Source organism: Electrophorus electricus, chromosome 4 (assembly GCF_041902795.1).
Source record: "Electrophorus electricus isolate QZ-2024a chromosome 4, ASM4190279v1, whole genome shotgun sequence".
Taxonomy (NCBI): Eukaryota; Metazoa; Chordata; class Actinopteri; order Gymnotiformes; family Gymnotidae; genus Electrophorus; species Electrophorus electricus.
The window spans coordinates 14,043,910-14,172,500 of NC_137500.1; the positions used below are offsets into that span (position 1 = coordinate 14,043,910).

The 128,591-nt window shown below is 51.8% G+C and overlaps 2 protein-coding genes and 1 long non-coding RNA gene across 7 annotated transcripts; 1 reads left to right on the top strand and 2 right to left on the bottom strand.

The window, feature by feature from the left end:
• Positions 1-2,515: 2,515 nt before the first annotated feature.
• On the top strand, positions 2,516-104,466 carry snd1 (staphylococcal nuclease and tudor domain containing 1). Of its 4 annotated transcripts, XM_081712545.1 has the most exons (24): positions 2,520-2,763; positions 4,113-4,262; positions 4,759-4,879; positions 5,254-5,335; positions 8,566-8,726; positions 10,794-10,885; positions 11,263-11,421; positions 12,072-12,178; positions 12,367-12,457; positions 14,315-14,419; positions 20,148-20,249; positions 26,036-26,142; positions 27,672-27,782; positions 28,962-29,034; positions 30,822-30,963; positions 40,688-40,791; positions 72,558-72,746; positions 85,066-85,207; positions 93,678-93,801; positions 95,537-95,606; positions 96,843-96,956; positions 98,243-98,446; positions 102,353-102,397; positions 103,622-104,466. In XM_081712545.1, the coding sequence occupies exons 1-24, from the start codon at positions 2,686-2,688 to the stop codon at positions 103,685-103,687; spliced, it is 2,739 nt and encodes a 912-aa protein (XP_081568671.1). In that variant the 5' UTR covers positions 2,520-2,685; the 3' UTR covers positions 103,688-104,466. The 4 variants fall into 4 exon arrangements, with proteins under 4 accessions (XP_081568674.1, XP_081568672.1, XP_081568673.1 ...); XM_081712546.1 differs by lacking the exon at positions 102,353-102,397 and having other exon boundaries at positions 2,519-2,763; XM_081712547.1 differs by lacking the exon at positions 96,843-96,956 and having other exon boundaries at positions 2,519-2,763.
• lrrc4.1 (leucine rich repeat containing 4.1) lies at positions 51,824-56,373 on the bottom strand. 2 transcript variants are annotated; one of them, XM_035523885.2, is made up of 2 exons: positions 55,529-56,373; positions 51,824-55,364 (listed from the first exon to the last, which is right to left on the bottom strand). In XM_035523885.2, exon 2 carries the CDS (start codon positions 54,631-54,633, stop codon positions 51,964-51,966), a length of 2,670 nt encoding a protein of 889 aa, XP_035379778.2. In that variant the 5' UTR covers positions 54,634-55,364; positions 55,529-56,373; the 3' UTR covers positions 51,824-51,963. The 2 variants fall into 2 exon arrangements, with proteins under 2 accessions (XP_035379778.2, XP_035379779.2); XM_035523886.2 differs by having other exon boundaries at positions 51,824-55,367.
• An 8,124-nt stretch (positions 104,467-112,590) lies between the features above and the next one.
• Positions 112,591-117,915, bottom strand: LOC145657486 (uncharacterized). Its single transcript, XR_014123204.1, has 3 exons — positions 117,216-117,915; positions 114,156-114,393; positions 112,591-113,244 (listed from the first exon to the last, which is right to left on the bottom strand). It is a non-coding gene; the product is annotated as an uncharacterized LOC145657486 (long non-coding RNA).
• Between the last annotated feature and the right edge of the window lie 10,676 nt (positions 117,916-128,591).

A 128,591-nucleotide genomic window follows, 5' to 3' on the forward strand; every position in this document is an offset into this window, starting at 1 on the left:
AGCCAGAGAGGCAAATGTGGTACAATTGTGGTTTTATTTATAAAAATACAGAGGCGTAAAACCATCACAGATGTCTCTTGTCTAGCCAGCAGATAAAATGTGCTGTAAAGGTTTCAAAGGAAATATTTGGAGAGCAAATATTAGCGAGAGAGAATCCACACAAGCCTCGTATTTGGTCCTGTTTAATGACTAATTGGGCATCATTAGGTATATCTACACAGATCGAACACTGTGAAAATAAAGGTTGGGATTTAAAATGCCATATGGCTGAAATTACATATTAACTTTTACTTACAGCACTGTAATATTTGTAAGACTGAACTCTTTGTATAATTTAGGGAGTGGCTAGGTATGAACGCCAATATCTCCTTACCAACGAGAAGAAAAGATAAATCATTTATAGCTATATTACTTTAACTAGTTCCTACAGAAAAATGTGGCGTACGTTATTACAGATTTTAACCGCAGAGGTTAAGTGCATAAAAGCTCATAAAACCTCAGTTGGAAGAGAAAAAAGTCAAATCTTTTCAGTGCGCAAATCTGAAGTATTGGAAGAAATGCATAAAATTCCAGTCTTGCACAAATATAGATCTCAATCTGTTCCATAATCAGATACAACAGAGATGTTATATAACTTGTAAGGTTTTAGGTTTTCAGCGTTGTGGTGTCGGTAACGCAATTAAACTGTTACATTTTATTCGCGTAAATGTGCACAGAAAGCTATCCAAACGCGCACAAAGCTGTATCGTGTTTGTGCAACATTCTTTTTTTAAACTTTGGATGACGCTTTTGATAACGAGTACCTTCTTTGAAGGAAGTAAACGTGGTAGTCCTGGACACTGTTCTTATGTGACTATAATGCCATTACATGTCTTGACGTGAGGATGACATACGCCCTGTCAACCGGACAGGTGTGCTTGACAGGTAATTAGTATCCCAAACAAATCGGCTTTTCTTTGGCAAGGCTCAGTAAATATATAAGTAACAATAACGACTCACATGGCAGGTCAGGCATTTTGAGAGAGTCGTATTATTAAATATATTCCTTATAACCCGACAGGAAGTCCTTAGCATGGAGATCAAGTTTATATTAAGTGGTCTGCGAGATTTGGTAACGGGCTTGCCTTACTCTGAAGAACAATGACATATACATGAAGCATTGTTGCACAGGCTAGCAATTAACAGTAGAGAACTTGATGCTTGGAGCAAAAAGAAAAAATACAATAACAAGAAATTGTGCTGAGGTTGTTCCATGTTTTCCAATGGCATGATTCTCCAAATGCATGACTGCATAAACATGACACATATGTAGGGTGTTTCGTCGTAACAGAAAGTAAACTACATTAATAGATCACATATACATTGCCAAATTTCTAGAAACGTGATAAGGTGTAACGGTGCCAAATAATTCTTGACAATTCATGACAATTCCCTTTTCCTCAACATCTGTTATTCATGGAAGAACAGCGTCATCTAGTGGCAAAAAGTCATAATGACATCAATCTGGCTTCCAATCAATTCAATTTATTTGATGTTTACAAACCGAAATAGCATGTCTTCATTACGCAGTCTATGCGTAAGATGGTAAAATCATAATCGCTCTTTTTCTTTTAATTTAAGATGCATGGATTAAAAACTAAAACAAATATGAGGCAGAAGTTTAAAACGAGACCGATTCATTTTGAGCAGTTTTGGCACATGCCTATATATATTTATCTTATTAAAATGATATCATTTTTACATCCACTGCAGTTGGGAATAACTAGACATCTACCACATTTTTAAACAAAAACTTTGAGCATGAACTATATAAAAATTGTATTTCACTATGCATAATGATAGTGCTAATTTTGTGTTTCCGTTTTGACTGAACTCGACTTAGATAGACGTGTGTGTGTGTGTGCGCGCACGCGCGCGCCTCCCAAGTTAGGCTACTTAAATATGCTTGAAGATGGTGTTCCAAATAGATTACATTATAGCGATGACTATAGTCAGGACTAAGGTAGGGGCAAGCCGATTGGGCAGCCTTAACTTTCATCCTAAATTATCCATTTATCAAGATATCTTCACCTCTTGCAAATCAGCCATGACCTTAATTTATAGTCACTCACTTTGGGTCAGTTTTATGGCAGTACTGTTATGAATTAAGTTTTATCTCAAAGGTATAATACAATTTCTCACACATGAAACACTACCAGAACTCAAAGATCATTCATAATTCAAATCAAAATTCAAGACTGTCCAATCAGAGGTCCTTTACCTTGTCTCTATTTAGACAGTCTCGATTTTTTATTAATTGTCTTTTTTTAATACATACAACTAAGTTAAATTACTCAAACTCCATATCACTCAGTTATTGTCGGTGTCAACTATATTTCCCACTTTTTAAAAAGCTCTGTGCTGACGTGTCGCCCCGGCGGATGACCCGGATGCGGCTGCTGCGCCGTCGTTACGTCGCCGCGACGCTGCCCTATTCCGCGCGCCCGAGCGCGCCCGGCCCCGGAAGCGTAACACTTTGACGTGTACATCCCTCGCATGGTTCCGTGTGCTTCCGGATAAGCAAGCGTGATTCGCGGTGCTCAGCCTTTTTTCCCCCCTTTCGCCTTTTACTCGGAACGGTCCCAGCACAGTCATTCGGTAACCCCGCTTTCCCCCCCCGTTAACGGAGCGTGTAAACCAGTGGACATGGCGACTTCGGTATCTGCGCAGGTTCAGGGCACCTCGGCGTCGGTTCCGGTGCTGCAGAGAGGAATCGTGAAAATGGTAGGACCACCCGGACCATACGGACCCGGAGCGGGGGGTCCAGCGGGCTAGCCGCCGGCTACCGCGGTAGCGCTGCTCATGTGGGCATGGGGGGGTTTGCACGTTGAATCATTTCGCGACCCCACCACTTTAACTGTGTGGCCGGCCGAACAATCGTTCAGCTCGATCGGTGGCCGTAAAGTCGGCGGGTTTGTGAAACGCCACGCACGATCGAGCAAGAAGTTTGAGTAACTTGGAGAGCTGTTGGCCAGGCTTGCTTCGCCACGATGTGACCGTTTAAAAACGAGGTGTCCCCCCCTCGCTTGCTAGCCCTCCCCTGCACACACCCTGGTTTTGTGAAGTGTTGTTAAACGGTTCACACGTTTCATAACAAAAGTGGCACCGTGGAGAAGCGGAGCTAGCGGGGTTGCGGCACGTCCGGATGCTCCGGGCTCCATAACGTTGAGGCTTATGTCGCTGAAGAGAGTGGAGCAATTGCTGCTTAGCAGTAACTAGACCCGGTTTGCTTAAATAATTTGCGCCTAACCAGCCAAAGGGATTTCGCTCTGTTTGTGGTCTACTCATGTGCGTAGCGGGAAGTCGCTAAAGCGCAAAGATTTTTACTTCTTTCTTTTGCACTTATTTGAGGAGCCGAATACCAAGATGATTTCCTAATTATCTAGCGAACGGCAAAGTGTAGGGTTACGGTTCTGTTTTTATATCTAAACTTGTGAAAGGCGCTCCGAGCAGGAGTCAGTAGCCGGTGCAATGTGTTGGCTTTTCCAGATCTCTCCCAAGATCTGTGGCTACAACGAAAAACTGACACGTAGCTTTAACGGTACTTTACGCACACACCATCATGTCAGAAAACTTTACACCCCCCCACACACACACACACTGTTAATGACCAAGTTTCCACGTGTTTAGTGAAATACTAGGTTAGTTGGTTTTTAATTGTCTTCATTTGAAGAGTAGATGAATACACTTCTCATGTTTTATTGACGGTGTGGCCTGGGTTGTGTGGTAGGGGAACCGATGGATGTTTGGGGTATTTTTCTAAGCAGATTAAGGTGACTTGGACACTGCTCTTCTTTTACAACCAAACTCATAAGTATGTATTTAGTGCATTTCCAATTAAAAGGAGTTCTAGAGAGTGACCTGTGGACTTGTTCCCTGAAGCTTGGTCAGGAATAATACTTTATGGAAGTGTGAGAACCTGGAATGAGTTCAAGGATGTTATTGAGAATCCAACAAACCTTGATTTGTTTTTTTTTTGTTTTTTGGTTTTGTTTTGTTTTTTTTGAGAGGTTTGTCCTTGAGAAGTTAATGAGAAACTATGTTAAGAAAATGTTCTCTGGGGTCTCCTTCAGGTCCTGTCTGGATGTGCCATCATCGTTCGAGGCCAGCCGAGAGGTGGCCCTCCCCCAGAGCGGCAGATCAACCTCAGCAACGTACGCGCTGGCGCTCTCGCCCGCAGAGCCGCACAGAGCCAGCCCGACGTCAAAGACACACCCGACGAGGTGGCCTTCAGCGCACCTTCGCTCTGTTTCTGTTTTTATTAGGGTTTATGCAAAGGCTCATAAATCCCAGCCTGTGACTGTTAGTTTAACTGCTTTGAAAGCATAATTTTAACACGGTTTTCTGATTTCACTGGGGGTGTTTTTAGTGCTCATTAGGAACAGTGTAAACGAGAGGATGACGGCCTTATCTGTAAAAGGCCCGGTGAGGCGGCAGGCTGCTTCTCCAGCCCAGCGCGTGTCCGGCACCATTCCGACTACTCAACCGTTTGAAGACCTGAGTCCCACTGATTAATTAAACAAAAGCTCAATCAGTTGTGATTCTTTTAGACTACAGTGAAAACCTGCAGCCTCACCGGCCCTTTGAGGGGAAAAATGTTTTCTTCTTATGGTTTGCGCTTTTGAGATTAATGAATAACAGGGAGTGACGGGGCTCCCTCTAGTGGTTCATGCCTGTTACTGCTGAGGACTAAGTGTCATGTTGGGGTGTCTTCTACAGCCCTGGGCTTTCCAGGCTCGTGAGTTTCTGCGCAAAAAGATGATTGGAAAAGAAGTTTGCTTCACCGTGGAGGTCAAAACCCTTCAGGGGAGAGAGTATGGCATGGTGTACCTGGGAAAGGGTAAGCATTGGCTGGGATCTCTTTGATTTCAGCGTTTCGCATGAGCTGGTTAAACCTTATATGCTTGTTAAATCAGCATATTGAAATGAATTCGTCAACGGTACTCTGGCCGTAGGCCCTTGTACACCGATATACTTAAATACCGTTGCCTTATATGTTTATTTTTGAGCCATAGTCCTGGTCTAGGATCAGCCCTAGCCCATCCACAAAATCATATGTCAGTGGTCTCCAGGCAAGAGCTGATCAGAAATCAGCGTTTGATGTACGGTCTGCAGTGCCTCATCTGATCTGATCTGCCCATCTGAGAGCGATGACTTTCTCTGGTGGCATCGGTCGCGGTAACGTCACGTGTCTGCCTTGTGTGTACTCCTCAGACACGTCCGGAGAGAACATCGCAGAGTCGCTGGTCGCCGAGGGCCTCGCCGTAGTCCGTAGAGAGGGGATCAGAGGCACCAAGTAAGACCCCCCCCCCCCCCCCCCCCCCCCCCCGACTCTCTCGGCCTTTGTGCACACGTTTCTGCATGCTGTTCAGCAGGTGTAGCGGGGCGTGTAGAGCAGCCTCGGTCATGCCCAGGTATTCCGTGTAACCGAACGGTCTCGCTAAGCAGGCGGTCACGCGAGGGTCGAGGGAGATACGAGTGCTTGCACTTTTTCCGGTCCAAAGCACGCCAGCCCCAAGATTCGTATGGAACTGATGGATTTCCTGATTGCTTCTGCAGTTGCTCAGCTGTTATTTTGCAATTTCAGGAAGCTTTCCCCATGACCCAAGTCAGAAAAAATCCATCGATTGTGCATCAAGCTTGTGGTTGGTGCTTTTTGATCCTCGAACAGCAGAGGTCCGCTTCCCCGCGGGACGTCTTTCGCCCATGTCCATGGAGCTCTACCCTCCCCCAATTACTTTACCCTTTGCGTTTGCTGCTTTGTTCCCAGAGTCCTTCCCTTGGGTTCCCGCTCTCTCCCCATGAAAGGAAAGAGTCGTGTTCCGTTTGCGTTTGGTTAAAACGTGTCATTTCATGTTTTAATGCAATGGCACTGATGTGAGGCATCGCTGGTCATGCATCATAAAGCATAATAGACACCGAGCTTTAATTATCTGTATGACATTTAAAATGTAAAGGTTGTAGTGACAGTAATGGTGGGAAATGGTAATGGACAGTGTCAGAGATGTCGCAGACACACGTGAGATTTACACCGGGATCAACCGCTGTACGGAGCTGAGGCACGCTGGCAGCTTCATTTAGCCTGACAATGCGGACCGGAGCTAATATGCTGGAATCGGCGCTAATAGGTGGCCCTCGCCAAAGCCGTCTCCGAACGAGGCAACAGCAGCCCTTTCGCCAGCTTTCCTCCTTCGACGGGCGCGTGGACGAGATCTGATTCCCCCCCACCCCGCCCGAGCGGGCATCTCCCCCGTCCTGCAGGGTGGACGCCAAGCCTTGGCTCGGCGCCGAAGGACACGATGGCACGCGGCGGTGGCGCGGGACCGCTGAAGGACCCGACGGCACCACGGTGCTGTCTGTCCGCCCGGCTCCGAGTGCGTTTCTCGTTCGCTTTGCTGGTCCGAGAGGGTCACTCGTATCGAGAGCACCCGGGCTAGCGGTCACACCCCTGGGGGACGCGCGGGCTAGTGCTCAAATCCGTTGCCTTTTTCTCGTTTTCCCTGTTACTCACTCTCTCTCCTTCTCTCTCCCTTTTGTCTTTCTCTCATTCTTTTCCCCCCCTCCTTCTTTCTTTCTCGTCCTCACCACACATGCCCTCGAGTTGGGAGGTGAGGTTTGGCCGTGGTCGGTGAACTCTCGGCTGGGCTGTGCAGGAGATGGGTTGCTTTCCAGGATATGTAATGTGCAACAGGCAGCCAGAAGCTCACTGCTGAAAGTGGGCGGTTTGAACCAGAAGTCACTCGGTACTTCAGTAGTCCCTTAGTTTATTTATATTTTTGCTTGTAGAGGAGACTAAACGCTATGCCTGGTGACTCTGCACCTCGGCCTTGCTGGCGCGCTTGTTGTAAAAGGCCTTTAATCCTGTTTTTTTTTGTTGTTGTTGTTGTTGTTTTTGTTTTTATCCCTGCCCATGGTTTTCGAGTGTCGTCTTGCCCCTTGGAACTGGTGAAATGGTTGAAATCTTCCATTACGACACGTGACGGCCCTTTAAGAATCTGATAAATCAGGAGTTTTCACCTAAACAGACTCGGATGTAACCAGACGTTCCAGCATGCTGGTCTCAGCTGGCGCGATCTCTCGCTCGCAACAATGATTTCCCCTATCGGTTGGTCACCGAAAAAAAGGAAGATGCTTCGTTTGTGGGCAGTGTGGCCGGTCTGCACTGCTGTTAGAGGAGCAGTCAGGTTCAGCTACCACGCTGCTGGACTCTAGTTGTATTTTGGGTGTTGGAAACCTTCTCGGTGGGAATGCCACATTAAAAATGTGTTGAACTGCAGGACTGTCGTGCCCAATAACTGTCAGCAATAACGATGTACCATTTAGCCAGCAAGCTAGACATCAGAATTGCCTGCCACTAACAGTTTTTTTATGATTATGAAGAAAAGGACCATAATGCATTGAAACACTAAACAAGGGTAATGATTGTCATCATTATTATGTTCTTATTAACGGGGAAAAGACCTCGATTTGCAGGTTTCTTTGGTTGTTTGAGCAGCCGTCTTGCTGGCGATTTGCAACTCATTCTGGGGAACTACTCCTACTGCTCTGTTTGGAGCTTGCCTCTGAAAACGCTTAGTCCAGAGGGTCGTGTAGCCCTGATGCTTCGCCCTAGCCCTCTATCCCAGCAAGAATCGAGGACAGCCGATCCCTAGGCTTGAACGTGCAAAACGGAAGGATAAGGTTAGGTGGGAGGGACGAGGGGTGGAATGGGATTGGACCTTAAGCCTGTGTGGCTGCTGTTTGGATTTCCTCAGGGTTCACTCAGGGTCATGCTTCTCTTTATGAGCAGGGCAGATTGGCCCAAGTTACGGGCCGTAGCTAATCAGAATGGGTAGTTCATTTTGTAAACCTTATAATCTGCAGTTTCTTTCATCTTCATTTCTTCAACAAACAAATGGGCTGTAAATGCATTTGTTTATATTTCACCTTTGAACTCTTGGCTTCTCTCTGTCTTTACCCCCCCCCCCCCCCATCTCCCTGCAACCCTCAAGTCTATTTTCGTTGGGCCTGCGTGACTTAAACTGATAAGGGCTTATTAAAAATCTACTGATGACTGTGTGTCGTGGTCAGACATTTTAATTCCCTTTCGAGATAATGCCAGCTTTTTGAACAACAATGGACTTAATTGAAACATGTGTCGGGGTTTGATAATGAATTGATGCATTTGAAGGTGCTATCAAAAGCTTCTGGGGCCTCAAAGGGCCCGCTCCCCGTTAACCGCCTTCTAATCCGGGTCCGGGCACTCCGAGCAAAGCAGAGTCAAAGCCCGCGAAGGGCCGTCCCGCAGAACACGAGCGTCTGATCAGACACGGCAAAGCGCCATTAATTCTACATCGTTCCGTTTGTCGTACGCTTTGATGTTGCACTAAACTTCCTGTAATGTACGCCAAAGGGAACCCAATCAGAGTTAAACTCTGCTGCTTGAGCACAAACCTCTCATTTCATCTAAATAACTGAGTATTTGTGTGTGTGTGTGTGTGTGTGTGTGTGTGTGTGTGTGTGTGTGTGTGTGTGTGTGTGCGCCAGCCCTGAGCAGGTCAGACTGTGTGATTTGGAAGACCAGGCAAAGGCTGCCAAGCGAGGCCAGTGGTCGGAGGGTGGAGGAGCGCACACCATCCGCGACCTGAAGTACAGCATCGAGAATCCCCGCCACTTCGTGGATTCCTTGCACCAGAAACCGGTCAATGGTGAGACACAGCTCCTTCCCCTACGAGCGCGCTCTCTCCCACCTCCCGGTTAGCCCAGCATGCGGGAGTCTGGGGATGCCCTTTTGCACCCGGCCATCTAAAGGAGGGGACGCGCCGACTGACACTGAAGTGGCAGACGATCGCGTTCCGTCATCCTGCTGCCGCCCTTCGCCGCCCGCGTGTTTACACCAAACAGAAAACAGCTGACGAATGACATGTGCGCCCACGCTACCCCCCGTGCAGTAGAAAATGACTGGTGCCGGGAGGCGCAGCAGTCTGTGTGTAGAGCCAATCGGAAAGCTCCCTCGCTGCGCACGTCGGCCGAAACGGCTTTGACGAGGAAGGCCTTAAAGGGCCAACGAAGGCTTTCGGCGCCCCTACCTGTGGCATGGAATCAGGACGGCGATTTGCAGGATAGGGAAACATCAGCTCGGGTTAAGGCTCTGCATGGCGGTTGCCTGTTCTTTACGCATGCGTCCACAAATATCTGTCCAGTGCCCACCACGGGCGGTCTGCTGACATGCATGGACTGTTTCCAGCACCCTTAAGTTTTTTTTTTGTTTGTTTGTTTTTTGTTGATGGTCGCCCGTCTGCTGTTAGTCGGATCCCACGCAACACGCGGTATCGGTGCCATGCCCACCTCTGTTTTACAGAAGTGTTCAGCGTGGTGTGTCCTCTAGCTGGTGTCCGGTCAGCAGTGTTTCTGTGCTAAGAGAGGGACCAGTGACGGCCAGCTGACAAATGCGCACGGCAACCAATCGTGTCTACTCTAAGTGGACACAGGTGTATAATGCACCTATACGATGTGTGTGTGAAATTGTTAGAGCAGGCAGTGAAAGTTCAGTAGGTTGCAAAAGTTTAGACCCCCTAAAACATCACAAGCTCTTTATCTGAAAAGTACTTTCTTGGAAAAAAAAAGACCTAACAAAGATTAATAAAGCCGAAGCTAAAAGATTATCGAAGAACACAGGTTTGGGTCCAAACCTTGCAGAAAAAGCCACTTGGTCCAAAGGCCTCAAACATGTTGGAAAGCGGTCCAAACTCGGGTCTGTCCATTTCCAGACAGGACGGAACACGGCCCGCTCTTGGCACAGTCGGAGCTGGAATGCGCACAGATGCGAGGGCTCCAACAGCCTGGAGCCAACGGAAGTAGCGGGCATAGAATTCACCGCGGAGCATCCCTTTTTTTTTTTGCGGTTTAAGCAAGTGCTTCATGCCCTGATGAATGGCTTTAATATTAATTTTCATGGGTGGCCTAAGACTTTTGCGCACTACCGTATTTCGTTTATGGCCAATTTTACTGTTTCCGAACAAGTAGCGCGTAGGTGGATGTTTGCGGCTGTAAAATTAGCGGCGCTGGCGGCTCCCGCTGTGCACCTGTGAGAGAAATCGCCTGCGTTGCAGTACTGCAACTCCGTTTTCGGAGGCTGCTGTCGGCTCGTGTTACTATAGTGAACATCGTGAGCCACAGTCTGTACATATGAACTAGGCAACGCACTCGCTCAGCACTGCACGAGACCACAGCCTCCAGCAGCGGTAGTCATGGCGATATAGAGGAAATGGGGGGGGGGGGGGGGGGGTTTATTGTAAATGCTGGAGCTATCCACAGGCCCAGGCCACTGAACAGCAAGTAAAAGTACGGAACGCAGAGCGGACCTGCTGGTGGGGTGTACATGTGCCTTAGCTGTGGGGAGTGCTCCCTTCAGTACTTGCGCTGAGAGGTGCCTTGTACCTGACGCAGCCCTTTTTAACCTTAGCTTATGCTTTCGGATGCAAAGCAGACTTTTTTTTTTTTTTTTTTTTTTTTTTTTTTTTTTACTAGGAAGTGTTGAGCGACGCTGGGGTGTACGTTCTCTGCCGTAATGATGTGGTGGGTTAATTATACGGCACTCTGGATTCTGCGCCAGCTGCCAGTAGAGCGCGGGTCCTTGTAGTGGGACCCCTTCCTCCTCTCGCGTGTTCTTTCCCTTCCATCGCTATGTGTTGGGGACCGGTGCCCATTTTTGATTAACTCAATAGCTTGTTCTCTCGCTCTCTCTCTCTCTCTCCCCCCCCCCCCCCCCCCAGCCATTATTGAGCACGTTCGAGATGGCAGTGTGGTGCGAGCGCTCCTTCTACCCGATTACTACCTGGTCACGGTGATGCTGTCTGGAGTCAAGGTGGGTCCTTCTCTCTCTCTTTCTCCCTAGAGCAGCGGTCACCAACCCTGTGCCTAGAAGTCCATTTAACACATCGGGGCTTTGAGGTAGTGTTGGTTAAGCTGGCGTGCGAGGTGAGAGTCAGAGCCCAACTGTTGAGCAGGACGGATGTCCAGGAGCAAGGCTATGACCTTGGGGAAGCCTCATGTGAATATGAGCACCTTCAAATGGATTGGCTCCCCACCCAAGTAGCAGTTTTATATCCCTTATGGCACCTTTTAATGGAATTAGTACGCTATGAATAAATATAAATAAATATATAGCATAGTACACGTCTGTCTGTTTTTGTTAGCGGAAAGTGTGCGTGTCTTGAGTTCTGTGCGGATCTTGTGCCCCAGTGTCCCACGTTCAAGCGAGAAGCGGACGGATCAGAGACTCCCGAGCCGTTTGCGGCCGAGGCGAAGTTCTTTACCGAGTCCCGTCTGCTTCAGCGGGACGTGCAGATCATCCTGGAGTCCTGCCCCAACCAGATCATCCTGGGTACCATCCTCCATCCGGTAGGGCCTCCTCTCACGCCCGGACCGCCGCCTGTCTTGACCAAAAGGCTGCATCGGTATAGCGCCGTATCGTTTCAATGTAAATGACGTTTTCCGGGGCCGAGTGCTCGTCACGGATTGGCTACCTCAAGCGGGTCAGAGAGGTCAAAGGGAAATTGTACTAAGAGCAAGAGGGCCAGGTTTAGATGACCCCAAATCCATTTCTCTCCACTGGTCACCAACAGGCAGCAGAGTTGAAGAGTTAAATACGAACATCAGTTATTAGAACATTAGTCCTCTCAGCTGGGGTAAGTAAAGCAGAGGTCAGTGCACGGGGTCTGCCATACCACTTTGTGCAGTGCTTTCCAAAGCTTCCCTCGTCTCGTCTCCGAGACCGCATTCTCCCCGTGCGTCGGGGCGAGGGCAGGCTGGGTCCGACCCCTTAAGAGCTTAACGCCCCTTTCAAGCATTCGTCCTGAGCTCCGTTCTTCGTCTACGCTGCAGCTTGTAGCTTTTAAAGTCCGTTTCTGTCTGTGTAGATGTTCTCAGGAGTGGGTGCCTGTGTAAACTTCTGTAAACGATTGGTGTTGCAATAGCCAATTGCTATTTTGGAGTTTGACATCCTTAAGAGCGTGTGTTTGTGTGTGTGTGTGTGTGTGTGTGATTGGCAGAACGGGAACATCACGGAGCTGCTGCTGAAGGAAGGTTTTGCGCGCTGCGTAGACTGGTCCATGGCTGTGTACACGCAGGGGGCCGAGAAGCTACGCGCCGCCGAGCGGTCAGTCCCCCTCCTGTCGTCGGGGCTCTTGAGTCCCTGGATACCGAAGCCCGACCCTCTCCTTAGGGGCCCCCGATCGAGCCTTAATTGCTGCACCTCTAAGCCAGTCAACTTCCCTGCCTAAACCCAACTTCATTTCCCCTGCGCCGCCACGCCGGTTTTATAGCCGGATGTCTCTGTCCCTGCAGCTCGGCTAAAGAGCGCAAGGTGAGAATGTGGAAAGACTACGTCGCGCCCACCGCCAACCTGGACCAGAAGGACAGACAGTTCGTGGCCAAGGTGAGTCTGCAACACATCCCCCACCGCCCAGGCTTTGGCCGAGCGAGACTCCGCGCGGGGACGAGAGCGATCGGAGTCCGTGGGCGGCTCCGCAAGCTCTCGGTTAGAGAAGCGGGCGAGACGGAGACCGAGCCGACGCGTGTGGTAGGACCGAGGACTCCGCTTCGTCTGGCTCGTGGAGCGCCGTCCGTAGGCGGCCGGTCCAGGATGTCGGCGAAAGCACAGTAGAACTCGAACCCACCGCCGAGAAGAAGCCCACACCACAGTGCCCAGCTCTTGACTTTTCAAAATGTAGTTCTCTCTTTTAGCTCCAACATTCGCTCCCTCTTCCTTTGCTGGATTCTTTATTGCTCTCCGTTTTTTTTCCCTTTTCTCCCTCCTTTCCCCGTGTCTCCTCCAGCTCGGCCTCCCGAGTTCCGAGTATCATGAGCGGAGCGGAGCGGAGCGGAGCGGAAAAGCCTTGTGATGCCGTCGAGCAGGAAATCTGCTCCTAGACATCATTATTGCTGTTTCCTGTATGATGGGCCGAGCGTGACGTCCCTCGTTATGTCAGCTCGATTTCAAAGCGCACCTGTTCTACCCCTGCACCCGTACCCGGCCAGGCTTCAGCAAACGCAGCACCCCGACGCTGCGGTTCTGGCCGTGGCCTGCGGGTGGCAGTAGGCGCCCACCGCGCTGGGCTCTGCAGAGGCAGAATGAGTCACTGAGCCAGGCTGGAGGTCCCTGCTGGCTGCCGGCGGTAAGGGGCCGTGCATATGCAGCCGCTAATTAACCAGTGAATGTGCTGGCCGGCCATTTTGCAGTAGCATTCGCATTCATCTCCACGTTCGTTCCGAGAGAGGAAGCGAGAACGTGGGGGGAGAAGGATATGACCCCGCTGGTTTGGATGCCGGCTGGCGTGCTGGGTTGGGCTGTTTTGTGGTGTGTGGGTGGGTGTGGGTGGACGGACTGCGCTGTCTCTGGGCAGTGCGTAAGTGTGAGGTGTTACTTGTTTCGGGCTGCTCTCATCTCCACGCCGACGTCTCGGCTAATAGCGGAGCGATCCGACACACTGTGCCACCCTAATCCTGCCCGGATCAGCCGCGCCTAATCTACCTATCGCCAGCAGAGATCAACTCCGTATCCCCCAGCAGTTAGCCTGGACGTGAGGGGAGGTGTTTATATAAAGCTCCCCTGTGCGCGGAAAGCTCTCTCAACCCGCTACCCACATATGTCCAAATGTCTGAGCTGTTCTTCTCGGAGCATTATTCACGAGGCGCGTGCTTGTTTGAAGTGGCAGACTGTGGGGCACCACCACAGGTAAAAGACCCTTCACACCTGCCTTGTTCACCCCGCGCCAGCTTGGGGGGGGCGTCACGGGACCACTCGACTCGACTGAAGCGCTGAGGAGGAGCGTCCCTGATCCAAAAGGCTTTTACCTTCCTAGAGATGATTTCCCCCCCCCCGTCTTAATTCGGTCTATGGTCTTTGCTTTCACTTCCTGGCCCCCGTGTGTATGAGGGAGCGTTTGGGCTGTTAATGGAGCATGGCATCCCGTCTGAGCGCCGCATCCTGGGTGTTTGATCCCCTGCCACGCTCACACGAATGTAATAGTTCTAGTGTAATAGTGGTGTGAGTGTGGGATGAGAGCATCGGACAGCGTCGGAGGGGGAAGACGGACGCTCTTCAGCAGAGAGTGGGTGAAATATGTATTTGCTTCTTCTCCCTCATTCTCTCACCCCCCCCCCCCCCTTCTGTTTCGTGTGCTTCATCAGGTTTGGCTCATGCAGGATGTACAAAGCTGTTTCTGTGGCAACAAGCTGTCCTTCAGGTGGAACAGTGCCTCACTTAACCTCTTCCTCCTCCCCCCAAACACAGGTGATGCAAGTTGTGAACGCAGATGCCATTGTAGTGAAGTTGAACTCCGGGGAGTACAAGACTATCCACCTGTCCAGCATTCGACCACCCAGGATTGAGGGCGAGGTACGTGTGTGTGTGTGTGCGCGCTGCTCCCAGCCACTAAGGCCGTTTCTGAATACCACTGGGACTGGCTGTCTCACACACCTACGCCAGCAAAGTGCTCATGTTCCTCATTCCTCTCTACTTCATACATCTTTTAAAGGGAACTCGAGTGTACCTTCTTTAGCCCCAATGCACTCGCCCTGCTCCCCACTAGGGGGCGTCGATGGGTCCTAAAACGCCCACTACATGGTGGGCGTTGTGGGTACTTTTCCCTGCTGGCATCCCACCGAGGCCCTGCGGACCCGTCATGGCAGGAGTGGGCCGATGGGCAGTTCTGGGTACGTGGGGCTGCTTCGTTTGGCCCCTGGCGGTCCAGGGTGGTCTCCACGAGTCCGGGAAGCACTGTTCTTCTGTTTGCTCGTGCCTACCTGAGCATTCGCGTCTCCGTCTGTCCCTGCCCTTGGCCCCTGACCCCTCCGTCGTGGCTGCCTGTTTTGGTTGTACGAGGAGGGAGAGGTAGAGAGGAGCAGTCATACGTAGCCGATAAAAAATACCAGGCGACGTGGTGCTGCTTCCCCGTATCTATGGATACGGGTTTCCGCTGAGCGGTTAGAGCCGAATCCGTTCAAATCCCAATAGCCAGAAAGAGGATTTAATCAGATCAGTATAAAACGACGAAGATTAAAAAGAAAATGTGTGTTCAGAGCTTTCCCACGAACTTTTACATCAGACCCGAGCCAGGAGTGTGCACCTTTTTAAATAAACGTTAGGAGATGACGGAGGTGGATGTGTTTAATGACCCCCTTCATGAGCTTGCAGCAGAGTTTGGGCGAAACCAGCTGCCGTTAACTTGCTTCACCCTGGCGTGGGTAAGACGTGCAGGAGCGGCTCTGCTCGCGCTGGCTTTCCCTGCGAGATCCCTTTTTTTATGCCGGAATTTCTCGTTCAGCAGAGACTTTTGCCCGCGTGCTTAGAATGAGCAGTCATTTTTTTTCCTCTCTCACATCTCATTGATACAGTTTTGCGTGTGTCCAGTAACATGCACACTGAGCCTGATCTTGACACGTCACTATCCCTCACGTTCCAGATTGTGAAAATGGACAGTGGACAGTGAGGTTTGTGGTGTGTGTTGGCTCTGTGCTCCACCGGTTTTAACTGGTGTAGAGTTTCATCTGCGCTGTGATTCTTCTGGGCAGTCGCTGCCCTTTATGTACATACCCCCCCCCCCCCCCCAATGAGCACTTGGGCGAAAGGACAGAATTGTTGCTTCTCAGTTACCAGTGCTTTGCAGTCAAAGTCTACCTGAGGTGTGTGACCCCCACACAGCCTGTGAACACCCTCCAGTGAAGCATTCTGCAGTTAAGCCTCACACATTTTATTACACCCCCCCTCACCCAAACTCTCTCTCACACACACACACACACACACACACACACACACACACACACACGGCCCCGCGCGGCCTTGGGGCTGCTGTAGTGCGGGACACCGCCAGCTGCCTGAGCAGCATGCATTACACGCACCACTGCACCCCTTATGTCATCGGGAGAGACAGCCACAGACAGACAGACAGACAGACATAGACAGGCAGAGAGAGAGAGACGCACAGGGAGAGAGAGACGGAGCTACGCTGTCATGTTCGCGCTGCTTCGTAGCGGGCGTAGGCGCTGGGCGCTGAAGAACCCCTGAGGCATCCCAGCGCCGACGGTCCGGTCCGCGGGCGCACTTCCCCGGCCCGGCGAGGGTCCTGTCCCCGCTCTCTCCAGGCTGCTGTTTACACAGCGCGACGAAGCCGAGGCGCCGCAGTCCGGACCAATCTGTCTTAGGCCGGCGCTCGTGCCGAACGCAGTAATTTGGAGAGGAAGCGGCTGTCAGAATGTATATAACAGCTCCGCGTCCCTCCGCCCGGCCGGCCGGGTGGGGGCGGGGCGCGGGCGATCGGCTTAATCGAATCTGGAAGTGGATTTGGATTTCACGGGCCTCATTTTCGCAGTGATGGGGGCCAGCGTTGTGAGACGGGCCGCTGCGGATCTCGGCGTGGCGTCGTTTGGCCCCACACGCGCTGCAACGGTTCGCCGCTCACACGCTTCTCTTAAGGTCTGTTTGATCTCCCCCCAACCCCAACTCTCAGTCTTCCCATAAGGCGCGTGGCTGACGGAAGGCATGCGTCCTTTGTTCCTCTGTACAGCACACAGTATGTAGTCAGTGCAGCGTGTGTGTGTGTGTGTGTGTGTGTGTGTGTGTGTGTGTGTGTGTGTGTGTGTGTGTGTGTGTGTGTGTGTGTGTGTGTGTGTGTGTGTGTGTGTGTGTGCGCGCGCGCGCGCGTTTCCCGCAAGACCTTTCTCCTCTCCAAATTGCTGTGAGCACTACAGGGGGTTTGGGTGTGTTAGCCAATGCAAAGATGAACCCTGACAGCTGCTGTCCAGGCCTCCCCAATTTCTCTCTCCTCCTCTCAATATCTCTCTCTCTCTCTCTCTCTCTCTCTCTCTGTGTCTCTACTCATCTGTCTGTCTGGCCCCCCCCCACGGCCAAGCAGTGACGGACAGGCTGCTGAAACAGTGATTCCGGCTGCAGTGGTACGTGACTCCGTCCACTGCTGATGACCTCTTGCCTTTCTAGTGCCCCTCCTCTGTCGCCCGTTTCCCCTCTCTGGGCCGGGCCCAGGCGTGCTGCGAGGCTGTCTGGGGGGCTATTTTTGAGCTGTGTGGCAATATCGCCTGCTTTTTTGTTTTTGTGAGCCACATGAGGACACATGAAGGGAGCGAGGTGGGGCTGTTAGAACAGCTCACTGACTCACTGCGACTTCCGCTGTATATGTGCGAGAATTTTTGGGGTTTATTGGTGAGGGGGTAGTGGGGAGGGGGCAAGGCAAAATCTCATTGCTGGTCCCCCTCACGTGCGTGTGTGCGCGTGTGCGTGCATGTGTGCACGTGCGTGTGCGAAAGCTTGTTTGCGTGTGTTCTTCCCTTGTCCAGGGGTGTTGTGTTGCTCTGTGACTCATACCTCGCGCAATTGGTCAAACACACTCCTCTGGAGTCCTCTAACCCTCCCTGACCTGTGAATGTCGGTGCGCCAACCAGTCATTAGATAGGAATTCAGCCAGTTGTCATGGTGTTGTTACACTGCAGTTTGCTGTTTGTGTCAGATGTAACATGGATCAGTTAGTTATTGCACGTCTGGCGGCTGCTTGCACACGCAAAAGTGAATATTCTAAATTACTGGTGTGGAACGTCAGCCTCCGGCTATCGGTCTCGACCTTTTAACAGTTGGTCGATCAATGCAAACTTGACCGATTTTCTTCGGCATGGTTGTTCAGGGGCCATTTCTATTGTTATTTATTTATTTATTACGGCACACGCATGTGACATAAAATATCCCGCAGCCTGTTAGCGGGCGCTCGTTCTCGGTCCCAAGACGCCGCGTGGCATTGTGGCCAACGTCCGGCCCAAGGTTGCAGAAGTGGAGCATCTTAAGTGGCACTTGGGCACCCGTAGCACGTTCGGTCCCACCAGGAGTGTGCGGGGGTCACGCGGAGGTCACAGGCTGCTTTTGCTGTGTGTGGGTATTAAATGTAAATGTGGAGTCAGTCCCGTCACTCCTGCCCGAAGCGCCACAGAGGGCCCGTTACCGGGTGACACTCTAAACCGACTTCCTCAGGCTGCCTGACTTGAGTATTCACACAGATATGATTCTAAGCCGTCATTGTGCCAAAAACGGCCCTGCAATAATGATTTATACAAGTCGTTTTATTCTATAAATTAAAAAAAGGTACAAAAGCTTACAAACATTATTCACCTTGTCAGACAGGCGGGGACAGAAAGGAAAACCTATATAGATTGTAATATAGTTTTATTGCAGGATTATTAATCTCCTCATCTCTGGATTTTGGTGGTCCTTTTATTTACCCAGCCATGATGCCAGTGTGATTTGGTTATTAGGTAGATGGGTGTTGGACGTCTGTTGCCTAGTGACCATACATATGTACATCATAACTAATAGTTACGTAAAACATTTAGTAGGTGATGTACTTTAAACATCGTGTAATTGTGTGGACGTTCAGGCATGTTGTGTTTAAACTAAGACATGTCGGAGATCTCCAGTAGTTGAAAGACCAATACCGTAGTCTAGACAACATCGACATTTGGGTATAGAAGCGCTCACCTAGTAGCTTCGTCTATTGCTGAGAAGCGTGATGAGCGAGGGCCATCCCGGGAGGGCGGGCGAGGACGACCGAGGCAGCCGTAAGTCTGAGGGCTTGGCCCGGCTGGTTTGAATGTTCCCGCGGTTCTGATGGGTTCTCTGAGCTTGATGGCTGTGACCGCGGCTGCCTCTGACTGATCGGACCGGGCTTTTTATCGCGCTGCCGTGCCTGGTGTCACGTTTAGCCTGGCGCCGTTTATCACACACGGCTAATGAGTCTGCTTAACGAGACAGAGGAGGAGTGTTTGTGAGTGGGGGAGAGAGTGATGTTTCCGTGTTTGTGTACAAGTGGGTGGCTGCATACGTTCGACTCCATTCTGGCGCCCTAAAACTTTCCTCGTCTGTGTTGAATTAGGACCTGCTCTTTGTGCTTCGACTGTTCGATTTGTGGCTAAAATATTTTGCTTTTCATAGTGAAACCTGTTGCGGTGGTCTTTTTGTGTTTTTAAGTTGCAGTAAGGACTCTTTTATTTTTATTTATTTATTTATTTTTAAAAACAACCATTTTGTATCATCGATCTTGGCCTCTTGAGTCTGAAAGGGGGCCCTTTTGAAATTCTCCGCTAAAGATTTTTTTTTCCCCTTAATGGGACAAAGTGGACCGACTCTCCCGCTCAGTACCGCCCACTCCAAGCTCTGCTTAGTCTTCTGCAGCTCGCTCCGGAATTGCTGAATCCAGTGTGTGTGAGAGGTGCTTGCGTTCTAATGGCTTCCTGTTCCGGCGTGGTTCTGTGGCATGGCGGCGTGGTTTGCTGGCTCCCAGAAACACCCCCCCCCCCCCCCCAACTCGGATGGAACGGCCCAGGCGGTTCTAGCCGGGCAGCACCGGGCTGTCTGCGGTGTGTCTGGCAGGGATTTCATGTGCCGTTCTCGTTGAACGCCCTCTACAGGTTCGCCGCCATAACATCGCCCTGATCCCTCCTAGCAGACTGACAACGCCGCTAAACTGGCTTGTCTTTTGTCGCTAATATTAGATTAGGCTTTTTTTTCTTCTTCTTTCCCTTCATGTCTCTTATTGTGTTTGTAACTAAGTACCAACACAATCACTCTTTCTGGAGTTCTCAAGAAAGCCATTCGGAGTTCGGCTGTGGCTCTGATTATGAAATAAATTAATTTGTCCTGGTATTTTTCCAGTGACCTCATTCTCTCAAGCTCTAATCATTCTCTGCAATCAGTAGAAGTGGAGCATGATGGAGAATATCGAGTTATTGATGTGATAAGTGTACGTTTCAATTATTCTGCATATAGGTTAAACCCTTAATGTTTGCCTGACCATAAAATTCTGTCTTTTGGGGGAAAAGGGAAAAATGTCAGCACATTTATGCAAATACACCCTCACCCAAGTGGTGAGGCTTGGATGGGTACGGAGCAGGAATGACACGGTTGGGAGTCAGGGTTTGTTTTTGTTTTGTTTGTTTCTTTCGTGAATTTATGTTTAGGGATTTACTGTATGGTGTATGAGTGCTGTAAAAGGGGTTTGAGAAGCGCGATGGTTCATTTCTTCGTCTCTGTTCCTCCCCCCACCCCACACCCCCCCACGCTCCCACAGGAGAAGAACAAGGACAAGGACAAGCGTTTCCGTCCGCTCTACGACATTCCCTACATGTTTGAGGCCAGGGAATTCTTGAGGAAGAAGCTCATCGGGAAAAAGGTGAGGTGCCGAACACACCTGCGGTGTGCTCACTTACCGCTAATCTAGGTTTACAGAGGCTAAACTAGATTTACAGGGCTAATCTAGGTTTACAGGGGTTTTACTTCTCGTATAACGACTATATAAAATATCCTCATTAATGGGTTTAATAATGTACAGACGGGAGATAAGCCGTGAGCTCCAGTTTTACTGTACTCCGTGAAGTAACGTTTATAAGATGCCCTTGGCTTGATGTGCCATTCTGTCATTTTTGTGTGGAAACTCCACAGCAGGCCGACACACAGACATTAGCGGGCATCTGTTGAACCATCCTCTGTACACCCTTTTAAACGTGCACTTAAATGCGAATTGAAGTGAGTCTGTTGGTGAGGGCCAAAAAAAAAAAAAAAATCGATCGGGATGGGTTTGCGTAGTCAAAAAAAAAAGATTATTTTTTGACTACGCAAACCCATCCCGATTGAGTTCGATGCTATATACGTATAAAAGGAGGGATAACTAGGGTATTTCTAATGTCCACCTTTCCAGAACATCTCTCCGTTCTGTAGAAACTGGGCAGCGGCCTTTTTCACAAGGCTGATGTTGCACAGATTTTGTCTGTTCAAGTACGAACAGCCTTGGAAGTGAAAGCTAATCTAGCAAGCACAGCCTACTGTGATAATTCTCCAAATCAGCATTGGTTGCTTGGCACACACAGGGCAACACACTCCTGGCTCACCCCACGTGCGTTGCTGTTCGCTGTTGTTGATCAGGTGTGTGTTGAGCAGTCTGGTCAGGTGTGTGTTCAGCACAGTTTTATTGCGTTTCTGTATTTGTCCATTCAGAATTTGCTGGTAGTAATTTTCCATCACTTGAGTTGGGTGTTGCGTGAACATTTATAATATTTTATACTGTTGACTTGGAATTCTTCCACAGGGCAGCAGATACCTGCCTGAACTCTGTAATATAGGTATTCTGTCAACACTGAACGCCTTTACACGTTGACCTCTGTAATATAGATATTCTGTCAACACTGAAGGCCTTTACACACTCATGGTTATTGCTACAAGGTATCGAGTAAATACTCTTGTTGTAGTTGTACTTGACACCTTTTGTTTAAAGTTTAGTGTTCATTTGGTGTATACAGTTCAGGTGAATACCGGATTTAGCTTTAGGATAATTTCTTTGTGTTCGAGTGCTTAATGCAGACATGGACAGTGTTAGTTTTAAATGTTCCAGGTTCATTTTATTGTTGCTAGGACACGAGGTGTGTGCGTGCGTGCGCGTAGGCATGTCTGACTGCGAGGCAAAGAGTCACTTGTATCTTGCTAGGTACCTAGGCAACAGGAGTGACAGAATTTGGCAGAATCCAGCAATGTTTCAAAGAGAGTAAACAACGTGTTAGACTGGATTAGTGTATACAGAATCAGCTTTTGACTATGCAAGATAGACTAAAGACTGGTTTTTCCAGACCAAAACTATTCTGGAACCTAGACTAGAAAGGACATGTGCTGCTAAGTCACTATCGCCATTAGAGATTAGTCCAAGGCTAGTCTTAATCCATGTCCAGGGAACCAGTTTTAGGTTCGCCGCAGTTCCTCCGCTGTGGTGTCTTATGGCGTCTGCGGTTGGCCAAATATGCCGAGAGCAGTAGCTGGCACTGTAGTATTGCTTAGCCCTCTTCTAATGGCTACGGGAGCGCTTCAGACTCAGATCATTGCCTTGTCTTGCTCTGCTGTGGTCAAAGATGCCCGCCTTATTAAATGGTGCTACGCGGGCGCCGGGCCGAGGCGCAGACCATGTATGCCTCCTCGGCAACGGCCTGGGCACGTCTCGCGCCCCAACCCTAACGTGGGAGGGCAGGGTGGGTGGTTGCCGGGTGGCCGTGCGGGGAGGACTCCGTTTCAGGGCATTTTCCCTCCTGCGAGAAAAGCACAGAGGGGAGAGAACACAGAGAGAGGAGTTCACCGTCGCCGGGGAGCAAGGCCCGCCACAAAGGAAGTGCTTGGCCTTTCACGGTCCCCACTCCCAGCGAGCCAGACGACTCGCCCGCGAACGCCCGAGACATAATCCGGAACTAGATGGGGTTAACGGTTAACTTCATAAGTAGCGCTTCTGTAGAGGGTCTCAGCCTCAGCGAAAATAACGTCAAATGAAAATGTTGCATTAATCCACTTATCGGGAAAGAGCACATTCGGATTATCCTGCCTGTTCAAAGTGGGTCCTGTTATGTGAGTGTGGGTATACTGCAAGCATTCAGGTTCGCGTGCGCACGCGTGTGTGCGGGCACGTGTGTGTGGTGAGAGAAGGAGAGAAAAGCAAACGAGGAGTATTTGATGTGTATTTACTTCAGTGCACACAGAACCAACACAACCCCCCCCCCGCACACGTGCACGTTCCATTTTTTCCACCGTGTACCTGCTCCGACATGGTTACGGCGGCCTTCCAGGGCCGTGTGTACGGTTGGTAGCGTGGTTCCATCCGGGTGTTCTCCACATCAAAGCTCAAGTGTCATTGACCGTGGTGCGGTCCTTGCCGGACAGGCCGTGTCACGCGATTTGTGCAGCGCGGCTGGAGACCCCAAACATGTCCGGCGAGCCGCTGTTCTGTACCTCGCCGGCCAGCGAGGTCAGCAGAGGCCGTCCAGACCGGTTCGAGCGGACGTGACCGTGCCTCACGAGCGCGGTGAGCAGAGAAGCACTGCAGAACGCGCTTCATGTCAAACCCCGAGGCTACGCGTCACGTCCGCGTCCGCTCCCGTCAACCACGGCCCGCGGTCTAAAGCTACAGCGGCCGCAAACCCGCCGGAACCGGACAGCTGAAAAGTGCCAGAACTTTGCCAGATCCGAAGAAAATCAAACTCCCTCCCGGATATGTGGGTGGTAGAAGCAGAATTCGGTCTAAACACCATGACCTCGTGGGTCCAGGCTGCCCTTTTGTTCACGCTTCAGCCGGGAGGGCATTTTTTTGACCCGCATTGCTCAACCCAGTACAAATCAAGCCTGGTTTGAGTACGGTCTATCTGTGTCTCGTGTCCTTTTATGGACAGTATTTACCATCTTATTACAGTCACTTCCCGCACGACGTGCGACGTCCTCAAGCAGTCGTCTCAAACTGGTTTCATCACCATGGTGATGAGTTCCGTATGCCTGACTGTGCTCCGCCATCACCAGATCTCGGCCCAAAAGCACACCGTCAGGATGTGCCGCTGGTAGATCTGCACCGGTTATGTCCTGTAATCGGATCAGCACGGACCGGAGACTCTAAGGCCTGTTCCCAATTCCCTGCCGTCTGGAGGTTTTGCCCAGTATTGGTATGGCGTTTCCCAACAAAGTCTCCAGTGTATCGTCCAGTTACATTTGCCTAAGCTTCATCACGCTTTACCTCTGGGCTATTTATATGTTTCTGACAGCAGTAGCAGGCAGAATATTTCTGACAGTTGTCATCTTTCGAGCGCTCACGGTCTGTTTCGTGAGTCGGAGTGCTCTGCTAGTCTAAAGTCGTGGTCGGACAGGGCGCAGGGGACACAACTCGATGAAGGACGGCGTTCCCAAGCCCGCTTCCGTCGTCGCGTTCTGTCGGCTCCGCAAGCGCCTGCGTCCTCTCCCACGTGAGCCTGCTGCGGGACACGTCACCCTGTCACCGAGGAAGACGTCGGTGCCTCCTACAGTAACGGCGGCACACGGTGCGACTGGAGCCGGAGGCAATACCCAAAAGGAATTTTGTTTATTTAGGTAATAACAATGAATTAAACGAGCTAGACGAATATTATCATTAATGAATCTACCCCTCCAGCAGATGTTTTAGCTCTCTTACCAACTGTACTTGTCTGGCTAGTTTTGGGTGGGGGAACAGCAGAAAGCTGCAGTAATCGATGACACCGTTCGTTCTAACTTCCACTGAACCATGCAAGGAGTTGAGCCACTCCGTTCCGTCCCACGTCCGCGGTTTTTGTTGTTGTTGTTGTTGTTGTTGTTTTTGTTTTCCCTCCAAACATCTGCAGAATTAGCATTTAGCCTACCCCTCTGTATGCTGCGCGCGCTGGCAAAACTACCCACAGTCGGGGAGGACCGCCTCCTTGTAGCGAAGCTTCCTGATTGGCTGTTATCGCTTTGAAGCTGCGTTCGCTGAATACAGGCCCCAGGGCATTCGCGGAGACGCACGCAGATTAGTTTTCTACTTTCTGTCTGATGCGGTCGGCTTGTGTGCGCTGTTCACGGGCCTGCCTCCGATCGGCTAGGCGAAAGATGTTTGTAGGTGAGCCTGCGGTCGCGTGTTAACGAGCTGAGTCTCATTTCCAGCTCCCAAAGTGGGTTTTTATAAAAGGGTGGGGGTGGGGGGGGGGTGTCACCTGATCTTGGCGAGCTTGAAAATAACCCCGCAGACTGTTCTGTATCGTGCCGATGCCATCGTTTGCGGCTTGCGCCGTGAGCAGGCCGAAACCGGGCCCTCGTCATCTTCCGGCGTCTTCTGGCCGCCGCGACGGGTCATCGCTAGCCCGTCCTTCATAGGTGTGGAATGCGGCCTTCACCGAAACGCCTCTGAATGCTTGCCGTGTGGGAGGTTTTGCGCTGCACGGCGTTCCCGGACTTGCTCCGAGTCGCCATCGGTTAGCCAGACGTCGCGCGGCGGGAACCTTTTAAGCCCACCGTCTCCTCTCCCCTTCTGCCCCTCACGTGGACTCTCGCGCACTCCGACGCCCTCTACTCCTCCTGCGTTGGCTCCCTCCACCTCTCGTGCGCTGTCTCTCCTGCGTTTTATCTTTCCCCTGTGCTCTCTCTCTCTCTCTCTCCGTCTTGCTCTGACTCACTGGCATGCTGGTGTTTCCTCTCTGCCACATTAGTTCCTTTGAAGGTGGGCGAATTATCTGTGGCTTTTCCTCCTCCTCCTCCTCTCTTCCCAGGGTCTTGAAGAGGGATGCGACGCGCCTTGCCCAAGCTCATTACAGCTGCCCAGTGGAGCAGAGCCGTCCTCTCCGCCCCGCGCTAGGGAGATTGAGAGGGGCTCGCGCGAAAAACAATCACTTTGGAGAGAAAATGTTTTATTTGTTGATGAGCCTCAGTACACGATCCGCAAAACTGTTCCTGTAAGGAAACGAGACGAGTGCGGCCCCGAGGAACACCGCCCCCCCCCAACCCCCCCACGCCTGTGCTGCAGTTACGCTGCACTCTCCCCTTTGGGTGTTTTTTAAAAAATTTTATTTTCCCCCTGTTTTTCCTCATTTTGTGGTTTCCGCAGATACTCCGCTCGTCCTGCCTCTCTCTATCGGTAGGAGTGTTTTATGGCGCTCGGGGGTCACTGTTTTTGTTGCGTGTGTTGGCTTGGGAGGGGTTTGGTGGGCTGCTCTGAGTCAGCCCACGTAGACGGGCGCTCTCGCACGCGTTCCCTGTGTGATGAACAGTTTCCCTGCATGCCCGACGCTCTGGGGCGATCTACGCTGTAGTCTGACGTGATTTACACTGACTGAGGGTGACCTTGGCAAGTAGCCCACAGATGTGCGCGCGGGCGCACACACGTTCACATGCACTGTTTCTGCCTTTCTGAACCTTATTCGATTCCAGTTTACAATGTGTACAATACGTCAGTGCTTTTACAATGATGTGTGTGTGTATATATCATTTAAAAAAATTTTTTTTATCATTAATTGATTGATTAATTAAATTAATTAATCCCCACAAAATCTGTCAGCCTGCTTGAGGTCCATGTGTGGGGTTCGCTGGGGGTCTCCGCCTGACCGCCCCCTCCCACCCTGCCTTGACTGACTGTGTGTGTGTGTGTGTGTGTGTGTGTGTGTGTGTGCGCCCTCTCAGGTCAACGTCATGGTCGATTACATCCGAGCTGCCACCGCCGGCGCTGAGACGGGCCCTGTCCCGGCCTTCCCAGAGCGCACCTGTGCCACGGTCACCATCGGAGGAATGTGAGTATGGGGCCTGAGTTGGCGGTTTTCACTTAACATGTTTAAAGGCAAACAGATGGTTTTCACGAGGGTCTGTTTTTGGGGCCAAAGTATGAGTATCTGAGTACTTTAGACCTGAACCGTGTGTGTGTGTGTGTGTGTGTGTGTGTGTGTGTGTGTGTGTGTGTGTCTCTCTCTCTGGAGCCCAGAGAACATCTGATGTTTAGTTCAATTATAGATTCTGTGGAGTTTAGGTTGATGCGATATCTACAGTACCTTTTAATGTGGCTTTAGCAGTAGGAGCACCTGAACTTTTATTTGTTGACTCCAGCAATCCCGCTGCCGGCCTAACGATTTAGGCATAAAAAAAATTTCCCTTGTCCCCAAACACACACACTCACTCCTCCCTCTGCCGCCTTGCAAGGTGAGATGGGGTGGGATTATCTGAGCAACACCAGATCCATAATCTGTTATCTGTCCTGTGAGACACTACCCAGCTACGCACACGTGGCACAGGAGCGCGAGGTCGCCCTGCGAGCGACAGCGGAGCGGCACGGCGGCGTCTCCGTCGCTCCTTCTGCCGCCGCGCGGTTACCGAACCAGCAGTTCTCCTCTTCTTCATCATCCTCCTCCACATTCGCACGTCGCCCTCCGGCGCCGCGCCACTGTCAACACCGGAGCCAAGGGACGCAAGATTTACAAGCGGGAGTGATCTATAGAGACTGCGGCGCCCACCGGCTCACGATGAGCTGGCAGAGAGAAGCCGGGAGGTTGGGTAGGGGGCGGGGCTACTGTGACTAACGCGTGGAAGGAAATGTGATTAGAAACCCGTGTGCTGATTTCATCAGCGTGATTAATCTTCGCTCGCTCCCGAGCCGTCTCCTCTTAACTGCGAGGACGGGCAGTGTGACGGGGGGGGGGCAACCTCAGCAGGTGCGGAGTTCTTGCGCGCGTGTCACACGGTGGACTCGGAAAAAAAATTGGATTAATATGAGATTAATACGAGATCAGGGTAGTTTTTAATCAGATGCTCGGATTGGAGAAAGAAGTCTTCCCCTCGTTCGGACCCCGGCGGCCGCACGGCCTGCGTTTCCGTAGCGCTCGGTTAAACATTCGTGGCCGGTTGGAGGCCAGCCGAGGCGGACGACCTCGAAGCCCCAGTTCGCCCTCAGTGCCGCAGTTTTGAGAAATGAAAAGCAGTGAGGTGGGGAGGGGCTTGAACGTGAGGCTATGGGGAGGCCGAGCCTCGCCCCGCCTTACCCACCACGGCTGTCCGCTGCCACGTTGCTCAGTACTGCCATTCCGCCAGTCGTCCAAAGCTATGGTTCCCCAACTCCCTGATGTGTTAAGGAATATAAAATAATTCCTGCTTCAAATAATGAGACCTTTTTTGGTTTTTTTGTTTGTTTTGGGCGCAGCCACGGTAGGAGGCGGACCTACCTGTCCCTGCCTCACTGTGATGTGCTGCTGCAGTTGAAATTTGAAACACTCAAACACCGCTAGAGATGTGGAGTTTATTGCTCTTTCTTTCCATCTCTCTCTCTCTCCAGAAACATCGCCGAGGCCCTGATCAGTAAAGGCCTGGCTACAGTAATCCGATACCGCCAGGACGACGACCAGAGGTCCTCCCACTACGACGAGCTGCTGGCCGCGGAGGCGCGGTAAGCGCGCCCTACTGACCCACCCACGTGCATGTCGTCACACTTCGCCTCCCCCACGCCACGCAGCCAGCTGGAACTTTTATGTGCCTATAAACTCCCTCTGTACAGCCTGCTCACCTCGCCCCGTTTTGTTGTTTTTTTACGCGCGGCCGTACGTCATCACTGTTTGTGACGCACTGCGCCGGACGCCCGGGTGCCTCTTCCAGCCCCGCTCACAGCGGGAGCGATTGCCGGTTGGGGGGGGAGGACGGAAGGCGGAATCTAATTCCAGGGAAGTGCTCGGGGGCGTCGACTCGAAGCCGCCCCGCGGGGGGCGTTGGGTCAGGCCATCTCGTTTCGGCTGGGGCCTGCCGCCCCGCCCCGTGCCCGAGCCGTAATTGCGGATTACCCGCTCAGAGAGATGCGGATCTTTAGATTGGGAGCGTGTTGCTTGGGTGAGGGTGTCTGCCACAGATGAGTCCCGCGATGGAGGATATTAAAGTGAGGCTTCTTTCTTTCTCTCTCTTGCAGAACGAACACACACACACACACACACACACACACACACACACACACACACACACACACACACACACACACACACACACTCTCCATTTTTCTCTCTCTCTCCTTTGTTTCTGTCTGTTTAATGTTTTCTAGTGGACCGTGTGGATATGGGGTGCAGTGGTATCAAATTTATTTTTAGCCAAGATTGCTAGTGGTTACTCCATCCGCTTTTGTGCGCGCACACACACACACACACACACACACACACGCGCGCACTCAGGCTCTCTCAGAAAGAGATTAGACACTAGGGAAGACTGCACCACCTTTAGAGCCAGATCCATCTGCCTTAAAGAGGCCAAAGTCATGTACCTCTCTCTGCAGCGCGTCTGATCAGCCCGGGGCCTGTGGGCTCCACCATTCGTACTTACCAGCCTTTCACAAGGCTCCGGTTTTCCTCGTACACTGTTAACGGGGGGTTGTGGGGGGAGAAGCCAGAGACGTGCGTCGTCTGTCCCTGACGTACACGGGGCCGCTGTAACGGGCCTCGCCGGCGCAGCCCGACAAGCAACCGTCCTCGCGGCCTCCTGTCCTCTGGATTGCCCATAATGGACTTGCAAGGATGTTTTAAGTCTCTGGTGTGTGTGTGTGTGTGGGTGTGTGGGTGTGTGTGTGCGCACGCTCAAATTGTCGCAGGGCCATCAAGAACGGGAAAGGGCTCCACAGTAAGAAGGAGGTACCCATCCACAGAGTGGCCGACATATCCGGGGTAGGTGTTGCTTTTCTCTTTGTAACGCTTTGATGCTTTGAAACCCACCAGTCGTAACAATTTCCCCACCGTCCAAGGGCAAGTCCATGTTATGAGACACATGCTCCCCCCCGCCTCACACTGGCGACTGTGACTCTCTGCCCCTTCCTCTCCTCGACCTCAGCATTCCGCGGCAGCAGATTCATGACCCCCCCCCCCCCCCCCCGATTAATTTGATCAAGGCCTAAATATAGCTTGCTCCATTAATAAAGCAATCTCGGCTGTAGCGCTTAAGTTGTTCACGCAGGCCAGGGCGCAGGGCCGCACCGTGTATGACTCTTGATTGGGCTGCTCACCAAATGAAGATTAAATTTTACTCAGGCCAATAAAGTTTGTTAGCTCCTTTAATGAGAGCAGATCTACTCCTCCCACCACACAAAACACAACCTGACTTTGTTTTAAGCCGTTGTTTCACACAGACCCCCCCCCCCCGTGTTTTCTCTCTCTCTCGCGCTCTCTCCCCCTCCCCACTGCATACCACCTCCCTCTTAAATCGTGTACTTTATGAGGAAGCTCAGGTTTGTAATGAACTACATGCCAGTCTTCAGTGAAGCCTCTCGTCTGACTTTACGTAAAGAGAGTGCCGCACTACCGGCCTTCAACACGTGTGTGTCGGTGCATATTCGCAAGTGTGCACGTATATACACCTTAGGAGTGCATGAGGATGCAGAAGTGTGTGTGTGTGTGTGTGTGTGTGTGTGTGTGTGTGTGTGTGTGTGTGTGTGTGTGTGTGTGTGTGTCTGTGTGTCTGTGTCTGTGTGTCTGTGTCTGTGTGTCTGTGTCTGTGTGTCTGTGTCTGTGTGTCTGTGTGTGTGTGTCTGTGTGTGTGTGTCTGTGTGTGTGTGTCTGTGTGTGTGTGTCTGTGTGTGTGTGTCTGTGTGTGTGTGTCTGTGTGTGTGTGTCTGTGTGTGTGTGTGTGTGTGTGTGTGTGTGTGTCTGTGTGGTATTCTCTTAGTGCTGCCTGTTTTTGCTGCTGCTTCCAGCTTATGTTCCACTTCCTGCAGCTTCTTTTAACCAGCTATTTAATAATAATTAAAAAAACCAAATCTGAAATTGCTCCTGTGCATGCGTCTTTCCTTAAATTCCTTTCCTCTGTCAGCAATCTCTCTCTCTCTCTCTCTCTCTCTCTCTCTCTCTCTCTCTCTCTCTCTCTCTCTCTCTCCCTCTCCCTCTCTCCTAACTGATCCTGTGTGGGTCACAGCTGTAGGATATTTCCAGCTGGAGTGGGCGGTGCTGTCTTTGGCCCAGGGTGACTCACAGGAAACATCTTGACTTAAATTAAACCTTCATACAGCAGTCTCCCAGCGCCCACTTACCTAGCTGCAAAACCGCTAGCTGTCACACCTGGGAAGATGAGCAAGTAACCGCTGAATTTAGAGACGTGGCCTTTCCACTGGAACACTCAAAATGGCATCGCTGCTGTACCTGCGCTACCGCCCTTCCCTGCTCCGTCACTTTGAGCATAGATGAACCGGAGCCGATCATTTTTCAAGTTTGGTATTAGCCAGCGATTGATTGATTGATTGATTGATTGATTGTTTTTTTTTTTAATTGTTGTTGTTTTTGTTTTTGAAGTCTCAACCTTTTCATCTTCAGGCTCGGCCCAGCGATGCCGTCTGAAGGGGGCGCATGCCGGTCGCGGGTGGTGGTGCGTGCCGGTCGCAGGTGGATGTAACACTCATACTCTCTCTCTCCCTCTCCCTCTCCCTCTCTCTCTCTCTCTCTCTCTCTCTCTCTCTCTCTCTCAGGAGACCCAGAAAGCCAAGCAGTTCCTGCCCTTCCTGCAGAGAGCGGGCCGCTCGGAGGCCGTGGTGGAGTACGTATTCAGCGGCTCCAGGCTGAAGCTCTACATGCCCAAGGAGACGTGCCTCATCACCTTCCTGCTGGCCGGTAAGCGTCTGCGCACCCACTGGGGCGCTGCTCGGGGCCGGGCCTCATGTTTAGCCCGTTTGCCCTGGTGCTGGGTTTTTTTGTTTTTTTTTGTGGTTGTCCGAGAGCTGATTTGTGGAACGTTCTAATGTCTGAGTGAGCAGATAACGAGCCAAGCGCGAGCAGTGGCTGATTGATGCCCAGTTGCGTATCCACAGAACTCAGTCGTCCCAACTGTCACCAGGTTAAGAACTCTGTTCATTCAATTAATAGCATTGAATTCGGTTCAAAACCAATCAAATGGTGGTTAGAACTCCAAGGAGCTCAGAGCTGAAAGTTCTCTCCACCTGTAGCCTACTAGATCTGTTCTCGTCACATGATTACCTTGGTGTTTTTGAGGAGTTTGGAAGCCGGAAAATTACACAGATTTTGAGACATAATTACAGTTGTGTTTTCAGAGGCAAAAAATTAAGTTTGCAATGTTTTGCTTGAGTGCACTTCATGTGATTGGACTGAAGTCCCAAATTCCTTTCCTTTCACTTTTGGCCTAAATGCATGTGAAAAGGGACTCAGAAAAGGTGCTAAAAGCACTGGTCAAAAATGACGCTCCGACTGCGCGGAAACGAACGGCCGATCCCAGCGCAGTCGGTATTTGTCTGTCATGAGAACTGGCTTTGCGATCCGGTCTGATCTGATCGGCTCCGCCGGAGTCCGAGTATCGCCAAAGTCGACTAAAGGGCGCGGCAGTCCGTGAGGATTATTGTCCCCGTTAGTACTGTTGCTGTAGAGACAAGGACGCCCCACCCCACCACCCCCGGTGATTATTTGCCTCTCAAACCTGTGAGGGGAAGGGGAGATGAGGAGGGGCACATCATTTCCAGAGGAGGACATATGTTTGCCCCCTCCCCCACCCCCCAGCCGTGCTTAATGGCTCGTGCCTGCACTGTAGATATTTCAATTAATTTGGTAATTTGTTTCCGAGCGCCTTCCCTTGTTTTCTTCCATGCCCGTCCGCTCCTTTCCTAATTAGATTTTCCGAGAGGGGATTTACGTAGGCGAGCCCTGCTGGGCCGCTCCGGCTCCTCGAACCCAGGACTTTCTCGCCCCGTTTCGGGGGACAACCCCCCCCCCCAAAAAAAATATCCTCTCTGGCTCATTAGCGAAGCTGTTTACGGCCGTGTCGGTGACGGGCAGCGCGGTTGCGCGGAGTTCTGTAAACTAGTTTAACGCATGGCAACATAGACTGAAACGAACTCTACACAGACAGTAATGTTCTTTTATCACTATACTCTTTTTAATAAACTCCAGAACAGGCTGTAACAATGATTTGCAGGAATACGGCCTGTACTTAAGCTGAAACGACTCTAGCGTTTTTTTTTGTGTTTGTTTTTTTTCTTTTGAAACTTTGGGTCTTTTGAGTTCTCCGTGGCTGTCTGCGCTCCGCCTTTTAGCAAGAAATCGTGTTCCTTTAGTGCGTGCTGACCTTTTACTCCTCGCAGTGTCTCCTTATGGCTAACCGGTGCCTGGCTGCAGGCCGTTGACCCCCCAAGCGTCGGGACGCGTGACCCGACCTTCGCGGCACGGCACCGCGCACGGACAGGCGGACGTAAGCGGGTCGCGTGGCTAGACGAGGTCAGCATCCCGCCACGTGCAGCGCGTACCGCCGGGTAATCGCGCTTGCGGCTCAAGGACTCGAAGGTCTGTCGTACCGTCATCCGCGGTAACGGCGCGCGTTCTTTATCCCTCGTGCGCTCCTGTTCATCACACCTCCCGGACCCCTGGTAATGGCGCGCTGCCGTCATTACGCTTCAGACCCCGGAATTGTGTCGTGGTGGTCTCCCAGTCATGCAGGCAGAGGTCTAAGGTTGAAAAGCAGAACGCCCCCAAAACACTTCCACATTCTCTCCTCTCTCTCTCTCTCTCTCTCTCTGCTTCTTCCTTTCCATGTTTATATGTCAGAGTATATATTTCACAGATGTCCCCGGGTGTGAGATTGTTTCACTGCTTCAGGGTAGTTTCAAGAAAAAATAGTTTCTTTCTCGCCACCTTAAAGCTTCCTTTTTTTATTGATATTACAGGAATAAACAACTATGAATATTCAAGTAAACATGTGTTTATTTTTCTTCATCTTGGTGTTGACATCCACCCAGGCCTACATCGCCTGTTTGTTTCCCGCTCGCGTTGCGCGAGCGCTCGGCCTACCGTGTTCTGTCTGTCGGCCGCGTATACGGCAGTCTATAGCTACTCCCAGATGTCCCTCGAAGTTCCTTCGTCAGTAACAAACGCACCCAGGGCAGGGGAGAGAGAGAGAAGGACGCTTACACTTGAGGGCAGAGGGCAAAGGTCAAAGCGGTCTGCAGCGGTGGGACCTGCGGGGTCAAGTCGTTGAGGGATGGGCCGGAATGTAGTGAACTCCCTTCTCCCGTGTCGTCCGAGAGGCTGAGGCGCGGAGAGGAGGCCTGCCTGAAGATGCGTTTCCCTTAGCTGCCCGCGCGAGTGCTTGCTCCCCGCAGCAAAGCCCCACTCGCTCTCGCACCCAAGGCCTTGCGCGTGAGATGTTTTAAGCCGGCAGGGCTCACAATTTCAGGACGAGAAAGCAAAGATGCATGCTACAAAATTTGCATAGTTACTAAACTAACCCAATCCATAAAAAGTAAAATTTCTCTTCTTTATAAAAACGTGTGTGTGTATATATGTGTGTGTGTGTGTGTGTGTGTGTGTGTGTGTGTGTGTGTGTGTTGGGTTCAACCGGTGTTTGCAATGACTAGTAGTAGCTGGTTGGGTGTATTGGATGTGTTCTGCTTGACTCTTGAAAACATGCTGTGCGATTTTGCGCAAGCAGTCCATCTGAGCAGAGCGGTGGAGTCTTTGAAAGCCCGTTTGCAGCTTTTGTCCTTTTTAAAGAGCGAAGGTAGAAATTAAAATGATCAGAAATCATAGAACTTGGTTATAAAACATTGAACATTATTTTGCAATAGCACAGTTTTACAAATGCTGCTACATCAAGGCTTCTCTGCGTCGTCGGCCGTGGGCGCGTAGAAACCACGGCACTGGTCGACGCTCCGCTGCAGCTGGCAGCTGAATGTAAGAAGTGACGTAATTGGCTAATTCATGATTTAAAAGAAAATGTGTTTAATTATTATTTTAAAGGTATGTAGCACATCGCACATCACGACCAGTCGTTAGACTGCCTGCCATAAGCTGCACACACACAAAGCAAACATCAAGCCCTGCGGTGTGGTTGTTTTCGTCCTTGTCCATGGTAACAGTCATTTTTGTTCCAAAACATTAACGATGTTTGAGGGAGACATCCGATTATCTCTTTTGTTTTCTTGATCGCTGTTGCTCGAGTGTAGGCACTGCTTCCTTGGTAGAGTAGTGTCCTCAACAGATGAATTAAATGCACATCCCTGCACCTCTTTTTAAACCCATTGTACACACAATTACTACTGACTGAAAGATGGTATGGCCTGAGGCCACCCGGGGGGGGCGGGGGTACAGCCCCTGCAGCAAGCCCCGTCACCTTGCCGCACATCGGGGTCATCTGCGCTGTCAGGAGCGCTCAGTTGCTCATGAGTGTCAGAATTTCCTGACTTGGAGATTGCTCAAGGAGAAGTCTTTGAGGCAAAGTGCGCTCACCCCACATTTGTGCTGCTCTAGCCATGATGAAGAGGACAGGCAGTGTCCTGTAGCTCTCTGATACTGGGAGCAGGGCTCCGAGTAATAGGAATACCTTCCCTCTGTTTTATAAACTTTAGTGGGAAGAGAAAGATGCCATAGTTTTATGCTGATGATGAGTTTTCTTGGGGGAGAAAAGTTGGGGATTGTGTGCGATTTGTGACTGGCGAAACGCTTTGCCCTGCACAGAATTCTGTCCCTCTCACCAGCGGGCAGATTTGTAGCATCTCGGTCGTTGTACTGTCATCTCGCCTGGCAGAGCGCGTGGGACTCGCCGCCGTATGCTGCCGTGGTGTGGTGTGCGTGTGGTTGGAGGTTGTGGTCTGAATCAAGCTCCCCCTGTGGTGCTGTGGACAAATTGCTACACCTGGAAAACAGAGCATGGTGTGTGTGTGGGTGTGTGGGTGTGTGGGTGTGTGGGTGTGTGGGTGTGTGTGTGTGTGTGGGTGTGTGTGTGGGTGTGTGTGTGGGTGTGTGTGTGTGTGTGTCCACCAGTTTTCTGTTGCACTGTAGTCTTCAGCAAGGATGTCTTTAGAAGGGATGTGGGAGAATTTCCTCAATCAGGCGCCTCTCATGAGAATAAGCTCATTAGGAGTCTCTCCATCTCTGGGCTCTGCGCTTAGATTAGCGGCTGCTGCTCAGCATATTCAGAAGGTCATGAATTGTTTGGGAAGGGGGCGTCTCAGCTCCTTGAGAAACCTGGAGCTACTATATTTCAACAGATGATGATTTGATGAAACTGCCAAGTTTACTACTGCTGTAAATTCTTCAGTTTCCTCTTTCTCTGTTGCATTGGCACACCCAGTCACATGCGCACACAGACACACACACACACGCTCCTTTCTCTCGCTCCCTACGCATACCACTGACCTGATTAGATGCTAATCCTAGCTAAGTGCATGTTGGGGTAAGGTGTTTCAAATGCCTGAAGATGACTAACACGGACTGCTCCTCATACTACTCGAATTTACAACTCAGTTCTGTTTCATATATTTTTGAAAAAAATGAATCCCCACTCGCCCTCCCCGGGCACTCTTCCAGAGTCCCAGTAGCTTGAGAGTCCTGCATAGTATCTTGGCTGTTCCCAGGACTGCACTCTTCTGGAAGCAGATCAAGGATGTTGTTCCCGGGATCTGTTGGAGCCTTTTTCCCAGTTTGGGGAACCACTGTTGCTTTCACCTTCTAGATCTTTCCTAGCCCTTGGCATTTCTCGAAATGTTCGTGTTCCTTGTCCCTCTTCTGCTGTTTGTCCATCGCTACTTTGTCAGAATAGTAGTCGCTAACCAACCGATCAGTCTATATCTGGAAGTCCCACGGGATCATGTCTTGGGTATTCTCTGCCACCTTCATGGGTGTATCCCAGTTTGACCTCGGAGCTTCTGTTATACAGCCTCAAGCATTCCAGGATCCATGTGTGGGGCTTTCTTGAATCACAGGCTTTTTAGTAGTCAATGCAGGCAGTGCACAGGTTGGTCTTGCAGTCTCGAGTGACTGTTTTAGCCACCAGTGTTTGGCTCCTCTGAGCCCCGCTCATGTACTGAGCCATGTGCCTACTCAGCTGCAGTGATGCCTGATGGGAGCTTCCATGTTGTGCAGATGCAGGTTATCGACCGGTAGTTGGATGGGGGTTGCCCCTTTCTGGGGGTCCTTTTAGGGTCAGGAGTGTCCAGCCTTCGGTTAACCATTCAGGTTGGGTTCCATACATTAGCTGCTGGTTCATTTGTGCTGCCGGGCGCTCATGGAGCTTCTTCAGCCAATAAGAACGGACCATGTTGGGGCCTGGAGCTGTCCAGTTCATGTTGGAGATCCTTTCGGGTCATGCTGTTACTCTGCCACTGAGAGTACACTTTGTACGGCTCATGGGAGAACATCCTATTTATTCTCTTGGGGTCATACGTTCTTGTTTACCTCTTCAGGTGGGCAGTCAGAGCTGTTCATCTTAGCTTGGTATCCAAGGCTTCAGGTATGGACAGCTTGCTGTACTTCTCCGGTACCTTGAGGTACCTTTCTGCATTGCTGATAGCTGGCTGACTTCTCTCTGTGCGGCTTTGGCCTCCAACCTCCTTCTCCATGGAAGATACTGCTCCTTGGTGGTGGTTTTCTCCTAACCCAGCATCTCAAGTATCACTGTTACTGTGTCATGCATCAGCTGGATGGTCTCAGTGATGCTCACATTGAAACCTTCCAGCTGCCTTTCAGGTCAGCAGCTCTGGTGTTGAACTTGGAGCATGGGTTCATTGCGTCTGGGTTTCGGGGTGTGGAGGTGGTGATTGATGATGATATCTCTCCTTTGACCCGTCGTCCTGGCTCCTTGACGTAGAATTTGTGTGGTACTTTGTCGATCTCTAGTTGTGACGGCAGTTGCTGCTGAGCTGCTAGTTGTTTCGGTGTTGGTCTAGATATTGGGTTTTGAAGCATCCCTAGATACCACAGCTTCCCTCTCACACCGGGGTTGCTCGTGTAGTAGCATTCCAGTCGTGGGTGCTTTTAATGCTTTGATGTGGAAGGCAAGAGCATCTTTGCCCCTCCCACGTTTCCTCTTACCTGGTACCCGTTACCTGGCAAACACGGAGGATGTCCGGGCGTCAAGTGCTCCATTGTGCTCTCCTCCTGAGTGCCTTCGAGTATAGTGGCATCGCATCTCCTCTGAAACCCTCACCTTGGCTGGCCCATGCTGCGCTTAAAGGAGACAACCGTTATAAGCCAAGCGGGTGCGCGAGTGTTTGCAGCAGGGCTGGCCTATGCGAGAGGGAAGCACGAGGGCTGGGGCACGGAGCAGTGGTTGGGGGGGCTTCTGTACACACCAGCCGCTTAGTGCGCAGGAAAGCCACGTTGTGATTATATTTAGCATTCTGTGATGAATGAGAAAATATCCTCATTCTGGGAGACTACTATGTGGCAAAATGCTGGTGAGACCTTGGTGTGACTTGGCTAAAGATTGATTTCTGTTTGCTGGGTAATGGGAATGTGCTCTCATGTGTATTCATGTGTGGTAGCGCACAGTTTCACACACACGCATTCACATTGACCACTCTAGCCCCTCCCAGCCCTGTGTGAGGGGATGAGAGTGGGTGTGGTCTCCTCTGCAAGCATTTCTCTGCATGAAACGTATGCAGGCTGGTGCAGATATTTCAGGGTTGGTACACGAGCGGAGTGTGTGAGACTGCATTCTAGCCTTGCGCTTTCTCTGTGTAAGAACACAGCTTAGACTGTAGAGCAGCACGACACGAACCTGGCTGCCTGGCTGCACTGCAAAGTGTTGGGCACTTTTCTGCTCATTTATTTTTTGTGTGAGAGATTTCTGTTTCTGATGATTGACAGCACCCCCCCCCACGCTTTCATGCAGCCCACCCCCTCCTTGGCCCCTGTCTGTTCATCCGCCCCTCCGATAAAGGGTAATGGTGGATGCTTAGAGGTAGAGCGTGCGCTCGCTGTGCAGGCAGCCGTCCCAGGCCCCGTGGCACGTCATAGCTCGGAGGAGTCCAGCAACACTGACCTCTGCCCCCACCCCACCCAGAGAGCAGTCTCTGTGCCTCTTGGAATTAGGGTTGAAGGAAATTGTGTGTGCAAAGTGCTCCATTTAAATTTTCACTTATTTATTTATTACAAGGGCCTTAAGGTGTTCAAATTAATCGCACGAGTTACCGCATTAATTTTGACAGGCCTAATGAAAACATTTCACAACTAAATAAATGGAATCAAATATCCAGAGGAGCCTTCCACACGCTGCTGTAACGATTCCGGTGCGCGTGTTTACGTCGCCGACCTCAGCATGAGCGGCGCGGGTTCATCTGCTCTTTAGCAGAGAGCAACGCGGCACCCGCGACGCCGCCCCTGAGCCATGGAAGGGCAGGAAACGGTCGCATTTGCACATGAATGAATATTTAATTTCGGGTTCAGTCATAAGATCCAGCAGTCGGAGGATCGGGCGCGTGGGATTGCTTCATTTCTTTCCCGCCATTCAAGCGCCCGCGCCCCCGCTCCGCGCGCCACACTTGGCGCGCGAGATAATGAAGACGCACGCTCGTTCCGCCTCGCGGCCCCGGGCACCTCGGCGAGGGATTCGCTACCTTTGCGCCCCCCGCCTCGCCTCCCGCCCCCCGCCCCCCGCCTCGCCTCCCGCCCCCCGCATCGCCTCCCTGCTCTCGCTCTCGGGCTTTTGGCGTTTCTGCCTCGCCCTCGACCACGCGACGACACGTTTCAAGACTTAAAAAAAAAAAAAAACCCGCCTCCCATCTCAACCGATCCGTCTGTTGAATAGACCAAAATCACGAACCCAAATGACAAAATTGTTCGCCACAGCAGTGGTCTATGTGCGACTTTGCTCATTTTCCGCTTTTTTTTTTTTTTTAGCTGAGCTGAGGAAATGAACGCTACTGATTGACGAGCAAGAGTGAAATCTGTTTGATTCGGTTCCTTCTAACTGGCAGGGTTGAGCCGAAGGGAGCCATCTGACCTCGGCTCTATGTCGATGACCGTGTGAAGTCATTAAGGTCCCCGTGAAAGCGAGGGACAGCCGGGCCCACCAGGCTGGCGGCCAGCGTTCAAATAGAAGCCTGCTTCCTTACACAGAAAGGACGTCTGAGCTTGATAAAGAAAATACATTTATGTTCAGTTTTCCGCGCTCGGTCGGCGGATTTTCCCCGAGAGGTGCTCGTTCTCCAGAGCTCGTACTGTTAGTAATTCAGGTTTCGTCCTGGCCTTTGGCAGCCCCTGTCTGCCTCTTGCCATTCCGAACCGGTTAAACGAATCCCGACTCTCTGAAATACCGCCGCCGGTAGTTGTGGAAATCGCCTGCCACCTTTGAGCAGGGTGGACGCTCGGAGCAATATAAATGCTAATCTAAAGACGATTTAGCCGCCATTAAAAGGTAATTGAGTTGTTTCATTTGGCCTGCACGGAATCCTACAGGATGCGTGTGTTTTGCCACTTTGTTTGCTCTTTGTTCCCGTGTCAGGAGCGCAGAGAAAGTTATCTGTTGAGGTAAGGGGAGGGATCGCGAGTAGCAAGGCTGGAGACTTGTTTTCTGCCTATTGACTTATTTATTTATCTATCAATTTATTTATTTATTTATTAAGGTCATATTCGACTTGGCCTTGATTTAAGCCTTAGATTGGGTTTTTGGTATCTGATGTTACCAAGGTCTTGACACTTGATGTGACTGGCAGTATGTTGGGATTTTGGATTTGTGTCTGTGTTGACAATAACACGAGGATTACTACGCGCTTCCTTAAAAGCATAAACAAGTGGGCGGGGGGTGGGGGGAATTACCAAGATGACTCCTCAGACCACATTGCCTCCTCATACGTTTAATTAGTTAATGTTACCTGCGGTTGTCGGTACTCTCCCTGGTCTTTACATGTCACCATGGTGACGTGACCCATGGCGGTCGAGCCCTGATTTGTGAGAGATGTTAGCACGTAGACCCGCGCCTGTGTAGTGCTTTTTTTACGCTTGGGTATAGACCCCGTGATGGTTCGGTGTGGTTGGTTTTTCTTTCTTTGTGGGAGGGGGTTATTGTTTGCTCAGGAGTCCTCGCACGAATATAAAGGAACCGAGCGTCCGCTATTGATTAGCTCCGTTAACAAGCGCAGCGGGATATTAGCACGAGGTTAACAGGTGCCGGCTGCCGCAGTCAATAAACGCGCGGTGTGCGCCACCAGCGAGCTTTCCGCAAAAGCTGAAGAACCCGATCGCAGCTGACAGCCCGGTGGAGCGTCTGACGACTAGCGAACTAAAACAGAAAAGAGAAAATTCATGTCCGTTACGGATTTGGGTTAGCAGCAGTTAATCTCATTGTTCTAATAACCGATGTTGTGTATCATAATGAGCGATTGCATAAACTCCCAAATGATCAGTTGTCCTGTGCGCTGCATTGCAGTGTGACGTTTGGACGTCGGTGTTCAGTGGCGTTGAGGCTCTTACCTGGGTAATGCTGAGCCATATGTCCACTACTACAGCTGGACCTGTGGCTGACTGACTGACTGCATGCTTTCAGTTGTTCCTCTCACTTCCTGATTCTGCTGTCTGACACTGTGTGTTTGTGTTTGTGTGTGTGTCTTCACAGGTATTGAATGTCCGCGAGGCTCACGGAACATCCCTGGTGGGATTGCGGAGCCGTTCAGTGAGGAGGCCATGCTCTTCACCAAGGAGCTGGTGCTGCAGAGAGAGGTAGGAGTACAGACGTGCAGCCCAGGGGAGCCCAGCGAAGGGGGTGGGACAGGAGACGTTGGGGATTGGATTGGTCTCTAAATCTATTCAAATCTATTGCTCAGTGGCTCTTTGCCATTTTGATTTTCGGATCCACTTCCGGGTTAATTTGGTCCTTTTTTCGTTTCGACGTCTGTGTGATTTATACTGTTATTAATCCTCTTGCAAGAGGGATCTTTTTCCTCTTGGGCGTCCGTTGGATTCCTCCCTCTGTCTAGAGCCGCCAACGGTCCTGCTGTACAGGTCTGCCTCCAGGTCTCCGGCGCCCAGCAACGCTGCGGCTCAGGGCGGCGTTAGAGTTTAGTAGGAAAGGCTGTCGCTCGTTCTCCCTCACACGCCAGCAGCCGTGCTTTTAGCGTGGTGTTGGACCGTCCGCGAGGCCGCTTGTCCGTGCGTGAGGTGGCCTGCCCCTCCGCAGCAGGAGGGGGGCCGGACCGGCCGCGGGGGGACGCTGGTCACGGCTGCGTGGAGCTGCTCTCTGCTGGGTTTAAGGCTGGCTCACCCACCCGAGCCTTGCACTAGATCAGTCTCCAGGTAGGCTGCTCCCGTTTTCAAGCCTGTGTTCCAGTCTCTTTTTAGAAGCCTCTATAGAAATTGTCCATTAGGAGCCAGTGATGAGACTTATGCAGGTGCTCGCGCTCTCTCGCGCTCTCTTTCTGCGCTTTTTGCTCATATCAGCTTTGTGCAGGAGTGAAACATCTGGCGTAGGAGACTCGATCTGATGAGTCCTCTATTACCTGCACTTGTCTTCCCTCTTGCGCATACACTCACAATCACTCACTCACCACACCTACACCTACACCTACTCATTCAACACTCGCGCACACCCCCCCCCCCCCCCCCCCCCCCCGCAGTGAGTGCTCCTCTTCCAGACCTCTCGTTGGTGGGGGGGGGTGAACGCTAACCCGCTGGAAAAGCTCGGCGGGTTCGTGTCGGTCGGGGGTTTAGTGGGGCGTTGGGACTGAGCCCGGAGGTAGCAGCGCCACTGAATGAGGAGAGAGAGATGAGAGCGCCGGTCACAGCACTGTGGGCTGAAATGATGAGGGGTCTGGAGTAAAGCTCATTTGAGCTTGCGCTTGTTGTTCGCTCCTTCTCTCTGTTCTCTCCATCTGTCATTCTCTCGCTCTCGCTCCCTCCCTCCCGCTCTCGCTCCCTCTCTCTCTCTTTCACTCTCTATCCCCTTCTGTATTTCCTTCTAACCTCAGTAAGTGTGCAGTCATGCGGTAAAGCAGAGGGTGGGCACTGATAGCGGTAGTAAAGGCAGTACTTCCACTGGCTCCTGCATAGTGCCTCCATAGCGTGTGTGTGTGTGTGTGTGTGTGTGAGAGAGAGAGAGAGAGAGAGAAAGTGCGTGGTTCCATAGCTGGCACACAGTCAAATCATGTCCTTTCTTATTGAAAGGAGAAGTGGATCTGTGCGTGCGCGCACATGCATGTGGGTTCTGTTGACTGGTTTTGCGATCTCATAACCACTGATCTGCTCCATGCCTGGGTGGACATCAGTAACATACGGAGTAGCCGTTTACACTCGAGCAGCCAAACATGGATCCGCTGCCTCCGAGGTGCTCGTGGGAGGAGCGACGAAACTCGCTCTGACCGAAAAGCCAAATCCGGACTTCAGAACGGATCGCCCGAAGCCGTCGTCCGTGCTCGGCCCCTGGGGGTTCCTTTATAGTGTAAGAGTTTTCCTTAAAGGCAAGAAGTACACGTTCTGCCTTTGCTATTTGCTAATGTATTGGATTTCTCAAAGTGCCCTGCACGTCGGTTCACTGACACTGGACATATTTCTCGTGAGTCACATTTCATAAGCGCTGCATTTCTCTTTCCCTTTCTATCTCTGTCATCTGTCTCTTTCTCTTAACCTCTCTCTCTCTCTCTCTCTCTCTCTCTCTCTCTCTCTCTCATAATTAATGGTGTGTTTACTGGCAGGACACACACATGGACACCCGGGTCCCTTGGGAAATGCCGTGTAGCAAAACCAAATTAGACGCTAAGACTGCAGCGTTGTTCACCACTTTAAAAGCACATGCGCACACACGCAAGTGTGCGCACACACACACACGCATGCTCACCACTTTGAAAGCACGCACACTCCACTGTAAATGTGTGTGCCGTTTTGAAGTGCTGCCTCATATGAGACTTTTCCACTCCAGATTAAGTTAACAGAACGCACTGGTTGCATAAATATATGAAGCTGCTTTCCCAGCCCATATTCTTTTGCAGTAGAACATTTAATTTTGGGCGTGCAGGAGAACTGTTCTCTTACTGTTTTGCTGTACTACTGCTGTAACATATGCAATACTTGCTGTGCAGCATCTGGGTTGGATTACATGTGCGTGGGGTATCTGCTCTGTTGGGGGTGCTGTACAGGATCTGAGTTGGATTAAGTGTGTGTGTGTGTGTGTGTGTGTGTGTGTGTGTGCTGTCCTCTCTGTTTGCAGTGCTGTGTGGTTTCAGTATGAGCATGATGTGCACCTGCCCTAAAGCTACTGTAAGGTTTTGGTTGTTTTTTTTTTAAAGTTTTTTATCTGAAAAACACTTCGGCTCCAGATGGCGGTCGCGGAAATAGTTGCACGGAGGAAAGCCAAAAACGGCGCGTCTCGGCCAGCGCTCTGGGAACGTCTGGATGGAGAGCGTAGGGTTGCGCCGAGGAAGTTGGCTTCTTCAGGTGCAGGACTGCTTGCCAGGAGCATAACGTCAGTGAGGGGGTGAGGTGGGTCGGTGCTGGGGTGAGTGAGGTGGGGCGGGTGTGGGTGAGAGGAGCGGGTTGTCGCGGTCCACTCACCCCTTCCCTGGAGCGCAGCGTGGCGGGCAGCACCCTGCCTCCCGGCCCTCGCGCACGACACGCGGGCTGCTTGGCAGCGTCCATTTGGTCAGCTCGCCCACCCGCGTTATTCTTTTTTTTTTTTACTGATTTGTTTGACTTTCTCCTCATTGGTGGATTCACTTGCAGGCCTTCAGCGTGGACCAAGGAGCGCTCTCGGGGACTTCGACTCGCCGGAGTGTTGCTAAGTGACCGGACGGTGAGAAATGGAGAGGGACATGGAGACACGGAACGAGCGAGCGGGAGGAGGGCAGCTCCTGGCTGCCTGAAGGAGTGCCTCCCCCCTCCCTCTCTTTCTCTCTCCCCCCTCCGTCCGCCTTGTGAAGGTGACATTTTGTCTGCCGTTGAAATGATGAGGGCCCCGATAGTGAAGCTTGTTTGAGCTTATAACGCTTGTTCGCATGGCGTGCACCCCGGTAGGCCGGACACGGCCTCCCCTCAGGCCGTGTGTGGCCTGCCCTGCCCTCTCCTGTGACCCTGCCACAGTGTGCTCACCACCAGACTGTTGTTTTTCCTCTGCCATTTGTTTATTTATTTATTTATTCCCCCCGCCCCTTACGGGAAAAAATAGAAGCAAATTAAAATGCAGTCATTAGCAGAGCCCGTGGAGAGTCGTGTCCTCAGGCTCGTGAGGTTGCAAATGGTGTGCTGGTGTGTACACACCCATACCCTCTACTTTCTCTCACACACACACACACACACACACACACGATCGCACTCCTCCCCCACTACTTTTTGGTCCGGTTTTCCTTCTGCGTGCGTGCCTCTCTGGGCTTGCAAGGCGGGGCCTGGCGCGTCCGTGGCCACATACAGGCTGCTGCGCGGCGCGGCACCCCAGCCGGGGCGCCCTATGGAGCCAAGCCGCGCCATCCACCCAACACTCCGGCTCCCTTCCGCACGCCTCTCGTCACGTCGCTTCCCGCTGACCACTGACTGGCACCCTTCCCCATCTCCGTCTTTGGTTGGTCGGCACCATTATGACCGTGGACATGGTTCCGTCGAGACGCCGGCGTCCAGATTGCCGACAGCGGTGCCGTTAACCATGGCACGCGCCGGCGGGAATGACCGGCTGTGGAGCCTACTGCTGGAGCTGGGGGCTGCTGTCCCCTCCGACACCCTGTGGAATTTTGTTAGAGCTGGAATGCACGCTCTGAAACACACACACACACACACTGTACAGTAGGGACTATGACTTCTGTTTGTGTGTCCTCTCTTCATTCTACATACTGCCTCTTTCATTGTTCTTCCTCTCCTGCAGTGCGTGCTCTCGCTTTGTCTCTCACACACAAGTTGTGATTTCAGTGCTCGGCCCAAGACCTCAGATGGCACAAGGGGTTTGGGGTGATAATTGTAGTGATTGTTAAGAGGACTTAAATACCACAGCATGTCCTCCACCTCCTGCCTCTAAACCCCCCCCCCCCCCAAAAATCACACATGCTCGGGTCCCGACGTAATCTTTTAATCCACAGCGTTGAGCTCGCGTTTATTGTGCGAAGAATTTTCGATTCAGCTCCTTGGGTAATTGTGTCCGGAAACTTAATGCCACACCCTACCCGTTCGGTGCCCGCACTGAGATGCCGGGCTGTTCGGAATGAACTGCAGGGGAGCTGTTAGACACCGTAAAGAGCCTCTCCGTGCTGTGTGTGAGATGGGGCTGGGCGGGGGGATTGGAGCCTCGTGGAGAGAGGGGATGGAGGTTGGGAGTTGGAGCATCTGGGCTGGCATGTCGTTTTTTTTGGCTCAGGCTCGTTGCAGGTGCGGAACAGGTGCTTTGGCCTTTATTTCGGACCCCCCGGACGCGGATACTCTCCCAGACGCCCACCACCCCTCCAGTGCTGGGCTTTAGGTCCGTGGCATCCATGGCAACGCGGCCTGGGAGCGCTGAGGTCAGAGCGGAGCACAGGCACCTGGCAGCAACTCTCCCCTGCTGAGCCAGCAGCACGGCTGCCCTCGGGATGACCCCGGGCCGGGGACGAGCGGCCACGGGAGGCCCAGTCGCCTTCTAAAGACCTCCAGGTTCCCCTGCTGCTTGGCTGTGGTAGTGTGTGTGTGTGTGTGTGTGTGTGTATGTGTGTCAGTCTTAAGCCAGCAGGCACGCTTCCCTTCCCGAAGTCTCACTCACCTGTGGTAGATCGAGCTCATGACAGAACGAAAGCACGTCCCCGTTTCTTTCTGGAACGTTTCCGTTCCTTTTTGTCTTTCGAGTCCCCTCACGCAAGCCACATAATAATCTCTTCCCTCTCCTTGCCCCTTTGCCATGCTGCAGGTCTTGCTCAGCTAAACGTACGTGGCCGTTAAGAGGCGCTTTGAAACGGGACTCTGCTGCGGAGCACTTCAATTCCCATATCACCCTGCTGTCAGTCAGCCAGTTAGTCACATGACGTTAGTCACACGAAAGGAAAACGACGGATCCCGCGACAGACTGCAGCCAGTAACCTGACGCAGAAACGCACAGTCCTTGAGTATGTTTGGAGAGGCAGGAGGTGCCAAGTGGTGTTAATTAAAGCTCACGTTTTATTGACTACAAGCAGATCCGCAACTCTCTCTCTGTCTCTCACACATACAAACCGTTCCCTCCGTTCTGTGTTTGGCACAGTGGCTTTGCTCGCACATGCGTACGTGCATCCCGGCGTGTAGCTTTGCTGTGCTTGCGTGGCGACGAGGCTAATGACCTGATAATGGCTGCGTTTGTCGCGGAGTGGGGTGGAGGGGGGCTAGCAAGCCGTTGCCAGGGGAAGTGGGAGTCGAAAAGCGTGCCAGGCCTGCCTGATTCAACCCCATCCCCCTACGTGCCAGCCCGCAAAATACCTAGATGCCAGACGCTATCTTGGGAGGAAGGGCCCGGCGAAAGCATGCGAGCGCGTCCGTTTTTCGCCAGCCCGTACCGCTCCGGGAAACGGCGGGCGTCTTGCACGCAGCCACGGGCAAACCCGCCCCCTCTGCCGGCCTCAGACCCGGCTCTCTGCAGTCGGGTTGGCCTCCCACTCTCCTGGCCAGTCCATGCGTCTTCCCGCGCCGTCGCAGCCGCGTCAGCGCGCCCAGGGCTGCGTTTACCCGCTACCGGCTACGGGCGGCTGAAGGCTGATTAGCGAGCACTCCTGTCGGGAGTGCGTGGGCAGGCGGGCGGGCGGGTGGGAGGTTTATAGTGTGTATAATCAGAAGGCGGTAAGCGTTTCCGAGAGGGGACGGCGTGTGGTAGCGTACCCTCCAAGTCGTGCGCGATGTCGCCCTTGCGTTTAATTAGCCTGTCGCACCCGACGGTAAACGGCAGAGAGGGGGCTGCTGTTCACATGGTGGGGGGGCTTTAATTAGACCCCCCCGGGCGTCTGTAATAACAGCTGGGTTGACTCGATGTCTGAGGTCTTTATATGTCCAGAGTCTAATCTGGACAGGGTGGGGGCGGATTGTTCACGCAGTCGATCTGCTGGTAACGCGAGCTGCTAATCCCCTGAACCGGGGGGCCGATGAGGCGATGTACGTGGTGGCTTATTTTCAGATTATGCAAAAGCCTTCCAGCATTAGCGCACCACCTTCCTGCTTCGTAAAATAGGGCAGTTCGGAGCGGCGCCCGATTCAGTCAGCGGTGCTCTGTTTTCTGCTCTGCCGGCCCTCAACTGCTCTGTGCAGAGCGCTCTCTCCGGTAGCCCACGTGCTTGGGGCCCCAAGAGTGCCAAAACCACCCTGCAAACTGGGACTCGTCTGCTGCATATAAACCAGCCAATGCATCCAAGAGTTAACGGCATACGTCTGAAGCTCCTTTTATCACAATATCATTTAAGTAATTATGTGCGGTTCAATAGCTTTAGAAATTATGACCACAATTAATCATGGTAAAATGAGCTTGCTGTTTTACGAACTACGTTTCCCAAGATGCACCAGTCCCATCACCCCAATCCTGTCCTTAAGCCTGGCCTCGCGCACCAACCCTTGAACCTTGCAGCACTCTTCCAGTGAGTTTAACGTCACAAACGGATGGGGAAATGGGATGAGTTACTCATCCATTTGATACTTCGCTTACCAACGGGAAGCTTAGTAGTGTCTTATCCAATGAAAGTGAAGGTACTAGTTTCACAAACACCCCCCCCCCCCCCCCAAAAAAAACCCCAGGATTATTAAAAAATAACCATGAAGAGAAATTGGAAAAAAAAAAAAAATTTCTTTAACCTTAGGAACCATTAGACACTCGGTTGAAGCGAGTACCTTATTAAAGGATTTTCAATGAGGAAAGAGCATGTTTGGCTTATTAGGATATAAGGTGCATGAAGTCCATATAAAGTCTACCTGAGGTGTCTACACCCATCTAGATAAAAAAGCCTGGAGTTTCTCCTTAATTGGCTGTTCTCTTTCTTTAATGATCTTTGTCTTCTCTCAGTGTTCTTGCTCTCAACAGCAGCAGTGCGCTAATGCTACACCGACGGCGAATCACCGAGACTTTGATAAGCTCCAGTTTTAAGCAGCTTCCTTGTTTAATCCCCTCCCGCTGTTTGAAGCTGACTGGAGACGTCCGTCAGGTGCGACCTGCATGCTGCGTCGGAGCAAAGCTGTTCCACCGCTCCCCATGTCGTTTGCACCACGCTAGAATGGGAAACGGGGCAGGCCGGCTCGATTGGCATCGCCACCGTGCTGCCGTGGCGATGCTCCGGAACATAACCTGAGCTCGTGGGCCGTGTGGAACGCCGCGTGGGCTGGCGCGCGACCTTTCTGGCTCGTGTTTGTGAACGGGGCTTTGGTGCATGCTATGATGCATGGTACTCCACCCTCTCTCACCCGCGAAACACACACGGCTGCGTCAGGCGATTGCGCATGGCTCTACCTGGACCTGCCCGTGCCCTGAGACGCAGACGAGAACAAACGCTGGCACCTCACGAGCTGCCCTTGGCGTTACGGAACTCTCCGAATCACACCGCCTAAACCCCCTCCCCAAATCCCAACTAAACTCTTCCCTTGTGCCTCGCGTAAGAAGCACAGAATAGAGAGGCAGACAGAAGTGCATCCAGTAAACATCTGTTCCCGAATCTCACCCCCCCCGGGACGAAGGCAGACAAGGTTGGCCAATGACGGGACCACTTTCACGTGCGGCTGGGAAATCTACGGATATCCAGTAATCCCAGGCAGCAAACACGTTTAACCCTGGAAAATGGCTTGTAAACGAGCGGTGTTGGACGCTTCTTTTCTGGAAGCGACACGGGTCATGTGCTTTCCAAAGGCTTTGTGGACTAAACTTTTCTTTTTTCTGTTCTGGAGATGAAGCCCTCTGCTCTTTCATCTTCGCATGCTGAAAGATCATCTGGCAAAATGATTTTATTTCAAAGCTAAATAGAACCAATAAAAGCGCTAAAAGCATGAATAAATGAAACATCAGATGTGTCTACTATAAAGTCCCTTTTTTTTTTTTTTTAAACCATCAAGCATTTTGACTGCTAAAATAAGACAAAGCCAAAGACTGATACCATTAATAACAGATCCAGCTGCCAGAGCTGACCGTGTTATTCCGTAATAACGCGTGAATAATGCATGACCGTGTCTCCCCACGGCATCTTGTGAAGCGTCTCGTCGGAACCCCCCCCCCCCCCCCCCACACACACACACACACAAACACACACACACCCAGCCCCTCTGTGTTTTCCTCTCCGGGCCATGCGAGGTTTGCGCTCTGACCCAGCGACTGCCTTTGTGTTGCGCTCAGTCACTGACATCGTTATCTCGGCTCCATCTGCGCTGGTGGAGAGCCCCCCCCCCCCCAAATCTCCTTCATCTACGCTCCTTACTGATCGCCCCAGTAACCGTCTCCCCTCTCCGGATCGGGAGCCAGATCTTAATTCCCGGGCGGCTCGGAACTTCCGCAGCCTCTCTCTTCCCAGCCCCCAAGTATGCCATTTAAAAAAAACAAAAAAAAACAAAAGAGAGTAGGTTTTACATTTTTAAAACATTTTATTTCAGCTTTTTACTGTTCTTTTCATGTAGCAGGTGGAGCAGTATAAAGAAATCTTCAGACGTCTCAGAATAAATGCCATTTTTAAGCGCCATCCCACATCCACCCTCTCCATGTCCCCCCCCCCCCTCTCTCTCTCTCTCTCTCTCTCTGTCTCTCTCTCTCTCTCTCTCTCTCTCTCTATCTATCTATCCCCACTGAGCTCTGATCTGTTTGCTAACATACAGCCTCATGCCCCTTTTGCCAAATCGCTTCCTAATTGCGAGCGAGACGCACTGTGGAGGCAAATGGCCTGCCTGGCTACGTCTGCCAGACGGCAGCATGTGAGAAAAGCGTGCGCGCTCTCTCCTTCCCTTTCTTGCTGTCCCTCTCGCTCTCCTTTCTCTGACTCTGTCCATCCCTTTGATCCGTTAAATACAAGGCTCGGTGGCGCGGACGCTGCGCAATCATAGCTTGACCTTAAACAGCAGCAGGCGGGGGACGCAACTGTAGGGTCTAACGTCGTCGCTGCAACTGCGAAACGGCCGGCGCAGTCCTGACCAAGCAGAGCTCCACCTCGTCGCGGCCCTCCTCACCGCCAGAGCGCCTTCGGCCGAGCAGCGCGGAAGCCTGACTAGTGCGTTTGTCCCGTGTGTGTTCGCTCGCTCGACCGGACCGTACGCAAGCGCGTTGTTTACGCAGCTCTAACCAGCCAGCTCGTGTGTGTGATTGCCGGGCAGCTAGATGGGGTCGACGGTGGCAGGCCCTCCAACCAGCCACAAGACAAAGCCGCTCAACAGGACGCAGCCACACACACACACACACACACACACGCACGCGCGTGCGCGCGCACACCTTGACGCGCGCGGTGGAATAGCCGAATGTGCCCAATCAATTATCATTTAATCAGCCTTTAATCTCTGACAGCCTGTGCCTGCTCAGCTCGTAATGCTTTTTCGACACAAGCGTGCATTCCGTGTTATGATTCCCTAATGCACCAGCAATTTGTCACCAGCTTTGTCTTTCTCTCTTCCTGCGTTTCGTTTATCCGCGGGCGAGGGCCAGCCCTTAAGCACACACACTAAGCAAGCTGACGTTCCGCAGAAGGCGAAAGACCTCTCCGACGCGCGGGGGGTGGTATGACAGCCTCACCAGCCCGTACGCGTCCTAGTGCTGCGTTGCGGCACAGGCCCTCCCGAAAGAGAAGGCGGGTGATTTATTACGCTTCCGCCTCGTGCGCGCCGCACCATCCACGCAGCTCCACCGTTTGGAGAGCTTGTCGGGAATGCCCCGAAAAGAGAACCACGGGCCGAGCTCGATCGCGCAAGGACGCTCCGGTTTTCCGGACCTGATCGCCGGCGCGTCGTCCCCCGTTTCAAAAGCGCCTCAGTTGCCAAAGCCAGCCAAACGGCATCACTCCAGCACGCTCAAAGGCGCGCCAAGTTTCCTGCTCACGGTTTCCTGCTCTCGACACCTTTCTTATTTTCCGCCCCCTTGAAAAAGTAAGCGCCGCGCGAACGCTCCCCCACGCCAGCTGTTCGCCTGCTGCTGACGCAAACCCCCCCCCCAATGCCTTAAACGACTTTTTAAGTCGGGGGGGCAGAAAAAAAAAACCCACAGCAGCTCGGCGTTAATCACGTAAACAGAGCGCGTCCACCGCTGCTCCTGAAGGGGCTCGTTGAGGCTTAATCTCATCCAGCAGCGGCGGGGTTAACGGCTAACTGCAGTTCTGCTGCAGTGGCTGGAGCCTTCGGCTGATCGCTACGGTACGGAGCAGACGCACGAGATGTGGGGAGGTGGTGGGGGGAAATAATCATTTTTTTTTTTTCTTCATCCAAAAATCTTTTTTTATTGCATTTTTAACATTTGGCACAGTACAAATTCATGGTGCTTACAAGATAAATCTGTAAAGATCGGCATGGACCTTTTTTCTTTTTCCCTTAAAGAAAGACTGTTCTGTATAAATGTTTTTCCCCCTTTTCATTGCATTCTCTGTAGCATGGTTTAGAAATCCCACAGAATGCCCTTTTGAAAACAAGACTATCCTCATCTCTTAAACTCAAGACAAACTCATCTTTTTAAATAGAAGTTACAAGTTAGAAAATAGTTTCATTTAGATTTTTTTTAATATAATCTGCTTCTCTATGACCAGCCCATGGTAGTTTCAATTCTTTCCATATATATATTTATTTATAAGCATGTACAACAAGAAATCAGTCTTTTATGCACGCTGTACAAAAATTTGAGTTCTCGTCTCTCTTTTTTTTAAATGTTTTTTTTATTATCCATCTCGGTGCATCCTATTGCATGTTTTTATCAGGGAGGGCCACTGGTGGGGTTGTGGGTAGGGGCTAGCAAGCTTGGCCGGTGCGACCCCGTGGGCAAGGGCTCGTGGAGGGCTAGATTTGAGTCTCTTGTACTTTCTCTTTTGTGTGTGTCTTTATGATGAAGGGCTCAGGAATGGGGCTAACGGCACTGGGCAAGGTCCGGGGGAGGGAGTTCCCCACGCCGCTGGGCTCCGTCCATTTAGCTGCGTGTCCTCCTGGCTTATAGGTGTTGTACTTGGTCTTCAGAGTGCTGTAGTCAAGTTTATGAGGGCTGTAGTCCTCTTTGCAGGGGCTGTAATCCATTTTGGGCTTGTGGTCCGCTTTGTGGCCGACGTACTCCGCCCCGAGCGGGCTGTAGGCGGCCTTAAACGCGCCGTAGTCCGTGCTGAAAGGAGCGCAATCCATCTTGAAGGGGCCGTAGTCGGTGGCGGCTTTGTGGGGAGGGAAATCGTTTTTGGGCTTGTGCGTACTATAGTCCATTTTGGGTTGGTGAATGCTGTAATCTGCTTTAAAAGGGCTGAAGTCCGGTTTGACAGTTTGGGATTTGTAGTCAGGCTTGTGAGTGGCGTACGCAGGCTTGTAAGGACTCTGGTCGGGTTTTTTGTGTACGTGATAATCGGGCAATGATCTGTGAGTGTAGTCTGACGGCGATGTGTGAGGGCTGTAGTCCATGGATGCTTTATACGTGTTATAATCCGATTTGGGCTTGTGTGTGGCGTAGTTGTCCATCTTGGGGATCTGGATGCTGTACTCTGATTTGGGTTTGTAGGTGCTGAAGTCGGGTTTGGGTCTGTGGACGCTGTAATCTGACTTGAGTTTGCAAGTGCTGTAGTCCGTTTTAGGCTTGTGGAAGCCGTGGTCTGACTTGTGGGTAATGTAGTCCAATTTGTGAATGTTGTTGTGGTCCCTTATCTCAGGTAAGGTCAGTGGCCCTTCTCCCGGTATACTGGCAGCAGACGCAGGCGGCGGGAGGTCTTCCTCGTCCACGTGGATAATCTCCACAGTCCTGGCCGCGGCCACCGTGCTCCTCTGTTGATGCCGCTTCCGCAGTTTGTAGAAGACGATTAACATGATCGCCGCCAGCAACGTCACTGCCACGAAACAGCCGATGATGATCTTGGTGGTCTTCATCACCTCGTCTAGGCTGGTGCCGGCGGGGTTGGGCGGCTTGCCCGTCGTCTTCTTCGAGGCCGGCGCGGCCGAAGGCCATCCGGGCGGCGCGTTGGTGCTCTGGAGGAGGACCGTGGGCGTGGAGATGAAGACTGGCTGGAAGGCGGAGGGCGAGGCCGTGGTAGTGGAGGCGCCCACGCCCGCCGCGTCCGTTGCCGCCACCGCCTTGGACTTGGGCGCCTCGGACACGGTGCTCGTCACCTCCACCGTGACGGTGGTGAAGTAGCTGAGGTTGGATGTGTTCAGCTCCGCCGCACTCACGTTCAGGTAGGCGGAGGCATTGGAGCGCCCGGCCGCGTTGGACACCATGCAGGTGAACATGCCCGTGTCTCCCGGCTGCACGGCGGAGAAGTTGAGAGTCCCATCGTTGAGCACGGTCACCCGAGGGCGGGCGGACGCGTGTGTGAGCACGGCGCCGTCCGGCAGGAGCCACCGCACCGACGACATGGCCGCCGTCCGACACCGCAGCTCGGCCACGCGCCCGGCGGAGATGTTCAAGTCCCTCGGGGCATCGGCGATGAAGGGCGCGGAGCACTGCATCGCCCCCGCCTCACCCCGATCGGCCTCCGCTATCTGCCGGCCTCGCATGTGCGCCGGCGAGTGGCACCTGCCGCAGCAGGTGGAGTTGGTGGGGATGTAGGCACGCAGCCACCCCGCCAGCCACAGCAAGTCGCAGCCGCAGTTCCAGGGGTTGTGGTGGAGGTGTATCTCCACCAGGTGCCTCAGCGGGGCAAAGAGGTCGTGGGGCAGGGAGCTCAGGTTGTTGTGGGCCAGGTTCAGCTCCGCCAGCGAGGCCAGGCCGTCGAACGCGTTGCGCTCGATGAGCGCCACATTCGAGTTCATGACCCACAGCTTCCTGAGCGACGCCAGTCCCCTGAAGGAGCTTGGCGTGATCTCTGGGAAGAAGTTCTCCGAGATCTCCAGCTCCTCCAGCGCCACCAGCGGGCTCAGGTTGGGTATCTCGCCTCGGATGTTGCACATGCCCAGGTTAAGGTACTTGAGGTTGACCAGACCCTCGAAGGCCCCCTCGGAGATATACTCGAGCTTGCGCAGCTCGCCCAGGTCCAGCCGCATGAGCGAGGGTACGCGGTTGAAGGCGTACGACGGGATGCTCTCGACGGGGTTGTTCCTGAGCCACAGCTCCCGCAACTTGGACAGGTACTCGAAGGCGCCGCTGGGCACCACCGTGAGGCGGTTGTCGAAGAGCTCCAGGGTGCTGAGGCCGCTGAGGCCGTTGAACGCGCCAACCTCGATCTGCCGGATCGCGTTGCGGCCCAGCTGCAGCACCTCCAGGTGGTGGAGGTGGCGGAAGGAGTCGGCCTGCACCGCCTCGATGGCGTTCTCCATCAGGTTGAGGTGCCGGGCGTTGGCGGGGATGCCCGGCGGCACGCGGGTCAGGCCGCGGCGGGTGCACACCACCTTGCTGAGCTGGCTACTGCAGGAACAGACGGGCGGGCAGCCCTGGACCCCCGCCGCGCCTCCCGGCGCCGCCGCGGCCGCGCTCGCTCGCACCGCGAGGAAGACGACACAGAGCAGGGCTCGGCGCACAGCTACCCGCCCCAGCAGACTCATGGTGTGGCACGTTCATAATTCAGCATCGTCCGGGGGGAGGGGGTGTGGAGAGGGGCGCGGGGTGACGGCGGCTATCGGGGAGTAGAAGCGGGGAGCAGTGAAAAGTGGGGGGAGGGGGAGAGGTCCGTATTGGGCTAAAGCAGAGCTGGCCCTACCCTGGGTTAAGCAACACACTGTCTTGCTTTTCCATTTACTTGGCTGGAGGGGTGGTGTATTTTCAGTGACCAGCGTGAGCGCGAAGGAGAAGGGGGGGGGGGGGGGTTTAAAAAAAAAAACAAAACAAAGGGCAAGTAGTATGAAATGGAAGGAACGGGCAGACTTTATGTAGAAAAAGCGTTGGCAAGGCCAGACACCTACCTCAGTGGTTTATAGGTCCGGTTTTTTTTTGTTTGTTTTTCCAACCTCAACACAGATGCGGCTTTAATTTTTAGCGGTTCATATATCCAAAGGAGAAGCAAAGCCTTCCTTTTTTCTTTTTCTTTTTTTAAGTTAGAGAGCGCAAGAGAGGAACGAGGAATGACAAAACGACCCCTAGTAAATCCACAAAGGCGCATCCGAGGGAAAACCGACGGAGCCGGAGGCCCGAGCTTTACGGAAGGATAGCATTCCAGTTTCGCCCGCGGAGACACGTCCCCTTTGCCTGGTGCGCGGGTAAACGTCCTTGGGAAGCGCTTCTCGACGCTGGCGCCAAGTACCTTTCCCGAGTCTCCATAGTAGGACGCCCACACATGCTGCTGAACCAAAGGCAGAGGGGGATAAAGAATGGGAAGAGGGATGGAAGGAGGGGGGGAAGGAGGAAGAATGAGAATTCCAGTCTTTTCAAAAGCTCCTTTTGTTTAAAAAGAAAGAGAAGGCAGCCCCCCCCCCCCCTTCCTGCCGAGTCTGTTCCACTCACTTTTCCCGTCGCTGTTCTCGCTCCCTCCGAGACGCGTCCACTCAGAAAGGCTGCGTGACCCACACTGCGGTCGCCGGGTCCTCTCTCCTCCCCTCAGCCGGTCCAGCGCCCCGGCTCGCCGCCCGCCGCCGCCTCCACCCGGTAATCCGTGAATTTCCCGAAAGCAAAGGGGGAGCGGACGTGGCTCGTGGGTGGGTGGGGGGGGGGGTCGCAGGTCGGGGGTTGTCGCGGGGTGGGGGCGGGGGGGCTTGGCAGCGCCCGTAGCCGTGGAAGCAGGAGCGCGGTAAGAGAAAGCTCTGTCCTGTGCTCCCACCAACGCGAGCGCGAGCGCTCCCCGGAATGAGGGAGAGAGAAAGAGGTGAGAGCGGGAGAAAGGGGGAGAGAGAGAGAGCGAGAGAGAGAGAGCGAGAGCGCGTGTCTCCTCCCCTCCTGTGACGTAGTACCGATTTTTATTTATTTATTTTTGAAGAAAATATCCGTGGAGCCGCGGAGCTGCAGCGGCGTCCCGATCAGAGAGCGGCGTGCCAGAGCTCAGCCCCTCGCCTCCTGCGCCGGTGCCTGGCTCGAGCTGCCGGATGAGCGCTGTGGCGAGGGAGAAGTGCGTCCCCACGGCAACAGCATTCTCTCTCTCTCTCTCTCTCTCTCTCGCTCACCCTTCCTCCCTCTCTCTCTTTAACCCTGTGGGTCCCGGCTTAATCCTGCTCCCGATGCTTTTGTCCGGCGTGTTCCGCCACGCTGTAGCGGGCGGCCGGGACACACGGGGCTTGTACGCTCACTCTCCCTTTTGTCCTTCAGTGGGAACGTGAACGTACTGCTGACGCATCCTACTTCAAACAGTGCATTGGTTTGATGCAGTGTTTTTATGCATTAACTCCTCTCCGCCCACACTCCCCCCCCCCCTCTCTCTCTCTCTCTCTCTCTCTCTCTCTCTCTCTCTCTCTCTCTCGCGTGCAGTCACACACACACACGTTCTCTCTTTCCTGCACCACCACCACTACCCCCAAATGCACACACTGACACACCAGCAACCCTCTCCCTCTGGTTTGTTTGTTTGCTTCATTTTTCTCTGATCTTTTGTTTGCTCTCTCTCTCTCTCTCTCTCTCTCTCTCTCATATATATATTCCTTCTCTGGCCTCTTGGGGTTAATGGAAAGTGGCTTCTGTTAACTAGCGCCGATCTGCTCTAGAGAAGCTGTTGTCCTGGTGGCCACGTCTCCATGTGCTGGGAAAGGGGCATCATAGATGCAGTTGAGCTGATGAACGATTGATTGCGTGTTTCTCTCTCTCCCCCCCCCCCAAAAAAAAACCCTCCCCTGTCCTTTGAAACAGGCCTCGGGTTATGTGATGCCATTTTGTCACAAAGGGTTTGTAGCATTGCTGGCTAAGCTTAGAGACTTGGTCAGCGTGCGTGCTCCAAGACAAACGTGTAGAGCGGAGGGACGTGCACATCACTCACTCCAGGGCGACGGAGTCTCTTGGACGCCACCCAGGGGATCTCCGGCCTGCACGGGGCTTTGTCTTGCACCCCCCCCCCCCTCCATCACTCCGTCCCTCCATCTGTTTTACCCTCGCTCTCCCTCTCCATAACTACAAGCCACCCCTCCCCCGTGCCTCACTTCCCATCGCTCTCTCCTTCTCCGTTTTACCCCCCCCCCCCCCCCACTTCCACGATTTAAATCTCTTCCCACCCATGCCAGAGTTCAGACGGCACCGGGATGGGACGTGCGCGGGACGCGCCATTTCCGAACAGTCGCCTGTCGCCCGGGGAGACTTCTGGCCAGCGGCGCTCTTTCAGAGGCCCAGCCCCCGCGCTCGGCCTTCGCGTCCCGCTGCCCGCTCTTCAGGAGAGCTCTGCGCCGGAAGGATGCGTTCCAAACGCTCGTCTCCACGCTCAAGCCACGAAGCCCTAGTGCCCTGAGGCACGTTCTTAAATAGTACCGCACCGGGGGTAGCTGCTGGTTAGTGATTTTTCTTGTGTGTGAATGGGGCATCATAGTGGCAGTCACGCATAAAATTGGGACACGGTGTGACTTTATTTTTATATATATAATTTTTTAAGCATGACTCATTGTGTATGCGTATGATGGCATGCGTGCACTTTTGTGTGCTGCTAACATGTGCCTGTGCACATGCATGACACGTGACTGCCGACGTCCCGTGGGAACTGACCGCAAACGTGCACAGATCCAGTGCGCGAAGGCACCCGTGGCACGCATCAGGAAGTTCGTGCCAGGTCCCCAGCGTTCCCAGCGCTGACCGGCAGGGCCTGGCCAGGTTCCCAGCTGCCCCTCTGATCCTCAGGCTCAGAGCAAAGGGACCTCCCCCCCGCAGCCCTCCGGTTCAAGGCCATCGGCTTTGACGGGGTTTCCCACGCGACCCGCTTCGGCGCGGGGGCGCCCGACGCGTTACTTGGGACGTGCCACTAAATCCGGACCGGCAGCACCTCCATCTAGGTCACCCTCTACCCCCAGCTCCATCCCGCTGCCCCGGCACTGTCCAGTGTGCTGGGCAGCCTGGCCCTGCTACACAAGCAGATCTATAACACCGATCGATCGCGCGCTCCGTCAGTGCTGGCAGCGCCACACGCCAAAGCCTGCAGAAAAACGCCAATATCACACTAATGGAATGAATTTGTTGACGTTGACGCGATGGTCATATCTGGCTTTGTGGTTCGCACGCAAGCATCAGAAAACGTCAGATGAAAGCACCAGAGAGCCTCTTTTTAAAATGTTTTATTAAGTGTCAGTGCCATAAAATATCACGTTCATGATGATGATATATTTTTTTTTATGCTGATATGATTTATCGGCAGTTTATTAGTAATGTCAAGTTCAACAGCCTGATCGATATTGGTATGAATTGGAAACCTCTGGGTTGACAGTTACCTAGTAATCCATTATGCAGTTATATTAAAATGTTTTTGGCAGGTCGGCGCATGCATGAGTGCCCACGCAGGCGCGCGCGCACACCCACACGCACACGGGGACAAATGGATTGCAGTTGATTTGCTTCTCAGGGCGGCGAGAGCAGGAGGTCAGCACCGTGCAGACGTAAGCAGGATCTAAAACCCAGCACCTGTGCGGTCTGGACGACCCTGACGCTGCACTGATCATTACACCCCATTACAGCACAATTGGCCGTCTCCGCTTAAAATGGCTGCGTGCGTGCCAGGGTGAGGCCCGTTCCTGCACCAGTGCGAGATCCTGTATTTTTATTTTTTTATTTTTTACATCGATTTTCTGCTAGTAGCATTTGTGCATTCACTCATGTGACCTGAGGACCTACTGGAAGTCCAGTCCAGATCATGGAGAGCGATGTGCTACGACGCTCCATGCAAAAGCAGTGGGTTGTTTCGGTGTTAATAGCTCAGAATGTAATGTGTGCTTTGTTGAGAAGTGGGTGTTATTCCGTGCATCCTGTCCTGACTAATTGATAACAATTACTTGTTTGTCGTGGATGCGCACACACACACTCGATGCCAGGTTCAGGCTGCTTCAACTCATTATTTTATCCCGTGATCCAACGAATCGGGCTGCGAGTGCCATCGCTGAAGCGCGCGCTCTGACGACCTTGGGCCAGCCTAACGGACATCTCCGTTCCGTTCCATTTCGGTTTCCAGGAATTAATTCGGTGGGAGATTAGCGCGGCAGGCAGCGCTTCCCCACCCGCGTGCAGGATTTGCCTTTTATCACCTCTCCCATCGCGTGCTCCCAACTACGCACGGGTGACACACAAAAAAAAGCGCATGCCAAGGGATTTAGAGTTTTAAAGCTGCCCTCTGGACCTCAGCTTCTGCCAGCCAATCCCCCCACACACACACACACCTCTCTCGCTCTCTCTTTTGTCTCCTTTCATTTTTCTTTTGCTCTTCCCAGCCCAGGATTATGCCACTCCCTCCTTCTCTCCCTCTCTCGTCCCTCTTGGTCTGCCGCCTCCATGTAGCACACAGGCTCCAGAGTTTGGGTAATGATATTTGCCAAGGCTGTGAGAGATTGAGGGGTGGTTCGCTTTGGGGGGAGGGGCTGGGGTTAAGTCCCCCCCCCCACCCCACACCGGTGCTCTCCTTAATGGCCATCCTTTATCTGCTAATGACCCTCATTACGCCAGACTCCGTTTGTCTTCTGGCCACGGGCCAGCTTCCGAAAACTCCAGTCAGATACCTTAAACTCGGCCCCAAGTTCGAGTGCGGTCCGAGGAACGTCGACCCCTTGTTCGTGGACGTGAGGGCAGCCGCGCGTCACCTCTTGGAGCGCTTTTGGCTGGGATTACTGTTCCCGATTTGGCTCCGGATCGACCCGAAAGGGCGTACTGTACCTGCAGTAAAAATGGCAGGCTTGTCAAATTAATAGACTCGGTCCTTTTTAATGAGAGAGCGCAGTGCTGGTGGGATTCTTTCATATGCCAATGCAATTTCCCGATATAGAATCCTCATTAGTGCATGGCATGGGAAGTGAACTTGGTGTCCTTGCGTGGCTCTAAATTTAAGCGCGTTTCTAAACCAAACGTCCGTGCGTCACCTCGCCGGTATTCTGTACCGGGGGCCAGCCGTGCGCTTCGCAGGTTGAGCCAGTTCCGAGGAACTTCTCTCAAAACTTCAGAACAGAAGTTAATGTACCAAAAAAGAAAAAAAAAAAAAAAAAAGCCCCTTGCGTAACTGGGTATGCGTAACCACCCACACACGTTTTGAGCTCATATGAGCTTTATGGATGTTTTGTTTTTAAGGTGACATTTCAGTCTTCACATCGTCCTCTGAGCTCTTTGAAAGACATCAGCGATGAGGAGCCTGAGGAGAAAGCAAAGAAAGGAGATTATTTTGGGTGTTGGATGCTGTTTTGTATGCCAATGACCACCGCCCTTATTGGCCATCGAGGTGTGGGGGGTGGAGCTTCCGTGGCAGTACAGTATGTTATGTATCCAATATGTACAATGCAGGCAGGACCTTTGCCCTTTGTGATGTCACATCGAGCAGCAAATCCTGCCGCGCGTTCTCCGTACAAAGAGAACTACGTCACACTCTATTTCACAAGTCCTCGCGTAGTAGGTCCCATGTCGAGCCGCGTGTAAGCAGCCTGGTCAAAGCCTTCTCTCCGTGTCTGTTTTTATGCGTGGCGACGAGAGGATAACGAGTGCGGAGCGAGGATTTAAAAACCTGCCCCGGCCGGGCAGGGTCGGGCATCCTGCTCTGGGCTTTGAGCCCAGCACGCTGGGCTGGGGTTATACCCATCACCAGCCAACGAATCGCACCAGAGAGCCCCTGCCCTCTCACCGACGCCAGGCCAAGCGGCCCAGCCCTGGCGTTAACAAAACGCGCATCGCAAATCTGATGTTATGGAAGTGACCCTGGAATATGGCCAGTGGAGCCCTCTCGCCACGTGCCGTGTCGATTTCCCAGATTTCCAGCAACCGTGTCCGTATACCTGAGGCTGGTAACCCTACACACAGTAGGCAGCTGCTGAGAATGAGAGAACCTCAAATACTGAGGTTTATCCCTAATACTGGCTGCAGGGTGAGGCTTGGGCCCGGGGTCACCCAAAGGTCAGCTCCGTCTGCATCTGCCAGGCCTCGCGACCGCCCCTGCGCATCCCACCCCCCCGGCAATTTAACAGAATCGGATGGGGAAATGGCTCGGCCATGATCCTCAAGCGCCGCCCCGCCTCGCTGAGGTGGCCTAATATATTCCAATGGCCGCCATTAAGCCGCTGAGTTGTAGAAAGATTGAGCTCGGTTAGATATAAATGAACAATATGCTTACAGTCTGTTCCAGGCACGCCGAGGGGGAGGGGTATAGGAGAGGGGGTGGGACTGTTAATCTAATGCAAGGGAAATTATACTCTGCCTGAAAAGGCACATCAAGGTGAATTCTGCAGTGCTCGAAAATGTGGATCATCCCTGCTAGAGGAAATGTCCTGCTCCCTCTGTGTCTCTCTCCTCTGTCTTGTTTGTCTGTCGTTCTGTCTCTTGATATCTCCGCCTCCGTCCCTCTCTCTCTTCGTTTGCGTTTTTTCCTCACGCTGTCTTTCCTGTTTGCCTTTTCTCTAGCATGAAAGGAGGCTCCTGCGCTCCCCTTGATCCAGGAGAGTCCCAGGTGTCACGGGGGCCACGGGCTCTACCCGCGGCGCACCCACCGCCGGTCACCCCAAACCGCATGCCCTGGGCGTGCCTCCCCCCCCAGGCCGACGCGAAACGAAGCTCAGCGACCTTTTCCCGAGATCCGCGTTTGGTCGCGGCGCTGCTTGGGGAACTCCCCGGAAACATGCGGGCGGGGCGCGGAGGTCGGGGGCAGCAGCACTTTCCAAATTGAAGTCAAAAAGCCAGCGGGCACCTGGAGCCCCTCCCAGGGGGGGGGGGGGGGGGGGGGTTTAAAAAAAAAAACAGGAACAAACAGAGCACATGTGAAATATGGCATCCCCCATCTACCTTGCTCCCGGCACCCATTTTTAATCATTTAAATTCCTGCTAATGCAAACAGATTTGTTACAGGCCATATTCTCCTAATCCCTCCTCTTATGCTAGCGTTGTTCAGCAGGCTTCTGGGATTAGGCAGCCACACGTGCTCCGTTCCTCACTTAATCCCCCTGCGGTGGTGGCGGGGTGGCAAACTCAGGTAGAGGGCAGAAGATGGGGGAAGAAACGCATCAGTACTGTGCATGGGTTCTACATACCCACGTGCACGTCCTCCGTCACATGCGTACTCGGGCGTATCCTGGGGGTGGGGGGCAGATAAGATGCACGTCGGGCCGGCGGCCCGATGTGCTGATGTGGCTTATGCGATGAGGTCATAAGCGGGCGCAGTGGAGCGTGGGAGTCGGCCCCGCCCGGTTCTGGCGGCTCAGTCTAGGGGAAGTCCCCGTAGCAGCAGAGACTGAACTCGATCCTGAAAAGCCCCCATGTTTCCTGGCGGCATTATGCATTACGCTCCCATTTCTTCCCTTGATGCTTCCATCAAGCCCCCCGTCCGGCGTGTCTCGTCCCCTCCGTCACACGGGGCATGGCGGGGCCTTTCCCAACATGCTTTTCCTCAAAGAAATGAAGGTCATTTTAAAAGTAACCCCGAGTTCATTCTCTGTGATGGGGGGACTCCCTTGTCATGCTGTTGTCACCTGGGTTCAGGTGCTCTCCTTACCTTTTGTTTGTTTTTATGAGTTTTTTGGGGGGGGGGGGGGGGGGGGGGGTTTGCCTAATGACATTGCAGTTTCCATGGTGCTTTAGTTCCACTCTAATGTTAATGATTCAATGAGGGCATAGTTTCAAACCCCCACCTCTCCATCTCTCTCTCCGTCATGGTGTAAGCCGTGACTGCAGGCTGTGTGTGTTCTAGCCCTCCCCTTCACTAGCTTCCACTGCGGAGCATACAGGGCATCGACGAGAGAGAGAGACAGGAGAGAGAGAGAGAGAGAGAGGGGGAGAGAAAACACTCCATATCCCCAGAGCTGCTGACAATAGGGCCTGCATCACCTTGCCTCTCTCTCTCTCTCTCCCCCCTCCACACTCACGCCCCGACACACAGCTCCCTCTCGTACAAGAGCGGCCCTCTCTGCCTTGCGGCTTGTTTACGTAAGACGTCCCACATATCAACGGGCCTTCTCCATCCGTCTCCCGTCTCTCATCCTCCTCGTTTAAGGTCGACGCGTTCCGCTAAGCGCCGCCGGCGCCTGCTACCCAATGCAGACGGGCTCCTCCTCACCCCGAGCCCAAACCCGCCAGCGCAGCGGCTCCTCCGTCCCTCCAACGAGCCTCGTCCGGGGGCCGGGTGGAAGCGGCCCTTCACGCCGCTTCCTCGCGCCCAATTGAGCCCGGGCACGCTGAGAAGACCAGGCGCACTGAGCCGGAGACCTCGGCGACTCCGTGGTCAGCATCTCCAACAAGCTGCCTGCATGATTTATCAGTCTGAATGTTTTATGATAATTATCTCCAAGAAATTAAAAAAAAAGAAAAAGAAAACCGGAGTTCTGCGGTCTGTAGGTCTTTGCGTGATTGGGCGAGGACCTGGGAGCAGGGTTATTATCTGAGTTATCCTTTGGCGCCTTCAGGCCCCTCTAAAACACCGTGATGAATAGATCATGAGTTCATTTAAGCTCATCCATTGTTAATTGGCCTGAGTGGGGGGGAGCGTGTTCGGGAGTTTACCCGGGCGTGCTGACGCTCGCTGTATTTCGCCCGCTTGGAACAGGGGCCGTGTTGGCGCTCTTGCCTCATAAAGGCGTCTTCCAAGCGTTCGGAGACGACTGAGACGCCGTTCCCGCCGGGCCGCGCAGGGAATCTTTTCCCACAGACAGCAGGTGGTGGGAACCCTCTCGTCGACCCCCTCGATGGCTCTCGTAGACGGTCTCTGCGTAATCTTCTCACGAGCTCTTATTCCGGATCTCCCTTCTCAAGTAGACCTTTTACACTCTCTCTCTCTCTCTCTCTCTCTCTCTCCCTCTCTCCCTCCCTCCCTCCATGATTTGAGCAACACCGAAGCTTTCAAAAAATGCCACACGGTGACCATCTTGAGCAGAGATACCAGTGGCTTCAGTTTTTCCCCCTCTCTAGTGTCTCTCCTGGGTCCAGTTACTGTCCAGTCATACTGGCCAAAATCAGTACCATTTCAGTTAAATCAGTCACTGGGTGGTTTATCTGGCTTGTGGGACACGGGACACCCCCAACCTCACGTTACACGCACACACACACACACACACACACACAAAAAAGCCTCAGCTGCCCTGCCTGGTGCCCCTTGGCTGTCTCTGTGGCGCTCGGAGGTGTGCCTGGCCCGGGAGAGAGAGAGACCCAGATGCTGTAATCTCATTAGCGTGACGCCACACTCCTCACTGATTGGATTAGGGCAATGGGACGGATGAACACAGCTCCTTAAAACGCCGTTGCCCCAGCGGCCTGAGCCTGCTCGTCTCCGTCCTCTGGTTCGCCCCCTTCTCCATCCGCTCCGGTTGCCTCTGTGCACCAGTCAGCAATTTGGTGCGTGCGCACCGACGCGTCGCGAGCGCCTTTTGAGAGCGCGGCTTTCTCCTCTTCGCGTTCGTTTGATCTGGTACGGGGGTTTTTGTTTTTTTTTGTTTTGTTTTTAATCCTTTCATCTCAGCTTTCTTTCCTCCTTCCCTCCGTCTGTCGGAAGGCTCCGGGATGACGGAAGGCGTGCCGTTTTCCCATGCCGCGGGGCGATGGCAGGCCGCTTGTGATTTGTGTCCCCCTCCCCCTCCGGGTTCAGCGGAGGGCCGCGCTGGGAGTCATTCCCGTAGCGATCGGGAACCTGTCTCTCTCTCCCTTCCTCTTACCTTCCTGTTGTTAACCCCCTGCCCTCTCTGCTGATGGGGAGATCTGGAGTGTGTCCCAGGCTCGTTCCACCGAGCTTCTCCAACGCGTTCTCCCTTTCATTCCTTCTTGTCTGGGCTCTTCAAAGACGGAGCCGGTTGCCCCACTTCCTGCAGAAGACCCCTCGCTGTCCGGACCTCCCCCCTCTCACTTTTTCTTTGAACGCTCCTCTCCACAGCAGCGGGTTTTAAACGTCTCAGAGAGACGGATCGCGGCCTCTACATCCGTATTCGCTTTAACAACCGGGCGACCCCCACGACCCGGGGGGCTCGCCCACCCCACCTCGCCGGCGCGTTTTCATTCTGTCACCTTCCATGTGCGATCGCTCCGGCCCCTCCAAAAGAGGGACTCCTGGGGCTGTGTGTGTGTGTGTGTGTGTGTGTGTGTTCGTTCGTTCGAGTTCGTGCGTGGCCCCCGGGGCCCAGGGAAGCAGGTCGATCGATCTCGCCTCCCTTCAGCCACCGTTTGGAGTTCCCTGGTGGGCACCCTGCACCGGGAGACATCGACCGGCTTGAGAGGATATGGCTCCTCGTTACACTCTCCTCTCTCATTACCACACACCTTTAAGTCAACCCCACCCGCCCAAACCCCACACTTTTAGAAGTGCCTCTTGTAGTTACGTCCTAGTCTGGGGACTCGACGGCCTTTACAGTACACCTAGAGCGAAAGGACAAGCGTCCTGTCAGAATTGATTCCTGGCCAAAGCCGTGTAGGCCGTTTGGAGGTGAACCACTCTGCCCCCGAGCCGCATTGATTCGCTATTGACTATTTGTATGGGAAGTGTTGGGTTAGAGGGTTTATACATCTTTAAAGGCTCTCCGGCGTCACGCAATTCATCTCCTCCACTCCTCCCCCCCGCCCCCACACGAACTGCAGTCGCTCCTCAGTTCTTAAGTGGTCTTCCTCGGTTCCCTCGCTGCCGTGGTAGCGTGCCCGTTTGTCTTGTAATTGGGCACTTTGGCGGGCGCCGCGGTGCCTGTGTTGACGGTTGCGCTCGTCTGCCGGGGAAGAGGAGAGGAAGCAGCCTAAGCTCCGTGTCACTTTTCCAGCATTCTCCGGCGAGACCCCACGCGCTTCTTCATCTGGGTTCCCCAACCAGCGCAAGAGATGCTCCAAAAACATCAAACACGCTCGCCCCCCCCCCCCTCGTATGACCAGCCCTCTCTTCTCCCCTCTAATACTTCCGTGTCTCCTGACCGCTGGATCGTTCAGCCATTTAAAAGCACAACGCAGCCACGTTGCCTCGTGCCCCGTGAGCCGCTCTCTTTTGTGTCCATTTCTCTCTCTCTCTCTTTTTTTTCGGCCCATTCTTTTGGAAGTGAGCTGTCAGCAGGATCGTTCCGTGCTGCCATCAAGTACCTATTGATGAGGGAAAGCACAATAACAGGGAAATCGGTGATTGGTGCATCCGTGCGTGCATGCATGGGAGACGCGGCTTCACCAACAAGTCGGTCAGGTGCTCTGACCCTGATGCACTCTTCCTACAGGCAGATCCATAGGCACACGTGCAGCGAGTGCCTGGTCACTCTGCACCGAGGGGTGCCCGGTAAGGTGGCGGGTTTGGGTGGGCGCACGCGTGGTTGGAGGGTTTGGGTAGGCGCGCAGATGTTTGGGAGGAACCCGTGGCCCATGTTGAAGCACGGCCCTTAACAACGGTAGCTCTGCTCCAGAGGAGAGGCTGGTGCTTTTATATTTGTTTGTTTGTTTTTATTTATTTATTTCTGCCTTTTTGTTTCGGGTCATAAATTATTTAACGGCCCTTTTAACTGTTTGTTTACATTAGAAACAGCGTTGTCTGGGTTTGGAGGGCTGATGCATCCCTGCTTTGTTGTTGTTGTTCAGTGATCTATAAAATAGATTCAGCATAGCTTCCTTGTCTGAATTTGCGTTGGGGAGGCTTTTTTACCGCCGTCACACAGCTTAAGTGGCTTCTAATCGTGACATGGCCAAACAACCAACGGGGCAAAGTCTGAAAGGCCATAAGCTGGAAGTTTAAAAAGTCTGGAATACGGTTCTCTCTTTCAGCTGTGTGTGTGTGTGTGGCTAGTGGAAGATCTGGAGCGCTCGGGCCTGGGGCTGCTGAGCCCATCTGCTGCTCCGCCCCTCACGCTCGCCACTTATTTACCGCGCAGATGGCGCCGCGGGACGCGCCGTTTCACCACGGTAACCATGGTTACCCAAGGTTAAGCGCCACTGCTGCCCTCCACAGTCATCTCGCGCTCTCTCTCTACGTCCACTGCGTGGGTCGGCCGACGGGGCTGGAGCGTCACGTGATCGGCTGACGGGGATGGGGGGGGGTGGGGTACGTGCGGCCGAGGTATGAGCTGTGCGTTCTCTGTGTCTGCACCGTTATTTATTTATCTGCGTGCGTTTATGCTTTTCCCCCTCCGTGAGCAGTGATTAAAACACACGCACGCGCACACCGAGTCCTCTCACTGTGCTGCTGTTCACACCGACGACCCGCCCAGCTGTGCTGTCAGTAAAGCTAATAACCGCGTTAACGCACAGCACGGCTGGAGCTATTCGCCCACCCACCGGAGATGAGGGAGCGCCATCACCCCCAAACACGGTCATAACAAGGGTAGGCTAGGTTACACAGCCATTCTTCTGGAGCGTCTGCGGTTTTCTGCATTTCTGCATTGGTGCCTGCCCGCGCAGCGCCATCGATCCCCCGGGTGGAATGGGAGAACGCGCTAAGCCCTCCTTGATGGAAGCCACTCAGGAGGCTTAAGTGGTCCAATTCCTATCTCTTATAAGTGCTCAAAGATAATAATGATAATTTGGGGAATTGCGATGAGATGAGAGAGAGGCGGGGCCGAGCCGGAGACGAAAAGGAGCGGGCCGCGACGATCCGACCGAGGTGAGCGGCGCGCCTCCACTCAGCAGGTGGCGAGGGTAGTGTATTGCCTAGGAGCGTGCGTGCGTGGCTCCAGCAGCCTTCTCCTCTGGCTCTCGCGTTGAGTCCCGCGGAGGCCCCTCCACTTGCCCACATCCAGCTCGGATGGCCCTTTAAAGCTCCATTTACACACACTCTCTCTCTGTCTGTCTGTCTGTCTGTCTGTCTGTCATCTCTATCTTTCGTCCTTACTGCCATTGATGCACTGTGTCGACTGTGCACGTACGCTGAAGGCATGCGTGTCCCGTGACCGTATACTCACCCAACTCAAACGCGTACGGTGCAGCCAATCCGTACGTGTTGCTGATGACATCCCCGGCGAAGCCGCCAGGTCCCTACGCCTTTAACGCTCAAGCACCATGGCAGGCCGCATTACTCACGGAGGGGTCGCGGTTAAATGAAAACGAATGAGGAGCCCCTGCCCCCTCCTCACCAAACGCAGCCTTTCCAGGCCTCCAGGTCTGCTTTGCCCGGCGTTCAGCTGGACGCGGCGCTCCCGTGCGCAACGGGAGGAACGGGACGACTCCGCTTGTGACGCCGGAGAATCGGAACACGCAGCCAACCGCCCCGGGTCCTGTCCTCGGTGCCCTTCGTGGTCACCGTGGCAGAGAGAGAACTGGCTTCTGGCTACTGATAACTGGGCCCTGGCCCAAAACGCAGATTTCGAGTGTGCGTGCACATGCAGCCGCGACCGTGGTGGCAGAGCAGCGCTCGTAGAGGGCCGTGACTACAGCGAAGCTGTATGGGAGTGTGTCGCTCCTTTAGTCTGTCTGTGTCTCTCTCTCTCTCTCTCTCGCTCTCTCACCATGGGCTTGCTGCTGCTTTCGTTTGCTTCCGTTTAAACATTTGGCTCCTGTTGCTTCTTCTGGGGCATGGCCAAGCCTCTCTGAGGCGTCCGATTGCAGCGTTACGGAGAGTCGTGCTGGGACTTCCCCCCCCCCCATCCCCCCGCTTTACTGCACGTCGCATTTCTCGCACTCACACAGGCAATTTGTGCTCCGCTGGGAGCCATTTTGGCTCAAAGGGCCCCTCGGCAGGGAGCCGCGCTGGCCCTGGCGAAGCCTCCGGCGGCGAAAGCCATCTGTGCGGCTTCCCCCGTCCCCACGGCCCGCTCTGGCTGCTGTTTGGAGGTGATGGGTGGGGCCACACGCAGGGGGCGGGGTCAGCTCTGTCTGCGCGGCACAGGGCCTCAGCGTAAACAGCACTGATCGACAGGCCATGCTGATCACACACATACATCACCAGAACACCACCTTGCAGTTACTTCATTTACATGTGCACGGTCATCTGATTCCTGAGTGACTAATGACGCTCCGATTTAGGCGTATGTTGGTTTGATAGCCTCGTTTCATGGACAGCGTGCAAAAAAGCACTTAAAACACCAAGGTGAACGTGGCCCAAATCCGGTCTTCTGCTCCGCCTGACAGATTTGTCAAAAACCACACCGAATCTGACATTTCCATCCATCAGTTCCAATTCGGGCCACTTTCAGACAGGCTGCCGGAATTCGGTCCGGACGGCCCGGTTGCAGCTCCCGCGACGTTTACCGACGATCCAACCCCACATTCGTCACACTAACGTGACGCCGGAAAGAAAAGAGAGCGTGCAGCGGTGAGGGGAGATGGCCAGGCAGCGCTTGGAACGTGCGCTGCCGTCTTCGTCACGGTCGGCTGCAGCGGCGGCAGGTTGGAGAAGCTCGTGACGCCTCATGTTCGTAGCAGCGTAATTGGCGGATTTAAACAAAGTTGCATTTATGCCACTTCTACCTACTGTATGAACATCGCTGTTTGTTTTTGTTGTTGTCGTCGTGTCTTCCAGTACTCTTTGAAACACCCATGCCATCAAAATCACCCCGATTGAGCTTAAGTATGGTGTTCTGCTGTGTTGTTTTGTCATACAAAGAAAGGGGCGTTTTCTGGGCTAATAACCTGCCGCCGTTGTTCATGTCTGCCGGGCCCAGTATTTCCAGGAGAGCGCCACACGCGCCGTACCGATCCAGACAGCGTGCAGAACCAAGCACCGCGTTAACACGTTCGCGTGGCATGCGCCGGGAAGGCGGATTTTGCGCGTTTTGCTTTTGTTTGGCCTTTGACCTCTTCGCCCCTTCCAGGTGACGCTCGCTACGCTAGTCTGGGTGGCCGTGGCGAAGCGACCGACCCGGGCGTGCATACGCGGCACTGAACCGCCAGTGCAAACCCGAGCACGGCACATGCGTGTCATCGTAAGGCGGATCGATTCATCTTCTGCCGTTTGATTGGTTACGCCCGTTTCAGCGCGTTTGGCTAACCCGACTAAGGCGTTTACCCGGCGGTCGCAGTCACTGCTGTGCGTACTGTCGGATTATACCGGAATGTACCGCGGGCATGTAGACGCAGTAAACGGCAGACAGCGCAGTCTGCTGTGTTCGTGTCTGACCGAGGCAGGGTCCAAGAAGAGAGTGGGGGAAAAAAAACCCGCAAGGGAGAAAGAAAAGTGGGGCGGAAGAACGGGTGAGAGATGAAACGAGTTGGACCGGTACTGGCGTGAGCGCCCTGCTTCTGCTGGGTCCTACAGCTCTGCAATGGGATATTGTGTCTCAGTAGGGTTATTTTTTTTTCTCATTACACTTGACACGAGGTTTCTCTGTTCTTGCGGAATGGGTGACATTGTCAAGTGGCGAGCAAATTTCCTCCCTTGTACTTTACAGAGCAGCGCGGTAAATGAAGTTGTTCACCGCAAGTGGCTTAAGACTGAAAAAGGGTTCACCCGCGCCTCCTGCCATGAACCCCATAAACCCCCAACCCCGTGAGTTCTGTAGTTCTCGCATGTAGTCCAACGCAAGGAGAGCTTTCCTATAATTACGGCTGCTTGTTTGTGTTTTCTGTTGTCATTTTGTTCGAGGGGGTGGTTGTATGCTCATCTGCTCTTATCAGAACATTCCCGTGAATACATGAGAGAGCGTGCAATGAGAAAGCTGCAAGCCGCCGTGCTGGAAAGCCAGACGAAACGTGGGCTACCGGTCGGGTCCCACCACGATATTTATGATGCGAGTACATAGCGTAGTCCCGGGTCTTGGTCACGAGCCGTTCCGTCTCCAGGTTTCCTGTAGGCTCGTCACTCTGCACTGGAAGAGAAGGGTGCCGTCATTCCGCTTGGTTACAGCCAGATTAGATTCACGGGAATGCAAAGCACGTTACGACGGTTTGGGAGATTACGGGCGTTTGCTGTGCCATGCCTCTGCGTTGAGGACACCCCTGAGTGCATCTCTCTGCGCCCAGACAAACGGCATGCGCTAACGTTAATCTCGTGCCTGGTGACTTCTGTTTTCTCGCCGTGTGAGTCTTGTTCCCTCGATAGCGCTTTTCCTCGTTTAAGGACGATTGCGCTGCTTTAGGTGGACAGGGGGGTTAAATACAGCACAGGGTGTGGCGTCCACCACGTGCCGGAGCTCTCCCGTGCACGGCGCAGGTGCTCACCTGCTCCCGGTTGCCCCCGCAGCGCGAGGAGAACCGTCTCTGCTGTAATAGCTGTCCTACATAGCGGGAGGGCTTTGCTGCTGCAGCTGAGCATTGCTCTCCACCGCCGAAGCACGCAGCGCTAACCAGTCAGCTCCTCGGACCGCGGGAGAGACTTCCATTACCCACCGACTAGAGGGTGCGGCGGGGGGGGGGGTGTGTGTGTGTGTTTGTTTGTCCTAATAATGTGAAGTTGGTCGTCATGGCCATGTTTTAATCAAAGTGGCGATTATGCCCTCATTAAAAAGCTTTTTGCTTTCCCCTGCGTTCGAGGCTTCAGTCCTCTCAAGCAATTCCTCCGCAGATTTCCCAGGGGGCCGAGGGGCTAAGCAGCCCCGGTCTTAATTGCGCCACTCCCGGGGTAGCTTTTCGTTCCCACAGCACCTGCCTCGTGCTGTGTCAGCCCTACGAGGGGTGCGAGATCGGTTTGGGTTTGTTAGGCTTTTTCGGGGGAGACAAGCAGTTAACTGGGGGAAAACGAGCGCTTCGGTCCCGCGCGCACTTGCGTCTAATCCGAAGCAGGAAGCCTTTGTCAGCAAACCCCACCTGACGAGCTCGCGCGTGACAGTGTTTATCCCCTTTAACCCTTAGCGCAGCTCACGTATCGTATCCCCGTCGCCGTTAGGGCATGGAGCAGGGGGTTATGGTCTTCCATTGCTGGTCATGGCCGTGTCCTGCAGAAGTGAAGGCGCTTTCTCCCTCTGCTATAAAACGACGGCAAGGGGGACCGTGGCAGCTACGGCTCGCTCCCCGAGCCCTCCTGTTCCAACCGCGCGCTCGCGCTCGCTCGCCTTGCCCTCGCACTCCTTTACCAAGTGCCCCCCCCACAATTGCTTCAAGACAAACGTGACACATTAGAGGTCAGCGTTCCCTGAATGCGCACTTTAATTGTGAATGTCGGGCTCTGGTTAGCGTGCAGATGTGTCCCCGTGCATATCCCTTTGTGTGTCCCTATCCGACAGCGCGTGTGCGCGCGCGCTTTAATTGAGAATGTCAGGCTAAAGTTAGCACGCGACGGAAGCTAGACCCGATGTTTAATTGTGCGAGAAAGATGAGCGATTTTGCTGACAGCCAGCGTGTGTGTGTGTATATGTATGTATGTATGTGTGTGTGTGTGTCTGTGCGCGCACGTGCACACACCAAAGAGCGGCTTTCCCTACCACCTGATGTGTAAGGCCTGGTGAGAGATCAATAGGCAGCTTGGCTCGAAACCCCCCCCCACTGCTGGGGCCTGCGCTCCTCTCTCCTGTCAGTCTGTAATGGAATCTCTCCACTAATCCCAGACACAGTACATTAACTCTCTCTCTCTCTCTCTCTCTCTCTCACTCAGGTGGAGGTGGAGGTGGAGAGCATGGATAAGGCGGGGAACTTCATAGGCTGGCTGCACATCGAAGGTGTGAACCTGTCTGTGGCGCTGGTGGAGAACTCCCTGTCCAAGGTGCACTTCACGGCCGAGCGCAGCGCCTACTGCAAGACCCTACAGTCGGCCGAGGAAACAGCAAGGCAGAGGAAAGACAAGGTGAGAGGCGCGGCAATGCTGACACCTGATCAGCAGACGAAGTGGCACTTAACACCTAATCGCCGGGGAGCACGGGCCGACCTCCGTCGGCTCCAATTCAGCCCCGTGGAAGGGAGGCGTCGAGCAACTAACCCGTCGACGCGCGAGGTTAACTCGGAGCCGGGCGGGTGTCCGCGCAGGGCGGGGCATATGCGTGCTAGCCCACAACCCCCTCCGGAATAGGCTTTGACGGGTGAAGTCCTCTCCCCTGGCGATCCCAGCCTCGCGCTCCATTTTCCTGACGGCCACGTGGGCGGGCGGGAGCGACGACCCCGGCGGGCGACCGCGGCCTCGCTGTTGCTCATGTCCTCTATCGGGGGGGTATCGCTGATATTGCTGCGATGTACAGCCGAAGGCAGCCAAGAGCTTGCCTCTGCCCTCCCCTTTGAATTCATCAGCTGGTGCTCGCGCTCTCTCCGTCCTCTCTCACGCTTTCTCACCTTGTCTGTCTCCCGTCTCGCTCCCCCTCCTCCGCCCTTGCCCGAGAATAGCAGCCAACCTGGAATGTCGCGTATCCTTTTCCAATTCGACGTGCTGTCGTCTCAAAGTCAGCCGCGCTCGTGCACACTCGCGCCCCTCTCATTGCGGCGACGCTTCCGCCGACGTTCCAGCCTTTTGGCTTCCCGACCGAGGAGGCCCAAGAGGTGGCTCGGGGCCGTTTAACCCCCACCCACCCCCCTTCTCGTTCGCGGGGCGGCCATTCAGCGAGGGAAGAGACACCAAGAGAAAAGGCGCAAGATCCATTTTTCTCTCCAGTTGCGCAGACCTGCTGTTCTGAGGGAGAGGACAGCACGTCGGACCGCGAGGAGGCTGCGTCACGGTCACTGTGGTGGTTGGTGCTTTTTCGACCTTAGAAAAGCTGCGTTTTTCAGTTTAGTTGGAGATAAATTCGTCTCTGAAAAGTGTTTTCTTGTAGCCTCACCGCCAAATCGCTGGTTGCCCAGGCTAATGGATTTTCAGTTTGTGATGACTGACTAAAACGTAATCCCAGCCGTCTTTTCCTCCTGTTTGGCCTCCTTTAGTTATAAACTTAATTCATCTCATTTCTGCTTTTTTGATCATGACGAAAGTCTCGGTGAACGCAGCTTTGGGGGAGAAAAGAGCCTGACCTCTATTTCAGTGTGGCCCATGGCAGCGTTCCATTCATTCCTTGGCCAACGGGAGGCCAGCGCGGTTGGTCCGCGGATCCGTGACCGGCGGCTTCGGCTCAGTGCCCCGCTGTTGGCCGTGGTCGTCCACCACTCGTCTAGTCCCCCCCCCCCCCCCCCCCCCATCACCAACGTCCTTTTCTCGACGGTGTAGCTCAGACACCCCCAACCCACCCCTATTGATACAGATGTACAAACACACACGCATACCGCTCTGGAATGGAATGTAAACAGTAACCACACAGACACGCCAACACGCTCCTTGTTGCTGGGCAACCGCGCTTGCGAGAGAGAGAGAGAGAGAGACGGTTTTTCGCGCTCATAAAGGCGGCACCGACCTCTGCTTTCCCAACCAGCGGCCAAAGCCATTAATGAGTTGGTTTGCTAATTCCAGCAGGCTAATTATGAAGGAATAAATCCAGAAAGGAGTGGCATACTGTCGAGCAAGCGTTTGACTAATCTCCTTATTGTGTTGAGTGGAGATTTACCAGGTCTCCCCATCTGCAATTGTCCTTTCAAAGCCTCAGATTACAGTCTCCAGGAACGTTTGTCACCGCACTGCTGTTCTGTATCTATTCCTTCATCCCTCCACCTCTGTCCTCCCTCCCTCTCTTTCAGCCTTTCTCTCTATAGGCATTTGGGGCTATTGGGTCGTAGCGAATTTGATGTAGCGTGACGTTGTGAACAGCGAACAGGCCCCTCATCTGTCTGGGCTGTCCGGTTCCGCCATCACAGCCGAGCTCCAATTCACAGGTGGATGATGGAGTATGGCGCAGTTAACCTCCACGACGGCATCCCGATCAGCGCCGTTTTCCGCAAGGGACAACGGACAGGCTGGACGTGCAGCGATCCAGAGTGCCGCCACTGGGCATCTGTCCCTCCGTGCCCATATCCTCTTCGTTAAAGAAGGGCACCCATCGAACTTGTTGGCCCCTGTGCTCATGTTTCACAATATAGCCTCAAGGTGAAAGATGCAATAAAGTATTCATAAAGGCATGTCTGCTTGCAGTTGGTAATGGCACTCAGACATTTCTGAGGCTATTTGGGCTTTCACAGCGAGTAAAAAAGTGCTCGACGCTCTCCAGTAAGCGCTGAAGACTGGCCTCTGTGCTACAAAACACTGGCGTCTGTGATGCACATACAGGAGGGACAGATGCGTCGGCATCTCAGCCAGTCAGCACGGTTTCTGTTCGAAACGGCCAGCCAGGAAGTACCTCGAGCAGCGCTTACATTTGATTGGTTTTCATTGCCACCTCACAAACGCGTATCGTATATTTGTAAGCTCACAGATCAATGAGAAACAACTGTACTGTAAGCCACACATCTTTTATCAACACCTCAAGAGCTCATGGGAGTGGAGTTCTAGCTGTTGGCACGGCAGTTCAGAAAAGGCAAAGTAACATCTGAGAAGCATAGCGGCTGCCAAGAGCGCGCACACTCCTCCCGGTAAACGTTAGCAGCGTTTAAAGTCTCCATCTCAGAAACGCATCCGCCCAGCCGCTGTTCTGAGAAATCTGTCTTGACCGAGGACCTGATGCCTAGTGACGGTTGCTAAGCACGAACTAGCGGAGCTGCGGGTGTTGTTTCACAGAAGTCTGCAGAGCCACGCGAGGGCTCGGTCGATCTAGAGCCCCCGTGTCCCCTGAGACGCGTACCGTGGGTCTGCGGGGCGCGAGTGGTTCGGGAGATCCGGGTGCGCTCCGAGCTGCGACCCCACCTGGGCTGGCACCCAGAGGTTCCTCCCCGTGGGAGCAACCGGCACTGCGGAATGTGCCTGCACCTGCCAGAGGTGCGTGATGGGAAATCGTCGGCCCCCCGGCGTGGCTCTAAGAACAGCTCCCTTCTCCGGGAACCTACAGAAAAGGAGCCCGTTATGCAGACCGTCTGCCTAACGTAGACTTGTGTCGAGTCATCCTTTTCCACACCTGGCTAAACAAAAAGGTCATAAAGATGAATCCAGATAATTAGGGTTTCAGGGAAGCTTGTACGTCTGACTTTACAAACCCAGCGTTTGCATAAAATGGAGATCCCTGCGACCGCAGTGGCCGTCGTGATGCCCCATGCGGGACGACCCAAATCCTATTAATTGTGTATCATCGGTCTTTCATATCGACCTGACTTAAACTGTTACTGTGGTGGTTGATGAGATGAACACACTGGTCTCACTGATAGTCGTGTTTTTTTTGTGTGTGTTTGTTTTTTTACATTTCTGCTGGACAGTGCGTTTTGATCAGTCCCCCTCTACCGCTCCGCTCTGATGGTAATTACACCCTGGCAGCCAGGGTGCCAAAGCACGGGAATACGTATCCCGTTCCGTTACCACCCGTGACAAAGCGCACTCAATTAAGTCTGAAAGCCTTTTATATAACGCGCTCCTTTCCCCTGCTCAGGGACCAGGGCCATGGCAGCGGCTGTCGCCATGGCGATCTAAAAGCGCCTCGGCCGGCGTTACCCGGGGGCTGGGTGGCGGTGCGCAGGCGTCAGCCATAGCGAACTTTCAGATCGTCCTCCCGCGGTGCTCCCCCACCACTGCCGCCTTCTATTTTAGTTGGCAGCCGTAAATTGCGCGAGACGGGAATCGAGACTAATGGCGGAGTGGCATTGCGTGATTAGAATTAAGTATATATCGCCTTCTGCACCGTCACGCCCAGCGCTGCTGTCTGCGTCACTTCCCGATTTAAGAAACGGGGGGGCCAGCGACCCCCTGACTCATGGGAAGGCACGTCCAATTAGACATGTCCGCGCCTCACCCAGCCTGCCTGCCCACGGAGGAAGGGCACAGTCCCAGTTGGTCCTCCACCTAATGACCCAGGCGTCAGCTGCAAGCCTCACACAGCTGTTGCTGGTTTTAAGCGGGAGACAGTGACCGTACCCTTTGCAGTTGCTGACCGGGGCAGACAGGCAGGTAAACGCCATTTATGCTCCACACACACACACACGCACACACACACACACACACCACCGCTCTCACCCTCAGTCAGGGCCGACTTGATCCGTTCGTAATCCCCCCGGTCCGCTGGAGCTCCTGAGTTAGCTTAGCATAACATATTAAAGCAAGATAGGGCACTGGAGCGCTTCACGTAAAGGCCACTCTGTTTAATTTCCAAGGCTCGTCCGTTTGTTCGTCTCGGCGAGCGATTTTCCCGAGCTCCGCCGCGAACAAACCGCTGAGCTGTGCAAGCTAGCGAGTTCGGAAACCGAAAGGCATAGACCGACGCTGCCGCACTCACCCCCTCGGGTCTGTAGGAAAACTTCTGTCCCTGTCCCGCGCTGGGGACTTTTACAGACTTCAGCGTGCACCTCAGGATCCGCTTCTGCCTGTCACTGCCAGAACACGATGCCGTGAAGTCTCGTTGGCATCTCTTGATAACCTCAATCACTCATGGAAGTGCAGCGTTTTTTCTTTCATTCTTTACCGAAGGCTCTTGGGAGTCTCGAAGCAAGTTTCCCATGCAGACGGCTAGCTCGAGCTATAGTCCAGTCCCTGGACTCCATCAGGAGCTGAGAGGGGATTTATGCAGGGCACGGCGCCGGCCCCTTTGACCACTGGGGAAGTGGCAGCTTTGTTTTTCGGAATTGATGAAAGCTCGGACAGTGATGAATTCCCCTCGCGCTTGCCGCCAAGAGCCTAATTAGCATCGCTAAGTGACACCCACCCGGCGCGGCCCGTGCGTGGCGACGGCCCCTTCCCCGCCGGGCCGCACGCCTTCGTCTGGGAGTTTGGCGAGCGTGTCGTTCCGGGTCTTTATTCCCCCCCCACCCCGCCAACTCTCCTAAAATGGGATTGCCCAACTCCGCGTGCAGGGGCGTGGCCGGGCTAAACTCTGCAGGATAGCGGGTCTAAAGGACCCGAGCTGTGCATTTCTACTTTCCGAGGTCTCCTTCCTGCAAGGGGCAGACGCAAGCATCGTAAGAGCCCGCCACAGCAAGTTTATGCAGCACCTTCCGTACACAAGGGCAGTTCAGAGTGCTTTGCCAGTATAGAAATGTTAAAAACAGAAGTTTAAGGGAATAAAATGGAGATTATAAGAAATTAAAATAAATAAGATTACATGGATACCTTTTGAATTAAATGCAAATAAAATAAAGCAGGATGGATGAATTCAGAACAGATGCGTCTCTCCCACAGGGAGGTCACACAGTTTGATGGTGACGTGTGTGTGTGTGTGTGTGTGTGTGTGTGTGTGTGTGTGTGTGTGTGTGTGTGTGTGTGTGTGAGACGTTGGTTGAATATGTCCTTTTTCTTCATATTACGGCTAAAACCTCAAGTGTTGCTGTGTGCACTGCATAGATCATCTAAGTTGTGTTACAAAGGCAGTAACCACCCAGCAAACACACACGCACACATTTCTCCCAAGCAGCCTAAGGCTGCCCGCAGCTTGGCCTTGCTCAGCCGGCAGCCAGGGTGTGCTTTAGTGCTGCCCACGCGTGCGCGCACACACACTCGAAGATTAATGCAGGAGTGATGCATGCGGTTTTTACATGTCCTCCTCTCAAATCCCTGGTGCAGTTTCAGCACGGTCAGCTCTCCTCTTAGCTCACTTCCACTCACACACACACTTTCTTTTTTTTTTTTTAATGCCTGATCCCAAGTAAAAACCCCGTGTTTGTGTGCATTCACACGTCCCAGTAAAGTGGAAACAGCTGACTGCACACGCTTAGACGCAGGCCTGTGCGCTTTCACACGCGTCTTGCACGTACCAGGCCGGCCGAGTGCGTCTTGGGTCCACGACCGTGCAGGGCGATGTCGCTATGGCATCGTGCGCCGGTGGACACGGCTCTGGGAGACCGTTCCTCTCTGTGCGCGTGCGGCCACCCCCGTCCGCTCGTGCAGAACTCGGTAGAACATTCCGCCCTCTGGCTCGCCCACCCACAGCCCTGCCGTTACCCTGCTGACACTCGCCTCTTTTTGGGAGTGTGCGCTCTCCCACGTAGCGCGAGTGTAGGGCCCTCATCCCTGCGCTCGTGTCAGGTGTCTAATCGCCTGGCTGGAATTAAGAAATTGAGCTTTCACCGATGCGAAGACACACACACACACACACACACACACACACACACACACACACACACACACACACTGACATTTATGGAGAGTGGCAACTCTTGGCTCGTGTATATGTTTTGCAGTAGGTGGATCGGAGAAACTCGCCGACGGCGTCTCCCTCGGCTGAAAGAGCGCCCGGTCCTCACCCCTGGGCCACCGTCCATCGCAAAATGCACCGCTCTGGAAACCCCCTCCGAGCCATCTTCGCCGAGGACCCCGTCGATGGGAACAACCCAGGGCCAAACACCTCACGTGGTGGGCGGTTTCCGCGCTTAAAATCCTCCTCCGTAAGGAGAACGGACCGGGGGGGGAGACAGAACCGGCAGGCTGAGACTTTAGCAGGGAGCCATCACCTGACCTGAGCCTCACGGTGATGCCGCCATGCTGGCCAGTAGCGTCTTAGTAGCAGCTGTTACCCATGTGTCGTTTTCACATTGCCGTTGGAGGCTGATTCCGTATCCTCTTGTTCCCAGCGGGACACGCACGCGCTCGACGGGTTTAAGCCTGCGCCATCCAGGACCGAGGCCCCGGCTAACGGCTCATCAGCTTCCTTCATTACCTGCTCTAAATGGGTTTTTTTTCTGTTTTTTTTTCTTTTTTTAAAAAGTAGAACAACAAGTCCGTGGTGCAGCGAGAGAGGCTATTCTTAGACGCGCAGCCGATTCCCGCTCCCACCAATCTCTCACCCTTTCTTTCACTCGGTCTCTTTCTCTCGCGTTCGTTCGCGGAGGCCCCCCCTCTAGGCACACCGGAAGGGCCGGCGCGCGTTCGTGGAAGCGGCCTTGTCCGCACCTCCTCGCTGCAGGGTGCGTTACAGCTGAAGGATCTCCTGGGCCTCACGCGCACACGTTTGTTTTTAGACTCGGGAGTCAGGTTCGTTCCTCTAAACGGGTGACTGCCGTCTGATCGGATCGTCTCTTTTAAATCCCCCCAACACACACGCACGCACCCGCCTCGTTTCTGGAGTTTGATGCGTTTCCTTTCAAGGTCCGTGCCTTATTTCCGCCGGTGCGTGCAGACACTCGTCGACGGTGCCTCTGCTCTTTGACACCCCATCCTCCGTAGAGTTGTAGCAGGCCGTTAAGTCGGAGTCTCTCTGTATCCATCACGCAAGCTGCTCCCACCGTCCGTTGACACCCCCCCCCCCCCCCCCACACACACACACACACACACACACACATACACAGGCTGTAAATCGGCTCCTTAGCCTGTGAGAGTCGTGCTCCGAAGGTCCCGTCCCAACCACAGGCTCAACGTGGATGTATGCCGGGTGGTGCTGTGGGTGTGGGCGGGGTTGAGCAGGGCCCGAGCGAGGGAGGTGGAGGAAGAGCGCAGGTCGCGCTCTCCACACCGCTAACATGGCTGTGCGTGTTTCGCTGGCGGTTAAGCCCCCCTCCTGCGCTGGGGTTTAATTTGGACGAGTCCCTCCCCCAACAGTCAGGCTGGATGTCTTTACAGATGTCTCTGACTGTCACTCTCTCTCTCTCTCATTCTCTCTCTCTCTCATTCTCTCTCTCTCATATTCTCTCTCTCTCATTCTCTCTCTCTCTCATTCTCTCTCTCTCTCTCTCTTCCCCCCGTTCACACAGACCAGCTCTGTGTCTCGCCTGAAGGAGACCCACAGTTACATAAACTCTCCCTGGCTTCGGCATGCCGCGTTTTATCTTTGTCTTGCATTCTCTTGGTCTTTCTTTCAGCAATGGGATGTCATCCCCCCCCCCCCCCCCAACCCCCCTTCTCTCATGCAAACAGGCGCTCGCGCACGCACACACACACCCCCACCAAGAATGTGCTGCATTAGTCACCGTGCCGAGGCCAGGATTGAGTTGTGGAAAACCGTGGCGTTTAATCTGAGGAATGAAAGGGGGCCTTCGCTTCCAGCGATAAGCACTTGTTGTGGCCATGGCAACCTGCTGCAGAGAAAGAATGCTGCCGTTAATTAAAAAGTTAATTAATTGCATTTGTAACGGCTCGGCTGCACGCGTACTGTAACTTAAGGGTACTTCTACCGGCGGCTCCTTCTGTCTCGAGATGTAGTCTTTACACATCGTGCCACGGTGTCTAATACAGCAGACAAAGAACAAACAAAAATAAAACTGCACGAATTAGAAAACGCCGGGCATACTCCTGGGGACTTTGGCCGCAAGCCCCTGGTGGGCCGTGCGTGGCACGCCACGGCCCAGCTAGGCTGTCCAGCTGTTGCACGCTAGTCTGCAGGTGGAAAAGAGGGGGCAGGTCAATGTGCGGAGTGCAATAAGCCTCTTTAAATAGCTCTGCCTCCAATCACAAGCAACCCCCCCACAATTCTTCTTACGGAAGTTCTAGAACAGCTAATTCCTTTGCAAAGAATGAAGTCCTCTGAATTATTTTTCAGGGGATTCTCATTTGCTGCAACCTTTCTCGATATCGATTACGTTTGTTTCTGACTTTCTGGAGACTCGCGGCTCGCGCTCGCGTCCACGCCCACCCACCGGCTCCACCCCTGCCCCTTCTCCACCAGTTCTCGCCATACAGCAATCTTTCGGCTTCCCTAACATCAGCTGAGTGTTAAAGGGCCTGATGAGCATGGTCAGAGAAGGGCAGCTGTGTCAAAAATATTTTCTCAAACCCCACGTAATGGAAAACCAGACTTAAGACAGGATGTTTTTGTTAAGGCTCTGCTAAAACAATTGCTGCCTGTTGAATTGTTCCAGAACTAAAAGCGCGCGTGTCGGTCTCCGTTCTGCTGCCCACGTTGTGCACCAAAATTACAGGTGCATTCGTTACATGGTTGCCATGCACAACTCCTCCACCACCTCCTACCCTTCGCCAACACTGTCATGGTGGTGGGTGTTGTGCTGGTCCGTGCTTGTCGGCAACAACCATGTTGCCGCGGTGCCGTGGTTTCACTATTAGTTCTGGTGTTTGTTTGGACGTTTACCGCACCGTTGATGAAAATGGGCTTCGATCTATTACCGGCTACTTGTTCATTTTTATTTCCTTACACCGGAGGTTCTTCCTTTTGTATCCAGGGACTTCAGAGAAACATAGGTTGGAGTTTTGTTTTTTTTTTCCCCCCGATTCCCCCTAAACGGCACTGCAGTGTTCGTCTTCGTTTTCCACGCAGGGATATGGAGTGCATGGAAAACCCATTGGTGGAGTGATCCACTATGCTAAAATGGAACAATGCCGGTTCACCTCCGGCTCTAGGCCCTGTCCGAACACTTACAAGGTATTTCTACAGTAGTGTGTCCAGTCGGTGGGTGTAGAACCCAGGCAGTAAAAGGCTTCACAAGTAGAGGAAAGAGTTTTAAAAAAAAGTTATGTAGAAATTTTCTTTAAAAAGAGCGTAATGATTCAAACAGGCATCCTTCATCTGTTGTCTAAGCCGAAGGCGACTAAAGGGAATGCCCCAGCTGATCAGATTTTGACATGTTTAGGGCACGCCGTCTCTTTCACGGGCTTCCAGACCGCTCGAGTGCGGAGCTGGGCTTCTCAAGATTCCTGCCTTTCAGTGCTACCATAGCAACAGCTAACAATGCTGCCAGTGATGTCACTGACGCTATGCCAATTGCCGCCGAAGTGTCCGGCCTCTGAGAACGAGAAGTCCTCCGTTCTGATCTCCCCCCCCCCCCACGATGCTCACCGAACGCCGCGCGTTTGCGCTTGCGTGTCTGCGGAAGTTTGCGTTGGTGTGAGGCAGGGAACTAAAGAGTTAAACCACAGTTTCGCTTTTTGGTGCTTTTGTGTCTTTGATCATTATGGTGTATTCAGATCATATCATAGTAATTGCTGTACAGGGACTGCGTGCGTGCACCCGCTTCCAAGTACCATAAATTTGTAATAATAATCTGTTTATTAGAGAACAGTCTGATCACAGTACCGATACAAGGTTCACTGATTGCCAGGCCGGAGAGCCACTCAGCCCGTAGGCCCCTTCACTGGGCTCTCCCGTTTTACCCTCCCGGACTTCCCGGAGTGGCTTTTCCCTCCGAATTCCCGTGAAAGGAGAGATTGGCACGTTCGCTCTTGGTGCCCTGAGACGAGGTGTTGTGCGCTTGCCCTACAGACCTAAAAACAAGCTTCTCCGCTTTCTCCGCTTCCTCCAGCTGCGTCAGCTAAAAGAACGTCAGGCTTCTGGGGGACTTTTACCCAAGAACTGTATGTCAGGTTGAGTTCGGGCATTCCTGTCTCCACTGAGGGCTGGGGGTTTCTCTCTCCTTTGTACTTTTTTCCTCCTTGTGTGCTTGCAGAGTGAGGTTGTGTGTGTGTGTGTGTGTGTGTGTGTGTGTTCATTCCTGGTGTTGATGGGAATTTGCTCTTGCTGGGTAGAACACATGCAATTGGAATTGACACCGTCAGCTTTAATGAGTATTCGGAATAGGGGCTGGAGGGAGTGTGTGTGTGTGGGGAAATAACTTTTTGAATGTATCTGCTGTCACACATCTCTTTGTGAATGCTGGGTGCCAACACACTGTGAGGACGCCTGTTACGGTGCCCCCCCCCCCCAGGCCACACTTTTTGCGGTATCGTTGCTCTCGCTGCGAGAGCGGTGTCTTGCAGTACTCGCATGCCTGTGCTCGAGTGGAACAAAAAAGAACGGTTGGCTGCTTGCGGAAGGTCGTCTGTTTAGGCCTCGGAGGGATGGTTTTTTTGGGTGTGTTTGGGTGTTTGCACACATGACTTTCTGTGTTTCCAGGTGAGCGTGCAGAGGGTGGGGGTGGGGGTCGGGGGTCACTTGTCTTTGTCGGTGTGCGCGTGTGGGTCACGCCCCGTGCCCTACCCTGCACCCCGGGCACCATAGTGACGGACGGCGTGGTAACGAGGGGCGACGTGCTAATTTGGCCACCTCTGATTGGTCCTGCCGGTTTGATTAAAAGCGGGGCCGTGTCGGGGAGGCGGGGTGCGGGGGAAAGCCGGCCAGACGAATAACCTGCTGTAGAGGACGCTGTGGGGGGGGGTGTCTAAATTTTTGAAGCGTGGCATATCTAGATCTTCATTAACCCAGCCCCCTCCTCCGCGGAGCCATTCCTCTTCATGCATCTTCCTTTATTCGGCGCCTCGGGCAGAATAATTGAATGTAATTGGGGAGTTTGACCCTGTCTTCTGTCATTTGGTGGCTCCAGCTGTAAGGCGCAGGATGCACCACGCTGCTGGAGATTGCAATAAAAGGCTCTCGCCAGTGCCTCTCCTCCTGGTAGCAGCCCCGTCTGGGAGCGCTAAATCGCCCAGTAAACGTCCACTTCTTGCCCTTCCCGACCCTAACAGGCTCAAACCAGTACCCGGACAACATGTTATATAATGATCTTGGACATAATTAGCTAGTGCTGGCTCTCTAGCCAAAAATAATAATAATAACAATTTAATCCAAGGCATGGTAAAATAATATGGTAAGTCCACCAAGCAGAGTTTGTCATCATTATTAGAGTAACACGATGAAAGACTTTAGAGCTGGCTCCCAGTAAACAAACCAGTGTCCTCAGCATAATGTATTGCAGGACAGAGTTGCAGTGTTTGTCCCTTGGCTCCCTTGCTGCCTTAGGTGTCCTCGCTTTGCATGTCCATACTTCATGTATGAAGTATGACGTGTGTCTATATAAGTGACAGATCAGCACCAAGGACAGCGTCCGGTAACTGAGCTCCATGCACTCGGGGCCTTGGTTCATTGTAACGCGAAACTCATCACACTTGTGACTAATTAAATCTACACTCATTTACAGATCCGAGCTTCACTGAGTGGGGGGGGGGGGGTTTGTTGTTTGCTTTTTTTTTTTTTTTTTTTTTTTTTTTTTCTCCCCCCCAACCTTTTTTAGAAATATCAGGGAATTTTTGCTTCGAGTTTTGCTCAGCATGCTGTGATTGTGTGTTATGATATCAATATTATATTATCACCCTTGGCAAGACTTTGCATGGTAGCTCCTAGCAACAGCAAAATGGGGAAAAAAGCCATTCTCATCACAAATGGAGAAAACACTCTGTAAATTAGAGTAGTTATTCACTGAGTGATATTGAAGCGTACACGTTAACGCGAGCATGGTCCGCGCGTCACGTGACGAGGTTTCCACATATTGCACTCTTGGCATCATGTGCAAACGTGTGTGTTTTGCAGATCTGGGCCAATTACGTGGAGAAGCCCCCAGCGGAGCTGGCCCAGGTGTCGGAGGAGAAGGAGCGCGTGGCAAACTACCGGGCCGTCTATGTCACGGAGATCACGGACGGCCTGCACTTCTACGCACAAGACGTGGAGACAGGCAAGTGGAGAGTTGTGGCGGAGCCGTGAGGCAAGACCGCAAACTTGCCATCCGCCATCGCTTATTGCATCCTTATGTGCCAATTAATTCATTTGCATACATTTTGAAGGACTCTGGAACATCATGGGCACCAGCGGGCCGGGCCCGTTCCGCCTAGCGTGGCTCTGCCCCCGGAGGTCAGGCGCTGCCCCCCCTCCCCTTAGCCCTTCCACTGGTCTCCAGTCATGCCGAATGGTTAAACATCACATGCGCGCAATGACACGTCTAACTGCGGCTGGTTAATCGCTGAAGGTTAGCGGCAGGAAGGCAAACGTGGGAAGCTGATACAGAGAATTTTAATTGCTTATCTGTTGTGTTGCCTCTCTGTTTCCTGTGTGCCCAGTTTTTATTTGTTTTGTTTTTTTTAGCATGCGATTGCGTTGCGCGGGGATCGTAAGGTCAGGGTGCGCAACCTGAGCTGAACCAGCCAGCATGCGGCTTTTCCCGGTTTTTAATTGGCAGCCGTTGTCCGCAGACAAAGAGAGTGGAGAGTGGGGGGAGAGGGGCGGATGGAGAGTAGGGGGAGAGGGGCGGATGGAGAGTGGGGGGAGAGGGGCGGATGGAGAGGGCGGATGGAGAGGGGCGGATGGAGAGGGGCGGATGGAGAGGGCGGATGGAGAGTGGGGGGAGAGGGCGGATGGAGAGTGGGGGGAGAGGGGCGGATGGAGAGGGTGGATGGAGAGTGGGGGAGAGGGGCGGATGGAGAGGGTGGATGGAGAGTGGGGGAGAGGGGCGGATGGGGAGGGTGGATGGAGAGTGGGGGAAGAGGGGCGGATGGGGAGAGGGGCGGATGGAGAGTGAGGGGAGAGGGCGGAGGGAAAGGGGCGGATGGAGAGTGGGGGGAGAGGGGCGGATGGGGAGAGGGGCGGATGGAGAGTGGGGGGAGAGGGCGGATGGAGAGAGGGGCGGATGGAGAGTGGGGGGAGAGGGCGGATGGAGAGTGGGGGAGAGGGCGGAGGGAAAGGGGCGGATGGAGAGGGGGGGAGAGGAGCGGATGGAAGGTGGGGGAAGAGGGGCGGATGGAGAGTGAGGGGAGAGGGCGGAGGGAAAGGGGCGGATGGAGAGTGGGGGGAGAGGGCGGATGGGGAGAGGGGCGGATGGAGAGTGGGGGGAGAGGGCGGATGGGGAGAGGGGCGGATGGAGAGTGGGGGGAGAGGGCGGATGGAGAGAGGGGCGGATGGAGAGTGGGGGGAGAGGGCGGATGGAGAGTGGGGGAGAGGGCGGAGGGAAAGGGGCGGATGGAGAGGGGGGGAGAGGAGCGGATGGAAGGTGGGAGAAGAGGGGCGGATGGAGAGTGAGGGGAGAGGGCGGAGGGAAAGGGGCAGATGGAGAGTGGGAGGAGAGGGGCGGATGGAGAGTGGGGGGAGAGAGGGGGATGGGGTGGGGGGGTGGGGCTGGAGAGTTGGGGGAGGGAGAGATGACCCGTTTTCAGTTTATCTTCACAAAAGCCAGAAACATTCTAACGGACCCGGGTTCTGATTTCATAAGTGTTTTGAAGATTTGATCATGGAAATACTTTGTATGTTTGAACATAGTTTGTGATCATTTGGCCTGTTTCCCCCAATCGCCATCCTCACATAAGACCCTATGAAGCATATTCTCATTTACATAATTATAGGATGCTCCGTGCAAATATCAACTCTGGGGCCTTCCTGTTTTAAGACGAACCCTTACTTGACGGACAGCGAGGTATCATCCAAAACTAGATGACATAGTGATGGCATAAAACAAAACGTACATCTGCAGTTTTGACCAATCACACGAATAATTTTTTTTTTTTACTCGGGTGTGCGTTCAGACCTTCCGGCCGGGACCCCTGCGTTTGTCAGAAGGCAGTGCCGCTGTAGGTTAGCTTTGCCGTTCGTCAGACTGGAATCTCTCTGATCAGCCATTAAGCTGGCGAGCGTTCGTCATTCCCGGTTTGGGGAGCTGCCATAAACGCCCCCATTCATCTCGGTCCTTTCCTGCCCTTTTCCGACCACATCGAGCTCCCTGCCCGTCTTATCTGGAATGAAGGAAAAATGGGATTCCCCCCACCTCCACCCTGGTTTGGGAGTTATGGCCTCTGCTGGGGGAAAAGGAGTGGAGGACCCGAAGGAGGCAGCGCGGAGCTGGCAGGGAGCGTGGCTTCACCTGCAGTGCATCCACAGCGCGGAGCATATCCTCACAGGCCTTTTTGTGCCCTCCCTGGTGGAGGGGGCCTTCGGCTCGGCCCCCTGCTTGCAGACGCATTCGCTTTGCCCTTGCTCTTTACACACGCTCCCCCAAGCTCAAATGAACAGTGCAGGCAATGTCGTCTCTCCCAGCCTCTCGAGTGTACCTTTTAATGTTTGTACTTTGAGGACATGCAGAGACAAAATGATTTATCTTCAGAGAAGCCTGGCCTCAAAGCGGCACGTGAGCACTGCTTTTAAGCCACAATCACAAATCACAAGATTCTTTTAATCTTTTGTTAAAAATCCTGAAACCACTTTAAAGCACAGTTAACCCAGATATATATTTTTTCCTTATTATTTTTCTTGTTTATTTCAAATTTATTTATATGGCACTTTTCTTTAATAGCCATCATCACAAAGCAGCTTTATGCGAGTCCAAGCCCGCAGTGAGCAAGCCGAGGGGCAAAACTCCCTAGAGCATGAGGAAGAAACCTTGAGAGGAACCGAGACAACAGACACTTTAATAGTAACGAATAATCAATAACGGGTAGAATAAGTAGTGAGAGAGAAAAGATGCTAAAGATACAAGCAGTGAATGTCTCTTCCGGTTTTCTAGAAGTCCTGGTCTGGTCCCGACGGTGTGCACTTATCCAAAACCAACCCCTCACGAGGACCTCCATCAAAGGCAACGGAGAAGTAGTTGTCTGGGGTGGAGGTGTGGTGGGCCACAGCTGGGGGCATCAGGGGACGGGGGAGGTGCCATGGCAGCTGAGAGGGGTTGAAGCGTACTCAGGGGTAGGTGAACCTCGGCAGAAAGGGAGACTAGATTATTATTTGTTTAGTTTATTTATGATGTAGAATTTTCCTCCAGATGAATGTTGTTTTGTGGGGATTGTCTCAAGCTGCATCTTTCACTGGGAAAAGCCAGAGCCATTGAGGGCCAGTGTGAAGCCCACTAGGGTTACTCTGAGGGGCCAAAGCGGCCCTTTGCCCAGAGTCGTGCCCTGACTCGTCGCCTCGGAGGTCGTATTCACACCACATCGCTAATGGTCTCGAAACGCCTGCGTGAGCGTAACGGATCCCCGCTCAGTAATCGCCAGGGGCCAGATCGAGACGGCGCGTCTCCGGTTCTTTTTTCTTTTCCCTGTTTTCAGTAGTTGTCGTGGTTTGTTTTTGCTTTCAATTAGCCTCGTTTAATTAGTCTGCATGAAACGTGTTCTGCGGGTTGGGCGTGGGAGAGCCGTGCAGAAGCGTCGGCATCCGATACCTCAGCAACCGACTTAACATGCAAGGTAACAAACACCTTTAGTCAAATTGTTTTTGTAATTGGGGCACCGACGTTTTGGTTGCAGACAGAAACCCGATCACCAGACGTGCAGAAACCGTAGAAGCAGAGAACTCCTTATACAGCCACTCAACTGCTGGGCCGTGCAACAAATCGCAAACCCCAGACTCGTCGTGTGAGCTGCTGTTGTACAGCAGGTTCTGGTGATCAGATCTGTTTGGGTGGGTTGGTTGGTTGGTTTTCCCTCCTTTTCTTCATTTTCTTCGTTAGATTTGGTAGTGGACAAGCCACGGGAAAGCCTGTATTGGCGCAAGATGTTTTTAGTTCTACGTTAGTTTACCTTTGGGTGTTTGCGCGTTCTTCCGTCCGTTTAAATGCCGCGAGGCTGACAGGCTGCCTGGACTTCCTCCTGCCGGGTGCCCCTCAGCCCATGCTCCTCCCACTCCACCTTCCCGTTCAGCGGAGTCTGTGCTTGTGTGGGAAAACCGCGCTTTCGAGAACCTCTCTGCCGTGCCCTCGCTAACAAAGCCGGCAAAAAGGCTTCCACTCGACAAGCCCCCTTTTGTCTTCATTCCCCCGTTTGCGGGGCCGACAGGTAGTCGTCCCCCCCTCCCTCCCAGACTTGAGTCATGAGTGCTTACCTTCACTAAACGGAGAGGACTAAAGTGTCGCGTCTTCCATTGATCTCGGCGTGAGGAGACCCTCAGCAGATGCGGTGATGGGTGCCGTGTGCCGAGCTCGAGAGGCGCACCTGCGTAGAGGAGCTCTCCAGCCATGCCGAAGACGTCTTCCTTCGTCGTATCGCAGCTCTGGAGTGCGCCCGGCCCCCAGCAGCAAGGCGGAGCCAAGCGAGCCCCTCCCTTTCCCGGCCGTAGCCGTGCGTTCTCATTTTACTCCCCAAACCCCCCCCTTTTTTTTTTTTTAAGATTATCCATTAAGCCGTAGAGTCTCTCCTTTCGTGGCAGAGCGTTCCTTTAGGTCTTTAAGGAGGCGAGAAGCCGCCCCGCAGTCGGCCCCTTTTTAAAGCGCCAGGAGCCGGAATCGTCTCAGACGCTTGAGCTCCTCGCACACTGCTGGGCTTTATGGGTAATTCTGGAAACCCTGGCAATCGAAACAAAGCGCTAGATTTGCTCCCAGCAGCCCGAGGGAAGGTGGCGTGGGCGGATGCGCGGGGCAGGGGGTGCCACGCATCCTCCATCCTCCTTCAGCAATCGCTCCCAAATTGCGGAGTGGTAATTTAGCGCCCGGGCTCTGATTGCCTCACTCCACAGCCCCCTTCCTTCCGGCCCCAGTCGCCGACGGCATGCAGAAGCTAAATTAGCCCCATAAGGGCACTGTGGTCCCCTTTCAGTTTGCACAGAGCTGGAAGACAGAGCCCCTCGATAAGGGCAGGTTCGCTTCTCCGCCATGTTGCGAGATAAATGGTCTCTTGTGAGGCTTCGCCTCTTTCTGACCCCCTGAGGTAGGCCTGCGTACACACACACACACACAGATCCAGGAGTATGTGCGGGACAGCGATATGTCAGCTCTGTAACCGTCGCCTACAAGTGTTTTAATGAGACGAGGGGTCGGCCGTAACAGCGCCCCCTGGCTCGCACCACCGCTGAGCAGAAACGACGCCGTGCATGCTGGGTTTTCCTCCGCATGCCCGTGGTTAAATTTAAATATATATAAATAAATTTAAATATTAAACTGGATCAGTTCTGTTTCCTCTCGTGCTTTCTGCTCAGCTCCTCGCTGGCTGGCCCACATTTGCATAGCGTGAAGTTTGAGCGCGCGCGGAAAGCTTGTTGTTTCGGCTTCGGAACAGAAAAATCTCGAAACAAAAGCGAGATTTTTCTTTTTTCTGTCTCACTTGCTGTCTCGCGCTCTGTCTCTCTTCCCCCCCCACCCTTACACACACACACACACACACACACACACACACACACACCCTCTTCGTTCCCAGAGCAGGCTGGCTTTCGTTTCGAATATAGACCTTCCGATTTGCAGGGGAGTGGTGGTGGGGAGTGTTCTTGTCGTATGCGGGGTCGGGGCTTCTGCCGACCCGCAGAGCCGCGGTGCCGCTTGGAGATACTTCAGCCCCGCCACCGGCCTGTGAGCAAAGGAAACGCTGAAGTCCAGACCTGGCCGGGGCGGGAGGGTGTGAAGTGGTCACCTCCCCCGATGCCTGAGAGGCGTTTCGGGGTGAAGTGGGCCTACTCTGCTGGAGACCTGCTTTTCTGCACTGACCACAAATGTCTCACCATCCGGCCTGCTGTAATCCACCAGTGCCCCGTTCATCTACTGTGAATTTCTCTCTCTTTCTCACTGCTGTCAGCCGTCATTCGTTAGTTGTCTCACGTACATATTCTCCACCATGACATTGTGGATGCGCCTGCGATGCATCTTGCAGCTCTTTCCCTTCCTATATATGCTAATCCATGCAGGTGGGGTTATTTATAGCGTCTCCTTCAGCTGCACAGCACCATCCAGCACCACTTAGCCCGCGGTAGGCGTGAGACTTCTGGGCACGCCGCTGTGTTCCCGCAGAGGAGAAAAGAAAGACCATCATCGCTGTTTTTTTATTGCGTGTGTGTTGTTTTGTTGGGTTTTTTTTTTTTTCCGTCTTGTTTGGAGTCTCTCCAAACTACGAAAGGTCGGGCTGGTGTTGGCGGGCTCGTTGCAGAGAGCGTGTTGGCGTACGCACCGTTGGGGCCGCCCACCTTTGCAAACGCTCTGCCGCTCCACCGTACCTCCACCGTCCCCGCCAAAAGGCCTCCCACGGCCCGTCCATCTCCCCCGGGCTGGGGGGAAGAGCCGGGTGGGCCGCACGTCTAACTGGGCCCCGTTTACCTGCTTGCTCTCTGGCACCGTGCACGTAAGGCTGCGCTCCGGGAGTGAGGCTACCTCTCGTGTGCTCGCTCGCCTCCTGGTACGCTGACGGCTGGAAAGCGCCACGCGCCACGGTGGGTGCCCTGGCACATTACAACCGGCTCGGAGTCGCGACAGGAACAGGAGAGATGACGAAAGCCTTGCAAAGATATTAGGTATGCCTGTTTGTTTTACGGCCTAACGGCCTACGCACCAGAGAACATTCAGGCCCCAAACCTTCGTGCCATGGGTCACACGCACAAGCCGCCGTCCCGTAACTGCGGCACGAGGCCGTCGGGTACTGTAGCCGGACCTTCTCCCCATGTACTTACAGTCGCACCGCTTCCCGTGGAATCGGAGCGCGAATTGCGGCATCTTGAACCTAGCACGCTTCCTCACGTCGTAGCGCAGGTGGCATGTCAGCCACTCGGGTAACTTGGTGTTTCGGCGTCGAACGTTTTGTTCTGCAATCCGCACGGCACTTTCTGCAGCCGACCGCCGCAAACGTGAAAGACCCGTTTCGTCTCGGCGGGCGGCGACTGAGGAACGTTTAGGAAACGGGTAGGAAAGTCTTACTTCCGCGTGTTGGATCCCACGTGCCTTAAAGAGACTTACTGGTATTAATTAGGGTAAATGAAGCATAAAGATTCCTATAGCATAGGAAGGACTCCATTCCTTCAGTCTTATTTATTATTTAATAAGGTCCCCAGGAGCCAAAGTAGAGCAGAGTTGTGGTGGCATAAACCTCCCCCCCCCCTTCCCCCGAGGAGTTGAAGAAATTGGGTGCCTTCGTGTTCTGCATCGGCAGTACGTGCGCCTTCTTAAATGACTGACGGGGCATATTTTCTGTTTATAACACTAACACACACTCCCAGCCCACCCCAAAAAACTGCTATCTGGTCAGAATGGCACCGACAGATCTGCGGTGTGAAGCACAGGCAAGGTGTGTGTCCACATGCACCTGCGCTTTGTGTCTCCGCTGCGTACCAATCTAGCGTTTAATCAAAGAGAGGCCACAGGGCCGGATATGTAAACGAGAGGACAAGAATCTGCCTGACTCTCCCCAGCCTTTCGTCTGCTTCCTTTGTCTCTCCCCCGAGGCGAGCCAGCCCTCTCTCACGCAGTCAGATACGCGGGAAGTGCAGTCCCTCCTCACACGCCTCTGTTTAGCATGGACATCATGCTAATTAAGCTACTATGTAGGCTGGCAGCTGCCTGTGTGGATGGCTGCTAAACCTGCTAAAACAGCAAGTGTTGGTGCCCTCTCTGTCTCTCTCTCTCTCTCTCTCTCTCTCTCTCTCTCTCTCTCTCTCTCTCTCTCTCTCTCTCTGTCTCTGTCTCTCTCTCTCTCTCTCTGTCTCTCTCTCTCTCCCTCCTCCTGCGATATTCATCATGCATTGAAGCCATTTTGCAAGAGGTTCTGTCAGGAGGGGACGACCAAAGGCGGAACCAAACACCCCGCCCGGAGCCCCCCGTCGACACAAACACGGGCCTGCCTTTGTTTACCGGCGCGCCCCAATTGCTCCGAGGACGCACGTGCGGGACGGCCTTCGGCCCGAGCGGCACGTCCGTCTGAGTGCTGATTGAGTCCCGGGCTCGCCTCCACGTCCCCGACCGGCACTGGAACTACCTCCCCCGACCCGACGAGCGAATCAATGGAAATGGGCTGTCAACAAATCGGAGTCATTTAGCAACGACCACTTTGTTAAAGCGCCCTCGTCCGCCGCTCTCCGAGGCTCCAGCAGCCAGCGACTCATTACCATCGCCGGCCAATCACTTGGCAGCCACTCGGCTTTCCCCAATCAAAGTGCATCGACAATATTTCTCCGGAGCCGGCATGCCGGCGTCCATGATGAAAGCTCCTTTCTCTTCTTTCCCTTGTCTCTTCAGCATTGGCTTCCTCATTTTTATTTCACAAACAGCCTCGCTGGGCGTCTGGTGCCGTTCCTGGCACGTCCCAACACGGACACTGAGCAGCCAAGATGGCCGGTTGGCCTTCTCCGTCTCTGCTAAATGCATTACCACATTCCCTGCCTTTTCGTCCTCGCACCTGGTATCGTGTGTGTGTGTGTGTGGGGGGGGGGGGGGGAGTGAACAGAGGGCTGAGTGATGCTCCTTTTCCTCTTCATCCTCGCAGGTGAGAACCTGGAGAACCTGATGGAGACGATGCGGGCGGAGCTGGCTTCCCACCCGCCGGTGGAGGGGGCCTTCAGCGCGCACAGAGGGGACCACTGCATCGCCAAGTTTGCTGACGGAGAGTGGTGAGATCGGGCAGCCAAGCGCCCTCTTTCACAGCACACACACCTGTTAAACACACCCCAACAGCCTGCAGGCCAAGTAAGCCGGTCTTGGGTGCCGGAATAATCACGAGCGAAATAAAGCTTCTAGCCGAAGGCGAGGCCTTCGGGTGTAGGGTTTAGTCTTACGAGTGCCGTCCACACGCTGCCATCAGCTGCATGACCAGAGTGGGTGTGATCATCTGGTAACAGATGGGCTGGGCGTAGCTGATCTCCAGCCGACGCCGCGGAGCAGTAGAGAGTGGGACCGCGACAGTGATGGAGATTCAGCCCGTGAAGCGATACCACCAGGGTCGATACGATACCACAGAGCGATACAGCCAGGCTCGATACGATACCACAGAGCGATACAGCCAGGCTCGATACGATACCACAGAGCGATACAGCCAGGCTCGATACGATACCACAGAGCGATACAGCCAGGCTCGATACGATACCACGGAGCGATACCGCCAGGGTTCTTCCTCTGCCCTTTAGGATGGGGTGGAAGTGAAAAGAACGCGGCTTCGTAGAAAGCAGGTGTCCAGCGCGGACATTTTGCTGTTTTCACGGTCAAGTGTGGTTGAGCAAACAGTTTTAAAAGAGACATCTGTTTGCTGTGAAGAGATTCGCCTGCTTGCTTGTTTTCATTGATATGTCTTGGCGGTGTGGCCGAGCGCGTCTGCACAGTGCGCTAACGGCAGCAAGATCGCGAGGCCGCTCCGCTCCTGGATCGCAGGCTCGGCGTGCTGACAATCCCCCCCCCCGCCCCTTATTTATTGTGTTGTGCTTGCAGTTCTTCCTGGCTTTTCTCACCTGCACTAATTGGAGCTCGTCTCCTGTCGAGCTGCACCCAACTGCTAGTGTGTTTTGAAATCACCCTGCTCTGGACACACACCCCCAACCCACAGCCCCCTTATGCTGTGGTTGCTGAGCAGCCAGCTTCCCTCCCCCCCGGCCTCCTTCGCTAGCGTGGTTCTCAGAAGCCGTGGTGACCGGAGGGGTCAGCAGCCCTGGCAGGACTGTGGGGCTAAGGGCGGGGCCCGGTGCTGCAGCATGCACAAATGGGTTCGCTAAACCGCCGCGCACATGTTGCGTGGCCCCTGCCCCCGTGCTCACGCCGTCCTGCTGCACTCTGAACTGTTCTTCGAGTCCACCACTTTTCTTCTTCACCATCATCATCGTCAGGTTTATGAATACAAGAGGCTCTCTCGCATCGTTAATAGGCCGGCGGCCCTGCCCACGGCGGCCCCGCTTCGGGAGGCGGCCCTCTCGTGCAAATGCCGCACACAGCTCGAACGCTATTGGCTGGGTTTTGTGCAGCAGAGGCGTGTCAGACGTGCTCTTTGCTTTTCGTGGTTAAAGTGGGCCATGCCAGAGAGAGGCTGTCTGGAAGCCACCCAGCGGGCCAGATTGGAGGGAAGGCCCATGGCAAGGAGGTGTGTGTGTGTGGGGGGGGGGGGTGTCTGTGTGTGCGCGCACACACCCGGAGCACTCTTTCCTCTGCGTTTTGGGAATTGCCCATTGCGCTGCCCGGGAGAAGGAAGAACTCCGAATGCGTTCGGTTGATGTGTGCGGAGCACAGAGTCTTGCATCTTTGCTTGCCCCCACCGAGCAGATCTACCATGACGCACTGCCCCCTGGGAAATAAGAATTTCATCATTTACTCATCCACTTTTATCTAACCCCCCCAACAGATAAACACTCTCCCCCTCTCTAGGTACAGAGCTCGTGTGGAAAAGGTTGAATCTCCTGCAAAGGTTCACGTGTTCTACATAGACTACGGCAACGTGAGTAATCCTTTACTCTCTGTGTGTGTGTGTGTGTGTGTGTGTGTGTGTGTGTGTGTGTGTGTGTGTGTGTGTGTGTGTGTGTGTGTGTGTGTGTGTGTGTGTGTGTATCAGTGGGTGGTAAATTCCCAATTGAAAACAACTGCAAACATGTATTGCTGTCAAATCAAACGTGTATTGCTGTCAAACCGTGGCTCGGATTAGCGATGTAAGTCCCCTAAACCCCGCCTCTTCCAGCAAAGGCTCAGCCCCCTACGCCTTTAGGGTTAGACCTCTTCTTGGGGTTTATGTTAGGAGGGCCTAGGGCCTGATGTGTTGCTGAGCGCGTAACTACACACACTCACTGGATTGCGCGAGAGCAGGTGCCTGCGTATCGTTAGCCAGTCCCATATCAGCTAGGGTGCCGGCACGAGGAGCGCCGTGAACCGATTGGCCGACAACGTCAGGTAGCCAGCTCAACCGTGGTCGGAGGGGCCGCTGGAATATTCTGGAAGGATTGGAGCTGGATGAGAGAGCCCGGAGGTAAACAATGAACTAACGCACAACCTACATTTATAAAACTCTGTGGAAGCCAGAGCCGAAACGGCTATTTCTGAGGTGTTTTTGAGACTGAGGTGAAGTGAAAGAGTAAGACATCCTTCCCTTAAAGATGCAGAGCTGTACACGGCCGAGCCCTCGCTGTCTGACCAACAACGACTTGGTTCCCAGGCTCATCGGGGACTTATTTTAATACAGCTAACCACTTTTGCAACGCAAAGGTGTAATCCGCTGCTCCTCCCCTCTTTGTCCATATATGTCGCTCGGTCCTCGGGTCTCTCGCGCGTGCATCTCAAATCAGCCGCGCCGTCCTCCCTGTCCGGCTACCGGCGAGCGAAGTCACGCGAGTTCGCGTTACGGGACGGGTCTTTTTAGCATGCCGTTAATAGTTATACGGATCAGATAGATCTCCTCCTTACGCCGTATAAATATTCCAAATACCTCTTCACAGCCAGGGCTGGAACCCAGGAGACGTTGAGTCGGTCTCTGTGTCTTGAGCAGGGTCGGGCCGTCTCTGTGCGTGCCGTGGACATTTTTGTCGCCGACGCGCTTGGGGGCGGGTGGGTGTTTGGGTCCCTCCGCCAGCTCCAAGCCCTCAGCAAAGCAGCCTGTGAAAATCTGCCACAGGTGTTTGAAAGATGGGTGGGGGCCTCTTTGTAAGGTGTGTGTGTGTGTGTGTGTGTGTGTGGGGTCCTGCAGAGAGAGATCGTGTCATCCGTGCGTCTGGCCACTCTCCCTCCTTCCTTCAGCACCCGCACCCTCCCATCACAGGCCACCGAGTACGCCTTCGCGTTCATCCAGGTCCCTCAGGACGTAAGTTTACACACACACACACACACACACACACACACACACACACAAAGTATAAATATACATAAATATATACACACCTGCATATGCACACAGAACACACTTGATCCTTACACGGACATCACCCGTCACGTCGTCCACGTGGACACAGCAAGTGATGGCCTTCTCGGTGAACCCTGAGCAGAAGTGAGCTTGCATGTCACAGACACCCCGTGCAGGTGTTTGAGGTGCGAGCTGTGTGTGTGTGGGCTTGTGTGTGCTGTAACCATGTCTTCTCCACAGTGTGTTAGCTGTAGAGGACTGAGCCACTGCAGTCACCTCTGAGTTCTCCTCTGAGCGTGTGTGTGTGTGTGTGTGTGTGTGTGTGTGTGTGTGTGTGTGTGTGTGTCTGTCTCACATTCAGGAGCACACACTCAATTTTCTCTAAAAACAGAATGTCTCTGCGAGTGACACTAAGTCGCTGGCTTTCCACGCCTGCAGTCAGTGTGAGACAGCCCTATGCCTCACACACACACGTGCGCACAGCACACAGCCTCTGACATCACCCAGACGCATTCACACTTATTTAGCATAAAATGCTCACACACAGACACAGATACACACAGTGCAGTCTGTTCTCTGCTCTGTCACCCGGGAAAATGTTAGACATGTCTCTTGCCTTTAGGTCTAATACGATCTAATAAGAGATCACCTCTCCTCTTTCTTCCTCCTTTTTGTTCTCTCTCTCTCACTCTCTCTCTCGCGCGCTCTCTCCCTCTCTCTCTCTCTCTCTCTCTCTCTCGCTCTCTCTCGCTCTCTCTCGCTCTCTCTCTCTCTCTCTCTCTCTCTCTCTCTCTGTGTGCCCTGGACTAACCCATAGCATGTGAAAGCAGGCTGACCGGAAGGAGGGTGAAATCAAAAAGGCTTCCGATTCCCCACCCCATGTGTCCCTCTTCATCTCCCCAGTTCCCCTCCTAACACCCCCTAAGGGTAGCATGCTTCTCTGTTGCCATGGAGACTGGATCAGCTCTAAAGCATGTGTGTGCGCACCCATGCCAGCATGAAAGAGCGAGAGCAGGAAGGGAGGTCAATACTAGCTGTCCTGTGTGTGTGTGCGTGTGCGTGTGTGTGTGTGTGCGTGTGTGTGTGTGCGTGCGTGCGTGCGTGTCTTTCTTTTTCGGAGCGGAGCACTTGAGCAGATGAAAAGTCTCCGACGTAGTCAGAAAGTGCCCCGGGGCTGAAAGTCGCGCCTGCAGAGCCCCGCCTCCTCCCCTCCAACCCCCTGACGTCTCCCTCCCTGCCCCCTGCAGGAGGACGCGCGGGCCGACGCGGTGGACTGCGTGGTCAGGGACATCCAGAACACGCAGTGCCTGCTGAACGTGGAGTACCCCGGCGCCACCTGTCCCCTCGTCACCCTGCAGTTCTCCGACTCCAAGGACGACGTGGGCCTGGGCCTGGTCAAGGAAGGCCTGGTCATGGTGGAGACGCGCAAGGAGAAGCACCTGCAGAAAATGGTGAGTGAGAAGCCGCTGCAGGAGCTCGTGGAGGCCACGCGAGAGAGGCCGTTAATTAGGCTGCGGTTCACTTTTAAGATGCCGCTCCACCTCCCATAATCCCGCGCTGTCCTGTGGTACAAGCGGTCCGAAACGCGGGGGGGCCCCCGGGCCAGGTCTCCACGGCGGTGACCCCGCCAGCCCCTCCTCCGACCAGGGAGACGCTCCAGTCTCACTCCTACTCCAGAGACACCGCTAAGCTGCGAGAATTCGCGTACGCGCGGGAGAGAGAGAGAGAGAGAGAGAGAGAGAGAGAGACGCACACAGGTGCCGCGTCCCTTTTGAAGCCCGGCCCCGCGGTTCAACCGTCAGATGATTATAAAGCGCTTATCTTCGGCAGGTATTTTTATGTGACTGTGCTTTGAGGATTGTGTGGGCATTAGGGGGAGTGTGTGTGTGTTCGGGCGTGCGCCGGCACGCAGCTAAGCAGATGGACCGCGTCTACGCTGACCGTGGGACGAGATGAGGCTAACGATAGTGGATGTCCAGCTGCTGCCTGGATCTCTGCGGACTGCTGGAGAGATCCAGGGAGCAGGTAGGCCCCGTGACACCCTGCTCGGCTCTATTAGCGCACGGCCGTCCCGCCATTTCCCACCGAATGAGTCCTCTCGTTAAACTGTAATTGTGCGGTAATCACTGTGCGAACTATGGGTTGTCAACAGCTGTATTGTCTGTGTTGCTTTTTAATAGTATGAGTGTGCTGTGCAGATATTGAGCAGATCAGACAGAGAGGCTCCCCCGTCAGGCCTGGACAGAGGCTGGACGTTCACCCCCCCCCCACACACACACCTCCCTGCAACTTTCTGTCCTCACGCTCGAGCGTCTCCCCTTCTCTCTTGTGCTCTCTCTCCCTTCTCTGAAGTTTCATTCGTTTACATTTACCCCACATCGCCTGGGGGTGAAGTGCAAGGAGATCTCCCCTTTGTGCTCCCCTGCACTCCTCGGGGGAGATCAGCCATGCTGAGCCAGGCGTGGTCCCCTGTCAGCACGGCCAAAGCACCCCGAGTCAGACAGGCCGGGCTTGTGCCGCCTCACCACACCTCTGGTTAGATAAGGCCCCCCCCCCCCCCCCGGCCGTATGGCCCAGCGCATCGTAGGAGGGGTCGGCGGAACCGAGCAATGGTTTTGGGGTCCGGACGTGAGGAACCCACATACCAGGGCCCAGCTTGGCAGCTTTCTTGATCTCTCTCAGCTGCACTGTGTACATTCCCCATACAGTACTTTGATGCTTACATGTCAAACGCGACATATATACTGAAATTATTATTATTATTATTATTATTATACAAAGCGAATCTTTGAAGAAAGCTTTGAAGGAAAAGCAATGTTTCTGGGCAATTTACCATCACAGCTGAAACCAAAATTATGACTGTAGTGTTCTCAGGCAAAACGCAGCAAAATTTCAGACGCGTTACAAATTCACAACTGACACCAACCACCAATTAACAGTACAGCGGCAATGACGTCTGCATTTCGCAAGGGGCTGCTTTTGGCCGGCGACCCTCTGTTTGTGAAGCGAGCGTTGGCATCTAATTTGTCATCGCAATTAAAATCTGACCGTAAGCGCCTTTTTAAAGAAATCTTTATTGTTCTTCCGGACCGGCGACAGGTCCGTACAGAACGCCGAACCTCTGCTCGCTCCGGACATGCCGGGGGGGTTTAAAGCCAAAACCCTGGCCGACGGAGAGAACCATGAAGGAAAACCAGCAATTACGGGGGGGGTCTTTGTTTCTAAGCCCTTCCCCAGTGGAGCGGTACAGCCGCCCACCCCCCTCCGGCCGTGGAGCTGAGCTGTAGGGTCCAGATGGGGGGGGGGGTTCTACGATTTTTATTGTAATGGAGCTGAGGGGGAGCCACGAGGACATCCTGTGGGAAGTAGTTTTGTTTGTTTGTTTGTTTATTTGTTTATTTGCTCAGTTCTGGCAGCAGTGTAGAACAGATGAGAAGATGGGCTCGAACGAGGGATCTGTGCAGATGAATAGAGCTACCCATGTGCTTTCTTGGAGTATTCTTTTTCGTTGCCTTGTCGCTCTCTCTCTCTCTCTCTCTCTTGCTCTCTCTCTCTCGCTCTCTCTCTCTCTCTCTCTCTCGCTCTCTCTCTCTCTCTGAGCTCATTCTTCTCGTGGAATGTCTGTTTGAAACGCGGTCACGTACGCGGTACGGTGTTCTAATAGCCGAGAGGGGGAGAGATTTGAAAAGCTCGGACAGGGCAGAGGCGGACAGTTAAAGAGCTTCTCTGGCTGCCAACGGCGCGCGAGCGTGCTAACGCTGCCTCCGCTTGCCCTCAATAAACCATCGTTTGAGCCGCGCTCGAGTGCGTCGGCTAGGTGTCGGGGCGCCGTCAACCCCTTCCCCGTGTCCGTCTCACGCAGCCGTCTGCTGACGGCCCCCGCGCCCCCATCACCCTCTGTCATGTCCCGCTGTCCCCACTGCTCCCTTCCACCCGCCCATCAAGAGCCCTGCTCTGCGTACGTGCACACACACACACACACACGCGCGCGCGCGCGCACAATGACACCATTGCTCAATGCTCATTAAACGGGACCAGCAATCGGCGGCACGTGTTCTCACCTCCTCTGGCACAGAGGTCAGGTGCTCGGGCACCGCGTGTCTAAGCCCGCCAAGCCTGGACGCCACCGCTGCCAGGACGAGCCTGGAGGTCAGGGTTACGCCCGGACTGCTTCACAGAGTTGCGTCCGAGGGGTCAGGACCTCTGCAGCCTTAATTCCTGCTAAGCTCATTCCCCATGCCTTTATCGATGCCGTGCCCTTTCCGCGACGGAAGCGCACGTCCGCTCGACGCCTCTGGAGTGCGAAAGGCGTGCACGGTCCGTAGATGGTAAGGTTCAAGGTTGGAGGGAGGGGCGGTGCATGTGCGTGCGTGAGACTTGATTGATGGCCGGTGCTTGGTCTGCACTTTTGCACACGGTGTTCAGCTGTATCGTCCTGACATGCTTCTGTCTCTGGCCTCATATGTACTGCAGCATCAGCTATGCAATTAAGGCTAAACCCACACTCACCCTCCAGCACGCACGCACGCCATGCAGAAGGACTCGCTCGTTGTGGGTTTCAGCATCTGGCATCTTTGCAAATTGGTTAATTTTTTTTGGCTGTGATCTGAACTGTTTCTAATAAGCTGGGTAATATCTGTAATACGGGTGTCTGCTGCAAACCAGCCTTCCCCTCCCCTCCACAGCCATCTATCACAGCGGCACCCTCCGAGAGGTGTGTACCTTGAGCTGAGCAGATTATCCATGCTTCTGTTCTCTCTCTCTCTCTCATACACACACACACACACACACCCATCGTCTCACTCGCCCTGCGTGACTCATCGCTGGTTCAGTCGATGATTCTAAATGGCCACTCTGGCAGAAACAGTCAATATGGCTGCTGTTCTTGTAGGCCTGCTCCTACTGTTGCTGGAGGTAGAGCTACAGGATGACACAGCCCGAGCACCGCCTGTGATCACTCGCTCCGTCCGGTCGCCTCTCCCCTCCACGTATCTGTGCTTTCTCCGTGGCCGGCAGCCCCGATTCCATTTGCGCTTTAGTCCATGTTTACAGCTGGTCCTGACATGGCACAGGGTTCTGGGTGAGGATTAGAAAACGAATTTGAAAGAGGGCTAGCGGTCAGCGCGGACATGCCGGGATATGTCATGGCCGCATATTGGGAAATGGGGAGGGGGAAAAAAAAACAAAAAAACCTTTGTGTTTTCCCTTGCTGTGTTGCATTGTGGGTGGCTGATGCATGTTGTCGTCTTTATTGTTGTTTACCCCATTCTTAAAGCCCCTAATCCTCAGTCAGCTCTACCGTGTGACACTAATCTGACGGCCTAAGCAGTGTGTGTGTGTGTGTGTGTATATTCCAGGTGACTGAGTATCTAAATGGCCAGGAGTCTGCTAAGAGTGCCAGGGTAAGTCCCTCTTGCAGTGCTTCTCTATGGTCCTGCGTCTCCTCTAAATCCTTTTCTGATCTCCGCGCTCTCTCCCCCGCTCTCCTCTGCTGTCACCTTCTCGCTTTCTCTCCGTTCCTGCTCAAGTCCTCCAATCGTCACTGTTCGTTCACTCTTTCATCACCGTCATTGGCTCAGTCCCTTTCCTCTCTTTCGCCTCCCTCCCCACTCATCTCTCTCTCTCTCTCTCCCCCCCCCCCTTTCTTTCCTGTCTCCTTGAAGTCTCCGCCATTGGCCTCGGCACACTGTCCCGTATACCGTGCACCCGCACTCTCCCCTCTCGGCTCTTGAGAAGGGCTGCTTACCCCACCCACACACACACACACACACACACACACACACACACACACACACACACACACACACACACACACACACACACACACACACAAGGAACATGGTTAACAAGTGGCGAGATCCGCACTCTACGCGGTGAGCCACGAACACAGCCACGCGAGGAACTGCTGATGTCGTCTCCACGAACAACAGTGCTAATTATCATAGCTGCTAATGAGCTGTGCTGCTCTCCAATCTAGCACACACACATATATATACACACACACACACACACACACACACACACAAGGGAGGGAGGCAGAGGTGCCACAGCTCTGAGGCTTCTCTCATCCTCCCTCACAATCCGGTCTGTGTCTGAAGCCATTTCCGCTGCCTGGAAATGGAACGCCGCGCAGAAAAGCGTTCCGCTGCTTTATGAGGTGAAGCTCCGACGCGGAGGCGACGGAACAGGATTGAATGTGGATGTGTCCACACATGGCTGGCCCCAAATTGGCTGCTGCGAGAGACGGCTTTAAACGACTGCTCGTAGTGAGCTGTGATGATGTAATGATCGATTCACATTCTCCACATGCACAGGCCATCTGTGCGTCTCCGCGCCTCGCGCCTTCTCCACCGTACAAAAGGGGAGAGATGCACGTAACTGGTACTTCACAAATGTCTAATTAGCCCCACCATCAGAGACCGATACACGGACTGTAATGTGGGTTCGGCTGTGGTTTAATGTCTTTCGGGGTGGTTACGTAAAGTGGAAGGTGCACTAAAATGTCATGATGGCCTGCGACTGCTTTTCTGCTGGTTAGTGGGCCTGTTCCCAGAAGTCTTATCTTATTTTTCCTTATTTTTCTCCCTCCCCCCCCCCTTTTTTTTTTGCCTTTCATCTCGTTTCAGCTCAACATTTGGCGCTACGGAGACTTCCGTGCCGATGACGCAGAGGAGTTTGGATACAGTCGCTAAGCCTCACCATTCCAAAGACCTTGTAGAAGAGAATATGCATTCACAGAGAGAAAGAGGAAAAAAAATGATAACAAAGCGTTAATATGCTTTTTTTTTAATTATTATTAATCTCTCTCTCTCTCCTTTTTTTTCACACTCTGTGCATTTCCCTTCTTCTGCCCAAGAACGATTTTTGTTTTTTTGTTTTTTAACTAAAGACAGCAGGGCTCTACAGGTGAACTCACTTGTAGATACTCATAGTAGGACCAACTTACCTTCCCTTACGTTTTAGCGACATCATTTCAGTGTTCATTTTTAGCCAATCACCATAGTGTTCATCCCTCCACGGCCAGCCCCTTTGTAGTTCTGCTCCAATCTGAGCTTCAGAGGGCGGGGCGTTCACAAATCTGGGGTTTGCACAGAGGCAACACGAACTCGACGGCTTCCTGAGAAAACGCTTCCTTAATCAAGAGAGACTAAAATTCTATATTTAAATGTATATGGATATTATTTTCAAGTTAGATAAGCACACTCAAGTGAAACTAATGAGTGTATTTTATAATGTATGAGTGTTTGACATTTCTGGACTTTTGTGTAAGGAGTGTGTTTTCTCGCTGTCAGTACCTTGACGAACATTCATTCATTCTGCTCCTCCGGGACATTTACATTTAACGGTTGTGTTTCTTTGTCTTCTCCATCTGTCGCTTTCCTGCCGAACCAACAGTGTTTTGATTTCATTTCTTTGCGAGGTGGACCCCGTCATTGTATTTAAATCTGGTAAATAAAAACAAGCAAAGTTCCGCACGTCTCAGAGTGACTTGCAGAGCCCAGGTAACGACACCTCCCTTCATCGCATTTTATCCTTCGCCATGTTTCCCACGTTAAACCTCACTTATTGGAGCTGGTGCTCGCCGGGTGGTTGCGATTCGTCCCCTTTGGATGGAACAGCGAGACCGCCCGACGAGAGTGCGCGTGCACGTGAGCCTGACGAGACTGAGGACGGAGTGCGTGTCCACGCGAGAGAATTCTAGGGGATCCATTTTTCCTGACCCCAGAGCATCTTTCCCCTCCCCTTTAAGGCGTTTGGAGGCTAAATGAAACGCTGTTAATAATTCAGGCCACAAAATCTGGTTTGATCCTCGTTGGGGTGGGGGGGCGTGGCGGGGCGGAGGAGCGCGTGACACGGTGGAGAGCGTCGCGAGAGCTAACGGGACGTACGGAGCGCGTGCACGCCCGATCGTTTCCTCTTCTTTTTGGGGGGAAATAAATCGTCCTAACCAGCGCTAGCAGAACAACACCCCCCCCCCCCCCCACACACACACACACAAGTAGCCCACGTCTCTCTTGCATTCGCCGATTATGGCTCATTAGTCGCTGAACAAAATGTTAATGGGCTTTGTAGTGTGATGAAACTCAACTCTCCTCCTGGGCTGTTCCTGCTGCAAAGGCGCGTTTTAAATGCATGCTTTTGTGCCGTCTTAGTGGGCCTGGATATTGCACCGCATCTCCGCGCCTTCCATTGTTAACAAGCAGCGCGAGCTAATGTCCCCTAATTAGCAGGTTTCGAGTTATACAACCGCCGGCTTAGGTCAGGGGGTTTTCGGTCTCCGGTCCCGGCGGTAACCTTGAAGCGCCGGGTAATGATCTGATGGGTACAGGCAGGTTTGTTAGAGCAGTAAACCCCAGGAAAGGTCATGGCACCTCTGGACTAGAGCTGGAAACCTGCGCTTCAGGAGGTTATAAAATCTTAGGATGGAATTATGCCACAGTTGAGCTCTTTCAAACCGTTTCGAAAGTGTCAGCATAGCTCATAACATCTTATGTTCACCACATTTAGCAATCCGAGCTCGTCTTGCTGTGATTAAGTACAGTTTAAATAGAACAGTCCAAGTAAGTCATGATTCCAAGGAAGGTCTTATACAACCTAAATTTAACTTCATTAAAACATATGGCGCATGTCGATATTAACTGTAGTCTTCAAGATTTTGACTTGTAAACATTTATCTCTCTCCACTGGCTCTTGGCCTAAGATGATGCGTCATTTTCTGCCATTTACTGCAATACGATCCCTGTTGTAAAAGCTACAATCATTGAGGTCTAATTTTACGTAGAGACGGATGGTGTTTTTCAGTAATTGCCATGCTGCTGTGGAGAGACTGTGCCGCATAGCAGCATGAGGTACTTGGCTCGACTGTGCATGTACAGCCGGAGTCTTTCCTCGGTTCCTGTTCCCAAGGTATCCTTCAGCACACACCGGATGCGGTTGTTTACGCCTTCCGTTCAAGATTGCATGTGTGAGTGTGTGTTTCAGGTGAAAGTGTGGTTAGGGCATTTCATTAATCATGTCCCTCTTCCTTTGCTCTGCCTACTCTTCATCGTTCCCATAGCTCTTCCTCTTCCTCACGCCCCTGCCTGACGTGAACGCAGAAGAGGTGAGCTGCTGTGTCCTTATCTTCTCTTATTCTGTAAACCATACCCCACAACAGGGGCTTCGGGCGTTCCGAAATGAGTGTCAAAAGGTGTGTTTCTCTTTCTCTTTCTCTTTCTCTCTCTCTCTTCATCCTCCTCTTCCTACCCCCGTGTCTCCATTTCTCTACTCCCCTCTCCACTTATAAATCTGCAACATTAATCAAGCGTGAGCGCTCTTGTCTGTTTGAATGCGTGCGTTTCACAAGCTCCAGTTTCTTTACCCGCTTATTTTCATTACAAAGAAGCAGGCGTTTACTTGGACACTAGAATCACAAATATCTTGGCAATCCTTAGCTTTGCATACTGGTGTCCCATTCCTTTTAAAAAGTGTGTGTGTGTTAGTGTATATTGCTGTTATAGGGGGAAGGGGCATGTTGGCACTTGGCAGCAGTAGATTTGTACGAAACGACTCCATCTGAACTGATCCTGCACGAAGAAGGTGAGCAATGTCCTCCAGCTGACCGAGAGAAGCTCCCTGGGCTTTGCCAATCATTAGTCTGGCTGTTTTGTCATGCAGAAAGGCAAATATGGAAGCAGCTAATGGTGCTTCACACAGTCAGCATCTTCACCCATCTCCACCCACGTCTCTTTTTCCCATTGGACCGAGAGGAGGCCGGGCATGGAATGAGGCTAGAGCACGGTGTAGCTGTCAGGAACATCCGCCACGCTGCTGGGGACAGTGGCTGACAGCGGGTGGAGTGCTGACAGATTTTTGCTCCGTCAGCTTTGTGTAGAAACGTTTTTCAGCGAAACGCACAGGCATCCGGGGTTGCTGTTAACCACGCAGCTCGGACGTCCTCCTTCTTCCTCTGTGAACGTTCAAACGCAGCTGAACTAGAGCCACGCTTTCTGCCACTGCATTAATACATGCGGAAGTGTAATCCGGAGCATTTTATGGATTCCAGAGAAAAGATTTTAACGAAACCTTCCACATGGAACGGTTAGTGATATTGTTTCTGTACGCAGGGACGCAAGGTTGCACGGCTACCTCCCTCCCCCCCACCCCAACCCTCGCTGACTTCTTAGAAAACCCGGCACACTCAACTCCCGTGAGAGTCCAGCTGACACTGGCAACAGCGCAGCATGGAATCCCTGACTCTCACTGCTTCCATAAGAACTCTCCTACACCTTCCCCCACCAGTTCTACACTTGTGTTCTCTCTCTGGCACTCACCTCTTTTCACCTTCTTTTTGACTTGCCTTGGACCTGCGTGTCTTTTTCTGTAACCCTATTACCTCCAGGTGCCCATGAGAGGGGTGTGTGTGTGCGCACGAATTGTAATATCTGTCCTTATGAGTGCTAGTTCAGCATATAAAAGGACATGGCTTAAGCACTTTTCCTATCCCTGGTGTTATGTAAGGCTTTGATACTCTGGACCTTATCTGTTCCTGGATGTTGTGATATTGGTACCAGTACACCCCCCCCCCCCCCCCCCCCCTGCTCTCCTAAGGGAGGGGTGGAGTATCTCCAGCTCCCAGCCCTCCCTGCAGTGGTACTGGGTAGAGAGCACACAGGAGGACCTGGGCAGCCCGCGAAGCTGCAGCAGGCTGGAACGCTCTTGCCTCTGCTTTGGGGGCCGTGCACCCAGTGATGGACAGCTACGTTTTGCGGAAGTGCCCTCTGCGGAATTCCGCGCGAGTTCCACTCGCAGGAAGTGAATCTCGCAGTGGCTGACTTGCGCGTGGGAGTGTGTGAGTGGTGGAACCCTGGAATCGTGGGTTCGCAGCCACTGATCCTGATAGACGGCTCCAAGCCTGCACGCCTCTCTCCTCACTTGTTTCTGAACTCTAATTAGCACCCACTTCCTTCACGCAGACCGCTGCCTTGTTCTTTTGCTATTATATCATAATAAATGTGGCCAGGCAGCTAAATATTCCAGCTAACGCAACAGCACTTTTTTTTAAGTGTCTAGTTTCTGAGAAAGCAAGGTGTCCTGACAGGCATGCTGGAATAGAGCCACACCCTTATTTTTGGCCTGCCAGTTGACCTGCCCGACACCCTTCTGAGCCAATCAGCTTCTGAGTTGCACGGGTGAAACTGGAGCAGGGCTAAAAGCGGATGACGCTGAGTTTTTGGTTCCACCTGCGCTGCAACACGAACAGTAATAAAGCAAAGGACTTGCAGAAACATCTGCTTCTGTCTGTAGCCACAATAACGGCCGGAGTTTCTTTGCGCTATTCCTGTTTGACTGAGCTTGCACTCCTGAGTCTGAGTATTAACCTCAAACACTCTCAGGTAAAAGCTACCGGTTTCTGTAAAAACACCGATGCACAAACTATCCGTCGGGTTGTGGCGCAGCAGCCTGCGGGACTTTTCCTAACCGGACGGCGGTAGTCGTCGCTTCTCCCCCTGACCAGCCGTAGGTGCTTCCTTTCAATTATGATCGGTTATCTGCTGACCCCACACGGCCGCGCAGCCCGTGACTAATAACACCACTGGAGGAGCAGGGGCGGGCTTTTAATCTTCATTTGAACCATCTTAATAAAAGCGGGTGAAAACAAACAAACGCAAACCACATCGGAGACGAACGAGGGACGACGGCTGCGGCCTCGGCGTCGCCAGTCCGACATCCAAACGAGGAAGGACACGTGAACTTACCCTCGCTTGTCTTGTTAAAACGCAGCTGACGCGGTTTGGGAAGTCTTGATCCGTGTTTGGCGGAGATTCCAGACTGCGTCAACCGGGAGGGAAGAGTTGATTCATCCTGCTCGGGGAGCGTCCGGTGACTCTTACCGTTCACGCCATTAAATCTGTCGCATGGGCTGCGCTGCGCATATATTAGCCTTTATTTGACTGATTAAATTATTTGTGTTACTCTCCTAAAACCGCTCGTGGTTTGGCTGAATAGGAATGAGTTTGTAGAGCATAGCTAATTGGCCCAATTAGCATATGCAAATGATGCTGTTATCTTGTGTACAGAACGTTGCTTATAGTAAATACAGGACTAATCACTTTACCGAATTTAGCGTTCTTAAATGCTTGTAATTTGTGTTTGTGTTTAAACAGATGGGTTAGATGTTCAGATGAGAAATAGGATGTTATGTTTCTGTTTCCTCATATCCCACCACTCTTCCTCCACCCTCCCCTGGTCAATTAAGTCGGCTCAATTAAGCCAGTGAAGTCCTGTATATTACTACATTAAAGTGCTCCTTGTGCTGCGCGGTGGCTAGAAGGAATAGAATTCTCTGTTGTTGTTTTTGTTTGTTTGTTTGTTTTATGTGGGCACAAAGCCACTGCAGTCAGTATGCGTCCGGCATTATCTTCGCAAGGTCAGCGTAGCTTTCGCTGTTGCCCCCGTATCCTCTGGCCATTGGCTGAGGAGTCGTAAACGCTTCCTCACAGCCGCCGGTTTTATTTCGATCCTTCGTCTGACTTTTGAATTCTGAATGCTTGCCTGGCCGAGCATGTTCACTCGGATCCTATTCACTCGGCGCTGGAAGTCAAGGATGCCCGCTGCCCCCCGGCGTGGGCGGACGGCCGCTGTGAGCTCGGAGGTGTGCGAGCTCCTGAATGCACGCTGCGCGGTGGTCAAAACAGAAGGCGGAGAGGCACACCTCGGCCCCTGCGGCAGTGGGCCTGCATTCACCAACTGCCGTCCATGAAGCACAACACGAAGAGGTTGGCTTCGAGCTGTTTGGCTCACCCCGGGGCCTCAGTGACGTTCCCTCTATCCGGGAGACAAATGGGGTAGGAGGAGGAGGGGGGGTGAATGTGCGCGCACATGTGACACGCATGCGACCTTTCGCTTATGTCCAAGACGCACAGAGTTTTATCTCCGCGCACTCTGGATGTGCTCGAATGAGCACGGCGGGCACTTTTCATGCACCTGGCATTGTGCGGAATCACGAACCCTTTTGCCTCCCTATAAAACTAAAAATAAAGTGTGCCTATGCAATCGACTTCTCATTAGTAGTGGTTTAGTCTGTGACAGGTCTCAGCTCACTGTAACTGACAACTTGACTTTGCTGAAATAACTCGCTGTTGCCAGCCTTCAGTTCTTTCAGGACTCTGAGATCACCTGCTGTGCACATATACGCACGCGATCACGCACTTCTGACAGTCGCGCGCAATAAAAATATAAATAACCGATCATCTAAGTTCACGTGAGAATGTTTTATACAGGCTTTGTATTGTGTAAACTTGTGAACGGGACACAAACGGAGAATGTCATCCCGAGAGGAACAATTCTGCCTTATTTTTCTTTCCCTCTTTCTCTTACTTTCTCTCTTTCTCGCCATCTTCCTTCCCTCCCTCTCGCCCTCCCTTTATCTGAGTCTGTGAGACATCCGTGCCCGTTTCCCACAAGGACCTCCCCCCCACCCTCGCAAGGGCGCAGCGTGTCTATCTTTGGTAGCATATGCGAGCGCTAATCTTTCTTCGAGAGAACAGGTGAAAAACCAGCATTGGGGGGCCTAGGGGAAATGTACGTGAAGTCATGTCATGCATCTCTGTGTATGGCCGTGTTTTAGATATAATGCTTCTGTTTTTGGTTCCTAGGCAGCGCAGATCTTTTCTGCAGTACGTGTAGTGAGATCAGACCTTGGAGAGAGAAGGACCTGGCGTGTCGCACCACTTCAGCTGCAGCGTTTCGACCGTCATGAGACGCAGCGTTTGAAATATGCATTAGAGTACCGTGGCTTTTAAAGTTGCATGAACCTTGTAAAGTCCAAAAGTCAGTGTGTGTTTGCTCGAGCACAGGTGATCCGTCCCATGTGAGAGTCCCATTGTTCTGCATGGCCGGGTGGGTGCAGCGCTGTTTTTTGTTCTGCATGGCCAGGTGGGTGCAGGGCTGTATTTTTCATCGCACATTTTAAATGGGTTGGTTGGTTGGTGTAAAAGGTATTTCCACAGATTATGGATGCATGTTTAAGTATGATTCCATGACAGTAAGTACAAATAACAACTGTAAACAAAGCCCTGATATGGAATAACTAATAAACTTGGAATTAAAAAATTTTTAAATTAACTGCCAGTAGATGGAAAGTTGAAGACAAACATTAAAATGTGCTTACAGATTGTTGTAATTATGAAGGACCATAAATAAAGAACATGCACAGGAACAGTCTAACCACCCCCCCTCCCCACACACACACACCAATCCCAACTCATATCTGCCATTTCACACTTCCATTTACAAGTGTCCTGCTGTCATTAGAGAGACAAACAGCTGTTTTAATAAGTATATAAATGCAATTTAAAGGTATTTATTTAACTCCAATTTTGAAATAGGATTGTTTATTTCTCTTTGCTGTTTAGTTAAAAATAACTCTTCCTAGTTAGTCATTTGCATAACATTTTAATTAATAAGGTGATCATAATACTCTCAATAACTGACAAATGGTTAGAAAAATTTTAAAAGGCTGATTCCAAAATGTGTGACTCAAATTTGATGTCAAATAAAAATCAAGTATAGATATTGATACATGTAACTGTTTCTATTAATATATTCATATAGTGAGCTAGTAGAAGGGTAATAATATCATTAATAGTCTCCTCATAACTCTCACATCTCATTTCTTTTTTGGCTGAAATTCTGCATTTTTAAGACATGACTATCATGGGAAAGCTTAGGTATGTCTTGTAAAAGGGTCTGTTGGGAATGCTCAGTAGTTTTGTCCTGATTATTTTTCATCAGCTCCCTTTCCTTCTCTCTCGGTTTCACCCACACACTCTTTCTTGATCTGTCTGCTGTCAAGCCGTTTTCAAATTGGCTCTCTCTTAAAAATGTATTTGCAAATTGCTGCCTTGCTGAGTCTAGTTGAGCCTGGACCCTCTCTGCTCTCGCAGAGCCTTGTTTTAACCACACGGGCAAATGCAGTCGTCTAACAACTTGTTTTCCAAAGAAAAGCCGCCTCGGACAGACGTCTGTCTGACGTTATCCCCGCGAGGAGGCTTCGGTGTTGTGCTGCCTCTGTCTCTCGCCTCTGATCTGGCGCATCGGTGTTATAAACAGTGTAATGAACCTCCTCTTTATCACCTGGAGAGATGGCGAGGCCATAGTGTAGAGGGGGAGTAGGTCTCAGCGATGGCGCCGATATATATGGAGCGTTTGGAAGCGCTATACTGTCAGAGGCGCAGAGCTGAAGGGTCTGCTGAAGTCATTTAACTGCTGTTAGTCGGAGCTCCCTGTGTTCAGCTTGCTTTGCCTCTGGCTTCGTTAAGTGTACCCCGAGGCCCGGGTGCCAAAAGGAGACAGCGACCGTGAAAATCAGTGCTATATCAATAAAAATCATAAAATCTGTCATTCGCCGTCGCTGTAAGAACGATGGGTTGTACTTTGTGCGATTTTATTTTAAATCTGAATATGTACATTGTCTCAGGGACAGTATTCCACAGGTCATGTGTATCAGTAAATGTGACTTAAGCCCACATATTTCTATGCAGAAGTATTTGCATATTTTTCCAGGCACCGATATATGAGCAACAGCCAAATAACTGGATTGGCACAAGTTTAATTGCATGCATAACAGAATTACACGGGATTACATTCTGCAATTACAACTGAGAGCTATTTTATACATCGTTCAGTATCTATAAGAACAATCAGTGGCGACGTAACTTTAGTAGGTCTTTTACAATAAAAAACACGTGAATAATTAAATAACTAAACGAAGATGGTTTCTTAATTACATATTATATATATCTGAGTGCTATTAATGTTGTAGCTTTATGTCTGCATGCTCACTTTCCATAGGTTAATTAAATGAATCATGGGTTAATTATGATTTGTAGGGTCCATTAAAACATTTAATTCAGATATATTTTGAACTGCTCCTTGTATATTTTGTTCAGCAAATTTAATCAATTTAGTCTTTCTAATCACTGCGCAAATGACTTTTTCTCTAAAGCTCCTGGGCATTAGAGTACATTATCTCCCAAGTGTCTTCATTTCAGCAGAAGTTTTTTTTTCTGCTTCCCCTCTGGATTGTCGGTGAAGGACAAAGATGCAGGCCAATGGCCTCAGCAGCGGGCTGCTGTATCACTCGAAGATCCACACGACTTCTTCGACTCCACTGCCTGGAGAGCCGTGAGAGGTTGGCGTGACAGTACAGACGAATATACTGATGCTGTAACCTCCCACATCTCCTTCCCTGAGAAGCTCTGCTTGCCTGCCAAAAAACAGAGAAAAGATTATAGTGAGGTACCATAATGACAAACAGTGGAACACAAAGGAACTGTGAAGGCTCAGACATGCCAAGGATCAAGCTTACAGCTCTGGAAATAGACAGGGATACTGGCTCCGCAAAGCGATAATTCGACAGGGCATTTAAAGCTGCAAAGACCAGATACAGGAAATGACTGGCATGAAATTTTTGCGAGCAGGACTCAGGGGGGAGGGGGTGGAGAACAGCAGCGCTTGCGTGGAGATCCCGGCCAGGTCTCCCCGGAAGAGTGCGCTGATCCCGCCCTCCTCTCTCTGGTCAACCACCTAAATCAGTCCTACCATCGTTTTAACCTACGCCCTTTTCCTTCAACCCCTGTGACTCCATCTCAGGTGATTTCCATTGCACATGCCAAGATCCTGTTTGGGGACTTCACCTCCGATTTCAACACTATCGTCCCACAGTGGCTTCGCGTCGACCTTCCCCAGCTCGCTCTATGCCGTCCTGTCAATGGATACATGCTCTCTTGACAAATAAGAGGCAGTATGTGTGGTTAGCCCCCCATCTGTCTGAGCCTCCTGTCTCTGAGCGCAGGTGCCCCTCTAGGCCATGAGATTTCCTCCTCTTGCTCTCCACGCACACTAATGACCACTGTTCCAACAAAACATCCATCAAACCTTTTGTGGATGGCACAATAAGGTCGGCCTCTTCTTTAAGAATGCTCTACGGGAGAGATCGGCAATCTGTCTACAGGAGTGAGGTGACCCGTCTTGTGTCATGGACTGCGCGCAGCAACCTGCAGCTCAGCACGCTCGTAATGGTACAAATGAGAATGGATTTCTAGAAACCACCCCCCTGCCTGCCTTCTCCTGAAAATAAATGGCACAGCTGGGACTATAGTTGAGTCATTCAGCTACCTGGGGTCCGCCATCTGCACCGCCCAGAAGCCGCACGGTGTCATTTCCGCCTCTGCGAGGACGGCCTGGCAGTTCGGGAAGCTTGTCTCTGCCTGGCTCGGCCTGCGTGTCGCTCTGCAGTCATCGTGAACGGTATCCGTGTTTTTCGCCATTGCCTAAACTCCCTCTGTTCAGGTCGCAGGGTGTTGTTCGCTCTGCTGAGAGGGTCACAGGCTGCCAGCGGACCCTCACCATGGTGCTGTTCAGAATAAAGAAAAGGACTGAGGAGAAGGCTGAGACCCTGCCCTCGGTGACCGACTTCGCCCAGTGACTTCACTGAACTGCCAAACAAGAACATGATCGCTCACACACTGCATCATAGCTACTTTTTTCTCTAACTTTTCTTGGCAAGCTCCACAGTTCCTGAGTAATTTCCAGAACTTCTAGACTGTTTATACTTTTCCATGCTGCAGTCTGAACTATTCCCTTCTCACACACATTCACATCACTCGACTTTGACAATCAGCAGTCATGCTCAGTAGTCACACTGTTGGCTGAAATATTGCAGAATTACTGGTCTGAATTTTCAGTGACATATTTTTATTACAATTATTGTGTTTTTAGCCACATGCACACTCATGTGCCATTTGGTTGCCATTACAGAGCAGTTTCACTGTAGATAAGTCACTTATTATCATCACTGTAGTTACTTTATTTTTCACTTTCCTGTCGGCATGTGAAGTCTTGCACGGGCTGCGCTCCCCCGTTTCCTGATGGAAATAGTGTGTTCAGCAACTGATCGTTTATCTGAAAGTCTGAATAAGCATCTGATTAAATACAGAATTATAATGTACATGCATGCTAGAATGTTCTTGCATGCCGGCTGTCACCCACCATGTTGCCAAAGAAAATATTTGCTATGCTTGTTATGCATGGCAATAAAGTGTTTCTGATTCTGAGCCTCAGTGCAATAAATTAATTTCCCAAAGCCGATTTTGGGATTACTTCTGTATTTATTTATGTTCAACATGGAATTAATAATAATACTATTTCTTTTTAGAAGTCAGATTAGCATATTCTAGGGTCCCCTGCTGCATTTTGTTTTGCTGTTTTGCTACAGGAAGATGTGAAATTTGATTGTAGTACAAGCATAATGCTTATAAATCTAAATTATAACATTAAATCCAAAACATATCTTATAAATAAGCATACTGCTCCTTTGCAGTAAAATTTGTTTATTCACGTGATAAATTAGGCCCATGCTACTACTGAAAACCCTTCGAGCAGGTTTTCCAGTAGAAATCCAAATGGAGCTCGGTGGAGGCCATGTGTGTTTTTTTGTTTTTCCAACCCCCCCAAAGCAGCTGTTCTATTAGGCCCTGGTCTGGGCTGAGACCGGGTGCTCACTTCTGCGTTCATGAGACCGTGCTCCCACCAAACCTCTCACCAAGCACCTGGCCTGTTTTTGTTCACTCGCTATGATTCACAGTCAGAGGAAAGATGACTTCCAGTGTCACTAGAGGGTTTTTATCTCTAATATACAGCTATGCACTTAGCTCGCAGGTGAACGATCTTTTAACAGTCCCTCTATTTCACCATTTTGTACTATTCAATTATGATTTTACACCTTCGTATTTGAACTGTGTGTTTGCTGCCAGTGGTGTTTGTAACATGTTCATACCAATTGATGTGTTTGAGAAAACAAGTACCCAGACTCCCCTTACGTCTGAAAGCGCATCCTGATGTTCCATTCCAGCTCATGTTTTGTTGTGTGACTTCTCTAATCATCGCTAGATTGGCAGTTCAATGGCGTTATTTATCTTTGGATAAATAAGTGCTTGGTTGGACAGACATAACGCAAAGCATCATACACTGATGTTCCATCACTCTGACAAAATTTTCCAGACACTTCCCTTGCTTTGTTATGACTCTGGCAGGACTTTAATGGAAAAGGTCCGTGGGAAAGCCATTTCTAGTCCTGTCGATGCTAGTTGCCCTTGCTGTTAAATGGGTTGCTTGCCCTAATGACTTTTTGTTCTGCACGCATTTACTGATGAAGAGACAGCAATAATGAAAACAGCGACAGATTGATAATGACGAATACGAGCTTATTCAAACAGCTTTTCGATTAAATTGTTGTTCAAGAGTCCTTGAAGGGATCCTTGAATAAGTAATTTACAAACCAGGAAAAGAAAAAGACTCCTATACTAACAGCATCCACCTGTTCCCCATTTACTGTGCTCTTTTTCCCCCTCATTCACTCTGCTCATTTTTTACCCTTTTCATGGGTAGCATATTGCACAGCAGTGGCTAAAATCAATTTAGTTGTTCCTTTCATGCTCCATGTAGTTCTAATAGAAACGCGTGCAATGCAAAGTGGCATACAAATAATTACAGTGTCCCTTTTTGGGGGGAAGCAATGGAAGTGGCACGAGAGAGCTTTTTAAAAGTTGCTGCAGCGTAAGTGTTAAAAAGGGCCCGAGATAACTACCGACAGAGACAACACAAAGAGTCATGTCTGCCTTTTGTGGCGCGGGGAGACGGGCAGGGCTCTCTTTCAGACAGAGAGAGAGAGAGAGAGAGAGAGAGCGCGCGGGCGCAGGAAGTTAAATAGAGGTCCAGGTTCACCGCGGTCCTCCAGACGGGGGGTGGGGGGGGACGATAAGCGAGGTCACGTGTGGCTGCTTTTGACAAGCCACTGTCGCTCGGAGTCTGCCCTTCTCTCCACAGACGTGCCAGCTGAGAAGGGTGGGGGGAGGCGCGCGCACATACGGAGATCCAGACGCGTTCTTCATCACCTCCTCCCTATCCTCTCTCTAGGTTTTTTTTTTTTTTCTCTTCTTCTTTCATTCAGCATCTGGCTCTAACTATCCATGACCGGGACCATGTAGAAACGAACGGCTCTCTCCCCCTCACTCGGAAATAGACGTATTATGGAGCCGCCTCCATTTATATGGAAATCGCATTGACTGGCTCATCAGAAGAGGGATACGGTGTAATGGAGGAGTGGAGGTAGGGGCTTTAGCGTGGGCAGCCTCCCACAGTCCACTCTCTGGCTGCCGACAGGAAGGTTTCATTTACCCATTTCCAGGATGCCGCGGGTCGGCCTGCCGATAGCAAATGTCCTTTGGCGTGATCACCAGCGTGAGAGTGGTAACACCGATGCCGGACAGATAAGACAGGGTCTATCACCTCTCGTCTATCACAGCACCGCAGGTGGACCACAGGACCTGGGTAAAATACAGATACTTATTCACTTTAATGTCGCCATTCGAAAACATGGCTACAATTTATTTGAATTATTTAAAAATAAGCTGGCCCATGCAAGGAACTTATTTGAATCAGTTGACATTTCATTCATCTACTAAACCACTTAACCCAATTCAGAATCACGGGGGCCCAGTGCCTGCTCCAGCAGCACAGGGCAGGAACCAACCGTGGAGAGGGTGCCACTCCATCTCACACACACACACACACACACACACACACACACACACACACACACACACACACACACACACACACACACACACACACACACACATATATTCACACCAAGCCAGTTTAGAGATGCCTGTCAACCTAGCATGCACATCTTTAGAATGTGGGAGGAAACCCACACAGGGAGAAAATTCAACACACAGCAGGCAGGCTGGGAATCCAAACCCAGGTCACTGGAGCTGTGAAGCTGCAGCACTAGATACCATGCCATGGTTTTTTAAGGAAACAATATTGATATAATTTTCCCATTTGACATTCCACAGTTGCTTTCATATCTGAAGCCTGTAAAGTTACTGTCAAATTGCTGAATGAAAATGCTTTGAGAAACGAACTGGTTTTCAGCAGGTCACAGAAGCCATGATCCATTTTTGGTTGGTTGTTTGTTTAATAATACATTTGCTTGCTTGTTTGTATAATAATGCAGTTTTCCATCTGCACGACTGAAGCGGTGTCTTTATTTTGTCATAAATGACAAACTGACTGACTTAGACAGCCTCCAAACCTCTTCATCCATCCCTACGCACCCTGGTTTGTTTCATTTATGAACTTGTCCAACTGGCAGAGACTTATCAATTTATTTCTAGCTTTAAACACGGTGGAGACAGCATGAAATTAACTTCCTTAGAACTTTGTTACTGGATTACATGCTTACATAGCAGAGTGTCCTCTCCTGTATGCTCTTATCTCGGAGTGTTCCTCACCTGTGTGCTAGAGCCATTAACATTACAGCGTTGTTCATGCATTGTTCATTGTTCAAGTTAGACATTGAACCTTGAGGGAAAACATCTTGAACTGTCAAACGGGCAGATATGCTTTACGGTGTTTCAAAAATGGCTCCTATCCACACACGACCTTTAAATGGAAAAATGACGTACAATTGCAATAGCTGATGACAAGACATTTTCAGGAAAATGGCAACCATTTCTCCACAATGTCTAACTAACATTAATTGCAAGTTCAGATAAAACGTTTTCATCATAAAATGGTTTCCTCATATAAAGAGCCTTCAATTAAACTTCATCATGTCATGTCATGTAGCCTGGGAAAAATTTTATATTTGAGTTTAATGTAGCCTGAACCGCTGGTGTTCTTGGGCAACACGGTACCACTTTTGTTCACAGATCCAGCCCAGAACAAAGCTATTCATCTGCATTTTTCAGCAAAGTGCAAGGATCCATGAGAGGACTGAGCTCCAGCTAAGTGGCCCAGTGTAATACTTGTTACACTAATCTCTGCTGTTTGGGAGAATCTTTGAATTAATCAACAATAACCAAAGGTGAGTTTAAAGTACTTGTTAAATTGTGAAACTATGTATTCAAAAACAAGTGTACAAGAAAAGTCCAAACTAATACATGCCTTCGTTATGTTCTTCTCCAACAAATACAAATCTGTTCATTTGCAGAGGTCTTTATCTCAATCTTTATCAGCCGTTCTGCTTACTCTAAGCTGAAAGTCTTGCAGTTGTTATGACAACTTTGTGACCTTCATTTCCCTTCCTTCTGGAGAATGGACACCTAGCCGTCTCGGTTAAAGCCTGATCATAACGATGGGAAGAGATGGTTTCCAATAATCAAAGTGTCTTTTCTAAACAGCGCTCAGCATCACTAATGTGTCTGCACGCTTTTCCCAAGAGTCATTAAGGTGAGCGGCTGATGTCAATAATGAGGGAAGACTCCTTTATCCTGCGTGATGGAATACCACAAGAGCAGTCAGAAGCCATCTTCTCAATGCTACCCGCCTGCTTCCTCTGGTCTCAAGGACAGAGGCAGGATGTGGCTTAGGCTCCGCTTTTACCCCCTAAAGTGAGCCTTGACCTTCAACCGGTACCGGCCCTGGTGACCTCTGCCTTTGCACTAATAAGAACAGCAGTCTGTTCTTTTGCTGTGCTTGACAGTGCAAACCGTTTGCCGCCTTTCTAAGAGGAGCAGGACAACCTGACCTGCCAAGTCGCCGCAAACAACAGGAAGAGCGCCGACAACCTCTGCAGCTTGACCTGGAGGTCCTCCTAGGAGTGATTTCCTTACGCGCATCCCGCCCGATGTGCTCCAGAAGTAAAAAGACTCAGTGCAGCTCGTCGGTGAGATGTCTGCGGTATTCCGCCTGTTTGTTCGCACGCATACTCAGGCACCGACGCTTTGACATCCGCAGTCCCTCTCCCTCTGTTCACTCCTCCTCTGCGAGCAGCTTCCCGACATCGTGATTCCCACGCCCGGAGGATCCATGCCGGTAGCTGATACTGTAAGTATTGTTCTCTTAAAATCCGTTCTCTTAAAATCCACTCCTACTCCCAATAAATCCCGGAATGCATTCGGAGGGCAGCACCCAGGCCGCTCTCTGTCGAGGCTTTTCCGGATATCGGGACTCTGGGATGAGTGCTGCAGCCAGACGCTTAGAGTGCTGTATCCAGACACTAAAAGAGTAATGCCTGACGCTGTTAAGCCTGCATAAGCGTTGCTTCTCACTGGTTAAAACTGAATAGCAGAAATACAACTAGTATAGAAACCTACTCTCAAAATGTTTGTCCCCTTTTCCACAGTTGGTTTAACCTATGTGTTGTTGGCCTCACTCAGAGTGAATAACATGACTAATTATCCACATTATGTGCAGCTACATTCAAAGGCATTTTCACTGAGTATAGCTCAGGTTTCCAAGTCCACGTCATCACACGCAGCCTTTGAGGGGTGAAGAGTTGCCCAGTTGACCTCTTTTACGATTTCTTTGATGATTAGTACACACCAGCAGCTTAAGCAAAGTGCTTGTTCTTTGTTCTTTTTATGAATGTCATTTCTGTCTCCAATTTTTTGTGGCAGATGAAAAGTGCTAACTCACTTTATGTATGCTATCAACTGTCATATCCTGGTGGAGCGCTCTCAACTTCTGCCCGTTTTGATGCCTGCAGCATCCACACATGTGGGCCCAGTTGGGCCACGTCAGAAAGTGTGGTATTAAACAAAATAGTCCCCTGTGACAGCTGTGTCCTCATGCCCCGAGGACACACACACTGTTTAGTCCTGTTTCCTGTTTTTTTCATCCGTACAGACAGCTGTAATCAGTAGGGGATTGCTCTGCATACATGTGTGTTTAACCACAGTTCTGAGCTAAGAAAACCAGTCTCTGCTTTATGGAATAGCATGTAATATCATAAACAAATATTGTTATGACTGCTAATCATTCTAATAACTCACAACTGAGAATGTGAAGAGAAATATCATTTATAAAATAAATCGTTCACTCCACCTAATGGGTTATAAAACGTGAGTGTCACATTTGTAAATGATCAAGGCATGACCTGCTCCCTATAGTCATACAGGTCTGAGCAGCGATGCCCTGCTTATATGCTAAAATACAGCCTCACTTGGGCATGCAAGCGCTAAGCGTCTTTGACTCCATTCGTCAGATGCTCTGTGTATTTCCACACTAATGACCTTTCTGTTTTAATAAGTAAACGTTTCCTTGCCCCTCCGGCCCTGTCTTTTTGCAAAAACGTCCCCTCGGGTTGGCTACATTGTGCACCGGCGTGCATCAGCCCGGCTCACGGAGGAAGGCGTTGACCATGTCTGTGTGCGCAGACCTCAGCTGGCGAAGTTTCCTTCCTCCAGAGCTGCCCTGTGCCTAAGCTGCCAGGGCCAGCCGCCTCTCACATCACCATTTAATCTGCCAACTCCCTTGCCAAAGGCAGTGAGGTCAAAATGCAGAATGCCAGGGTCGGATCGATGGTATTTACACCCATTTTATTCTTGGTGCCCACATTTAAGGCACATAATTATCTGGACAACTGGCTGTTGAGTTCACATATGAGAGTTAACATGAAGGTCCAAAGTTCATTCTACATGTGGTGCTTGCATCTGGAGTCTTATGCTGTTGAAGAGACTGTTGGGAGGCTAGGCTGGAAAATGAGAGAAAACCAACTGCAGGTATGCCTGAAACAACAGTGGTTTAGCTCGTTGTTAAGAGGAAAACAATGCAGACAATTTAGCAACAGCAAACAACCCAGCAGATGTCAGATGACTCAAGTGGATGACAGAATCATAAAGAAATACCTTGAGTGCATCAATAGCACTATCTAGGATATAAACATAGCATTGCCAAAGACTGCTATAAAAAGAGCCAGCATAGCCTCTGACAGTTTACTCTGAGATGGGAGATCTGATAATAATGCTCCAGAACAAGAGCGATGGTTAATATTGCCTTCTGGAGCACCTCCAAAGTGGAGAGGTGTAGCTCCAAATGGACGGGCCATAATTCCAAATAGGAACGCTGAACTTCCCTATTGGTTGTTGAGAAGTCTGGTGGTCCACAGCGATGCATTTTCTGCAACACTGTATTTGGTGTTCCTGCTATTTCTAGGTTTTATTTTAAAAATTAAAAGTTGTACTTCGATAATTTGGCCGCCTACATTCAACGCATGAAGAAAACTCTATTTTGTTATAAATAACTTTTGTTATAATTTAACCAAGCAACCAAAGTTTGATTGATTACTGATGTCAATGGGATATTTACATTCAAGTATATTTTGTCTGACAGAAAACAACTGCAATTTGTGTAAACATTTTATATTTTCTGTATTTAAAACTTTTAGATTAAAGAACCAATATTTCATAGCATAGAGATAATAGGTTAAGCACAGATTAGAACCTATTTGCATATATTTGCATTTAAGTTTGACCTGTTTGGAGTTAAGAAGCAATTCGCGATTGGAGATGGTCCATCCAGGAATACATATTTGGTAACAAAAAAAGGACATGTTAGGTCTGCCATTTACTGAACTAGTAAAGTCTTAAGGAAAATGAAAGGGGTATTAACTTGGATTGTAACAGATATTTTTAACAAAGAGATTGTTTTTTAGTTGTTTAATGTTTAATAATATAGACGTTTTGCCAAAAATCGGTTGACATGGCATAGAAATAATAATAAAAAAAAAACTTTATACATTTGATTTCCTTTGGCAGGGATAAATAATTTGTCTATATAAATCAGAAGATGATTCTAGGTTATAAGCTGCACTGTACTGTAGTAAGAGATGTAAAGATATTCAAAATTGTTGTAAAGCACAGAGTTTCCAGAGAAACAGAATGTTTTGGACAGCGGTCCTTCATCAACTGTGCAAGCAAAGTGCTTCACAGTGCAGGAGCACTTTGCTTGCATAGCTGATGAAGGACCTCTGTCCGAAACGTTCTGTTTCCCTGGAAACTCTGTGTACTTTACAACAATTTTGAATCTCTCTCTCTCTCTCTTTCTCTCTCTCTCTCCCTCTCTTTCACATGCGCCTTTATATATGCCTTTATATGCATCCTTGTTTGTTTGTCTTCCATCAGCAGGCAATGTAAATGAAGCCCAATAATGTTAACATGGCTACTGATGGAATACAAAAAGTGTGGGAAAAGAAAGCAATTGCTCATGACCTTGAGCTGAGAAGTAGATTGGAAAAGCTGAAAAAAAGCCCCGAAAAGGGGAAGATACCTTGCGTATGGCCTATAAATCGTAGACTTCAGACCTTCATTGATTGCAAAGGATGTATAACCAGGTACTAAACATTATAATGGTCCCCTAAAATGGGGAGTTAATTAAAGCTACAGATGAGTTCCTACAGTTTGTTCAGCAGATGGCCCACACTGATTTGTATCATCTGTGCAAAGTTTAAGTCTAAACTCGAATGTTCACAAAGCAAAATATCTCAGTTTGGATCTGAATCCAGCTCTAGGCTCAGTCTTCAAGCACTTTTGAGTGGGAATGCAGTCAGGAACATAAGGCCTGTTGAGTGGGAGAACCTCACTTTTGGCAGCTGTCTCTCTCTTGAAAAGTCACCGTCTAGTACTGATCCTCAACTTATTTGCCATGTGTGATTTTGGATCTGGCACAACTCACTCTGTCAAACGTGGCCAAAAATATTCCAGATCTCCAAAGCATGCTCTTGGCCAGCAAGTCAATGGAAGAAAAAAAAAAGAGATGCTTTTGAAGTTAATTAGGACATATAGAAGCAAGATAGCAATTAATCCAGTATCTTCTCCTGGGTCATTTGGCAGATGGGTAAGGAGCAGTCCCAAAGACTGGGGATTAGAATGAACAAATTCAAGTTTGTCTAATTAACAAATCTGATCTTCCCTCCGCCCTATTCATGTCTTGGTACGATTCTACACAGGAAGTCACTGCAGGCAATGACAGGGAAGATGGCGGCAGCTCTCGTGCTCAGATGGGGGGATAAATAAAGAGTTCTTTAACCAACGGTGGTTTTAAATGCAATCATTGCATCACAATGTCCTGGAGGTTCTTTGTAAGGACCAAGCCGATATAGCAATGCTCCAGTGCTACAGCCATGAGAATGTCTGCAGTGATAGTCATTTGGCTACTGTCATAGCTCCCCTTTACTCCCACACAGCATGTTTTTGTTAAGTGTACCTTACATCCTAATTACAATAAAGAGATGTGACAGCATTCCATTTTTAAGGCTCGGTTAACACGTCTGCATGATACAATGCAAAAGCAAGTGTCTATAATTTACCTGGATTTGATTTCTTTCTAACCTTCTTGTTGTTGTGGTTTCCTTCATACCATTTTCCACTCCACTATTTGTCATCATCTCAGAGCAAGACTTGTCTGTATACTCGGCCTTTAGTGTGTCCAGTTCACGCTGGCTGTCTGAGTATGTAGTACATGCCTAACTGGGGCATTCATGCTCCACGCTTGTCCTTGGTGTACAAAGTCAAATAACACTCTCTAGCCCAGCGATTGAATTCAGCTTGTTATAATGAGCCACACTGGCATCAACTGCACAAGAACAATACGCTAGTCTCATCGCTCTTATTTCTGCCATCCTTTCTTCTTTGTTTTGCCCAGTCTTTAGATCAAATAAACGTTTAAGACAGGCATGCAAACACGGTTTCAGGCAGTGTGGAAAGATAAAGAATCTTCCATTCTAATCAGGGCCACAGATCTGCATGGTTTGTGGCACGTGTCATACGTTTTCCCCCTGATCTTAACGGCCTTGCTTCTGCCTCCTCCTGGGGTTGGCAATCCATCAACACGGGCTTGTGTCTCAGCTGGCCCAAAACTGTCCTTCCCAGGGCGGGCACGCGCAGCTCTGTCTGTCCGCTCCAGCAGGGGTGCTTGGAGCGGGGAGCTCATGGGGTGCAAAATATCTGCATGTGAAATCAAACCGTGGCTCCTCGACAGCAAACCTCCTTTCGAGGAACGCCCCGATTACATCTACACGAGAGCACGCCAGCGCCTCTCCCGCCTGCAGGAAATGAAAGCGGTTTTGACGCCAGCGATCACACATTAGCCCCATCTAGAGATCACTGACTGTGCTGCCTCATCCGGCATCGTTTCATGGTACGGCAACCTCATTGCTAAAAATAAAAGCTGGCACAAATGAAAAACGAGGCCGGAAAGATAGCTGGTTGTAAACAGTTTGAAACAACTGCAGCTTACAAAAACCGCAGAGGGCACCTGCCACGTGTGTCTCTCCACATGCTACCTGGGGGCCAAGAGCTGCCACCACCCTTTAGTTTTAAAAAGGGTATAGAAAGCAAATCGCCCCTGAATTTTCATAACTAATTATTGTAAGTGGAGGAGTGATGATGAGTATGGTATGATTTTGTCCTGCACAGCCCAGCTAATCCATCAAAATGTTCACAATCGAGTTTGGTTTATAATATAATGTGTGAAAAAATTCATGAGGGCCTAAATACATAGAAAATCCATTCAAATACCATAAATCCAATACAGAAGCACTATCATTTAGCCTTTATTACCTACCCAGTGATGATTATGGTATGCAAGCATGGTTAGCATTATAATACAAATGGTCATTTTCCTACAAGGAACACAAATTTGCACAATGGCAGGAAGAGGGGTGTACATTTGTAGTGCACTGCACATGGTCATTTATCAATAATTGCCTATTAGGTGAGCCACTTCTGGTACGCAAGATACGACAGGCACTGAGTAAATTATGCTCATTACATTTGAAGAAATTTGTACTTCTTTAGAATTTTTTTTTTTTTTTTAGAACACTCCGCACAAAAATGATTGATGACAAAGTGGATTCCTTTTGCTTGACAAATATAAATATTTATAGGTCTTATAGATGGAGCTGAACTGGACTGTAAAATAAAGCAAAGGAATGTAAAGTGTAGGCTACTGAACACAGAGAATTTATATAATGTATTGCTCATTAAATTCCCATTATTATAGAGTTGAAAGGGTTATTTTCTAATGGCCTTTTCTGTCAGGATGAAAGGCATGTTCTCCAGAGTGCAGATGTTCTCCAGAGTGCAGATGTTCTCCAGTCTACATGTGCTCCCCATTCTGCTCACCAAGACCTTCCTCCCAGTTACTGGGCTAACACACAGACTGCTGAGTAATAGATTGTTTTTGTTCCATCATATTAATAAAGGTTGCAGTTTCTATGTCGATAGTAAGTCAGGTTTCTCCCCACTGTGCACTGCCTACTGAGACAGCTTTGTGTCAGCGACTGTGTCTAAACCACATCAATATACATTTGTAATTTTGCCCATCTGGTTTCCAGACTAAGCACGATGGAGGATTCTGAGATCACAGTGTGCTACAATCAATCACATGCATTTGGGTGCGCAGAGGAAAGCGAGACATCAACGTGTTTTAATGGCGGGGTTGTAATGACAGCTCAATTAGCATGAGGGATGTAGTCGCTCCCGGATCAGGGCTCACTTCCAAAGAACGTTCCAGCTAAACAAGTCCCAGGGTACATGAACTACAGCCTGCTACTTCAGAAAGATGAATAGTATTGTCTGAAATAATATTCACATGATACGCACACACTTTGATTCAAATGACCGTGATTTTTTTGCAAAGCTATAGAAAGGGGAGATACCCCCCCCTCCCCCCCAAAACCTTGAATCATGGAGACGTGGAGGGCAGGGTTCCTGCTTGCACATGACAGCATTAAATGTAAGTGATCACTGTCTTGTTCGCTTAAATGTATTTATAAACCCTGCAATTAGCACTCTTACATTAAAGTAGCTCGACGTAAATAGGATCCCCACAAATCAAACTGAATATATTTTCTCAAATGGAGGATTTTCTCTCATGAGAGCTTTTTAATCTCTAGGGGCCTATTCTTCAGTCAGTCCATTAATTCTCCAGGACTTTTCAAAGGGCGCCTAAGTGATTTCCAGTTGATACTGATGTAGTGGTGTAGCCACATTTTGATGGGTTCAGTGTAAAACGGAACTGAAGCTGTTAGGATATTTTAAGTCTGCACGGGTTTGGACCAAATATAAAATCACAAACCAGCTAAATAAATGAAGCCCATAAACAAAAGCATGCCATTTGCCTTTGCCAACAAAAATAAATAATAAATAAAATTTTTAAAGTGTTTTGAATCCGTAATCCATCAGCAACAGTAATCCTCCATGCATAAAACACAGATTATATTTGCCCAAGAAATGAGCGGGGAGTGTAGCATTGCATAATTGCTTCCATTAGATAAAGGATTTTCCGCAGATAAATGTGAAATTATGCGCTAATGCAGCTGAATGAGCTTCAACAGTGAATGCTGTTAGAGGTTAATCCACACCGACGGGTCACCTTCTGCACCTGGTTCTGCTTTGACTGACTGCATGGCACCTGAGCAAGCATTAATCCTGAACACTACCTCAGTGTTTACACCAGTGCAGAGAGGGCTGTCATTCACAGCTATATGTACAGAAACAGGAGAGTAAACTATTAGGGCAGCTCAATAAGAGTTGAGCCACACAGTTTGTCAGTAATGAGTGCATGCTGGGAGAAAAGTCCTCTGCTGAACAGTGGGATGAGAGGCTATTAGGCTGTTCACTCTGAGGTGAATTTGATGAGGCTTGGCTCGATAATGCATTCCTGTGCATTCTCATTCTTGTTCTATTTCTCTCTCTCTCTCTCTCTCTCGTTCTTTCTCTCACACTCCCCATTTCATTCTCTCTTTTCTCTAGGTCAAGCATAGCTTTATAAATGTTATGTTATTGTCAGGAGCATTCCAGCACCTAAAATCAGTGAAATTAATCACTGACTAAAACATCGATGGTACACAAAACCTATCAAGCAAACCGAAGCAAATCAAGTTCTAAGGGAGGGCGGTATGAATGGGTGGGGGAGAGAGAGAGGGGGTGGCACACCACAGATAAGCCCAATCGATCACAGAGTTCCACCCTTGGGTAAAGGTGGTTTGCAGAGTTGGGTAAAGGTGGTTTGGGAGAAGGGCAAAGTATGTTAACAGACGCGCTCAACAGGTAGCTCACACACCACTCTTGTTGTTACTGTTATTCTTACCAGAAATAGCAAGGCTGATTTAGGTTAGTTACATAGAAAACACACCTTTATCCGCTATCCTTCTCTCTCTTTCTCTTTCACTGATCTAGATGTTCTGCAAAGATTGTGCATCTAATCTGTCAATGTTACAATCAAAACATCAACACTGACTGGAGTAACATGAATTATATGCACTTAAGTGTTAAGGTTAATACAACTAAATCTGATGATTTGTGGGTACAGATACCATGTCACACACAAATCCAAGTGGACATTACAGCCTTGCTACATTACACCTGAACCCCAATAAGAGGTTCACACTTTATTTCTTTGCGTTGAGAAGGAAAATAAAAACATACAGCCATGTAGATTTGCCGGTAAACACAGGGCCCTTTACGTGCACCGCCCGCCACACTAGTCTGTGAGAGGGAGCACTCACGTGCAGAAACAACCAAAGGAGGACGGGGCCGTGAGCTAAGAATAGCCCTGACCCCCTTTGTCTGGGGAGGACCGGGGAATACTGCTCTTGGGCTGACCTAGATACAACCAAACGCACCGGGCATCTCCTACGTATGGGCAGGTCATACGCAAAGTGGAAATAAAAGCCCCTCGATTGAGAGGGGGAAAAATAGCTATCCTCATGCACACAGAGGTTAAAGGGACGAATAACAATACGGGATTGAATATTGAAAG

Coding starts and splice junctions, on each gene's coding strand:
- snd1 (XM_081712545.1), top strand. CDS start 2,686: ATGGCGACTTCGGTATCTGCGCAGGTTCAGGGCACCTCGGCGTCGGTT. Junction 85,208..93,677: donor CGCACAAGACGTGGAGACAG/GCAAGTGGAGAG, acceptor TCATCCTCGCAG/GTGAGAACCTGGAGAACCTG. Junction 93,802..95,536: donor AAGTTTGCTGACGGAGAGTG/GTGAGATCGGGC, acceptor CCCCCTCTCTAG/GTACAGAGCTCGTGTGGAAA.
- lrrc4.1 (XM_035523885.2), bottom strand. CDS start 54,633: ATGAGTCTGCTGGGGCGGGTAGCTGTGCGCCGAGCCCTGCTCTGTGTC.